The sequence below is a fragment of the Musca vetustissima genome, unplaced genomic scaffold (assembly GCF_032173495.1).
Source record: "Musca vetustissima isolate MV318-11 ecotype Yass unplaced genomic scaffold, APGP_CSIRO_Mvet_v1 utg1463, whole genome shotgun sequence".
Classification (NCBI taxonomy): Eukaryota; Metazoa; Arthropoda; class Insecta; order Diptera; family Muscidae; genus Musca; species Musca vetustissima.
Genome location: NW_026886420.1, coordinates 416,085 through 560,263, shown reverse-complemented (window position 1 = coordinate 560,263; position 144,179 = coordinate 416,085). Strand labels below are relative to the sequence as shown.

General features: G+C 34.1%; 12 protein-coding genes across 14 annotated transcripts; 11 read left to right on the top strand and 1 right to left on the bottom strand.

Annotated features, from left to right (window-relative positions):
• Positions 1–4,480: 4,480 nt before the first annotated feature.
• Positions 4,481–29,653, top strand: LOC133333917 (histone acetyltransferase KAT7). Its single transcript, XM_061542231.1, has 6 exons — positions 4,481–6,136; positions 6,208–6,580; positions 14,412–14,499; positions 28,991–29,148; positions 29,286–29,381; positions 29,475–29,653. The coding sequence occupies exons 1-6, from the start codon at positions 4,485–4,487 to the stop codon at positions 29,589–29,591; spliced, it is 2,484 nt and encodes an 827-aa protein (XP_061398215.1). The 5' UTR covers positions 4,481–4,484; the 3' UTR covers positions 29,592–29,653.
• A 21,149-nt stretch (positions 29,654–50,802) lies between these two features.
• On the top strand, positions 50,803–53,285 carry LOC133333899 (dihydrolipoyllysine-residue acetyltransferase component of pyruvate dehydrogenase complex, mitochondrial). 3 transcript variants are annotated; one of them, XM_061542212.1, is made up of 7 exons: positions 50,803–50,991; positions 51,052–51,366; positions 51,587–51,759; positions 51,834–51,982; positions 52,054–52,253; positions 52,973–53,075; positions 53,153–53,285. In XM_061542212.1, exons 1-7 carry the CDS (start codon positions 50,934–50,936, stop codon positions 53,280–53,282), a joined length of 1,128 nt encoding a protein of 375 aa, XP_061398196.1. In that variant the 5' UTR covers positions 50,803–50,933; the 3' UTR covers positions 53,283–53,285. The 3 variants fall into 3 exon arrangements, with proteins under 3 accessions (XP_061398196.1, XP_061398195.1, XP_061398194.1); XM_061542211.1 differs by having other exon boundaries at positions 51,052–51,462; XM_061542210.1 differs by having other exon boundaries at positions 51,052–51,462; positions 51,539–51,759.
• An 861-nt stretch (positions 53,286–54,146) lies between these two features.
• Positions 54,147–57,271, bottom strand: LOC133333887 (clavesin-2). Its single transcript, XM_061542197.1, has 4 exons — positions 57,111–57,271; positions 56,884–56,994; positions 54,404–54,865; positions 54,147–54,329 (listed from the first exon to the last, which is right to left on the bottom strand). The coding sequence occupies exons 1-4, from the start codon at positions 57,234–57,236 to the stop codon at positions 54,147–54,149; spliced, it is 882 nt and encodes a 293-aa protein (XP_061398181.1). The 5' UTR covers positions 57,237–57,271.
• Positions 57,272–83,112: 25,841 nt separating this feature from the next.
• LOC133333888 (alpha-tocopherol transfer protein-like) lies at positions 83,113–84,417 on the top strand. Its single transcript, XM_061542198.1, has 6 exons — positions 83,113–83,324; positions 83,390–83,481; positions 83,552–83,705; positions 83,778–84,082; positions 84,148–84,298; positions 84,371–84,417. The coding sequence occupies exons 1-6, from the start codon at positions 83,138–83,140 to the stop codon at positions 84,415–84,417; spliced, it is 936 nt and encodes a 311-aa protein (XP_061398182.1). The 5' UTR covers positions 83,113–83,137.
• A 3,329-nt stretch (positions 84,418–87,746) lies between these two features.
• On the top strand, positions 87,747–97,677 carry LOC133333891 (chromosome transmission fidelity protein 18 homolog). Its single transcript, XM_061542200.1, is given in 10 exon segments — positions 87,747–88,855; positions 88,918–89,276; positions 89,348–89,696; positions 89,757–89,859; positions 90,431–90,564; positions 90,632–90,866; positions 91,461–91,636; positions 91,710–92,100; positions 97,177–97,240; positions 97,577–97,677. Coding segments are annotated over 10 exon segments (3,021 nt in total).
• A 3,726-nt stretch (positions 97,678–101,403) lies between these two features.
• Positions 101,404–101,765, top strand: LOC133333916 (isoinhibitor K-like). The gene is made up of 2 exons (XM_061542230.1): positions 101,404–101,494; positions 101,557–101,765. Exons 1-2 carry the CDS (start codon positions 101,404–101,406, stop codon positions 101,763–101,765), a joined length of 300 nt encoding a protein of 99 aa, XP_061398214.1.
• Positions 101,766–104,956: 3,191 nt separating this feature from the next.
• On the top strand, positions 104,957–117,255 carry LOC133333915 (thrombin inhibitor hemalin-like). The gene is made up of 4 exons (XM_061542229.1): positions 104,957–105,005; positions 107,464–107,658; positions 116,816–116,875; positions 116,933–117,255. The coding sequence occupies exons 1-4, from the start codon at positions 104,957–104,959 to the stop codon at positions 117,253–117,255; spliced, it is 627 nt and encodes a 208-aa protein (XP_061398213.1).
• Positions 117,256–120,882: 3,627 nt separating this feature from the next.
• Positions 120,883–121,383, top strand: LOC133333914 (tissue factor pathway inhibitor). Its single transcript, XM_061542228.1, has one exon. The coding sequence runs from the start codon at positions 120,919–120,921 to the stop codon at positions 121,381–121,383; it is 465 nt and encodes a 154-aa protein (XP_061398212.1). The 5' UTR covers positions 120,883–120,918.
• A 3,728-nt stretch (positions 121,384–125,111) lies between these two features.
• LOC133333885 (male accessory gland serine protease inhibitor-like) lies at positions 125,112–125,451 on the top strand. The gene is made up of 2 exons (XM_061542195.1): positions 125,112–125,184; positions 125,270–125,451. Exons 1-2 carry the CDS (start codon positions 125,115–125,117, stop codon positions 125,449–125,451), a joined length of 252 nt encoding a protein of 83 aa, XP_061398179.1. The 5' UTR covers positions 125,112–125,114.
• A 2,035-nt stretch (positions 125,452–127,486) lies between these two features.
• On the top strand, positions 127,487–127,852 carry LOC133333886 (male accessory gland serine protease inhibitor-like). Its single transcript, XM_061542196.1, has 2 exons — positions 127,487–127,589; positions 127,671–127,852. Exons 1-2 carry the CDS (start codon positions 127,523–127,525, stop codon positions 127,850–127,852), a joined length of 249 nt encoding a protein of 82 aa, XP_061398180.1. The 5' UTR covers positions 127,487–127,522.
• Positions 127,853–130,772: 2,920 nt separating this feature from the next.
• Positions 130,773–131,093, top strand: LOC133333897 (male accessory gland serine protease inhibitor-like). Its single transcript, XM_061542207.1, has 2 exons — positions 130,773–130,842; positions 130,912–131,093. Exons 1-2 carry the CDS (start codon positions 130,773–130,775, stop codon positions 131,091–131,093), a joined length of 252 nt encoding a protein of 83 aa, XP_061398191.1.
• Positions 131,094–139,525: 8,432 nt separating this feature from the next.
• Positions 139,526–143,186, top strand: LOC133333913 (actinia tenebrosa protease inhibitors-like). The gene is made up of 5 exons (XM_061542226.1): positions 139,526–139,595; positions 139,654–139,824; positions 141,644–141,679; positions 141,742–141,912; positions 143,005–143,186. The coding sequence occupies exons 1-5, from the start codon at positions 139,526–139,528 to the stop codon at positions 143,184–143,186; spliced, it is 630 nt and encodes a 209-aa protein (XP_061398210.1).
• The last annotated feature ends 993 nt before the right edge of the window (positions 143,187–144,179 follow it).

Genomic DNA, 144,179 nt, shown 5'->3' with positions numbered 1-144,179 from the left:
AAGTACCATGTTGACGTTTGTTTTTGTTGTGCAGAAGTTCGAAAATTTCAATTCACGTACCTAAATTCATGCGTACGAGTACGATTTATTCACCTCAAAAGTTAAATACATGTATTTCAATGAATGTTACCCAAATACGCATTGCGTATAAAAATTTCAACATTGAAAATGCGTATTTTGATTTTTTGTCTTTCTATAAATTTAAACATTTTTCAGTAAATAAAGAAAATTTCGCCATTTTCAATTGACAATCAAGTAAATATGGTCCTTGCGTATTTTGGTAATACGGACGTTCAAGAAACTCCGCAAAGGTGAGAAGGTGGGTATTTTACTTCGCAACGCACTGAATTTAGGTACAGGTCTAAGACATTACATACACCTTAACACATTTTGTATACGAGTTTATAAGTTGCTATGGCCTACCTTGAATAATTGTACCATGCTTCTTACTGATAGATGACATAGCTGCATGGGGAGTATTTGTTATACATTTTTTAAAACTATTTTACCTTCTTATTGTAGGATGGTATATTCTTTAATTTTAATTATTCAATTTAAAATCAAAATCTACAGTTGAATTAAATTCCAGTTATGAACGAATTCTATAACAGGAACATAACATTAAAGCCTTTTTCAATGGAAATTATAATCAGTTGTATAATTGGAGCTTATTAGTCATACTATTAAACTAATACTACTGTTACATACTATATTGTCATTGTTTCCTCATAGATACATATGTACGTATGCATGTACACATATATTTATCCCAATCATTGTATATTAAACTACATGAAATTAAAATGAGAGAAATAAGAAACTTATTTTGTTTGCAATTGTTGAGTGAATATAAGCACAATACCAGTTACATTTATAACAATGTTTTTTTTTTTTCTAAATATTTACAATTGTCAATAACACCAATTTGCATTGTTATATTTTTTTAATAAACGTTTTGTTTTCTATTTAACTATATAAAAAACAAATACAAGAATAAATACTTTAAAGAATGACAAACAAAATGTAATTTCCCTCCTATATTTATATATAGATTTATATATACATTATATTACTATATTTAAGTAAATGTATACATAGTCTTCTATATATGTATATGTATACCAACTAGAAAATAATCAAATATTTAACATTGTTTTAATGTATTTTTATTTGAATTTTTAAAATAAAAACAAACTAACTTTAACTGAAGAAAATCTAATTTCCTAACAAACACAATTACAATAAAAAATATTTTAATTAAAACAAATCAATTAAAATGTCGAACTATTTCATCTAAGAGACAACTTTAAAGTGAAATGTTAAGAACAAATTTTGATTGTTATAGTAAATCTATATATATTTACAATTAAAGTTGTCGAACCAAATAAGAACAAAGCAAAAATATGGATCTTTAAATCATCCAGAAATACTTGGATGGCACATCAACTAATTTCACCAATTGGATTTTTTTGTTTATAATTTATATGTCATTATTTCCATCAAAAACTGTTTTGACTTCGTCCAACAATAATCCCTAGGGGGAAACACATACGAGAATTCAGGCCTGGCCTGTTAAGTTGGCTTTGTATGAAATGCCAATTTCTAAAGGAATGTCAGAGTCAAACTTGATTTTGGACGCCGTTCTCCTTCATTCCTTTACAATAAAATAAGCCAACTTAACATACCAAGCCTGAAGTCCTCTTATGCGTTACTCCCTTAATTCTGCTTACAAATTTCAAATACATTTTATTTTGAATTCACAATACGTATTCTTGCAACATGCTACATTTACATCAATTTTTTTATACGAAATCATAATTATTTATTATTTTCTTTGTATATTTTCCAAATAAATGCCGATTTACACAAAATAATTCCGATACGATAAAGCAATTGATGATGAACATTTCAATGTATACGTGTCCAAATGCTTTGGATTGGATATTTAGTAGACATTTTAATTTAAAGTTGTTTTAATTGACAAAAATAATTAAAAAATGTTACATTGACGATTGATATAAAAAATGTATTAATAAAATATTTGTAGACTATATGGAACAAATTATAAAAAAAACCAACATAAACCATATTGTAAAAAACTTTAAACTATTAAACGTGTAAAAAATATTGAACACAAACATAACTGAAATGTAATTGGCGATGATATTAAGGAAATGATTAGAATAATAAAAAAATGCAGATTTAATCAAAATAAATGATCAAATGATCAATCAAATGAATTGTTTTATTAATAACAAATTGCAAAACATTTTACATTTTCTGACAAATAATTGGGTATGTTCAGGAACACATGGTGAGTTTTTTACACTTCCCCACAGAAGTTACCTCCTGCTCTGATTCTCACGTGAATTGAACATTTCGAACTTCTGCACAACAAAAACAAACATAAACGTCAACTTGCTACTTTGCAGAAATAGTGTTGCCTTACAGTATAAATTGTATAAGTTTTTAACACTATTTCTCTAATTTTTTAGTAATTTCGTTAATTCCAAAGATAATTAAATTATTCGGGTATGTTCTGGAACCCACGGTGTGTTCTTTTCACTTCACACATACACTTCACAGCAGAAGTTACCTCCTGTTCTGCATCTTACGTGAATTGAAATTTTCGAACTGCGACAAAAATAAACGCCGACATGGTACATTGCAGAAATAATGTTGCCATACAATTATAGTAAATTCTAACGATAATTTTATTATTTTTTTTTTAATATTTTGTTTTTGCAAAATAGTCAGGCTGAATCCAAGTTTGTTGTTTTTATAAAAAACAACTATTTATTAGTGGGGAATGTATGGCATTGTTTGCCGAGGGGTAAGGCAGGGAAGACTATAGTTTCGGATCACGCCACTGATCCTCATCAGTTCCCTTAGTTTCAGCCTGACTATTTTGCAAAAACAAAATACAAATGGTATCCCTAATAAACCGCCAACACTACTGATTTTTTTTAATATTTTTTTATTCGCAATATAAAATATATGTATGAAAGACTCTATAATTTCTCTTTAAATTTATTCGGAATAAATGCAACACAAACCTAAGTATCTATTTGAAATGGGGTTTTCATTTCAATTTATCTTAATTTTGTGATTTTAAACAACTTATACACAATAATAAAATATTTATCTATCATTCACTTAAATTCTGTTACAGAACAGCTCGACGTGTGTTCGATACACTTCTACCGTTGAAGTGAATGCGAAAACATGCCCGAATTTATGAAAGCAACTGTCCTATCACTTGATACTTGTCAGGCAAAGGAATAAATATTTTTTTTTTGAATAATCAAAAACGGGTAGACAAAGATTCGACCATAAAAGTAATTGGAAAACATATAAGTAAATGTTAATAAAATTCTAAATAGTTCGGTCGTCTGAAACGACCTCCTCTATGAGGTTTTATTTGGATTGAATTGACAATTTAAATCCACGGGATTTACTAAATTCACTACAATGTAAATATACTATAAGATAACTTTTACACCGAGTGTATTTTATTAAAAATTATGTCAAACAAATTACGGTTTCGTAAAACATGTGGTCAAAAAGTCAGAAAAACAGTTTTTATTTATTTATTTTTTTTTTTGGCAGTTAATGGAAGAATGTGTTGTTCTTAATTTACTTATTAATATTTATTTATACATTTGAAAAGTGTTGCCAGTTTTGTGGTCCATAATTTGTTTCGCTATTTAAATGTCATTTCGATGTAACTATTGCTTATATTTATGTTGCCATTTATACCCGTGATATTAGCATCATTATTTACGAATTCATATTGATGTATATAGCAGCTGATGGTTCTTAAATTGACATAATATTGATTCACGAATGTCGAATTGTTATCGATTTTTTCCGATCTGTTAATACCTAGTAAACTCGGTTGTTTGTTTTGATTCCTAATATTTATCAGTCATTTCTTTATACTATTCATTCTTGTTTATAGCTTTCACGGCGGATTGTCTGTTTAGGCTCTGTAGTTGAACAAGCGTGTTCCTTCAAGGAACTAGTACTTTTCTTAGTTAAGAAGATATTAAGTGCTTGTGTATCCGAGACATCAAATACATTTTTACAAATTAAGTCTTTTAAATCGAATACTTTGCGGAGGTATTTTGAATATTGATTATAATTACAAAAAATAAACAGAGGTTCTTCGGAGGAAATACACTATTAAAAAATAAAATTAAGCAATATAAATGAAAATGTCTGGAATTCTGTGGCGTTGTTAAGGATTTCTTAAAAATTTCTGAATGATTTTAAGTGAAAAATTTGTATGAATAAATTCACATATTCATCATACCTACTTAGGTACTGAACTAAGAAAATGTATTGAACAATAGACTTCAATCTAGTTCCTGTAGTTCCTTCGCGAAAACATCTCCATTGAACCAATGTATTCCGGAACAACATAAACGAAAGTAATCAAATCAAGAACAAATAAAACAAAGCAATTTTTCCACATATTTACCATGAATTCAAGCCGTTCTACATCCAGTTCATCGTCGGGTAGCACCTCTAGCAGTGGGAGCACCAGTTGCTCAGATACTACAGGTTCCTCTTCGGATACCGAAACTTCTTCAAGTGGACATGACAACAAACCTAAACTTCCCACAACAAGACGTAAAAGTTCCGAAAAAGGTACAGGAAATCAAAACGAAACGGACAGCAAGACACCATCTAAGGGCAATCCTCCCAGTAGCGGCGGTGGTGGTGCCAAATCGAATAAACCCTGTACGTATTCCAGTGACGAGGATACTCCACCAGCCAAGAAGCCAGTAAAGAGAACAAGCACAACAGCGACAACAACTACACCAACATCGAGTCAACAACGTAGAAAGAATTCGGGAACATTTACTCTGACAGCATCGAAATTGCAAACACAGGCGAATAAAACAACTGCTCCAACAGATGATGCTGGCAATAATGATAACAAGGCAAAGGCAGTCGTCCCAGATCAAAAAGAAAAGGCCCCAGCAGTGGCACAAAATAATCCTGAGAATCCAGAAAAACCCACATCTGGGGGTCCTGTCACAGCTAAACGTAAACCTGTTGAACCACCACCAACCAAAGCGGCTGCAAAAACAACCCATAGTACTAGTCCTCCCGAAACTATAGTCAAAGGTAAACAGCCACCATCCAAACGCAGTAATGGTCCCCCTCCCCAGAAGAGTACTCCACCAACGGCACGAAAAAAATGCTCCGACGAATCTGAATATGATAGCATTTCTGGATCAGACGATGAGACCAGCACCACTAGCAGTGAGACTGAAAGCAGTGACACATCCTATTCATCCAAAGCAGGCAGAGGTAAGCGAGCAAAAGCTCGAATTCAGGCGGCTAAAAACAAAAACGATCAATCGAATTCAGATGAGGGCGGTAAGGATGTAAAAAATAGAAAACTTACCCGATCATTGAGTAACAGGCGGTCCCAACAACAACTGAAATCATCGGCTGGTGCAGGACAATTTTGTACGGATAGTGAATCGGAAATGGTCAATGGGGAAGCTGGGAAAAGGGGACATTGCAAGACACCAACCAAAAAGGCCTACCTTGGTCTGGGTGGCAGTTTGAGTAAATGTACTGTAAAGAAAGAGGCCGGCAATAATGGTTTTGCTCACATGCCACGAGCGCCGTCTCCACCTCAACATGAGAAACGTTGTCCCGTTGAAGGCTGTGATTCTTCAGGCCATTTAAGTGGAAATTTGGATCGTCATTTTCTACCAGAAGCCTGCCCTATTTATCACAATATGTCTGTGTCCGAATGTAAAGAGCGAGCCAATGAACGCAAATTAAGGGAGGAGGCACGAGCTAAGTTTGCCTCAAATACAAATAATCTGGATGGACAGAAAGTGGTGCCCTTTTCCAAACATACACAAACGCCCGAACAAAGAGAATTCTATAATAAAATCAAGGAGTCTCGGGCACGCTTTAAACCCATCGCCGAAGCTGTGAATAGCGATAAAGTCAAATTGGAAAAAGATTGTAACGATGATGATCGTGAATCGAATTTGGTGGGCCTAGTGCCGGACTATGATTTGCAACTGTTTCGTGATGCTCAGGCTTTGGCCAGTGAAAAGATTGAAGAAGAAGTAAAAGACTTGCCCATTGGAAAGGGTATAAAGTGAGTAGTTGTTACATACATGCGAAATTAAAACAAAACATTTTATTACATTCCCTATTTTTAAATGGCAGATATATCACCATGGGAAAATACAAAATGAAAGTCTGGTATCAATCTCCCTATCCGGAAGATGTTTCGCGACTGCCACAAATGTATATTTGCGAATTTTGCTTGCGTTATCAAAAATCAGAGACTGGTATTAAACGTCATGCTCAAAAGTGTGTTTGGCGTCATCCGCCTGGCGACGAAATCTATCGCAAGGGCAAGTTGCAAGTGTGGCAGGTCGATGGAAAACGTCACAAACAATACTGTCAACATTTGTGTCTTTTGGCGAAATTCTTTTTGGATCACAAAACCCTTTACTATGATGTGGAACCATTCCTGTTCTATATAATGACACTAGCCGACAACGATGGATGTCATATCGTGGGATATTTCAGCAAAGTAAGTATTGTAATGTAGTCATTTTTAAACGAATCCCAAAAAATCATATTCATATCATATCACTATCACTTCAGTAGGAAGAGTAATCAGATTTGGTTGTATCCAAACTATTTATTTCATAATTTGTTGCAATCAAAAAATGTTTGGAAACCCTTGACATTTTGTATAGATTTTAATTTAGTTTATTTATTAATACATTAAAAAGGCTTCATAACAAAATTAGATAAGAAAATATTTATTGTTTTTTAAATAGGAGTATTCCATGTCGTTAAAAACAAATTTGACTATACTTAAAATTATGTAATATCATATACAGTTTCAGTATAACAATTTTGAGTTATACTGAAATGTTGCTATGTTTCTTTTTTTTTTTTGTATTTCCAAATGGTTGTTCAAATCCTCACAGATCATGAACTTTTATGATCATGAACTTCTTCTGCTTCGCCGAAACTTTGAGTGCAATATTACTTGGGCTGTGTTCGAAAAAACGGTACCCTAGAGTAATGTTCCGAAACACAAACATTAACAAATATTTTAGTGTTACACCGATAATCGTAGTTTTCCACAGGCAGGTACCTTAAATATCTTAGTCAGCCCAAAATATCGGAATACCTCAAAATCATAATATTCCACTTGTCGAAACTCTAAAAATTCCACCGGTCCACTTGCCGGAACCCCAAAAAGTTGATGGTATTTTCCCACACATATTTTTATTTCGATATATGGAGTAATATTAAATCTTTATCTTTTTCTCGATTACACTGTGCAACACAAAAAATAATTATCGCGAAATTCCAACAGATTATGAAAGAGGGGCTAAAAAAAGAAGACACGTGTATCGGCGTTTTAAAAGTTTACGTCGGGTGGTAACCAAAAAAGGCGGGGTAATATTCCCCCTTTTCAAGAATTTTGATCATTTTCGAATTATGATTTCTTGAAATCCTTGCATTATAGGTATATAGTGTCTTCGGCAATATTACTGATAAAATATCGAGGAATATTTTGGTCTGCAACTTTAACCCTCAACCGACTCATTAAAGGGGTCTTTTCGTTCCCCTTTTCCAGGAGTGATTGAAAACTCATTCAAAACGGAGTTAAAGCTGCTCAGAATATTCAGTTTTACTATAAATCTCAGAATAGACTAAAACTCAAAAATCAGCCTAAACGTCAAAAATCTTAAAAAAACAAAAACTCATTTTAGGGTTAATATCGTACTTATTACTAGTTTTTACCCATTTTTCTCACAAGATGTCGTTTTAGAAGGATAGTATAAGGGACAAAAATATTCTCCATCAATTTTTAGCATAAGTCACTGAACAAGAGAAATCTGTATATACAATGTATATACCGAATATATAGTCATACATTTTGAACCAAAAATTCAAAATGTTCTTGTATTTTTTTTTTTCAAAGACATTTCCCAGTATTTTTTTCGAAAAAGTGCATTAAAGTAACATGAAACTTAATTCTAGGTATATAATGTCAAAGAATAAAATATTCTACGTCAAAATCCATTTCAAGTCTCAGAATAAACTATATATTTATATTCAATAGTATATCTAAATCTGGGCAGATTTCAAAAAAACTTCACAGATGTACAGTTTACGCTGTGCAACATATTGTCTGAATCGGACAAATTTTGGGAGTTCGGTGCACCGTTCGAAGTTCGAACGCAAATATTAATATATATGGAAGCTATTTCTAAATCTGAACCGATTTTCTCCAATTTCAATAGGTTTCGTCCTTGAGCAAAATAAGTGACTTGTGCCAAATTTCAGAGGCTCCAGAGGCCTCAATTATGACCCAAACATCGCTAAATTTTACACGGTGAAGGTGATCGGGCCAAAGAATAAGCATGCCTGTTTTGAAAGGATCGGTCAATATTTAGCGGGTCAAATGGACCCTGACTTTTGTGTGAAAAATTACAAAATGTGTATTCTATAGGCATAGACTTGAGAAGATGATAGTATATCCAAGAGGAGTAGTTGACCTATAAATTGTTACCAATTATATTGTCGTATGTACTCGGGTGTGGGAGTTCCACTGGAGGCATAAAATTTTTTAAATGTTATAATTATAGCCGAACATCACAACACACGGCGAAGGGAATACGGATAAGTTATTAGAAGGGCTTTACTGAATATTAGTAATATTCGGAAAATATGTCAGTGTAAGGAAGAGGTGCTGTTGACCTCTAATCGGACAAGAGGGTGCAACTATCACGAAATATTGTCCAGGCTAGGAATAAAAAAATCGCAGAAAGTTAGAGTGCCGTGGTAGTTGTGTAAAGTATCGTATGGTCAGTTCCGTTCGACTATACTGCTATATTTTTGTACATAGTATGTTTATTGTCAATTAACATTTACATTTTATATAAATTTAAAGTGAATACGGCACAAATATTCTTATCTATTCTAAAATCGGCTCCGAAAAACAACAAAATATGGACTACATCAAAAGCTACCAAATTTTCTTACAAATACTAAAAGGACTAACTAACATATAGTAGTTATTTCAGAAATACTATTTCATTATCTTCATTAGGCTGCTCTTACACTTACGATAACATATTTATTTAAATATTAAAAAAAAATAATAAAATAAAAGTCTATCACTATATCATATACTCCTAATGCCAAATCATTTATTATATTTTTTATAAATTATTATTATTTTTTACAACAACAACTAACTAAATCTACCTTCCTTTTCTTCTTTTCTTTTGTAGAGTTTGGTGAGTGTTTGAAAATTTGTGACTATGTGAATTAAAAAAAGAGTCCTGCTTGGATTTCCCACCCATTTGATGAGGTTGCTTGGTTGGTCGCGCGGTCTTACAATGTTTGCACCACAGACACACGCACACTTAACAATGGCACTGAATGCGATTTTGTTGTTGCTGTCATCGCCGCCGTTCTCGTCGTCGTCCTATGTTGTGCTGTGTGTATTCCTCTAGTGCGTTCTTGACCATACCCAAAAATATTCGATTAACATACCAAGTAAGAGTTAAGTAGTTTAGTCTGGAGTAGTCTTGTATCTTTTTTTTGTATACATACATACATCCAGACATGTATGTATATGAATGCATATTTATGTATATGTATACCAATCTGTATGTATGCACATACAGATGTATGTATATAGAATTTATGTTCTAAAGTTTTGTTTTTTTTTATGGATTCATTTTGTCTATGTGCAAAAATTTGTTGTTGTTGTCTGTCTGACTACAATGTCTATATTAATATGTACAATATATACATATTTACATTCAATGTTTGTATGTATATGTATGTGCGAATGAACAAAAAAAATGCATGTTTTACACTTCCCAAAAATGTAAAACCTTTTGTTTGAAGTACTTTAACCTAACTGCCAACAGCTGTACACCAAAAAAAAAAAAAAAAAACAGCAACAAAAATATAGGAGACATATCCACCCAGATATACAGCACAAAATTGTTGTTGTAGGACTTGCAAAATGCTGATTTTTTTCCAAAAAAAAGAGGTAAAAAACAAAAAAGGAACTGCAAAACACAGAGGAGAGAAATACACAGACGCCAAAAAAATAAGGTAGGGCAGGGCAATGTAGTGTAATGAAATGTGGCCCTCAAAGGGACGATGCCGTCAACAACAACAATGAATGAATCAACGACATGGAATACAGAACAGACTGGGTTTGTGTTACAAATTGCGCATGTCGTGCCGTTGACTTTTCAGTTCTACCCTCCATACCAGCCAGTACTTCAGTCATCATCAACAACATCATCATCATCGTCGTCGCACAGCACATATTTACGTACATAACAACTGTCTAGGATTTTTGCAACAGAACAAAAAATATGAACGCATTCGCACAAACACACACAGCGGCACATTCATTCACTCCTCTGTGTGAAGTGGTTAAACCCGTCTAGTACTTTAATCAGGCAATGCTCATAACAACAACAACAGCAGCAGAACTGTATTTAAATTACATATTAATTTTTAATATTTAAATACTACAAATAGAGAATTGAAATTGAACTAAAATTTGAATTGTAAGGTACGATGGAGTAATAACTCTATTTTATTTCAGTTTTAAATATAGTGTTGGGTTATATACATATTTATATATTATATTTTTTGGTAATATTGGTACGTGTTTAATCAAGTAGTCTGGGTGGGTAATATGGGTGTAGATAACATAGTTGTTGGAATTTTATTCTTATCATTTGGTCCTTTGTCTGCCGCGCATACATTTATCTTGATTTGGTTTGGGCTGTAAAGTTCATCCTTAGTAAATGATTGTGCGTAGTCGGCGACATTTGCTCTTTGGTATTGCTGCAAACGTAATGAGGTCGTGGACCTTTATAGCCATTTTAGGGTATGCAAACAAAGACATGCATGATATGTCTCCAGTGTCTCCTCCTCCCATACTGCACCGACAAATTTTATGGCAGGGTTTTTTATAAGCGCGTTGGAAATCGAATTACTGCTATTATATCGAAATTGGACTTAACAGGATTCGGGATTTACTATTTTTTATACAATATTGAATCTAAAAATTAATTTAAGGGATCTACGTCTAATTTGATGTAAAAATGGTTAAAAACAGGTAGAGGCAAAAGTTGTTTTGGTTATGTTTGTGTTTCACTTGATTTGTAAATGAGCCACACATTTCAAGGTCTTCATGTCAAGTAGGAGTTTACTATTAATATTTATTCCAGTCTCAATACGGATTCAGTAATATCCAATTATAGGATTGCTGGACTCGAGATTCTGTATAGTCTGACATATAATGTATTTAGCTTCACAGTAATATTTATACAAAGGCGAATATTGTATGCCATCAAATTTGTATACCCTCAGCCTTATGACTAATGAGTGTATATACATTTTGAGAAGGTGAAAATGTTCCTCATCGAAATATTGGTTTTAGACCCCACGTTTCTTTGGACCAAATCTGTTTCAGAAAATTTGGAGTCGAATTACAAATGCCCGCCCGTCCGTTGTCGGTCTATCTGTCTGTCTGGCTCGTGCGCACGATAACTCTCGAATGAATCAACCGTTTTCGTCCCATCTCGTTCCCAAACTAAGTTTAACTTCAAAGATGGGGAATATCGTTCCACTCCTTCTGGTACCTACACCACCCCCCCAAAAAAAAAATGGTTAAAATTGTGCTTAAAATTAATTTTATAATATCATGAACCAAACATATCCAACCTATTATCTTTATTAAGCCAAGATCAAGTCCAAAGATATGGGACCCATTGGCCCACTCTTTCTGGTACCTCCCCCACAAATGGTCGACATTTTCAATTTTTTAAGTCCAATATCAGGCGAATGGAATGTCCGATATGAACCAAACATTGCACCCACTCCTTCTGGTACCTCCCCCACAAATGGTGGACATTTTCAATATTTTTAAGACCAATGGAATGTCCGATATGAACCAAACATTATCTTTATGAAGTCTATATTAAGTTCGAAGAAGGGACCTATTGGTCCACTCCTTCTGGACCTTCCCCACAAATGGTCAAAATTTTCAATATTAGTAAATCCAATATCAAGCGAATGGAATGTCTAACAACCTATTATCTTTACCAAGAATAGATCAATTTTGAAGATGGGACCCATCGGTCCACTCCTTCTGGTACCTCCCCCACAAATGGTCAACATTTTAATTATTTATAAATGCAATATTAGGCGAATGGAATGTCAGATTTTTCTTTGCCGAGTCTGAATTGGGGAGCCCGTAGCCCACTTGTTCCTGTACCTCCCTCAGAAATGATCAATTCTTTATTAAATTTGATCCACATTAAATCGGAAACCTCTTTGATAAAAACATATTTCTTATATAAAGTTAATAATAAAATTTGTGTGTAAAAACTCCGCAAACCATAGGCTGGGGCTATATATCTGGGTAAAACCGACTGACACCTTTTTACTTGTTATAAAGCATATTTTTGAGGACAATTTCAATATATGTCGTTCCGGATAAAATAAAATCTTCTTCATACCACTTAAAAATTTCGTTAACTGAACTTTGTAAGCAATATATGCAACATGTAAATGTGACAGCTTTCGATATACCAGTTAATTTAAAATAACACATCTTTTTGGAAAACAATATTCATTATTTGATATTTTTCTTATCGCCAAGTATCTTGACAAATATCGATCGTCTGGCATTAATTCAACTCTATTCATGATCAACATTGGCATTCCAATTATTCGAAATGTCAGCCTAAAAATATGATTTTCAATATAAAAATTCGATGGGAGCTTAAGCATTACCTTTACTTTTCAAACATATACATCTGGAGTTAACGTCGTCCTCTACAATATGGATGTGAAAACCAGCAGATGGCCCCATTCCCCTCCCAAGTTTATTTATTTACAAAGATCGACGTTGGGGAAGATATAATTTATTTGGCAATGTGTACTGTAAAAACTTACATACACACATACATATGCAAGTGGTTACTCATACGACATGGGGTACTATATAATACCCCACATGGTACACATGGGTTTGAGTGTGGTGGATATTACTATAATGTCGTTTGTATATCTAATAAAGTGATGAAATTGTTGTTATTCTACTTTGCTGCTACAAAAGTTGTCGAAGTGCTGTTTTCATTGTTGTTGTTGCTGTTGTTGTTAATAATAATGCAGATAGTTTCATATGTACTTACTATATGTGTGCTTACTTGCTCCTTAGCTATATACACATGCCACCACACACACATACATATATACCAAGTTGTAGGGAGTACTATTAGTAGCAGTTGTAGTAGAATATGCATTCCTGCGATTCCATTTTTTTCTAATGCAGTCTGCCCAGCTTCAAAACATTTCGATTTGTCTGTAATCGGGAATACAACAAACAAAACACCACAACCATCCGCAACACTGACTGACAGGAGGCAACAGCAGCAGCCAAACACCCATCAGCAATAAAACCGGCAACAACTATACAAAGATGCTGGCTGGATGGCTGTTGTCCTTTAAAGTTTCATGTCTGGGTATGTCTGCCGCCTGGCTGTCTGTCCCTTTTATGTGTCTGCATCCTTTTTATGTACAATTTATGTATTATTCTGCGCACATTTATTTACAAAAGTTTCTCTGCGTCGGTACTACGAGAAGAAGGTGGAGGAGGACGACGACGACGACAGTACATACGTGAATGAATGGCTGGCTGGTTGACTGTCTGCATGGATGAATAGATGGATGGACGATGAAGGCGTCTAATGTGGAATGAGGTTGATGATGGGTACACCCAGACACATCGTCATCAACATCATCATCATCACTTTGCCAAAACGACAAGAAGATACATTTTAAAGGCACGGTCATTGAACTTCCGAAAATTGTATTTAAAAATTGTGGTAAGGTTATGTAGGATGACAAATGCTTTGTCTGGATGTGAAGGTGAATCATTCTTCGATCTCAAATTCATGTAATGACTACTTGGCTGGGTAATCGTTTCTCGTTTTCACGTGTTTTATTACTTATTATCACTGAAGGATCAAAAACACAATTAAACAAGATTGTGAAAATAAAAAAATGTTTAATGAATATCGGAAAGATGAGCATCTTATATATTGTAGGTATAAATTTTCATAACCTCTCATTATGAATAATATATATAATATAAGATATACAATATAATATTAATACTGAACAGGAACTATCTAACTATTTTTTTTTAGATTCAGATCAAAACAGAACATTTAAAACGCAGGTGACAGACAGCGAATTAAAAATCAGCACCTCAATTTGCAAAAAAAAAAAATGAAATATGTAAACTTGTGTTTTGTGTAATAATAATTTATTTGGACTTTCAATTTCAGGAGAAAAATTCATTTTATAACGTATCCTGTATACTCACCCTGCCGCCATATCAAAGGAAAGGTTATGGAAGATTACTCATTGACTTTAGTAAGTACCAAAAACAATTTTTTATATTAACATAAATATTAATAAATATTAATTGTAGACTTATAAGCTACAATTCTACATTTTATTTAGGCGTGAAAATAATATCACGATTCTATAAAGATTTAATGCTGGCAATCTATAATGAAAAGTTTAAGGTAGGTTATTCGTAAAGATTGTGGAGGTAATCGTCTAAAAAGCTATTTTTGGTTCGTATATAAAAATTGCCTTCCTGCTTGAAAAAATCGTTTCGGTTAGTGCTAAAAATGTTGTTATATATGTATTTATCGTTTATAAGCGCTAACTTACTTAGCTGGCTTGTGACAGAACATTTGTTCCATAAGCCAAGCTTAAAAAAGATTTCCTTTCCAGGCGCGACGGTCTTGTGCGCAGCTCTTCCAATTTGAAAGACCATGTTTCGAGATGTTCTCTTTCATTTGATCTTTCCATTTAATTCGCAGCCTTCCCCTTCTGCGTGAACCATCAGTAGGCTCGCTTTTATATGCCTTTTGTGCTGGGATATCCTCATCCCTACTCACAACATGACTTAGCCAACGTAGTCGTTGTAACTCGATATGTCTGACTATGTCGATGTCCGAGAAAAGTGGGAAAACACATGGTTCATATGACGGCGATATTCACCGTCAACGCAACGCATCGGCCAATAGATCTTTAGGAGAATTTTTCTCTCATACACTCCTTGCGTAATTACCTATGATTCATATCCATATAAAAGCACGGGTAGTATCAGCGTCTTGTATAGTGTGAGTTTGGTCTGGGTGGACGTTGTTTCTAAACTGTCTACTTATACCATAGTAGCATCTGCTGACCAACACTATTCTCCTCCGAATTTCAAAACAGATGCCATGAATGTTATTTATGGCGGTACTAAGGTATATAAAATCTTAGACTACCTCGATGCTGTAGTTCTCAAGTCAACTGGACGTCTTGGGCGTTGATACCATCAGCTTGGTCTTCTCGCCATTTACTGCCAGACCCACATTGACATACTCCTTCTCAGTTTGATCAAAGGCGGCTGTTACTGCTCGCAATGTTCGACCCATTATGTCGATGTCATTGGCGTAGACGAGTAACATCTGTTTTGTGGTGTACAAAGTGACATTCCTGTTCACCTTTGCCTCCCGTATGATCTTTTACAGCAGGATGTTAAAAATATCACACTACAATTATCACCTTGTCTGAATCCTCGTTCGGTATTAAAGAGCTCCGATAGGTCCTTTCCGACTTTAACTGCTGACCATGTGCCAGCACTTTATATGCGATATTAAGAAGACTTATTCCTTTATTGTTGCCACAATCGTCTTGCCTGCTTTTTTGTGCACGGGACACAGGATGCTGAGGTTCCAATCATTGGACATGCATTCCTCTAGACAAATTGTGCTAATCAGCTGGTGCATGTTCCTGACCAGCATCTGGCCACCGGTGTTGAATAGTTCGGCTGGAAATCCATCGGCACCTGCTGCTTTATTGTTCTTCAGCCGATTTATTGCTATTCTGACCTCATGGCTTGGCTAGGTGGTATACAATCTAATCCGTCATCTCTTATTGGCTCTGGGGTAACTTCTTCACCGCCACTATTTCATGCCAGAAGCTTTCTGTACCAAAGCCTTCGGTTTCGTGTTTTGTTCGTTGCGTCTCGATTCGCTCCCGCTCACGTTTTTCTTGTTCTTTTTTCTTTATTCTGAAAATATAAGCGCTAATAATCATTCAAATACAGATGTGCATACAAACGATATGTACTGTATAACACTTGGCCCAGGATGTCTATATTCTAATCACCCGAGAGCGATGTCTATATTCTATAGAAAGAGCGAACATATCTACTGTAAAGTAACCATCCTGTCATTAATATTTGCTTTCGATTGTTTTAATGGACTAGTAAATTAACATAAACTATTAATAAGGGTTTTACCTTGGTCAGAAGCTGTTGTAAATCTCTACCAGGAGGTTTTTCATCCTCTAAGAATACGAAATACCAAATTGCAGACACTCATGTTGGAAAGTGCATCTAGGAACTTCACCATACCGAAAATGGACAACAAAGAGCACTTCGATGGGAAAATGTGTCGAAATCGTCAATATTCCGGAAAATTTTGTGGCTACGTTATATGGTGGCTATACCAAAACGTGGACCTACTTATCCAATTGTTAACACCAAACATTATAAGAGTAGTATCATATGTATGCAAATTTCATTTCATTGCGAGCCCTATTTTTTGATTTCAACAGAGAGGCGTACATGTTGAAACCACTTTTATTCCAATGAAGAATATATATCGTTTTTGGGATCTTCCATGAATATTTACAGGTTTTGAAAACGCAATAACGAATTGGATATACACTCCTCCTAATGGTGGAGGCCGGACTCGTCGATGAAAGAATATACTCTTCTAGCAATGGGTCCATTCAGCTCGACCCTTGAAGCCTCCTAGGCTCGTTCATTAAAGATTCTCTTCAGTTCCTCCTCAAAAGACTGCCTTCAGCTTCTCTATGAAATACCCCATTCACATCCTTCTCGTTCGGTCAAGATATACTGAACAAAACTTAAAACCCTACCTTACATTTTTGGAGATCAGACCTTTGTGTTTAGTTGTCTATGTTCCTAAGTATACATACATATATACACACATATATGTGTGTGTATGTATCTCCTCCAAAAAATCCGATTCTAAAAATAAATATTTTTCGTGAAAATTTATTGCAAACAATTAAAAATGCCTTGCAATCACTCAGTCAGTTAGTCTTTCATTCATTTGTTCGTCTGTCTGTCTGTGTGTTGTGTTGTACGTACGTGTGTTTGTTTGTTTATTCGTTTCATTCATTCCACCGCCATCAAATTCTGTTATATTTTTCTTTGCTTTTTCGTTTCTCATTTGATATTGCTGCTTGCTTGCCTCGTGTATGAATGAGTGTTCGAATGTAGACATGTCTGTGGCATAACGTATACCTTTCCGTATTAATGCCTGCAGACAAAGCCAGACAGTTTAAGAGCTATTCTCAGCCATTAGAAACGGAGCGGGAGATTGGGGCAGGCCAGGAAACCAAGAAATAATAATAAGACCAACAACAACGACAGCAGCGAGGAAAATCAAACAATGAAAATTATGGAAGAAAGCAATGCAAACTAACTACCCTGGGCGAAAACAATACATACAGACATTTTGGCCAATATGAGAAGTGGTCAAGCAAAGCGTGGCGACTAGACATCCAGACTTAGCAGCAGTCCTCAGACCACACACATACACTCATTCGCATACATCGCAAAACCCCCCATCGTTCGAAACAAAACAAAGGGAGAAACTTTTTAAGTGACATTGACCTTAGACGACATTGCCTGTTTATTTGTTGTTGTTGTTGTGGTTGTTGCAGCAACGATTGCATGTACCGGGAATACCACACAAAGCAAAATAAAGAATAGCAACAGCAGTAGCAGCGGTCGTCAGTCGATTGTTCGTTCGGCAAAAGAATATTTTGCTCGCCCATTGTGTGTATGCATGTGCCGGGAGTGCGTTCTCAACTCATATGGGTAGCTCGGCGAGCTGCCCAGCCAGCCAGCTAGCTAGGAAATTTCACAAAAATATGCTATGAACACAACAAACTAAGAATTTGACAATGATTTTGCCTAACATCGTCATAAGTGGTAGCGACGATAGTAGCCATCGGTGAAAACCCGAAAAAGTATCGGCGACGTTTTGTGGCCGGCCATTCATGAATTTTTGGGTTTGGGTTCGCTGGTGCATCGGCTGTGCTGTTCTGTGCTGTGAGGGGTGGGTTGGTGTTGCAATAATTTGACAACAACAAAAATTGAATTGTTTATTTGCCGCTTGGTTGATATTCGTGGCGAAAATTCGCAGTGTTCGAGCACATTGTACACTGACTGCAATGCATTCGTGTTGCTAACCGCTAACCGTTGATGTTCAGACGTGCAGACATGTGTGTATATGGGAGGGAGGGAGGTAGGTAGTGAATGGGTGTGTGAGTGCTGAGGCATGCAATGAATTGAAGAGGTAGGTGTTTAGGGAGGGGTGTTACTATCAGACAATACACAAAAATGCATATATATATATATATATATATATTTAGTCAAAGAAACCCAGACAGAGAACTATTGATCTCAGTTCCTGGAATAATCTGTACGATATATCTATACGAAAAAATGCAACTCTATACCCAATTATTTTATTTGCAAGTAAAATATATTGTGTTTTCTTGAGATATAAACTAATTATAGAGGGATATATTTGCAGAATTTTTGTAATACAAATAGTTCTAGGGAGTTGTCGTAACTAATTTGTATTAACTGATTCTTGAAAAAATACACGAGTCTACATAAATTCGCCAAAATCGGAAATTATCTAATGATCTATTAATAGTCGCCGTCAAATATCCTTCCTATTGCAAGGTAGGCACTGAAAAATACATACGGCAAACATTGCTCCGAGTCGGAATTAACTTATCGTAGAGATGTCTCGCAGCACCCACTTTCGCAGAAAATTCTAATGTCCAAATATTCTTGAGTACCTGCTACTCCAAATAGTGGATTGCTTCACATTCAATTTTACTGCAAGATCGCTGCAAACCATTTCGGTTTCGTCCTCTATGATACCGACTATTGGTTGATTTTCCAGGAACAGTGTCCGTAAACGTTTTATCAAATCATTTTTGATATAGTTACTTAGGCTTGTCGCAGAACATTTGTTTCGTAAAATAGATATCCAGGTGCGTCGGCCTTTTGCACATTTCTTCCAATTTAAAAGACCCTGTTCGGCAATGTTGTCTTCTACTTGATATTTCCATCTAAATTGTGGCCTTCCCCTTCTGCGTGAACCATCAGCTGCCTCGCTTTTATATGCCTTTTGTGCTGGGGCAACCCTTATCCATTCTTACAACGTGGCCTAGCCAACGTAGTCGCAGTAGTTCGATACGTCTGACTATGTTGATGTCCGAAAATAGATGAAGCTCATGGTTCATTCGACGGCGATATTCACCGTCGATATAGATCGGTTCATAGATCTTCCGGAGAATTTTTCTCTCAAACACTCCAAGAGCTGCCTCATCTGCTTGCCCATGCTTCAGAGGGTAGTATCAGCGTCTTGTAGAGTGTGATTTTGGTAGGGCGAGAGGAAGCATTGTTTCAGAATTGCTTACTTAGAACATAGTAGCATCTGTTGGCCAACACTATCCTTCTCCGAACTTCAAAACAGATGTCATTAGAGTAATTTATGGCAAGACCAAGGTATATAAAATCTTTGACTACATCGACGCTGTACTTCTCATGTTCCAAAGTTGGTCCGAGCCTACTGGTAGTCTTGCGCGTTGGAACTATCAGCTTAGGCTTCTCGCCATTTTGGCAGATTCATTCTCAATGTGTTCAAAGGTGGCTGTTACCGCTCGCAATGTTCGACCCATTATGTCGATGTCATCGGTGTAGGCGGGTAACATATGCTGGTTTGTGTACAGAGTGCCATTTCTGTTGACATTTGCTTCTCCGATGACCTTTTCCAACATGATGTTAAACAGTTCACACGACAAACTGTGACCTTGTCTGAATCCTTGAGAGGTCCTTTCCGACTTTAACTACTGACCTTGTGCCAGTTAAAGTTATCCTGTATAGCCGTATTAATTTTTCAGGAATGCCGAACGCAGGGCTATGAACGGATAGGGCTATCGAATTCGGCTTTATAGTCGATGAATGGGTGGAATGTGTCGATGTGTTTTTCGTGGGCCTTTTCCAGGATCTGGCGCAATGGTGGATTTGCCAGGCCTAAAGCCGCATTGGTATGGTCCAATAATATCATAGACCATTGGCTTCAGTCTTTCACACAACACACTGGATAGCACTTTATATGCGATGGCAAGGATACTTTTTTTCTTGTCTCCTTTTTGTTCACGGGACACAGGATGCTGGGGTTCCAATCATTAGGCATGCATTCCTCTAGCCAAGTTGTACAAATGAGCTGATGCATGCTCCTGACCAGCATCTGACCACCGGTCTTAAATAGTTCTGCTAGTAATCCATCGGCACTTACTGCTTTATTATTATTCAGCCGATTAATTGCTACTCTGACCTCATCTTGGCTAGGTGGTATACACTCTACACCGTCATCTCTTATTGGTTCTGGGGTATCTTCTTCACCGCCACTATTTGATACCAGAATCTTTTCAAAATGCTCCTTCCAGATCCTCAGCACGCTATCTGTATCTGTCACCAGTTTTCCATCTTCATAAAAACGTTGTTCGATATATCCCATTTTCTTACATACAATTACAATTTTGTTCGAAATTTCAAAGACCTTTCTCAAATATTGCGAGTTCTAACATGTGATTTTTTCTGATCAAGATTATGAATACTTTGTGGGGTTTACGACGAATATTTCGAATATTTGTTTATTTATTTTTTTATAATAATTTCCCTCTGGTTTTCTGAAAACTACTAATTCATTTGACTCTTCATCTCTCTCCCTCTCCCATAGCATTAAAGTATCACATCTGTCTCGTTTATTGAAGGACTAACTTTACAATATTAGTTTCTTTCTTTCCATGAAAAACAAATTAATAAAAAAATCAGTTTTTTGTTTGCTTCCCAATGTCTAGTCTAGGCAGACACCTCTAATAGGGCATGTACCTTGGAGAACATTTGTTCATATGTAACTGGCAATTTTCGAAGGAAACATGAAAATAACACTGTTTTTTGCAGATATTGCTTTACGGAATGTGTCTGAAAACATACATATATTTTTAATGCGTGTCCTTATGTCTACACAAACACACTCACTCACTTCCATTCATTCATATGCCGTCGCCGCCGCCGACAACGGAATATGTATGTGTATATAGTATGTATATTACTAGCAACAAAGGTCAGGATAGGTCATAATGAAAAGGCGTCGACCATGTTGCATAGTGTTGTGGCAAAAATGCATTTCAACTTATCAACGAAGGAATTCGGTTTGATGCAAATGTATGTTGGAAATGTTGAGGATCTGGCATCAAATAATTAACGACGAAGAAGATACGCAAGAACAAATTAGAGAGCACGATATAGATTGTATACCACCTAGCCAAGATGAGAATATCAATTAGTCGGCTGAAGTCCTGGCAAATCTACTATAGAACAGATTTTCACACTGCGTCAAATTCTGGAAAAGACCCACGAAAAAAACACACCGACACATTCCACCTTTTTGTCGACTACAAAGCCACATTCGACACCCCAATCCACTCAGAAGTGTTTAAAGTCATGTCTGCGTTTGGCAAAATTAACTAACACAAGGTCAGCAGTTAAACCTTAGAAACGAATTGAGAAGGAGTTTGCCAAAGTGGGACTGGCAGTAAATGGTGTGAAGACCAAGCTGATGGCACCAACGCGCAAGACGTCCATTAGACTCGGACCAACTGTTGAACTTGAAAACTACTAGTGAACGATTTGTATACCTTGGTACCGCCATAAATAAAACTAACTATATCAAATTTGAAGAAGGATTTGGAGAAGGATAGTGTTGGCTTACAAATGCTACTATGGTCTGAGTAAGCAATTCAGAAACAATGCTACCTATCGCCAGAACAAACACACAATCTACAAGACGCTGATACCACCCGTGCTGTTGTATGGACCAGAAGCATGGGTACTTGCGCAAGCAGATGGGCCGATCTGCATCGGCGGTGAATATCGCCTTCGAATGAATCATAAGTTTTACCATCTATTCTCGCACATCGACATAGCCGACGTATCGAGCTGCAGCGACTACGTTGGCTAAGTCATAATGCGAGAATGGATGAGGATACCCCAGCACAAAAAGGCTTATAATAGGAAGCCAACTGATGGTCCACGCAGAAGGGGAAGGCCACAAATCCGATGGAAAAATCAAGTGGAAAATAACATTTCGGAACATGATCTTTCAAATTGGATGAGCTGTGCACAAGACCGACGCACCTGCAAATCTTTTTTAAGCTTGACTTATGGAACAAATGTTCTGTTACAAGCCAGCTAAGTAATTAAAATATAATACAATACAATCATAGGCCATTTCGCCATTTACATCAAATCGGAGCTATATCAAAATCTGTACCGATTTCATCGAAACTTCGCACACATCATTATAGACTTAATACGGTTTGGCATTCCCAATTTCCCATATATTTATGGGAGCTACATATGAATCTGAAGCGATTTTAACAAAAAAAAAAAATGGCACAGATCATTCTAGACCATTTATGCAAAAAAGTAGTACGATAGCGGTGATGGCTAAACACCTTTTCTCGCTTTTTCTCCTTTGGTCAGTCATTTTAGATTATGGTCTCTCTCTCACTCTCTCCCAAATTTACTCTCAATATAGTTCTGTTCAACGCTGTTCTACACTCAATTTAATATGCTATGCCCAATTTGGTGTAAATCGAAAGAAATATAAGTGCGTTGGTGCCCCATTTACATAAAATCGGACGAACATATATGTATATGTGAGCTGTATCGCTGTGCAATTTATTTATTTATTTTTTTTTTTTTTTTTTGTGAATTGGATGAACTATTGTGGAATCGGGCAAATCTATATATGAGAGCTCTATCTAAATCTGAACCGATATTCAAATAAGTGGGCTGTGCCAAATATCATCCTTTTCGGACCTGTACTTGTTTACAATTTAACAGGGGCGATGCAGAAAGTGGTTCGATGCATATTCTCACAAGGAACCATGGGTCTATCTTATTTAAACTAGTTTAAAAATATCCCCTTAAGCTTGTCTATGCTCTTCTCTTAAAGCTTCTCTATAGAGACTATATTTACGACGTCTAAAACTACTTCCTTTAGATCATCTATAAAAATTCCCTGAAATTCGTCCATAAAGCTCATCCAGAAATAATTTCTTTGGCTTGTATTCTCTTTCTCTCTCGATCGTTGATCTCTTGTATATATTCATGTGAATAGTGGCGTATGCGTAATACATATCTCAACAATAATACGCTACCATGTATTTTGTGTAACCACCGAACATGGGACCAAACAATTCATATACCAATATCCTGCCTACACATAAACCCGAATACACATTATCACGGAAATCCGATTTCTATTTTAGCTTATCCGTGTAACACCAGTACGTTTGTGTGTGTGGGACAACACTTGCTTCCATGGATCGATAAAATTGTCTCGACGTTTCTTCCCATTCTTATGCACTCAACAGCAATAACAACATCAACAACAGCAGTACTCAGTCAGTGCCCATTGCATAGGAATCGCAAATAGAAAACACGAAGCGAAAAAATGCAGCCAGGAAAAATGATGGCAACGTTGACGTTACTCCCTGGTTGTTGTCGCTGTTGTTGTTGCTGTGGGTATTATTGTTTTTAACGTTTATATGGTAACGCACAAGGACTATACGTCGCGACACGCTGTCGTAGAGGAATATGGCTTTGGTGATTATGGCCAGGTGGGTGGTTGGTTGGTGGATGTGTTTTGTCATGGCTGAATGTGTGTGCGTAGATTTTAGCCCTAACCAAAAAGGTAAAGGTGGGCAACGTAAAGCGCCCACAATTTCACTGTCTACGTTTTACAAATTTCATTCAACCCCTTGGATGGGCGCTTGTAACAGTAATTTGCTGAAAATGAAATGAGCTCCGAGGTGGTTCTGTAGAATTTTAGACGCCATCGAATTTTATAGCAATAAACAAATAAAATCATAAGCTGTTATATGCCGGCGACAGCGGCGGCTACTGGCGCTTTTAAATGACGACGGGCATTATTGGCTGAATGGGCGGTGGAGGTCAGCCAAACGCAGAGAGAGAGAGAGAGAGTACAAACGCGTGAGAATAAACATACGAAAATTAATCGGCTCGAAAACGAACTTAACAACCCTTCGAAAGGAAATCATTTGCCGGCAACCTGCATAGCAATGATGACGGCGGCGACAGTCAATGGAGTTCCCCGTAAGTCCATCCACATTTTGGTTAGCTTGTTGTTGTTTAGGTTGACTGTGGGTCTCTGTTGCAATGGTTGACTGAATAGATGGATGGTTGACTGTCTGGCTGGCTGGCTACTTTAAACATTGTAGCACATAATGTGAAAGTTGTACTCGTAGACTGCCTGCATTGAGCGATGGCCCCGAACGGCAACGGCACAATATGTGTGTGTGTGAGAGGACGTCTGGCACCGGGCAAAGCCCGGCAGTTGTTTGCTCTCACCGTCGTCTAGAACAAGAGAAACAACTGAAAGTTGTTACTCCTCGTTTATAGGGTTGAATGGACTGAAGTTAAACTTGGTTCTTCTTATTATTGAAGATGTCGTTGTTGTTGTTAAAATTAGTATTATTTTTTTATTGTTGTCGTAGGCTTAGTCACAGATATCAGTGATGATGTGGACCGTGGTAACCGTATAAGGTATATTTGTGGCTGGGAATGATTTCTTGTGCGAAATCAAGAGATTCCAGGAGCAATGAACCTATATATTCTAGGCACAATCGATGGGATGGAGGGCGATCGGAACACATGTCTCATATAAAATTTATAGAAGCTATTTAAAGGGTGTCTCTTTCATAGACCAGATCTGAAGAGAGTTTTCCTTACAGCAACTGATATTTTTTCACAAACGAGATAAAGGGAGTCTTTTTAAGAGATGAGCTCAAAAGAATCTTCTGCAGATGATCTCGAGAATCTTTCAAATACTAATCTTTTTTCATAGGCGAGCACAAGACTTTTTTGATAAACGAGCTTGAATAGAGTCTTATAAACAACCAGAATCGACATAATCAGAACGATATTCGGTAGTATTTCTAGGCAAGCCGTAAGGAGATTCTTTGTTGGTCTAAAAGTCGTCGTGAAGATAACCTCTCGACGATACTATTATAAAGCCATTCAATATCTCATTAAATCCAATGCTAATAGAGAGGACCAATTTGAGTCGACAAGTTAAAGACACAGTCAGAATGAGTAATCATCAACCATCACCAACCGACCGACCGGCCGACTGACTAAACTGAATACAAGAACGAAAGATAGTAGCAGTGGCATGCAGTCAAAGAGTTTTGTTGTTTTTGCTGTTGTTCGCTCACTTTTTACCATTATGTTGTAAGAGTGTCAGTGTGTGTTCTGCCAAAAGAAGAGGTCATTTGCAGTTTATTTCATTTCTTCTCATACTTTCTGCCGTTTCTCAGTTCTCAACAACAACAAAAACAATGAAGTCATAGTAGAAGAATGGCGACTACAACGGCGGTGGTGGTGATGGTGTTGTTGTTACTGTCTAGACAAGTGAACAATTTTTTTGTTCTCTTCTTCTACTTTAGCAATAATAACAACAATACCGGTGCTGATGATTATGATGATGACGGCGTCTACGACAAAAACAACAACAACGATGGCGACGACGACGATGGATAACAATGCACATTTTTTGGCTTTGCGTTTGTTCCGCCACCGAATCCGCCATTGTTTGATTTAATCAGAGTATAAAAATATTATTAAAGTCTAAAATTAATCTCTTGGCTAAAAATAGTTCCCTGACAAAAAAAAAAAGAAAAACAGTATGGGGTTTATCCCATTCATAGTGTGTTCCCAATGAGCAATAGACACAAACATAATGGGTTTTTTTCTATAAAGACGACATTTTTGTATTAATAAGTTTTACAGACATCAATGTATACAGGTCCTTAAGATATCCTTTTACAAGTACTTACTTACTTAGCTGGCTTATGACTGAACATTTGTCGGTCTTGTGCGCAGGTCTTCCAGACACTGTTCCGAGATCTTGTCTTCCACTTAATCTTTTCATCGGATTCGTGGCCTTACCCTTCTGCGTGAACCATCAGTTGATTTGCCCCTTTTGCCCTTTTGTGCTGGGGAATCCTCATCCGTTCTCACAACATGACCTAACCAACGTGGTCGCTGTAGCTCGATACGTCTGACTATGTCGATGTCCGAGAATAGATGGTACAACTCATGGTTCATTCGACGGCGATATTCAGCGTCGACGCCGATCAGCGGAAATTTTTTTCTAAAACACTGTAAGAACTGCCTCATCTGCTTGCGCAAATACCCATTCTTGTGATCCACGGGTAATATCAACGTCTTGTAGAGTGTGACTTTGGTCTGGCAAGAGCTGGCCTTGTTTCTGAATTGCTTACTTTGACCATAGTAGCATCTGTTGACCAACACTCCGAATTTAAAAACTGATGTCATTAGTTTTATTTATGGCGGAACCAATGTATATAAAATAGTTGACTATCTTGAAGCTGTAGTTCTAAAGTTCCACAGTTGGTCCGAGCCTACTGCACGTCTTGGGTGTTGATAACATCAGCTTGGTGTTCTCGCCATTTACTGCCAGTCCCACTGTGGCAGCCTCCTTCTTAATTTGTTCAAGGTGGCTGTTACTGCTCGCATGTGGCTGTTACACAACATGTGTTGTTTGATGTACAGAGTGCCATTTCTGTTCACCTTTGCCTCTCGTATGACCTTTTCCAGTAGGATGTTAAAAATATCACACGACAAACTATCACCTTGTCTGAAGCCTCGTTCGGCATTAAAGGGCTCCGAGAGGTACTTTCCGACTTTAACTGCTTACCTTTTGTCAGTTAAAGTTATCTTGTATAGCCGTATCAATTTTACAGGAATGCTGAACGGAGGTATGGCTTTCAGCACCTTTGATCGGATATAAAGCCGCATACGACAGTGCAATGTGTCGATGTGTTTATCGTGGGTCTTTTTCGGGATTTAGCGCAAAGTGAAAATCTGGTCAGTGGTGGATTTGCCAGGCCTGAAACCGCATTGGTATGATCGAATAATGACATTGACCATTGGTTTCAGTGGTTCACACTGTACACATGATAGCACCTTATATGCGATGGGAAGGATACCTATTATTCTATAGTTACCACATATCGTCACAGGATGCTGAGGTTGGTAAAATTTCCGGGCGCGCTCTGCTTTTTCATAGTGACAGGGGTTTTCCGAATGTGGGCAACTAACCCATTTTTATGCCCTACACAACTATGTTGTCAGGGTATTATAGCTTTGTGCAGCTCCAAGAGTTTGTAACGCCGCGAAATATTGGTCCTAGACCCACCTTTAAATATACCGATCGTCACATCTCGACTAGCAGAGTCGGTCTAGACATGTGTGTCTGTCTCTCCGTCCGTCCGTCTGTCCATTATAATTTGTAAACACGATACAGGCCACAGTTATGGACCAATCTTCACGAAATTTTGCATGTAGGATGGGTTCTGGCTAATGAAGACCCCTATTGTTTTTGGTAAAGATTGGTTAATATTTAGAGGATGAAATGGACCAAATACTAAATTTTTGTCGGGTTTTCTGGTCGCTCCAGAGGCCGCAATTATTGCCCGAACATCATGAAATTTTACATCGGGCCAAAGAAAAAGCATGCCTGTTTTGATAAAGATCGGTCAATATTTAGCGGGCCAAATGGACCCTGACTGAAAATGGCATATATATATAGTCCTGAAGGATATAGACCCGAGAAGTTTATAGTATATCCAAGAGGAGTGATTGACCTTTAGATTGATACCAAATATATTGTCGTATGTACTCGGATGTGTGAGTTACACTTAAATATTTACAAGTGCTTACGTATTCATATAGTATTAAGTAACCCATTCCCACACTAGAAGGCGGAAATATAGCGCTGATCGCTTTGAAATTTTCCTTGAGGTTCCAGTTATGGTCAAGGACAACACCTATAATTTTCGGTGATGATGAGATACAAATTTTGGGATGAATGAAACGAATATCACAACACAACCCAAAGTGAATGTTATCTGGACAAGTAATTAGAAGGGTTGTACTGAATATTACTAATATCTGATGACCTCTAGTCGGTCAAGAGGGTGCAAATATCACGAAATGTTGCCCAAGCTCAGAATATAGAACCACAGAAAGTTATATTTTCGTGGAAGTTGTGTAGGGTATCATATGGTCGGCCCCGTCCGACTATACTGCTCCGCTCATTGGTTTTATAGTTCTTATGGCTGAACTCGCGGCACATATCAGCTCACTTTTTGAACGGATGATGAAAGTAGCTACCTTAGGTGACACCGCGTGGAGGTCAGTGTTCACAATTAAGATGAAAGTGAGACGCGTGGAGGTCAGTGTCCACAATTAAGATGAAAGTGAGACCAAGATAAGCCTGGGCTTCGCCATGTTAAAGCCAATCAGAGCTGTTGCTTGGTATCTATAAAGTTTTCAAAAGTGTAATTTTTCTATCTATAATTTGATGCTTTGTTTTCATATAGGGCTTTGTTTTCTCGGCGGATAAAACCCCCTAAGCTTCCGAGACACTTTAGGTATTCCGAATGACGGGGACTTTATATTTTTCTTTCAATATCATAAGTCTTTATAGAAGAGGATTTTTAAAACTTTATTGACGACCTGATGAAAGTCTATCAAGATGACCACAATGGCATATTTTAACATTTGAAAAAGAGATTTATTTTTGCAAAATTTTTGATTGTTCATACCTTTCTATCATTACAGGTTACCTTCTGACCCGCGTTGAGGGTAAAATTGGTTCACCTGAAAAACCGCTTTCCGATTTGGGCTTAATATCGTATCGTTCCTATTGGAAAGATGTACTTCTGGAGTATCTATGTAATCGAACGGGAAATACGCTTAGCATTAAGGATGTGTCACAGGTAAGAAAAATAAACGGCAGACAATGATGAAGAAGATAACAACAACAACAAACAAAGTGATAATTTCAACATCAACCACAACAGCGGCATTTAATTTTAAATACAAACACAACTCATTGATTCATTATAAATTCTAGGAAATGGCCATATATTCATATGACATTGTCAGCACTTTGCAAGCTCTGGGTATGATGAAGTACTGGAAAGGCAAGCATATTGTACTCAAGAAACAGGTAATACTCACACTCTTTAATTGTGAAACGATTGAAGTGGAGGTGGAAACTCAAACTGAATCAATTATTTTTTGCTTTGTTTGTCCATTGCAGGATGTCTTGGATGATTATGAGGAACGCATCAAACGGCGTGGCACTTTCCCCAAAATCGATGAAAGCTGTTTACGTTGGATTCCCTTTGTGCCGGCACAAAACAATAGCTCCCCCTGAAAAAGGGTTATACCTAACTATGATTAAGACTTTACTGTGACTATTACACAGTGCTACATGATTTGAGCCAAAGACACAATGTTCTGGTATGGACTTGGATTTACACACAATGTACTCTCCAAAAAGTGAGGTTATAAAATGTGTGCAGTGATCCAGTCTTTATTTAATTTAAATATTTAAATACTCCAATGCAAACTTGCGGTCATTACCACTTTGTGAAACGTGGCTGACTTTGGAATTATTTTCGTAGTTTTCATGTAGCATTGTGTAATTATCATTGTTTGGTGTGTAGTTTAAAATCTCTCTCTATCTCCCTGTATCTCGTTTCCTTTTTTCCTTCAAAGGATTATTATTTATCGTTTGTATGAATGTATGTAGGTTTTGGTTTTTTTTTTTTGGTTGGTATGTAAAGAACCAATTGTGAATTTGATGATGAACAAAAGAAATGTTTAACTTTAAGGTCACAACACAATATCCTCCCATGCACTCCACTCCACTGCACCACTCCACGCCAACCAGCCACACATTTGAGTTTCTTTATTTCTTTCTTTGTTCGCTTTTCATAGATGGTATTTTGCTTGCATTCAATGGAAGCTTTAGTCAGACACCAATCGTTCGATAGGCAGACATACAAACAGTCAGCCAGGCAGGCAAACAAGCCAATGGACGAACAATGAACAGATACATCATCAAAAAGCACACAAAGAAAAGCACAGCACAAAGTCTGTGGTGCTGTGAATTTGGCAGTGATTAGTCACACATGCGCTTATTCAGGTACATACCGCCATTCCGACCAACCCGATGTACATCTACTTACTTATATATTTATATATATTGTTATATGTCTATTGTTGGTACATAAATGCCTGTCCGCCTGCCTGCCTTTCTGCATATAAGTACATCACTTGGCCGCTGCACATGGGTATCTCCTACAGCGTTGACTGCTGCACGATATGAAACATTGGTTTTTAGTCAATTCTCAATTTCTCCAGCTCTCTCTCCCTCTCATTGCCCCCTTGTATTCATGTTCGTGTCTCTTTCAACTTTTGCCGGTTTTACAAATTTTCTTTGTGCTGCAGTCAGTCCGCCCAAAAACTATCAAATGTTGCAGCACGACACAACTTGTAGTATATAATAGAAATATTATTACATAGCGTCATCATCTATATATCTCGATACATTACATACATATATCATAGTTCGTATATACTTATGTCTATATAGTAAAATAAAAATACAACAAACTTACACATAACGTATATAGTATAAAGTATAAAGGAAGCCGATACCCTTTGTAGATTTTACAGGAATAGCAACAAAAAAGACATTTTGTAAATTCATTTTCTTGTGTGTTTTGCATCAAATAAAATTATAAAAGAATTATAACAATTAATATAAATATTTAGGCTTTTATTTATGTTGAATTTATGTGTTAGCAATTGACACAAAAAATAATGTAATATTAATCTGCGATATTCTATAAATACGGATATTTTATTCGCCATGACTTTTGCAAAATCAAAACTTGCAAATAAAAGAAAGGAAATGACAAATTGTAATCAAACAGCTGTGGGATGTCCAATTGATGAGAGAGAGTTGCCATTACCAAACGATACTTTCTTGTAAACGGGTTTCCTATTCCATAGGGACCAGAACTGTAAAAAGGAGTTAGATAAACAATTGGGATATATAAGATGGTTTTCAAATATTCACTTTATCCAAGGAGCAGAACAACTTTAATCGTAAAGATTTTTAATCCTTTGTTATCTAATATTAGGTTGGGGAAAAATAAATCCGGTATGAAAATGATCATAAAATCAGTCGTAACATCGCCCAGGACCACAAAACTGTTTCTAACCATTTACACAAAGCTGGATTCAAAAATATCGATATTTTTGTGATCAAAATATATAATTTCTTAGAAATTTATAACGTTTTTGTGTGTTAAAATATATATGTGTAAATATTATATGAATTATATGATTCAGAGGATGAGTACAATGTGGCATTAATAAGGAATTTAGTTTTGTTGTTCGCGCCACAATTGGCTCTTTAATTTTGTTTGAGCACAGTTTTTCAACTTATTGTTGGCTAAGTCTAGAAGCTCCAGCATAAATTGAAGCGGCTGAGCATTCCTTTTTTTATCCGTGTCCCTAAAGGCAAGTAATATATTTTCTTGAATGTATAATTCTGAAAAAAATTCTTATATTTTCACCAACTTCTTGTTCCTGTTTGTTTACCTTTTTCCGAGCAAAAATCCTTAAGTATGATGTTTTCGATAGCATCCTACCTATAGTGTACAACTTCGAGTACAAACAATTCGATAACGACAGCGGTGATCCGCGTAGACGATATTACGATGCCGAATTTCTGGATTTCGAATGCGATGATTTGGCCCCCCTTCACATATGACTGCACTACGAAAAAGGTTGTGCAAAACATAATGGCGTGTGTAATTTTTATAAACCCCGTCATCAGCGCCACCTATTGGATGACATGATTCAAATCAGACATATCCGTTTTTCCAATTTTCGAAGCGTATAATTTCTCTAGCGTATCATCTCTACGAGAGTGGTGTCATATGAAAGCGTAAGAAGTCTTCATTACTATAACAAGAAATTACAAATGAAATTTACATTTAAACTAAAATGGGTGGTTACATTTAAACTACAATGAGTGATTAGTCTGGTCCCTTATCAAAGCATTTTAAATTTATAAAGGGAAAATCGAAAACATTTTCGATTTATTGGAGATTTTTGCAGTTTCTGAGAAAAAACCTTTTAAAAATATCTGAAAAAAATGCAATTGCAAAATCTGGAATATCAAAATTAAAAATTATGCCTGCTAAATTTTATTAATTAATAAAGAAAAAATAATTTCACAGCAATTAATTATATTTTTGGCCGATGTTGCACTTTGATTTTAATCATCTTCTATGTACAAACATGTATTTGTCGAATCTATAAGTTGACTACATAGTGACATATGAATGTCACGTATTCACTTTGAAGTGTGAGTGCAGACAAACCAGAAATCCCTCACCTTCCTGTTAAGTTTGTTAATAATTCGCTGCTTTGGTTGCTGCCATTGTTCGATGAGTTCGAAAGAAGATAGTAATGTAAATGTGAACATAAAGTAACCATAAGATATTTAATTTAATTGTATGTTTTTTGCAAGGAATGTAAGCTCCTATTGGTAATTTATAAACTTGTAAATTATATGAAATTGAAGCAAATTGAATAACCGATTTAATCAACATTAAATCTGAAACCTCTTTGAAAAAACAGACCATATATAAAGTGAATGATTGTGGTCTCTAGATTTACCAGAGAGCCAGAAAAATTAAGTTTTTGGTCCATTTCATATTAATCGAACATTACCAAAAGTAATAGGGGTCTTCTTTGGCCAGAATCCATCCTACATGCAAAACTTCGTGACGATTGGTCCATAACTGTGGCCTGTATCGTTTTTACAACATAAAATGGACAGATGGACGACCGGACACGGACACACATAGTCGAGATATAACGATCGGTTTACTGGATGGTGGGTCTAGAACCAATATTTAGCGGCATAAGACTACGTTTAGATTTACGAAATCCACTCGATCTGAAATGTCAATTCCATTGCGTATACGTCAAATATAATCCACTGGATTTGTGACATGATTAAGGTGACGTATACGCTATGAAGTTGACGTTTAAGGTCGGCGTTTGAGCAATAATACCCTGACAACATATTTGCGTAGGGTATAAACATCGATTTTGCAGAACAAGAGTTTTGAGTTTTCAATTTACTCATACCTTACAAAGAACAGAGGAACCTCTACAGCTACACAACATTATGTGTTATATAGCGACCTAAAAAAACTAAATCACAATTATTGATTATGCCGGTCTTGCAGCAAAATGACCGATATGTACATCTATGATCAGTTTCTCCCATTTTTTCCTATTCGACAACGATTATTTATTATCCGCCTAGAAAGATGATTACTCAAGTTATTGCTGAAAATGTTAATTATAAATCTAGCAGAGAATTTTTTCACAGAATATCTGCAGATATATTTGTCGGTCGATTGGTTCAAACTATGTAGATCACAAGAAATACCTCTCACATTTTAGTTAAATGATCAGAGCCAATTATTCGAAGAATTTTCATTTCTTTTGTTTTTTTTTTTTTGCACTGATGATGGCGTTAAAGCGAACAGCTGAGTTTCTTCCCAAACCAAAGCACGGCGAGTGTCTTGCCACATGCACAAGAAATGAACGAACAAACGAACCAAAAAAAAAATGGAAAAACATGTGGCCTAACCTTCAGAATGGGAATACCTTGCACTTTAGTACATATGGTGGTGGTACATACTCTATGTACACATGTTGGTGCGCCCGCTTGCTGGCTTGGTTGTATGTATGCAGTTATGTAGCCAAGTATGCACGCGATTTACAAAGAAATGAATTACAATAAAATACAATCATATTTGCCACATCGCGCGATCCAACTAACTGGGCGAGAACCTGAACGAACGCCGATGACTATGCTAAGCGGTGTCATGCGACGCTGTGTGGTGAGTGTGGTGTGGAACACTACTGACTGACACCGTATGCGGGAAGTGTAGTGTATTATAATGTATATGCTCGCGTTTTTTATTGTTCGGTTCGATGACTGTGTCTGGTATCCATCTTTCCATCCATCTTCTCTTATAGAACGAACGCAATCGGCAGCAGCTGCAGTGGCAACAGCAACATCGGCCAGACATTGCCAGTCAGTCAGTCAATTTGCAAGCTAGTCAGCCAGCCAGCCAGCAACAACATCAATACTCTGCCGCACATGCTGAGAAATAAGAATGACACACGACGACGACAACAACAACGAATGATTCAAACGAACGTGGTGTAGTAGTCATCGTCATCATCATCATTGAGTCCACTCACTTTAGCCAAACAAGAGCGGCGACGACGACGATGGGGACAACCACACACACAGAGCAAAAACTTCGTTGGCCAACGTCGACGCTGGCAGAGGCAGCGAGCCGGCATTTATGTGTGTGCATGGCAGACAGGCATATTGCAAACTTTTTGGCTTTTGATTTGAACGACGACATTGAATACCATCATTTGATCGCCAACAGCGGGTCTGAACGGTCTTAAGGAATTTGTTAGCTCCGGTTATCAAGAAGTTGTTGACAATGTGTGGTCCAAGTGTTTGAAGAAAATAATAATCAAAAATTAACAAAAAAATATGTATTAAGTGGAAGTGCTCCTAGTAAAAAAAAAACAATAAGATTTTGTCATTGTCAAGACATTGTTGTTGTGGTTGCTATAAACAATTTGTTGTGAACTGTAAATGCATCCAATAATTATTGCATGGCAAACAAAATAAAAAAACAATCTTGAAGTGACTTGTCATTTTCTAATGACGACGGATTTCAAATGTGGTCTTGTTCCAACTAAGAGAGAGAGAGCGCGAACGAACGATTTGTCAAACAACAACAAAGGAAACATAAATGTCTATTTGGTGACGCATTTATTAGCTGGCTTACTGTTTGTGAGAATGTGTGTGTGAGTGCGTTAAACAAAAAAAGCCAAAAAATAAACACAAAAGAAATACCAAAAAGTGACAATGTACTACTACAGCTGAAGAAAACGCAATAAGTGGAATTGTGAAATTCAAACCGGCATCCAATAGACAGACAGCCAAGTAAATGAATTGTCATCGTCCACCACACAAAGAGCGAACCGCATGGTACGGTGGTGCTGGTGCCGACCGGCTAACCGACCGACCGACAGTAACATTCAAACTTCTCACAAAACAAAAAACACTGTGAACTGACTGGCAAAGCTCTCATTCCATGGTAGTGTCTGATGGTTGGTTGTGTGGTGATGTGGTCGTTGTGTGTTTCTTGTTGTTGTGCCGGTCATTCATATGGAACATTCCCGATAACTCATTGAAAAAGTTAAATCGAAGCAACATTTGCAAATCGGTTATTTATAGCCGACAAGCTTCGGCATCAACAGCATCTCATCATAATTTTCAATCAAAAAAACCAAAAAAATTGTTAGTAAAAGCTAATTGTGGATAAAAAAGAATGACAACAACAGGCAGGCAGACAGGCGAACAAAAAGAAAAAGATACATTCATTGTCTATCATTTTGGCACTGCGTTCCTCCTCTGCCTCCTGTCCCCAAACATCTGTCGGCGACAGTCATATCGTCGGTGCTGTTCGTTCGCTTGGCTACACAAACAAAAAAATGACGCAAGTGCAAGGTTTGGTCATGTTGTTGCTGATACTTGCATAGCAAACCAACAATAACAACAACAAGAAAATGCTTTGCATATAACATCATCTGTTTGGATTATCGAGAATCACATTCTTAGGCGTTCTGGTTGAATAATGCCCAAGAAACAAATCAACAACAAAATCAAGCAAACCTACCCACACTCTCGCATTATTATTTTCATTTCGTTTATGTCTTCCTCTGTATCTTTTTGTGCTTGTAAAACACGTCGACGTTGTCGTCGTACGCCCAGTCTGTTTGCAAAAATTAGAAGAACGAAAAAATGCCGGCTCTGGGTGTTAATAAGAGAGAGAGAGAGAGTGGCATACTCTTTTATGAGTGTAAGAGAGCAACGTAAGATCTTCCCTTGCAATTGATGATTGCCAAGTTTTTGTTAAATGAAACGTCGTTTGTTGATTTTGCAAAAAAAAATGTGATCGTTATTTGTTTTTGCAGTGTTGCCAACTGTTTAAGTCGTGTGTTAACGTCAATTCTTAAGGGTTTGTGGTTTGGCAGAGAGATGTGAAGGATATGTGACATTGTCCTCATTCCTCTCACTTCGGGTTTTCTTTCATAAAATTATCTATGTGTGTGAAATGTAGAAAGAAATGCTGGCTTTCAAGCTGAACACTGCCGTTGAATGTCATCATTAAATCTAAAGCTGTGGTCGTGAACGGTTTCGCGAAATGTTGTGCTTATTTTTTTCTTGAAATATATAATTCGTAAAAAGTTATTTGTTTGTAACGCTTAATAACCATTTTAATTATGATATTCAAATAAGAATACATTAAAAAAAAGTTCGATATTGAAATAAACTAATCGGTGGTTGTCAGATACAGTGTCGTAAATTATATACCTTGGCAAAACAATAGGTTTTGGCAAAGAGTTTTAAATTTTATCCAAATATACAAATAGTTTAATATTTTGTCTGGCATATCTAGGAATAGTGAGAAATGTTTAAAACTATTATGTTTCACTAATAGTTATTACAGTTTCACTAATAGTTATTATTAAAGGACGAATAATTTTAACGTATGCTAATATTGTTTGACAGGATATACGTTGGAAGTTAATAATGTAGTAGTATCATCAGATGTATTGAAGCAGAATATACAGGGTGCTTCAAAAATGTATACACAATTTGAACTTCCATAGAAAATTATTTACCGTTCTACAAAGTTAAATTTCAGGAAAATAGAAAGCTGAAAGTCCAATGTAAATGAAACATAAGTAACAAATGTTAATACTGTTCAAATTGGTGACTTGCAGCTTCAATACAATTCTGAGTACGAGTCACCACTGATTCTGTACATCGTATCAAAACGTCCAATGAGATTTTTCTACACACTGCTTGAATCTCATTCCAAAGAATGTCTAGGTTACGTGATTAAAGAAACAACGAATAATCTTAATGATCCGTTCAAGAAACTGCAAGATCGAATGTAAGTCAAAGAAGAAATCGATTAGGCGAATTTAAGAGACAGCTAATAAATTCGGACGATTAAAAATATTAGCGGTACAATATAGTTATATTTAGTTTATTAAACTCCGAAAGATTTTGTGTGTTCCCAATTTAACAATTTTGATAATTGGGATATTTACCATTTTTTTTTAATTTGTTACATTAATTCTTGCGTCCTGGAAGGGTAAATATTTTTCTGAGATATTCATGTTTAATTTTCATACGGAATACTACACAGGGACATTTTTAGCAGCTGACATCCTAAAGTTTATAGATCACTAAATAACCGACTTAGTTAAATTGCAAAATATCGTTGGAAATACAAAATGGGAACCCTATTTCACTTCCACCGTTATTAAAATATACAAAAAGAATTTTTTACATTCTTATTTTGCACATGTAATTGTAAAAAGTGTTTTTTTCTTCATTGACTGACAATTTTTAACAGCTCTTGGCATCTCTATTATTTACTTTGCTCTTTGTCTTGCACATACAAGACTCTTAAAAGAACAACAACAACAACAAACTTGAAAGAGTGCCACCGTTCAAAGATGTTGAATTGCTCGAAATTTCAACATTCTTCGGCTACTTATTAACGAAAGACGACCGAACGAACATACGAGTGAGCAAGCGACCGGTCTTTTCGTTTCATTTTTTCCATTATGATGACGACGGCGGCAATGATGAACATTGTTGTTGGTATTTTTTTTTTCGTATAAGGTGCGGTGGGCTTAAGTTCTCGCGAATATCAAGGCAGCACCACCAGTCTAGAGTTAGCTAATCATATGGCTGGGTTGATTGTAAGCAACAACGGCTGCGCTGGTCTTACGAAAAACAGCCAGTCAGTCAAGCCGGCAAGGGTAAGAAGGAAAAGAGCGTATCTGTGTATGTGTGTGCAGTTTATACCAATGTGTGAGAGTGTAATCCGAAATCTCCAAAAGATTTTTGCCGGTAAGTGTCTCGTAAATTAAGAAAAAATCAAACAAGTATTGAACGTCCTAAAGAAAAGAAAAACGGTCTAAAGCAACTACACGCGAAACAAGTGTTAATATATTTTGTTTTATTCTGCTGTGAGAGTTACCAAACCCTATAAAAAATGTGAGGTTATAAAACCCCAAAGATTCGAGTGCCCCACCCAGTCAAGCTACGAAGAATCATCGAAAAAACCAACATGTCGTTTTCGCACATATATTTGTATCTACCATATAATAAATTGCAATATGGTTCTACGTACATTCATACATACACATGGTATGCGGCCATATAGCAAATAAATATATATTGGGCACAATAAGACAGGGAGAACTCACTGAAATGCTGATATAAAAAAAGAAATCAGACAGAGAACAAATTTTCTTTCTTTCGCCAAGAAGAAATATATTTTGACGAATAATGTGATTGGCCCCGCACATTCACTCACTCGTCACTCACACTCGCATACCACCAATATTCGGCAATCAACATATAATTATTAGATACAATGCGTATATCATATGCTGCGGATCTCTCCGAACAACAACAATTGGCAAGCCATTAACGAAGGGAATTGGCAACTCTAACTGCTGACGATCACTGGCGTTTGCAAAAGCCACATGTTTGTCATTTCATGCAAAAAGCCAACTGGAGTTTCTATTTCTTTTTATCTAACTTCGTCCGCTCATGACTCAGCCCCATCGAGCTTTTCTTCTTTGCCCATGGCATTTCGCAAATAAAGCAGCAACAACAAATAACTATTTGTAGCTAGTCCAGCTTTATCAGAGAAATTTGTTTAAACAATACGAACGAACAGCAGCAAAAAAATGTTTGCCACTTTTGTTTTGTATGTAGTGGGGCACGTGTTTTTTATATTATTGGAGCCTTGGTATTGGTGAGAGAAATTGCGAATCTTTATCTGTAAAGCGAAATAAGTTAGAGGCCGCCTGTGTGCTCATTTCAGCAAGACAAAAAAAAAAACAAATATAATAATGTAGAAAAAATACATGACCAACCAGCCGCTACCACCAGGCAGTCAGCAGCTCACGTAGTCCGCTGCTTGGTAACAGCGGCCAGAAAAACTTGTACATTTCTTCTTATTTTTCGTTGAACGAAATAAAAAAAGACATCACCACACACAGGAACCAGAAAAAAAGAGTGGTGCAACAGCCGACCGGCAAGAAGGAGTACAGCAATAAAACCAGTCAGCCAACCATATGGTTTGTGGTGCTTGGCTGTTAGCAGCCAGCCACTAAGTAGGTATATGGGAATCATGAGAAATGAGAAAAGTGATCATTATATTTTCCCAAGCATTGCCGCCAGCAGGCGCAGCAGCATGCAAATGTTTCAAATATAGAAAACCAGGGTCATTTCTGGGGCCTACCTACCTAGCTACCATGCAGACAGACAAGAGTAAATTCGTTGTGCTAGGCGCATAGCTAAAGATTCATTATTTTTCAATGAATATAATTTTCGATATTAATTTTAATTGCCATTACACAAAAGCGTTTTTTTTAAATGAAGTTTGTTTTTTTAACTGAATTTAATTGTGTGTGTGTGATCATATGTACATTTTTTCGAAAGAAAAAAGCGCATGACGTCATATCCTTCTATAGCAATTGCTTTCAGTATGTATTACTCACTGCCAGCAACAATTACTGTGTTCGGTCGGTCGTCTGTCCGCCCAACACTAAATTATATCGATCGTTATGTTTGCACTTCATTCGTTGACAGTTGACTCTAGATATTTGTAATATAATACATTTTTAAATTAAATTCAATTGCCTTTACCGACAAAAATCGGTGAAAGTCATATGCAAAGTTTTCCTAATTCGCATGCATTTTCGATTTGAATTTATGAATTTTGAATGCCAGAATATACTAATTTACACATTTTGCAATTTTCTTTTTTTTACTCGAAATCTACCCCTGAACCCGCAAAACGTGTAGAACTTTGTAAACTTTTTACTCGAGAAATTTGGATCGTTAAAAAATTTATTGACAAAATCATAAGTCAATATGACATTGATAAAGCAAAGCCATCACTTATCCCTATAGATACAGGATATTTTAAAGACATAAAATATGACGATCTATTGGAAAGCCGCCGTTACTATTTTATCGCGAAAAGTAAGCAAACCCACCAAAAAGGATTGGAATGAAGTGAAACGTATATTAAAATACCTAAAAGGGACTCGTTGTGAAAAGCTTTGTGTAGGGACAAAGGACGTAATTCTGACAGGATATGCAGATGCCGATTGGGCCGGCGACAACATAGATGACAAGTCAACTAGTGGATATGTTTACTAAGCCGTTGGGCAACATAAAATTGAAAAACCTTATGGAGAAGGGGTGTTGAATATGTAATAACAATTACACTTTGTTTTATATCTACTTTTAATATTATTAATATTATAGTAAGCTTTGTAAATGAATTCCAATATTTGAATTCCATTTGAAAAATGAATTTTTCATTACTTCTAATAAAGCCTTTAAATTGAAAACAATTCGAACTTCGTTCAATAGTAATCAGAAATGTGTTGATGTTGAAGTATTGTCATCTAATTTCGAAAAATTTACTAGATTTCCGTTTCCGAATTGTTTTGTACTCTGAAAGTGATTTTGACAAAACAAAAATACTGGAATAGAACAAATGTTATTAAAAAAGTTTCTTATAAAATAAATTTTTGAGTTTTTGCCTGTTAGAGATGTCTATTAAATGATTTTTTTTTTCATTGCAAGACTTCGATCATTTAACTCAACTCGAAAGAGAAATACTTCGTTGTTAGTTTTTTAAAATTTGTTCATGAAAAAATCAAAACAATCATATCAGAGTTGTTGTATTCTTTGTAAAAAGACTGGCATGTATGTTTAGGCATTGAAATGCCTGAGTTGTATTTAGCCAGAATCAACTGTCTTTGTAACCAAATTGCTCGCCAACAACAACTCAATACAGCCGGAAAAAAAGACAGAGAGATTCCAATTAATTCAACACATACCACATTTCCATGGAAGTAATACATTTACCATAAAATATTATACGACAAACAAAGCAAAACCAAAAGAATAAAAAAATTGAAATTAAAACAAGTATGTAGTCCACCATTAACTTGAAATCAAATTTAAGTTCAACAGTACGAGTACTGTGAATGGCATTTCCGGGAGGAAGATTAAAACTTGTTTAATTAAATATAATTTTGGCAACTCTATATTTACTCATTAACTCTTACTCTCCCCGTCTTCTCTCCCGCTTTCAAAAACCTAACATAGCTTTCCACACACAAATGTAAATCGGCATATTGGACACGAACAATCCTAATGGTGATTGCACGGATGATGGTGGTGAGTAAGCCACACAAAGTTAAACTCCAAAATCGAACAATCATGGATAATGGCAGCGCAGTAGCAGTGGTCGTAGCAGCAGCAACAGCGAACAATACATCATTGCACATACCCTAAATGTCTTTGTTCATTGTTGGTGTTTGACGCAAACTTTTATGGCAGCAAATGCCGCACGCGCATCGATCTGCACATTTGCGCCGCGCTACAAACATTTTCATGTGTAGATCGTTGACCTAAACCATTTTTACAAGGCGCGGACACAAGGTCGTCGTATGTACAACAAACCACACACAAGAGACTAATGTATTCTGCTCGCTCTCTCTCCCTCTCTCTTTATCTGTCTTCCATTCTCTCACACACACAGTATGTATGCAACTTTTATAACTCAAAAAGCTTAGCTGTAGCCACACATAACTACGATAATAGGTGAGTGTGTGTGCGCGCGATTACAATATGAGTGTCAAAGTTTAGTGCCAAATATAGAAACCGAACAACTAACTGCCTTAATAAATGTCTATCACTCTGCGCGCTAATCAGAGACCGGGGCTGAATATTGAAAAGTGCAGTCAGGTACCTGAAGTAGCGCGCGAAGTTTTAGTCACTTACATCATGATGCTGCCCGAATGCCTGCCTACGTGAACGTATTTTTCGACATAAAATACTTCGTGGAATCCAGAAAATAAAGTGAATATTCCAAATGAATTATTTGCTCCTCGATCGAACTGTTGTGTGACTAAAGTATTCAGATGTCCCATGTCTATTGTACTTCATCAGGTGCTCTGGTGCATATAAAACCCGGCACATGTTGAAGTACATTCAAGGTGGGACGAAATGCATTTAAGGATGGACTCACTTGATGGTGTATGTGTGTGTGTGTGAATATTCGGTGTCTTAAAGTAAATGGATGACTAAATGGCAGTTCCAGAAACTGCAAGGTTCTACTAATAATCGAAATGGATTTCGATTATTCATTTATATATTTCAAAAGGTTTTGAGTACGGAACAGACCACATTGATACTTGAAATTTATAAAATATGCATCTATTTCTTTCTTTTTTACAAACAGGAACATTTGAAGTGGAATGATGCTCACCGAACAGCTGATATCCATAATGGAATACATTGGGAAGGCTGGCTCATATTCCAAGAGTAAAATGCATTGATATTTTATACATATTCAGAAGACCACAATCCATATGATGTCATACATATTTACTCCATTCATGGCGTGGATGGATGTCCCATGAAAGTGCAACTGCAACAATACTTCCTGCAGCATGGAAAACATAAAATTAGTTCAAAAAGATTCATAAAAGTCCTTTGTGAGAGAACATCCTTAATGTTTCCTAATAGATGAAGGATCAAATTTAATGAAATATTAAAATAGATTATTAATTTAAAAAAAATTAATATTGTACTAAATAAAGCGAATACTTGATATTATCATGTTTATAATAATGTTCATACGCTCCGTAGATCAGAATCAATCCATGGTAAAAGAAATAAAATAAAACTGCTGAATGCTAGGAAGAAGGCAACTGTTTTATGATTTGAGGACAATTGGACATGGCAAAAAGTCATTGAGGGACATTTTGTAGAAATAGGGACTATCTCCTTCAATCTCATTTGTTAATCCTTATTTGAATGGTAATGGAAATGTCCATGATATCAATGATTCTTAATAAATTATTTAAACAAATATGTTAACTTTTACTTGACCGGGCGTCGATAAAGGTACGTTTAGATTTACGAAATCTACTAGATCCATTGCTTATACGTCAAATATAATCCACTTGATTTGTGAACAGGATTAACGTGACGTATACGAAATGGAATTGACATTTGAGATCGAGTGGATTTGGTGCAAAAAATAGCATATAAATACCGGTAAATCGAGGTTAAAATCCAAAGGTGCTCTTTTTATTGGATATATCACGATTTCGAATCTTCAATGTATGGTTTGTAACAGTTTTTTGGGAAGAAAATTTAAAAAAAAATGTTTTTGAAAGGTTTCTAATTCCTGTTATTTTAAAGTCGATTTTTGAAAAAGTTGAGTTAAAAAAATATTGGTTTGTTCCCATATTGCAAGAATCTGCTTATTTTTACTATTTTCTGCGATATCATAAAGAAAACTTTGTTATTGTAGTAAAAACTAGTAGATTGTTGGAGTACGGGTGGAATTTTAAATCTCCTTGCAGTTTTATTTGTTGAATTTATCGGGCATGTTCTGGTCAAACTGGTCAGTCAGTTTTTTTATTACTTGTTTGTCAAATAAATTGTCAGAATATATTAGGGTGTTCACTTCAAATTGGTCCCAAAACGTATTAGAAAAAATAAGAGATGAGTTGAAAATGGTGTTACCGCGATAATACAACAGTATGTTTAATTAGGAGATTTGCTTAAAATTTTTATATTTTTTCCGAAATAATTCTATGGCACAATAAATAGGTAGACCATTTAGCCTAGCTGATGTCTCGTTTAACTGCCAAAGTGCGTTATTTCTGCTTGAATTCGATGTGCAATGTTGCCAACCATGTGAAATATTTTGAGGAAAATTTTTATAGAGGGTCGAAAAAAAAACAATGCTTCTTGTTGTTATACATCTACTTATTGTTACACCATGGGCCAACCCATGGCACAATGAATAGGTAGTCCATAATTTCTACTTGAATTCGATGTGCAGTGTTGCCAACCATTTTAAATATTATATGGAAAAATTAGACAGATAATCGGGACAAAAACAAAGGTTTTTGTTTTGATACATCACCTTATTATTGCATCATGGACCAACCCATGGCACAATGAATAGGTAGTCCATTTAGCGCAGCTGATGTCTTGATTAACTTTCAAAGTGCGTAATTTCTACTTGAATTCGATGTGCAATGTTGCCAACCATGTGAAATATTATAAGGAAACATTTGACAGCTAATCGAGACAAAAACAAAGGTTTTTGTTTGATACATCACCTTATTATTGCATCATGGATCAACCCTTACACCTCATTAAATACGCTACACAATATTTAAACATTATCCCCCTATAGTTGCCAAATCTGTCAATCTAGTAATATTAATCATGGTTGGCAACATCGCACGTCGAATTCAAGTAGAAACTGCACTTTGACATTTAATCGAATCGCCAGCTGCGCTAAATGGACGACCTATTTATTGTGCCATGCTTGATGCTTGTTATAGGCGCGTTTAAGCGGTGTACACACTATCATTCTTGACTGTCAAATTTTTTATCGATTACTGACTGTCCAACAACCATAAATATTTTTGTGGTTGCCTGATGAATGACAAACATGTGTGGCCACACTATCAAACAAGCAAAATTTGGGCAAGAGTGTCATTCAAAAATGCTAGTGTGTACACCGCATTAAACAACAACTTTTATTGTGATCCACTTATTATCTCGATTTGCTCGAAATCCTGTACTAAGTCGAGATCATTTAAAATACAACCCTGTTTTTGGATCAAAAAAAATAAATGTTTCTCCCTAAAGTATGCTTTAAAAATTAGTCATTGAAAATAACTGTCAAAAAATGTGTCAGCTGCTAAAAAAAATTGTTTTGTTGCATGTATGGCACAATAAATAGGTAGTCCATTTAGCACAGCTGATGTCTCGATTAACTGTCAAAGTGCGTAATTTCTACTTGCATTCGATGTGCAATGTTGCCAACCACATGAAATATTATATGAAAAAATTTGACAGAAGATCGTGACAAAAACAAAGGTTTTTGTTGTGATACATCACCTTATTATTGGTTACATGTATAATAAATATTGCTATAATTAAAAACAAATGTGTTTTAGCATATTTGATCTAATAGAGAGCAATTCCTAACAAAATTATGAATATAATGATTAAACATTTGTCTCAGAGATTATGACAGCAGTGAAATGTGTATGTATACGTAAACCAATAACAGCTGACAAATCCACTTCATTTCATTTGAATACTAGTCTAAACAGCAAGGATTTCGTACCTCGATTTAAAAATCGAGTCGATTTAGAAGGCATAGTCTAAATGCGCCTTATGTCAGAACAAATAAATTGAAATGCAAGAAGTCGTTGTATTTATTTGACACATGTTTTAAACTTGTACTAAAAACGAATAGAATCTCAGGTTTTCTTTCCCAAATCGAATAGGAATTATATAATTTCAATACTGACTTCTCCCATAAATTTTAAAGTTCTTCCCTACGGACCAAAATACATAATTCAAACGGCTTTAATTAAAAATATTTTTTCATTACACATACATTTACACATTTTGTATATGGCTTTTCTAATTTGCTGTAGTCTACCTTGTATGATTGTACCACGAGAATACCTATTTATTGTGCCATGATATTTCTCATCTCTGAAATGTATTCAAACATCAAATGTCATTTCATTTAAAGCCTTTAATGTCATATATACTGTCAATTTTTCTGTACAAACGACGTTTTGAATGTCAAAATTGGTTCATTACATACATATTTTACTTTTGTGTTCACACATATATATGCATTTTTCTTTGATGTTTTTCTTTCAACCAATCTAACTTCATTTCATCAAGTATTTTCGCTGGAAAACAAAGTAGCTGATTTGTTAGGTTTACATATAAAAATACATACACGAATAGAGCAGTACCTAAACGAAAAATTACATATGAATACTGTACACGTCGTGCGTGTACAGTATTCATATACGTAAAATTTGACAGTACATACAACATTGTTGGCTCGTGTGGCCAAGGCTTTAGTTGTACGTTATACGACGTGATTTTACGCTTTACGTTCCATTGATAGCAAAATAAGAAGAAGCATATGCAATTCGCAAATTCTATCGTCAATGACAATTATTTTACAACTTTTTTGCTAACATCTCAGTAGTTCGATACGATTTGACCTACTGCTGGTTCTATAAGGTCGGTGGAAATCGGTTTTTTTGATTGGGTTGATTTTCCAACAACCAACAAAATTGAATTGTCCATAACATTGTTGATTAAAACGGAAAGTGTTGTCGATTTCCGATAAAGCGAAACGTAACGAGGTGGGCTCCAACAACAATTAATGCATTTACTCGCGAAGAAATTGGCCAGAGGCCCGTTCCGAAAAAGGGAGTGCAATTGCAATTTTTGTTGCACTTTTAAGGTTATAAACTGTTGTGTAATCTCAATGTCAGTCAGTTGTCGCCGTTCCGTTGGTGATGAAAGAAAAAGGAAAATTGTGATTTTTTTTTTCTACGTTCGAGAGGTGGGGGTAATGATGCGTTCCAACCAATAAATATTAGATTTCCCTATAGTTGTAGCAACAAACCAAATTGGTCTGCGTAGCTGCGGTGTCAACCGACTTAAATTGCTAGAAAATTTGTCTAGACGGTGTTCCGCACAGGGGTGCAGGGTAATAAAAAGCATAACGAACGCTTTCCATATTAATGATTAGACATAACATTCGTTGCTCGAATGATGCCTTATTATCAGTCACCACTTATTTGTTGTCGTCACTGATGTGATGCGTGATTCGTTAGTGGTAGTGCCATGGAAATAATTCGCCATAGGGGGGTATATAGGTTTCGCTATCTCTTTTTAGTTTTAGTTTTTTATTTTATATAGCATATGTTTACTGTGAACAGAATGTATTTGTTTACCTATTGGTTTGTTGTTGTTTAGTTTGGTGGTCGCTCATACAATTTTTGATAATAAATATAGATTGTTTTTTTTGCAAAGCGATTGTTGTTGATATCAAAAAGCCGGTAATATTTGTCAAAAATTTCAAATATATGTTTAAAGTGTTATAATAATTTTTTGAAGTATTTTATTCAAAGATGAGAGAAAAATATTGTTAAGTTTATGAGGAATATGCATAACGTCTTTCGGATTGTGCTGGGTATAATATAATTTATAACTTGGTAATCAGTATCTAATACATAGTTTTGCTTCAACGATATTTTTTTTTTGTTTACAAACAAAATCATGGGTTATGCAGTGATGAAATAGTATTGTTAAATAATGGTTACATTGTTAGGGACATCTTGCCGCAATATGGCTGACTTCCAACATTTTGCAATTCAGTTTATAATCGAATTGTGACAAAGTGAATTGTAACAATTGATTGTGTATAGTTCTAAATTGTACATTCATCGATTTTAGATTGTACAGATTCGTCGTCATAAAATGTTCTATAACGTTTATAGTGTTGGTCCTTCTTTAACCTAGGAGGATTTCCAATGCCTAATTTCGATGTCCATCTCTGCACCTTCCTGAAGTTTCATAAGCACACATCGGGATCCCATTTCGAATTTTATGAGATTTGTTGTAGAAATTTGCGAAGTAATATAATATAATGTTTACCACATGTAGGGGAGTCTGATTATAACGGTACAATTTTTTTTGCGGAAATCCGTATTTGCGGAGATATAGAACTCCCAAGTTCCGTAGGGACCCTTATATTTCCTCACGATTTTTAAATGTACAGAGGCAATATGGGTATTAATTTAAAGAGTTTGAAGTCCTGATTACACAAACACTATTCAAATTAAAAGGAGATGCGATCGCGTAGCCGGAGTTGCCACCTGTCCATAGGAGAAAGTCTCAATCACCGGCCGATGGCCGGCTACCCTTAAACACTATTCTAATTAAAAGGAGATTCAGTCTCGTAAATTTTAAAAATCATGAGAAAATCCAAGGGCCTCAACGGAAATTTCCGCAAGAAAAAAATATACCATTGTAAGATTGATTAAAATATTACGATTTGATTCAAATCATATGCTCCATCCGCTTCATATGATATTTACTTATTCCAAATGTTGAAAATTACTAGAAGATGTGAAACTATTGTCACCATTTTCGAACATAGTATAGGTTTGATAAATATAGTAGTGCAAAGTTTCGACCAAACCGCCCAAGCCGTTGAAACGGTATTTTTAATTTATTTTTTAATAAAATGTTTCGATATTTTGAAATTTCATATTTGGGAATCATCGAAACCTTTCGTGGCTGTCCGACGTTTAGAAATTGATAAAAAGTGTATTATTTCATTGAGACCTTTATTGGGTGTTCAAATTTTCAGGAATTTCGAAAAATTACTTATTCGATGCTTGGGCCTTTACACAGGTTTCAATTGACGAACCATTCATTTAACACATTTAAAATCGATTATAACGGCATCGCTTTTAACGACATATCCGTTATAACGATTGATACTTCACAAATATTTTTTTATATTAATCCGGGGCCTTCTTTCGGGTATATAAAAATTCTCATTTTTCCATTTTAAACATAAGCAGCCTTCGATAGGAGATTTAACATTTTTAACTATAGGCAATTTGGCTATGCGTAACAATTTTTTTTCAATTTGATTTAGATTTACAAGGTTCAAATTGTTCTGAAATGTTTACGGCGGCAGAGGCTTTAATTTTAGACTTTCTCACCTCATACTCCGTTGCAGAATGGAATCAATATAAGTTATAAGAATATTTCCGCAGTCCGCATTCTAACCGGCATAGAATAAATAATAAAGAAGAAATTTACATTCACAGCATGTGAAGATTAATATCCAGCTGTGAATGTCCGGAGGAAGGCATACAAGAAAGGATTTATGCTTTATTATATGATAGTCCAAATTTGAGTATTTTTTAACCATCCATACTTCTCAGAAGAATGTGTTTTGTTTAATATCTCTTAATCATGATGATTAAAATATTCTGTTATTATACCATTACAACAAGTGTTCTGGCCAAAAACATACAATTTTGTCCATTAGTAGGGGAGAGGGGGGCACCTTTGAACGTGGGGCACCTTTGAACAGCGCTCATAAAATCTTGGTTTTATATTTTTCCGACCCGCAACCACATTTTTGTATATGGCAATCTTGTTCTCTATATGCGTAAACCACTTTGACTTGCTTTTTCAGTTGTCGAAAAATTGTGCATGGGTGACCATGTTGTTTTCTCAGTGTCTTTGTAAACTTTTATTCATTTGGTTGTAAGGGCGCAGGAAGAATTCTGTGATAGTTTTCTTTGGTCAAACAAATTTATTGCATTCCAACAATCATTTCAAACATAACTAATGTAATTTCTTTCATATATATTTATTACAAAAAAAGTTATTTTAAATTTCCGTAAAATGCCATGGGTGGGGCACCTTTGAACATGCTTATTAAACTCGAGTAAAAAAGGGGTTTTTAACTTTTGGCTTTGATTTCTCAAAATTTTAAATGGGCTAATGAGATTACGAAATTAACTGCATTTTTCACCATATTAATTTTTGTTTTTAAGTCATTTTATGTTTTAAAAACTTTTGATCTAAATTTTTTAAATTTTGAACATTTTTTATATATTTTTTAATGAATTAATGCATTTCTGATATGTATGAATAAAATTCATACATATTTGAACATAAACGCTGTAAAAAACCATGTCGTTCAAAAATGCCAACCACTGTTCAAACACTTTGAGTTCGTTCATTAAAACAGTAATAAAATATATTTATCAAGCTTATAGTATGTCATATGTATATTCATTTTAAAGGTTACATATGTACCTATTAGTAAAAATTTATAAGAAACCCCAATTTATAAAATAAAAAAATTTATAAGGCTTGAAAGCAAAAAGTGTTCAAAGGTGCCCCCCTCTCCCCTAATAGTTGTTTTGCATACATAATGCTTACCACATCTCCTCTAACTTTAATTTTAGTTGTTTTGCATATTTTTCCGACCCGCAACCACATGTTTGTATATGGCAATCTTGTTCTCTAATTGCTTAAGAATTCTGTGATAGTTTTCTTTCGTCAAACAAATTTTTTGCATTCCAACAATCATTTCAAACATTTTTCTTTCATATATATTTATTACAAAAAAAGTTATTTTAAATTTCCGTATGGGTGGGGCACCTTTGAACATGCCCATCATTTATTAATTTTTGTTTTTAAGTCATTTTATGTTTTAATAACTTTTGATCTAATTTTTTTAAATTTTGAACTTTTTTTGTATATTTTTTAATGAATTAATGCATTTCTGATATGTGTGAATAAAATACATACATATTTGAACATAAACACTGTAAAAAACCATGTTTTAATTTTACAGTGGTTATAAGGCTTGAAAGCAAAAAGTGTTCAAAGGTGCCCCCCTCTCCCCTACTAATTTTAATTTGCAAACGAAATATTCTTCTTTATAGAGCCTCAAGACAAATTTTGGTTGCACCCACAAAACCATTGGGAGCATGGAGTGTCAATTTCGTGCGTGCCTATGCCGATTATCCCGATCACATAAAAGTGTCATTGCCTGCTTTGTCACCCACCATGGAACAGGGTACAATTGTCAGTTGGGAAAAGAAGGAAGGTGATAAGCTCAATGAAGGTGCGTGCTAATTTATATGTTACCTCTAGATATATAAAATACAAATGATTCCCCTTTTAGGTGACCTCTTGGCTGAAATTGAAACCGACAAGGCAACTATGGGCTTTGAAACACCCGAAGAAGGTTACTTGGCCAAAATCATTATTCCTGCCGGTACCAAGGATGTGGCAATTGGCAAATTGATGTGCATCATTGTACAAGAAGAATCCGATGTTGCTGCATTTAAGGATTTCAAGGATACCGGAGCTGCCGCTGCACCACCTAAACCTGCTGCCGCCCCAGCACCTGCAGCTTCTGCCCCACCACCACCTCCACCACCAGTAGTTGCTGCTGCTCCTCCACCACCACCTCCACCAGCCGCTGCACCAGCCGGAGGTAGGCCTATGACCGCCGTTGAACAACGTGGTCCACGTGTTTACGCCAGTCCAATGGCTAAGAAATTGGCCGAAGCTCAGCAATTACGCCTAGAAGGTTTACTATTGAAATCCTTTTTGTGTTTATTAACTGTGCTGCTTTGAATTGACTAATTCCATACCTTTGCATGTAGGTCGTGGCAGTGGTGTTTATGGCTCAATAAAATCCTCCGATCTTGCAGGCATGGCTGCTGCTCCCTCGGTTGGTGCCGCTGCCCCAGCTCCAGTTGCTCCCCAGGGTGGCTACATTGACATACCCGTTAGTAACATTAGAGGTGTTATTGCCAAACGTCTGTTGGAATCTAAGCAACAAATACCTCACTACTATGTTACTGTTGAATGTCAAGTGGATAATGTAAGTGAACCAACTGCCAATGGAATTTGAAGATGAAACACATTTAAAAATTAATCTTATCCATCATTTTTCAGCTTATGAAACTCCGCGAGAAAATCAATAAGAAATATGAGAAACAAGGTGTTAAAGTATCCGTCAATGATTTCATTATTAAGGCCACTGCCATTGCTTGTCGCAAGGTGCCAGAATCCAATAGCTATTGGATGGGCAATGTTATTAGACAGTAAGACAAAAACGAAACAATATCTATTTTGGCAATGATTTACATTTTTGAAACGTTTTGTTTTTTTGTAGGTTCGACAATGTTGATGTCTCCGTTGCCGTTTCAACCGATCGCGGCCTAATTACCCCAATTGTTTTCAGTGCTGATCGCAAGGGTGTCATTGACATTTCAAAGGAAATTAAAGAATTGGCCGTAAAGGCTAGAGAAAACAAACTCAAACCACAAGAATTCCAAGGCGGCACTGTTAGTGTATCCAATTTGGGAATGTTTGGTAAGTTAAAAAAACAATTTATTTAATTTTATGAAGAAAAAGGTAATGATTATTATATTGAATGCAAATTTTGAAAGATCACAAAAATTACTGCTCCGTAGTATGAGTGATATTTTGTCAATTTCAAGATAGAATAAGGTGCAGATTAAAGATTTTTGAATATAAAAAATATTTAAATGTCGTTAGTTACAAACTGACTGAATATTTTGTATCAATATTTAATACCGCGGTGAGAAAAAAAGGTATGAATATTTTATACCTTGGTGCCAGCCACCTTGTCAATCTATAATGTAGATCTCAGTTCGATGTAAATACTAATTATTACATGAAATACCAAGCATCCGATTCAAATATTGTAAATACTTTATGAAAAAATGGTATAGTATCATGATAATTAAATCCGATATTAACTTTTTAAGAATCAAAAATTATTTTCAATATGAAGTCCTACAAAATTATTTTTTTCCTACAAAAAAAGTACTGTATACATGCCTGATATACTGTATAAATGCCTGGTTTGCAGGTCTATTAAACAAAATTGGACTGTTCACACAAAATTGATTAATACACAATTTAGGCGTGATATATTACTTGAAATTAATGGTACACATTGTCTAACACTGACATACATTAAATGTATGGCAATATTTTTTAAATATAGAACAAAGATTAACATTCGAATAAATATTAAATTAAAACATTTTGTTGCATATTTTTAGGCGTTTCACAATTTTGTGCTGTAATCAATCCACCACAGTCTTGCATTTTAGCAGTAGGCACCACTTCCAAGAAACTTTTGCCTGATCCCGACAGTCTTAAAGGGTAAGTGTATCTGACTCGAATATTAACGCCATCTATGTTTATTGGTTTATTAATTTTTTGAATTTTTCTCCCTACAGCTTTAAGGAAGTTAATGTAATGAACGTAACCCTATCCGCTGATCACAGAACTGTTGATGGTGCTGTTGCAGCTAAATGGTTGCAATATTTCCGTGACTTTATTGAAGATCCAGCCAATATGATTTTATAAATATACAAAAAACACTATGAAAAAAAACTCATAAATAGATATTATGCCATTATTGAAATGAAAAAAGAACAACAACTAAAAACCTGCCATCAATCAAACAGGACGGAGGAGTAAAAATAATGATATCATAACTACAACAAAAAATCCCAACGGATCACTCATTGTAGAATATTGCAACAACAACCATCATTAGCAACAACAACAATATAACAACTGCATACACAATTTGAGGTTATGTGCAAAATGTGGAAACCACCCTTTATGCTTAATTGGAATTAGCCTATCTATTGTAATTATTATTTCATTTTTTGTTATGTTATATCAAAAGGAAAAGTACATACTAAATATTTATTATTTTTTGTTTGAAACAAAGTAACAAATTTAAGAAACAACAATCAACAATTATTGTTATGCCAAACAATTTCCCCCATTTCAACAAAACTAAAATGTTGTTAATATGAATTGAGATGAAGGAAATGGTGGAAGATTGTTATTGTTTAAGATTTATTAAATATTTCACATTTGTACCTACAGCGAGAGGTAATTGTGGTTTCTTAATACGATTTTTGACAAATAATTGGCATTTCAAGAAATATTTTATTAAAAATGATATACATATACTGTTGTTATGTTTCGTATAGAAAATAAACCAAATGAAAGTACGAATAAAATTAGTTAAAAAAGAAAGACACTCAAATGAAATTTATTTAAAACATGTTTTATTTTTATTTACTATTATTATTGTTATTTACATTCTAGATACTTAAAAAACAAAACTCAAATCTAAAAAAGTGGAGGTTCTTAAGGAAGGAATGATTTAGAAACACTTAACTACTAAATGAAATAAGATAAATGGTAACGATTTTACCATTTGGCGGGTCCAAATTCGGACCATTCCTTGATGTAACCTTCGTGTTTTTCAACAGCTTGAATCCAATCCTTGCCGTTGTAATCAATCTTTGGTAATTTGCCCTTGTAGTTTTCAGGCAGGATTTCGGGGGAAAGGAATTTGTGCAATGATTTCATGTCATTGCCATGGAAATGCATCTAAACAACAAATGGAGACAATTGTTAATAAGTTTTATTTTTTCAAGAAATGAAGCGCGAAATGCAAAACTTACTCTCTTGTTCAACTTCTCCCTAACAAAAGGCTTGAACAATGACCAAACCATTTTGAAGAGGAAAGGTTGTTTCACAAAGTGAATTTCTTTGGTACGCAATGGCATGGCATCCTGGATGAAAGTCAACAGACGTTTCGAGAATGTGGGTGACAAGGCTTTGATTTGTTTCATCGACAGTCCATCGAAATCCATGATACAGACAACTCCACGAATTTGTGTTTCAATTTCGAGCTGAGCGGCAATGTGCACCAAATACAACATACGGAAGACATCATCGGCTGGCACCTGACTGGGATTCCACAATTCACCGCAGTTAACAATGAGAACACGACGACCCAGCTGATCACAGTTTTTCAAAACGTTGATGACATTGCCATTGGTAAATTGTTCGCGGACATGATCGACACACAGGCCATGTACCAAACTGGCATTTTCTTTGCGGAAGGCAGAGGTGGATTTCATCTGTCAAAAAACCCGGAGAAAATGAAGAAAGGTAAATATTGGCATTGTTGTTTTTTTTCTTGCTATAATGATGTCAGTTGGCAGTGTGGTATATTTATGTTTATGATTGTTACCATTGACCATTTGGCCGATTAGCAAATTGTGGCCATAAAATTTTTCAATTGTGACCAGTTGCCATCTATCGTTATATTGGATGGAATTTAATTATTGTAGATAATGGCATGGTTTAGGTAAATGTTTATTTTTTTTGGTATTTTAAGTGAACAATTAATTTACGATTTTCTACTTTAGAAGAATGCCGATAATTTTCAAATAAACTACGTAAGGCGTTTGGATTATATAATTAATAATTTTATACCCTAACAACAATATGTTAAATGTTGTGTTGAGAACCAAAAGACTATTCCTGTTTTGTACACAACAGAATTTAGAAAGTCTCCTCTGAGAACAAACAACTCATTGTGTGATTGTCTCTATACATACATTTTGGTGCCCTTTCCCACCAACGAAAGTATTTATTTCAGTTACTTCTTCTTAAGAATATGACCTTAGAAGATGCAAGGTGCAGGTGCTTACAGCAATAGAATTGGGAGTTATTTTTCTGTTGGAAGATTCTGAGCGATACGACGAGAGACCGTACGTTTGTTATATTCAAATACAACTCTTTTTAGGAGAATTTAAGACGCTTGCATGGTATAAATTTAAATGTAATTTTAGGTTCATATTTTGGAATATTGGAACAGGAATTGGTCTCACAATGTATGTAAGAAATAATGTTGCAAAATTGGTAAATCTAATTTTCTATGGGAGCTTAAAAAACATTTTTACTTTTTAATGTCTTTTACAATTTTTTCAATTTCCAAGATTACCCATTAATAATGTTTTACTGTAATTTATTTTCATATACATTGGAGCCACAAGCAAAAGTGATTTAAGATTAGTTTTTTGCGTTCTCCCCCCTCTCTACAGATAGTAATGGAAATTTCTTCTTTTCAATGATAAGGGACTTTTCAAGTGTTTACGAAATTATAATACACACGGATCTTATTAGTTGAAATGTCAGAAATAAAGACGCCTCTATCGAACAGAATTATTATTAGTTAGTGTAATTATTTTAATATTTATAGTCTGTCCCTTATCTCATAATATATACATTTCGTTGTTGTTGTTTCTGTTCCTCGAAGAAGTCTTTAATGTGTCTCAGAGACAAACCAAAACCATGTCAAAGGTATATACACGGAGCTTCTTTGTTATCGTCAAATTGCAAAATTTCATTTTGAATAAATGCTAATTATGGACATGTGTATATACATATGTGCATGCACGTCATGTACTAGCAACAATGGACAATAATTATTGGACATGGAGAATTTCTTATCAGAAATTTCAAAAACGAAGTCATGAAAGTTCAAATGTTGGGTAATTAATAAAAAAGAAATAATACGAAAAGGATGTTATTATTTTGTATCAATTTGCTGATATGAGAAGGCTTTGTCTAAGAAAATCCATTGTCTTCATTGAAAGGAGTTTTTTTAATTGTTTGTACATTATTAAGACATCATCTGAAATTTAGATTAGAATAAGGTAATTCATAAATCAATCACTTGATTTGAAAAGAAGCACAGAAAAATAGTTTTATTTAAAAAAATTGAAAAGTTTTAAAGAAATTCCACATCACTATAAGTATTTTTGTTTTTATTTCACTCGCTCCCTACCTTACACAATCAATTTAAATAATTTGTAGACTACAAGACTTCAAGGTTCTCGTTGAATATTTTTTGTAAATTTGTATTCAAATGGTTTCCAATGACGATATTTGTAAACATTGATATAATTTATAAAGTCTGCAGTCTGTTGGTCTGTTACCGTATTTACTAATTGTTAACGTAGTAAAAATTTGTTGATTCTTGTAGTTCAGGAACAGATCAACTAAAAAATATGATGAGTGTTTTCATAGTCCTCAAATCTCGTATAACCACATTCTATTTTATTGGGATATAAAACCATCTTCTACATACCTTTTCAAATGCACTCTGTGGATAAAAGTGGCAGGCTCTCAGGAATATAACCAAAAAGTCATCATCATCTCTGTATTTAAGATCTGGGCAGGCATTTAACAATTCGCGTAGCTAAAAAAATAAATTATTATTGTTTATTTTATTTTTTAAAAAGACGAATTCTAAAACTATTGGAATTTTTTCTGATTATTTTTTTCCAAAATGTTTCTTTTTGATTCAAAAATTACCTCTTTAATGGCTGCTTCTTTAATTTCTGGTGTCTCACGTAATTCATTTTTGGCTATTTCCAAGGTTTCGGGCTTGACAAAGCCGGTACGAATATTGAAAGCTTCTTCACTGTTTGTGTTTGACATGTTGACTGTTGCCGTTTTGTGTTGATGAAACGAAAATAACAAGACACAGAGCACATAGCGTTGAATTAATGTTTTCAAATATTCCAAAAACAAAAGCGACAATATAAAAAAATGATTTGTTTAAAGCTTAGCTTAGTGTTAGACATTAGGGTGTCTTTAGTTTATGTGATTTATGTTCAATTTGTGTGAATTTAAAATGATTTTAATGAATAATAAGTAATGATTTATTTTAAAAGAGTAGTATGCAGGGGAGTGATTTTTTATTTAATTTAGAAACGAAATGTTATGAAAATTGTTAACAATTTTGTGATGTATTATAATATATATAGTTTCTTGTTTTATTAAATAAATGCAGTAGACCTTTTCTGTAACTTTCAACAACCATTGATTTTGTTTAAAATGTTAAAATATTACAGAATAGGCCTACAGATTTGAGATACCTCGAATTAAATTTAAAGGTTATGGTTTTTTTTTAAATGATAAATGTTTTTAGACTTATATATATATATATATATTAAATGTTAAAATATGTTGTTAAAATATTACAGAACAGGCGTAAAGATTTGAGATATCCCGAATAAACTTTAAAGGTTATGTTTTTAAAACGATAAATGTTTTTAGACCTTGGTATATATATATATATATATATATATATATCACTTATTTGAATTATATAAAAATAATATGTAGTTTTGAGTAATTGAATATTGAAGATGAATTTCTGTTATTACTTAATATTCTACATTAGTTTTTTTTGTAAGTTAATTCAGAGTAGTTCCAATTCAAATGTTTTTTTATCTATTACTTTTAATGATTAATTATGGAGCTTGAACTTATGTTACATGAAAAGAAATACTTTTTTTTTTAATATATATTTTTAATTAGATTAGTATTTAAATTAATATGGAAAATCTGTTAATTTTTCCAAATTTGTTTCCATTATTATGATTCCTTTGTTGAAAGTTTTTCCCCCATTTCAAATGTGAACTTGATAAGAGTTAAGCAAATTAATTAGAATTGTATTGAGTGACCAAATTACTTTTACATTTTATTTCCACGAAAAAAAAACACCTGTATTTTTTTACTGATAACATTTATGGCATATATTGAGAAAAAAATCTCGATTGTTGTTGCATTGTCTAAATTCAAAAATATCCTATTAAGGGTTGGTTGCTTTTATTAGATTATCTATCCTGATTTTTTTAGTCTATTTTGTATTAATACTTATTCGCCAAAAAAAAATTGTTTAAAAATTTTAGTGTTAAAATATTTCTGATATTTTGTAGTTAATTTTGTTTGAATTAAAAATTTTCTTGAAAAAAATTAAAAGATGCCTTGGCCTAAGACAATTTATTTCTTATTTGATGGTCATGTAAATGTATAAAATTGGGAAACTATGTAGTATTCTGAAGCCAAGTTTCTTAAAATTATGACAATATATTCATAAAAAAATCAGACTCTATTTTACTATGATTGAGATTAAAAAAATTAATATATATTTTTGCAATTGATTTCATACACAATTTTATTCCTTTTAAAAAAAATGTTTGTCCATTGAAACTTTATTATTTTTTTAATTATTTTTTTTTTTTAACACTTGTGTATACATTTCATCACATTTGCTAAAGGGCACTTAACAATTTTCAAATCGTTCGTTTAATAGAAATTCACCAAATTACTTAATAATGCTAAGTAAAACAAATATTTGCTTTGTATTTTCTTTTTTAATTTTTCTGTTTAGTTAATTTCTTTTCACATGCAATGGGACATTATGCAAAATTATTCTTCAATTATTTGTTTTTTGTTTCTGTTTTCCAATTAATTCAAATACATGCACTTTGATTTCATTTGATGATCACTTACGTTTTTGTTTTTTGATTAACTAAAATTTGTTCGAAATTATCACAGGATTAAAGAGGGGAATGTTCTAGGCGGCAGTAGTTTGCTTTGAGTCCTATAGAATAGCTAAGTTCTAACGGACGGATATTTTTTTATTTCTTTTTTTTTAATTACTTGTTGATCATCAATCGATACGTTACTCCAACCGACTAATGTTTCCGATTGAATGTTGATCCCTTGTGAGTTCCAAAGCGTTGTGTCAGCACGTTTATGTAGTCCAGCCTTTAAGAAGATTGTCCAAATAACACGGCGTCGTAGTCGCTGGCGTTCTCAGATTGTTGCTGCTGTTGTTGTTCTTGTTGTTTCTTTTGAGAATCGTTTTCTTATCACATTCAGCACAATTATTATTTTGAAAATACAAATAAAAAAACAAAACAAAATTATAAATATTATATCAAGTGGCGAAACTATAACATTTTGAGAAACCTGAGCACAAAAGAGAGCCGAGAACTGAAAATAAGCAAGAGATGGAGAGGGAATCACCCGGTCATTCCCTTATTAATTGAATTAATTTGATAATTGCCAAGAGTAATTCTCCGCTAGTACCAACCAGGTTCGGGGGTTGCCATGAAGTCCAAAGGGTATGTAACACACATACGTACATTGTTATTCCGGCCAACAAATGTAAACAGACATTAAATGTCGTACCCTGAAGAACTTTGACATCTTCACAGATTCTTGGCTAGTGCCTAGAAATAAAGTCCAAAAAGGGAAATTAAAGCAAGGTCTTGTAAAACATTAAGAAACACAAATTTTAAAATAAAAAAACAAATGTATTTTACATTTTGCTCTCTAAATTATAATTGAGCATTAATTTCAAAACCAAGCATGAACAATTAATAAAATCTTATCAGTTCTTTAATTCAATTTCAATTTCAGCAATCAATAAATACCGAACGCCTTCTCTCTCTCAATTTCTCTTTCGGAATATTTTTCCATGGCTTATCAGTCAAATGTGGCGAAAAAATAATAAAAACTTTTAAATTGATTACCTTCACATTATCATTATCTTAAAAAAATGCGAACGCTATTTCACAGGTCCCAATTCCAAATTGATCTATGGACTTGGCAGAATAATGAGCCAACCGTTTGTTTTACATTTATCAAATCATATCGATATTTCATGTTTTTGCCAACTTTGGAACATTTAATTAGTCCAATTTGTGTCGGAACATTATTTGTTGTTGTTTTTTTTTTTTTAATTTATCTTAACCGCTAAATGGTTTACAAATATTTTGTGAACAAAATTATTAAATAATGGCAATAACTGACCAGGAAATATTTTGAATTGGAAGCCAGTTGATATTTTTTGATATACAAGGGGTCCACAATAACTATCATAAACATTTATAGGTTATATTGCAGTCATTAATAAATGTATTATTTAACCATTAATCGTTCATTACGCTTATGTCATATATTTGAATATATAATTTCTCCATATAATTTTGATAATTATTTTGAGTTTTTACTTGGTAAAGCTATGAGAACTTAAAGGTTTAGTGGCTTTTGAAGAAATATTCCTCTTCAATTCAATTCTTGGGTATTTGGGATATGATCTTTCAGGATAACAAATAAAATCAAATATTGTATTATTGGTATATTTCAAATAAGTTTTATATAACAAATTATATCTAAATTTGAATCAAATTGAACAAAATTTGTCGGAGCTTAAATGAGATATTGAATGTGACGCAAACAGAAACCTACAAATCTATAAGAATCTCCTATTCTTGTCAGTAGCTAACGCAAACATTTTTACATATTTGTTATTGTCTTTTTTGTTCTTTCTCTTTCTGAGCTAATGCATAATTAGCGATGTTTTTTTTTTTTTTTTTTTGCAAAAGAACAATGTCAGCGGAATACCACCTACCACTGCCACTATTCGATCTTCGACATTGTTTACGCAGCTCATCAACAAAATTCGAGTGGAGGCCGGTCTCAGTTTGTATTTAAGTTGTTATTAACTATTGATAGCGAAGTCATTGAGATAATGAATCTGCGATCGGAAAGTCACTAACGAAGATCGAAGATACAGTAGACAACGGATATAAGAAAGTCGTATATGTTCTTATATGTTTTTTTATTTGTTTTAGAAACATAAATATACAGTTTGTCAATTAAATGTTTTCATGAAGTGAACTAAATCGGCTGTTATTTTTAATATTTAAACTATGTAGTTAATTGACGTAAGAATTTGTACATTGGTCATTTCGTCATGCTGTTTTACCCTGTACCATAGAAATAAACCTTATAGATTCATTGATACTTTTGAGGATATGCACTGGTGGCCAAAATTAAAGCAACTTAAATTGCAAACCGCAAACAGAAATAAAAAGATAATTTATTCACAATTGAAAAACAAAAAGTATAGATGAAAAATTATTTTGAAATAAAAATATTCTATGAAAAACTAATTTGACCAAATTTTTTCTTCGTCACAACTAAAGCAACTTTCGCCATTCATTAGGGCACTTGTATAACCTACATCATACGGTGTTACCCTATACCATAGAAATAAATCTGATATATCCATTGATACTTTTGAGGTGGCCAAAACTAAAGCAACTTAAATTGCAAACTGAAAAAATGCACTGTATTTTTTTTTAAATAAGCTTATATTGAAAGTTTTTCAGAAATAAATAGGTAATTTATTCACTTCTAGAAAACAAAACACATAAACACAAAATTTATTTTGAAATTAAAAATATTATATGGGAAACTAAATTGGCCCAATTTTTGTTTGGTCCAAAGCAACATTTTTTTCTTTTAAATGCGAGTAAGTAAATTTAGCAAGTAATCGACATCGTAAGCATTATTTTTGATTACGGCAGCACGCCTACGAGGAATTGAATTTATAAAACGATCAATTTGAACATTGGGTACACTATTCCTCGCACCCTTAACCTTTGTTGAGAGGTTATGTTTATCTGTTTCGGAATTTGTTTTGATTTTGCTATCTATATTATACTCCAAAGATTTTTCCAAAGGGTGAAGATCAGATAATTGTGTTGACCAGTATAAAACCCTGATTTCTGACTTCTTCAATCAATTTTTGATATGTTGGGTGTAGGTGAAACACCCAAACAAGCGGTATATTTTCATCAGCGGAGGGAACCAATGCTTCTTTCAACACATTTTTATAAACAATCCGATCCATTACTTCACAAATTTTAAAACAGATCGAATTCCATAAAAAGAAAAATAGTCCAATACCATTATTGATCCACCTCCACGCTTACCAACACCCTTGAAATACTGTGGTAAGAGTCTTTCATTTTTGGACTTTCTCACGGTATTTTTTTCATGTCTGAGTCTTTCATATTTAACTTAGGACTAGCATCTGTCTTTGAAGATCTGCTTCTATAGCCCATCCACGCTCTGTTCTTGAGGTTATATCCAACGATAACCCTCTTAAATGGGTATTTTTTATTGCTCTGATAATTTGTTTATCAGTACAAATTGATGTTCTTTTGCAGCCTTCCTCCGTGCTGAACTCTCACAACGGGTATAGTTGCATAAAATCGATAAATCGAGAAATCACGAATTTATTCATGGAATATTTCTCCGAAATCATTTTTTGTGATAAATTATTTTCACAATCACTAGTAATTAGCTGTTTTATCGGAGTACTGTATTTGTTTCTAGCCATTTTTATATTTGTTTTGGCAGTAAGTCAAAATTGAAAACCAGACACAAGTTATTTTAATAAAATCCATTTAAAAATGATCTATAAGACTCGAAAAAGGTGTAGAAAACAAAACATAATAATTATAACGGTAAGAATAACTAAATTTTAAAACTCATCTGTTTGTACTGGAGAGTTGCATTAGTTTTGTCCAAGCAATAGATGAAGCGATTCCCTTATCCATAGATTTTTATTTATTTCATAATGAATTTTATAATAATGCTTTTTTTAAGTGAATAAAGTTCCCGATTTAAAACTGAATAAAACGATATGTTCATTTTTTAAAAGTTATTAGCCTTGCAATTTTAGTAGCTTTTCTTTTGGACTATTAATGTAGTCTATATGAAAATTAAATGGTAATAATTTATTTTATGGGTTATATGGTTATGGTTTATGAAAAGAAAAAAAAAAACTATTTTCCAAATTTCTTGCTAAAACCTGTAACCCAGCAGACTTTCACAGACCCTTGGGTAATTTTATTTGAACTATAAACAACTATTTTATGATCTCCCCTTTCCCTTAAATTTATTACTCTATGTATGTTATATCAGTAATTACAATTGTGTTTCCAGTTTTATCGAAATTATAGCAGCGTAGTTTGTACAACAAGTCTTTGTTTTCAAATTCCATTAGATTTGATTTCACTTTTGAAACAATAGAACTGAAAATGTGCCGATGTGTCGAAATGGCATTACTAACTCTCTTTGTGTGAGTGTTTCGATAATCGCAAAGGGGTTTATTTTAAATGGTGGGGTAAATAATAGGTTCGCTTCTAAAATCACTTAAGTTCCGAAGGGGTCTTTTAGGCAGACTCATAGGGCAAAGTCCAACGAAAAATAAAAACTAACTATAAAAAATTCTTGTTGTTTTGTTTCTTTTTCACAATTTTCTGCTTCTTCTAGTTCTACCTCTCGTTGTCGCTGTTTTTGTTTTGTCAACAAATTGAATTTAGTTATCAATATTTCATTGAGAATTTGACGTCCGTCCATTCACATTCAAGTTGCCTGTAAATTTTGCAGTATTTTTATTTGTTGTGAAAAAAACAACAATTTTGGACGAGCAAGCGGCAATCGAGCGAGCAATGTCTGATAAGGTTTCGGTTTATTAATGTTCGCTGTTTCGGCCATTGTTATTTGTTGGGATATTGTTCAAACACTTTGTAAGCATACATAAATACAGTTAAAAAAATTAATAATTATCGCATAGGGTGATTGGAGGTGCACGAAGAAGAACAAGCTAACTGCATGAAAATATAAATTATCGGTTCGATTGAAGGTGCTCTCGATCAACTTTGATAGAGTTGATACCCCCAGCAATGGAGTTTCTTTGTTTAATTTTTTTTTTTTGCAAAAGGAATAGGTGTTTTAAAAGCAGATATTAGAGTAGATTATATTTCATTTAATCTGTTCTGATATGTTTATTTATAATATTAATAAATACACTGTTGGCCAAAACTAACGCAACTAAAATTGCAATGATAAATGTCGCATTTTTTTTTCAAAAATAAACATTTTTTATTAACTTTTATATAACAAAAGCATAAATGAAAAATTCTAATGATGTATGGAAAAGGAAATTGTCTCGATTTTTGGCTTGGTCAAAACTAAAGCAACTCTTCGGTACAAACAGATGAGCTATGAAATTTGAGTTATTTTTACCATTGTAATTACTATGTTTTGGTTTCTACACCTATTTCGATTTATATAGATCATTTTTAAAAGAATTTTTTCTTTTTTCAATTTTGACTTACTGTCAAAAAATATATAAAAATGACTAGGAACAATTGCAGTTCAACGATAAAACAGCTAATTACCAGTGATTGTGAAAATAATTTATCACCGAAAATTATTTTGGGGAAATATTTCATAAATAAATGTGTGATTTCTCGAATTATAAGTAGGTTTTATTCAACTATATCAACAGTGACAGTTCAATCCGGAGGAATACGGGGAAAAACAGCAGTTCGTACTGATCAACAAAATTAAAATAGTAGTAAAAAATACCCATTTAAAAGTTCAAAGGAATTGTTGAGATGGTTATCGTTGGATATAACCTCAAGAGCCTGGACAAGCTATGGTAGCAGGTCTACATGCCCAGATACAATCAAAAAAGGCCTTTTATTTCTGAACGAATCGGAATTCGACTTAGTGGATAAATATTATGTCCTCGGGTGAATTAATGTTTAATATTAAAGGCACAGACACGAAAAATTACAGTGAGAAGGAAAAAATAAAAGCTTCAGTATTGCAAGGGTACTGGAAAACATTTAGGTATTTTTGATTTTATAAAATTCGGTCTTTTTAAGAGATATGTGAAGTAATGGATCAGATTGTTTATACAAAAGTTTTGGAAAACGCTTTGGTTCCCTCCGCTATAAAAAATATACCGCTTGTTTCAGTGTTTCAGCTTGACAATAACCTCAAACATATACCGAAACATATCAAAGATTGGTTACCGAAGTCAAAAATCAGGGTTTTATAATTGCCAGCACAATTATCAGATCTTCACCCTTTGGACAAATCTTTGTAGTAGTAGTAGATAGAAAAATCAAAACAAATTCAGAAACAGACAAATGTTCAGGATGCGAGAAATAGTTATCTTCGGATCAAATTGGGTCAATTTAGTTTTTCATAGAATGTTTTTTATTTCGAAATAAATTTTGCGTTTATATATATATATATATTTGTTTTTTAGGGAATAAATTACCTATTTATTTCTGAAAAGCGTTCACTATAAGTTTATTTTTAAAAAAAGTTACTGTATATTTATTCAGTTTGCAAATTTAGTTGGTTTAGTTTTGGCCACCAGTGTATATTAATAATAATTATGTACATAATATATAATTTGTGCGGAATTTTTATTACAGAAAATTATCTTCCAAATAACAAATTTATTAAACAAAAACATTATAAATTGGGCGTTCTAATCTAAAGGATGATTGCTTTGTGATGAAAGGTACAAACTACTATTTAAAATTCCGCTGGCTAAATATAGCATAAACTGAATTAACTAAACATTCAAAGGGAAGGAAACTCTAAGCTAAATCAGTATTTTCAGTGGTTTTATGCGACGTTTTAAATCAGCACTAGTTCCCACATTTCGGATCCTCGGAGAGTACACTACATTATCGAAAAAATGTCAGTATAGGCCCATGTTTTGATACCGAGCCACATCCTCTTTTTGTATTAAAAAAATTCCCCAACGCACATGGACAAATGTCAACCTTATTTTAAAATGTTTCGAAAATATGTTTCTCTCAAAAAATGCATGTCTGATGAGACCTTTAAATTTGTTTACTGCAGCTTTCATATATAAACAAACATATTTTTAAAACAAATTAATAGAACCACATATTTCAATTATGTCATTTAATAAAAATAATAATGGTCCACTTGAATGTTCATTGTTCCAACATTTTTGTTGTTAAAGAAAGTAATCTTCCATATCATGTTCTATTGACAGATAAAAGTGCTACGTAACTTATTGAAATGTAATCGTGATTTGCATTTTCTATAAGTTCTAAAAATTACTGTACTACACAATATTGAATAAATATAAAAAATCCCCTACCACCATATTTACTTCGACATCTCTAATATCGAAATTGTGATAAAGAGAGGAGGATGTTGAGTTGTTGTTTGAGCTGTAAGTCAGGCTTAAATTGAGTAGTTGAGTAACCCCAGTAAAAGATAAAAACAACATGAAAGGGTTGCCAATTAAATAATTAATTTTTTATTTAACAGATGGAGGGAATGTGGTTTTTTGTTATGTATTGTTTGGTAGGGTGAAATATATAGAGGAGACTGGGGCAGCGATTTTACTCATAAAGGAAATTTCGTTATCGTAGTAAAAAGTAGTAGATTCTTGCAGTACGGGAACATACCAAATGATACCATATTGCCATACTCCATTTCAAACTGAATGGAAATTGCAAGGGTCACAACGGAACTAAAATATTTTAAAATGACGATTATATTAGAACTTTCTGTCGTATTGACCTCCTTTATGAGGATTTATTTGTTATATGTAATGGAATTAACAATTTAGATCTACCGGATTTAATAAATCCGGTACAATGTAAACGTACTTTTAAGCCAACATTGTAAATGCTATTTGAAGGAAATGGAGAATCCAATTCGAACTAAACGTAACAGATCGTTATATTTTTATCAAGCCTATGGTCAGATGCGTTCCCCCAAAAGATAAACACTAAAAATAAGTCTTAAAATAACATTTTTGATTATTCATATTGTAATATTTTGTTTTAGAAATAATGTGAATATTAACCATATAGTTCTACACCTTCTGGTACACTCCCTTACTTTTGAATAATCTGTTATATTTAACGTCAAATAACTAAAAAAATCCTGTAATAAAATTTGAAAAATAAATTGTTAAAATTCCGAAGTGCAAATATAGTGTATATAGTATATGTAGTGTATTGTACTCCAATAAAATAAGTTTCTATTAGTTGCTGTAATTTTTATAATAGCAAATATTTATATACCAAAGTTCCAAATATATTTACTTGACAAACCCTAATTAACATTTGAACCAAGTGAACTCAGCCCACGGTGCAACACTCATAAATCTTTTTCAATTCTAGATAATAACTGCTCAATGGTTATCGGTTAGTAGTTATAAATGGATAAAGCGATATGGTAACTTCGTTTCAATCATAAAAACACTCAAAACATATTCATTAGCTTGAATCGCTCTGTTGAAAGAGCTCAACGTTTACTCACTTTACGCTCGATGTGTTTGTATAACTCTAAGCTCGACTCAAATCACAGATAGTCGAACAGAGTTTTGTTTTACCTTCATCTGCCGCGTTTTAACAGAGTAGAACGTCAGTTACCTGCTTGCCATAAACGCGTTTAGTTGGTTTTGTCGTATCGATCGGTTTATTCATCGGTTCTAGTTGTTTGCCTCCAGTTGTGGATAAGACGTTGTTATTACAGATTAGCCAGCCAGTCAAGTGCATTTGGATCAGCTGCGTGCGTTGTTTACAAATTCGGTACGTTCTGTTCACTTTGCTTGCACACTTGTTGCAGTCAGTCAGTCGTTCGTTCGTAAGTTGTGATTCTAGTTAAGTGAGTTTGACAGCCAAAAAATCTCAACCAACCACCAGTTCAGTCCAATCGTTGCCAATAATACGCTAATATTGTGATAGGTAAGTTATCTTTAGTGGTTATTGAATGGAAATGGCTGCTGGTGTTCAAAATAAGAAAAAAAAAACAACTGAGTATTTCATAAAAAAATAATTGGCCTAGCCGAAAAAATTGAAAATTGCTTAAATTTTTGTTTTCGGTTTTACGAAACTTCCGTAATGATAATTCGTTTTGGGGGTTTTCGTAGTTGACAGTGAGAGGAAATGCTATGCCTTATTTTGGTGAATGAAGTGTTTGTTGTTGGAATTGTGATACGTGTTGTTGTTGTTGGCATGCATGCCAAAAACCACCTCAGAAGTGACGTAGTCATCAACAAAAACTGCTACTACTAAACAAATAAACACTTGTTGGTTGGTGGTGGCTAGTTTGGATACAGTGGATACCGCAATTCGTGTAAAATGCCGCTCTGTCCACCTCACACACACACACTCTCTCTCGCCTAATGAAAAATATTTGATCTTTTGGTCTTTTAATTTGTAAACTCTTCTCTGTTCGTCTGCCGATCATATGGCCATCGTAGCCTGTAAATAACAATAACAACAAATGTGATGAGTTGGGTCACGTAGAATTGTGTACACCCTTTAACATGAGAACAAAACAACATAAAACAAAATCTTGATCGTTCTTAATCATTAAATGGTGAGACTACTAAACTAGAATTAATCCGTTACCGGAACCGATTAGTACAAAGTGGGTATTATTATCCCGTTTGGGATATACACAGTTTCCTCGCTTTCCAAAATTGGACTATCTGCAGTTGTGTCCTTTTTGGGTCAAACGGTATGGGCATTTGAATCCTTCAAAAATATTCCATCTACAACTTTATTTACAAGTAGCCGGTCTCAGTCTGTACTTCAAATATTCTCCTCGGAGATATATCCAATACCGGCCCAAAGTGTTTCTGCATTAACTATTTTTTTGGGTAGTTTTCACTAAAGTGGAGTTGTCCCCCGGTAACTCGAACTTCCGGGTCAAAGAAACGAGTGAGCGTATTCTTTTTCCAAGAAAAATACATCACCAGTTCGTCCTCGGACGGCTCACAAGGACACAAAAAAACATCACCATAATATGGCAAACATTAAAAAAAAGAAATCGATAGTTTTTTCTAAACTCGATTTAAGCCTTTTTGGTACTCATTAGAAAAAGCCTGCTAAGAATGTATGACCTATAATGTTCGAAACGTCATTTACATTAGAAGCACATTTGAAAGGGAGCGCCTATAAATTGGATCTGGACGACTACTGAACTGGAAGATATTGATACTCAATATGTCCATAAACCCCTTCGAAAGACAAATCCGTTTTTCCAAAATGACCTCTAAGGCAGTAATACAAGATGAAAGGAACCAAATACATTTGACAAAAGTTTCCAAGCTGATCTTGTCGAGGTCATGTACTGTGGGTACATTCATGATCAGTCAAAAAACTATGTCGATTTAGCCATGATGGTTTTGTATAGTTTCAAGGTTTTGTATAGTTTCCGAATTGTTTTCGGGTATTTTTAAAGTTTTAGATTCTTACTGAGTAAAAAAACTTTCCGGATATATATCAATATGCATATATCCATGTTTGAGCATGGCCCTTATAAAACAGCCACGAACCATTTTAGATATTTGGTTGGCCTTAAACACATTGTCCAACCGAAGTGTCTGCAATTTAGAATTCTGACATCTTGAGGGGTAGGCAGAGAGTATTTAATATTGGTAAGGACCTGATTTCCGATATGTAACTTATTTTTGGTGTGTTCCCGTACTGTAAGAATCTACTAGATTTTACTATTTTCTACGATATCATAAAGGAAAATTCGTTATTGTAGTAAAAATTATTTCATATTTCCAAATTTATTGTCCAGGTTTTTCAGTATTTTGAAGATTCTAGCTGCATTTTTCCCCAACAAATGGCTGTAATTTGGGATTCAAAGCTCTACGTTTTAACAAAAAATGTTGGATATACGGCCAAGTTTTTACATACATTCCTATATGTAGGTTCCGCTTCATTTTTGGTTTTTTGAATTATGTTGTTGTTGTAGCAGGCCTATTGCCTTTACACAGACGTTGGCCGAGTAAGACTTGGGTCGTTTCGGATATCGTAGACCCTTCTGTCGTAGAAACGCTTTTTGAATGTTATAGTTGTATTTGTCAACCAAATTGTCCGTAATTTAGCATTCCGCTTTTTGGCGTCTGATTTTTTGTCTGTTCTGTAAAAATCTACTAATTTTTACTATTTTGTTCGATATCATAAGGGAAAAAAGTGTTATCGTAGTAAAATGAAGTAGATTCTTGCAGTACGGGAACAGACCATTTATTTTATTAATAAATATACAGTCGAAATCGTTTAATACGACGTCAAGGGACTGACACAATTTGTCGGTATAAGCGATATGTCGTTAAAAAATATATCAAAATTAAGGCAGAACGTTTTTCGACAAGTCCTTTTAACCAAAATGTCGTTGTAAACTGTGTATATGTTGGAGTAGCTCCATATACGGGATGTAGCCGCATTTTCCAAGGATGTGGGTTTAATTAAGCATTTCGAATTCCTGGTGAATTTAAAACTTCTTCACAGAAAATGCTAAATGTAGGTCCATATATTTAAATAGCTCCCATACAAAGATCCCGCTTTTTCTCACAGCATAAACAGACAATTTAATATCACTTAGTCCACATATAAATGTCCCGCCTGATATAAGGTATTTTCAATGTGCACACATGGTCCACCATATGGTGGGGGTCATAAAAATATTTTTGCCCGTTTTTTTTACTACAAACAAAGGAAAAGAGCGACTAAGTTAGTATTCCATTCATTTCATGCCGCAGAAATGTATATAACTTAAAAATGACCAGTGCGTGTTTTTGCTGTGGTTTTGTAATTATTATTATTATTTTTGTTAATTTCATTTTTACCAAAAATACAAGCATGATGTTGTTGAAAACGGACATCGTGCAATTGGAGTTTTGAAATTTTGTATATATCAGTTATTGTGCTAGTAACAACACGCACAGTGTTATAAAACGAAAATTATTTTAATTAAGACAAATATGAATTACAAACAAATAGTATGACCATAAATAATGGTTAGTTCATGGTATAATTATTACAAGGTGCTGTAATACCATCCGATTACAATTTTTTCTCATTGTGATTTGTTGTGACCTGTGACATGGTACTGTTTATAAAATACATATACAGTCGACATTATTTATAACGACACCGAACATATCGGTTATAACGATTTGTTATATAAAAAAGCCCTTTGTTTTATATCGTTAATAACGACTACAGCTTGTTGATTGGCCCCTTGACCGTTTATAAAATACATATACAGTCGACATTATTTATAACGACACCGAACATATCGGTTACAACGATTTGTTATATAAAAAAGCCCTTGACCGTCATTATAAACGATTTCGACTGTATGTATATATTTGACCTTTAGGCCTAAAATGATATAAATATTTGTAGAATATCTATGCCTGTGACATCTTTAAGTCTTAGAATAGAAGTGAGATATTGATTATTGCCAATTTGAAGGCTTGTCATCTGTGAAAAATTATACAAGGAAGTAACCATTCACCACCAGTTCACATTAATGTCAATGCTGTCAAAAATATGTCACAATACAATCATAAAAGACAACCTGTCACAAACAACAACAACAATAATAATTATTCATGATTTTTTATTTTGCAGATTTTGTTTCACTTTTTTCAAGATCAAGATAATTAATACAAAAATACAGAAGATTATTTTTAGGTTAACGGTATTGTTGCAAAATAATGTGGCTAATTAAATGAAACCAATTTGATGAACACTGTTTATTAAGCCGGTATATTTTTGCGTGTGGATGAGTGGTATGGGTCTGTTGTATTTTATGACCATCATTCATACAATTTATTTTGGTCTGATTAAGACACACACGGTAGAGGTAACGTCGTCGACCTTATTGCTAAGACACGTTTTAGACAATAGTTGTTGTTGGCACTGTGTTGTTGGATTGTTGATGGTGGCGGCATATGGTGTATTAGGAAATATTTCCTCAACTTGTCTGGTTTCACTCTCTAAGCTATTGATATCCATATTTGTATTGTTCAGAATGTAAACTTGTGTACGGCCATTATAGCCATGTGTAGTATATGGGTGTATGTATGGATGTGTATGTTAGCTAATATGTTTGAATTCACAAACTAGTTAAGTATTCTTTGATTTTATTTGAAATCTTAAAAATTGCAAAAAAATCTGCTCCCGAGAACAACAATAATATTATTATTATCAATAACTTGTTTTTATCGGTTTAATAACTTTGGACTTTCCATTGCGCGTTTTTATAATCAAAACAAAAACAATAACAAATGTTATATCCTCTAGACGATAAAACTATTCTACAGCAGATTTTGTACATTCCACTTTGAATGATGACTGATTAATTATCAAAAGGAAGACGTAAAAAAGATATAATGGATGCTAATATAATAAACGATAATATGGAACCAGCTTTAGAACAATTTAAATTGCGGAAGGGATTATAACAGCACCATTGGTCAGATATACTCTGTTATTAAGATTAATTAATTGTAAAAGTTTAAAGGTATGTAGTAAAATTAAAATTTTGTTGTATGACCAACAAAAGTAACAGTAAATACGCCATTGAAGAAACTTGTGAATCCATCCAAAACGAATGTGTATAGAGACCGTTGCGGATTCTGCAACTTTTTGGAATTTTGAAACAGTTTTGAGATGGACTCTGACCCCAATCACTGTGATCGTCTGCCTTTCATAAGATCATGGTATGTTCCATCGTAAACATGATCATCTGTTTTACCCGTTTTTTCTTTGTTTTAAACAATACCATATCGTTTTTTTGCCAAATAAAAAAAATCTCTTCCGGTCTGCACCAATACCAATTGATATTTGTTGTTGGCATTTGTTGTGGTTTTTTCTATCTCGTCTACATGTTTCGTATTTAACACGCCAAGAGTCGTTCTTTCGGATTTTGTAATTCAAGCAAGTTGTACGAACCAGGGACAACTTCTTGAGCCAATTGAATTTCAACACAAAATGACAGGTTTCGCTACGCTACGAAAAATCTGCGTTGTTGTTGTTTGTACAGAACATTTATAGTGTAATAAATCGATTAGATACGTTGTGTGTGTGTTTTTTTTGATGTTGTTAGTGCAAATTTTGTAATCGCATTATTGCACAAAAAAGTGATGGAAATATTTTTGCAAAAATCAAAAAAATCTGTTCAAATTGATTTATTATTGAATTTGACTGAATTAATTAAATCGAAGATATAATATTAAATTTTGAAAATTAAAACAATTACAAGTAATAATTACAATTTTGGTAATTTTAAACTTAAGTTTATTGAGACTTATAAATAAACCATGGTACAATTATAAAAGGTAACAGCAAATCCCAGCTGATTTGATTCCAACGTAATACTAGTGTCAATATGAATTTGACAAATTATGTTTTTAAAAATCACCCAACAGGAAAATTGGGAACGCATACAATTTGAAATTGTTCATTATTAAATGTGCTCCTGTATTCAATTTACTCAATCCGCCTGCTGGGAAAGTTTCAGGAAGCAAATCTTTCTTCAAGGAATAACTCGCTATTCCCAGCATTTTCATATGTGTTACACATATATGTGGCAATGGCTCAATTATAGGAAAGATGTGGAAGCGATAGATATATAAATTTGAAAGATTTTCATTCATGTTTTTCAATTTTTATTTTGAGGATTCGAAAATATTTCATTTTCAAAATAAAAATAATTTGATGATAATTTGTTTGTTTGTTTACATTTTCTGTCAAATGAGTTGACACTAGTAGAACTTACAAGAACAAATTTCCATGTGGTTGTTGTATCGTTTTTTGTACAACAACACTTGCTGTTACCTTCTATTATTATACCATGTAAATAAACATACAATGCATGGCATAATTATACAAGGTAGTCTCATGCAGTAATATGTTTCCAATTTTTTTCATAAATTTGCCTTTGACAGTATTTAGCTTTCAAAAATTTAAATGAAAATATCTTCTTCGAAATGTACGCAAATAATGTGTTCGGTGGCAAAAATTGCTAAATCATTTATATTTATAAATATTGTGAAATTTATGCCTTTTTATCTGTTCTATCGAATGCCTTTTCCACATCAAGCGACACTGCTACAGTAAATTTTCAGTCCCTCAAATTTTGAAAAATGTCATTAGATAATTTTAATAGTACATGAACTGTCAAATTTCCCCGTTTTAAACCGCGTCTTAAAATTTTTAAATTAATAAAAATTTAGAAAGACCGGCAACTTAAAATTGCACACCGAATGTCAAAAAGAAAATGAACCGGATAAGCAGGGCGACCAAAGAACAAAATTAAAAGGCGATGCCAAGACCAGGGATATTGACGTGAGGAAAATACAGCCATGATGCTATTGTTGGGTTTGGTAGAACAGCTGATGAAAGTGAAATAAATAAACATATGAAAATTGTGGGAAAGCTAGGAAAAAAGATGGAAACCTTTGGTTGGGGTTTTTCGAGCCTATATAAGGTGGTGAATAAAGGAAATCAATAGAGCAGTAGTCAATCCTTGTGAAGCGCACACAATAATCTCATTACATGCAATTCTGGAGCCATAAGATCCCTTCCGTTTTTGAATTGGATTTTTGCAATTTTCCAAGCATTTGGAAAATAACTGTTATTTAAACAATTATTGTTTGTATATGATTGTCAAGTATTTATATGCTTCTTCAGGATACTTCTTAATTAAATAGTTGGAAATATTGTCAATACCAGAAGATTTCTTATTGTTTAAAGATTTTACAATATTTATAACCTCGCCTTTTGAAGTAAATAAGAACAATTAAGATCATTAAAAAGGTCACAATTACCATCGAATGTGGTTTCAGAATCAGGAAGAGTGGCTATAGGTCTATTCTACCAAATTGATAAAATTTTGTGTACTTCCAAGTATATATTCTAATTTATTGTCGCAGTCGTTTTGATAAATATAAATTTTTTCAGTAATTCTTAATTATATCGAAGGACCGGCCAATCTGCTATACTTCATAAAATTTTTTTGTCTTCATTTAATAACAAATTTTACTGATTAATTCACTCAGAAAACGTGTAGTTAAACTAATGCTGCTGCACTCGTTCTTTATAATCATCATATAACGTTAAAATCCAATTATATGTATTTTATTCTTTTCAAAATTTTATGTTTATTTTTAGTTTATATATATGGATAAATGTATAGAAAATTGTGTTCCAGTCGAATACATATAATTTCTATTATTTAAAACCTGTTATCTTATAAACCGATGAAGCTGGTTTTCATTCTGAAGTCTTCGATTAGCATCCAGAAACAAACTAGGAAATTCAATACATTTCAGGTTCTAAAAACAAATATTCTGAATAATTTCATGATTGTGAACTTTGGAAAAGAAATATCTTCTTCATAAAAAAGAAAAAAAGTGACTTGCTTATTTCAGTTTATTTAGCCATTAATTATGCAAACGATTTAATTGAATACGAAAGCAAAATGCTAAAAAATCGATGAGTAAACGAAAAAATCGGAAAAAGAATGACGCATGATGAGCAAAGTCCATTAAAAAAGTGATTATATCGTCGATTTAAACAGGTTTCTGTTTACAGGAAACAATTTCGAAAATTTCCAATGGTTTTTAGGATAAGTAAAACAACATTTTAATCAAGAAATATTAAATCTAGTAGAAAAAGGAAGTTAACCTTGTTTTAAGGTTTGCTGTGGTAATTTCCACAGGACATAAAAATACATAACTTACAAGGTCACTTTTTGTATTTTTATATAACATTACATTTCCTTAATTAATAATTGTTTTATTGGACTTTATCATACTGATAATTAAATTACATTTTTTGCAGAAACGATATCTCATTGACACGAAAATGAATACGTAAAGAAAAAATTAACTTTTTAATTTTTAAACTTGACAATGAAATGACAGATTTTGTACTCAAGTTTTGTATTCTTATTTTTTTGCGCTATAACGGTTTACGATTTAATTATTAGAATTTAACAGCAACACAAACAACCATAGCTTTGCAAATAAATAAACGTCTCAGCAAATGTTAGTGGAAAATTATGAGCCACGTTTAGTAATTATCTTGTTATGACGGTGTTTTATTCTGTGGAGATTTTTTGTTTTCTGTTTTCTACATTTTTTGCAATTTCATTCCAATGTCCATTAACAAGAATTAATTGTTTTATTTAACACATTGTTAATATTCAAAGTGGAAATTTGTTTAATAACAACAGTTATAAATCTGACAAAAGAATTAACAGTTTACATTACTGTTTAAATCAACATTTTAAATTGTCTCTCCTCTGTCTGAGAGAAACTATTTTGTCATTTATTTATTAACTACTATAAAATTAAATGTTCGAACAATCACCTATAATTTTCGTTAAATAATGACGTATTTTGAAATAAAAAAACAAATTGTTTTATTTATAGCGAATGCAGCAATAATTGATATATGTCTCGGTCGGAAGTTTTCAAATACTAAAGTCCAATTCTTGATGTGTTTTGGTATAATTTAATGCAACGGTATTGTACTTAATCATAAAGCTAATGAAAACAATTAAATTTTCTATATAGCAGACTTTAGAACTTTGATGTAATCAGCCAACCACTTGAAAAGTTGAAATGATAAATGCAGTAACGGGTTCCTTTTCCGTCGGAAAGCAAGAAATTGAATAGTTAAAAACGAGTATAAATTACGGATAATGTAACAGTTTAACATAACATCCATATGAATTCCAGTCAGCTGATTTTTTGTTTACATTTTAAATATAACGTTATATTTACACCACACCCGTTTTTATCATTATTGATTGCCAATTGTTTCGATTATACACCAAATAATTGCCGCAATTTCGTAAAAATTATAATATATATTTGTTAAAATGGAGTTCTGCCGAAAAAATTATTGCTGCTGAAAAAATAATTGTTTTATTGCATTTACAATAAATATTTGGTCTGTTCCAGTACTTTTTTAATAGTAAAGCTAGTAAAAGGGAATTATTTCAGAATCGCTCTCAAAGCACAAAATAATTTGAAAAATTCGGTAACGTAAGTCTAGTAAATATGCCAAAATTAGATAGCAATACTTCAAAATCAACATAACTGCCAATCAGAAGTTCCTGTTTACCATTTTTACTCCGACACATTTTTCGAGTAAAAGTTTTAGTTTTGTTTTGTGTTCTCATAAATTTGGTTCAATGTTTTACCAGTTTTGGTGGTTAAGGAACGGGTTTCGAGTAAAAAGTTGCAGTATATATATGTAAACAAATAACAGCTGACAAATGAACTTCATTTCAATTTAATACTAGTCTAAACAGTAGGGATTACATATCTCGATCTACAAATCGAGTCGATTTAGATGGCATAGTCTAAACGCGCCTTTATGAAAAAATACAAGGAAAAATAAAACAAAGTTTGATTGAACATTATTTTTTACTGTACAACAGCTGATGAAACTTATAACTACTGTCAAATTGTCAAAAACCGCTCTCAACTTGCTTTCTTTTCGGTCACCGAACAACATCCATTAAAAATTTAACTTGCCATCTTCTTTAAATATTTTTAAACGAAATACTTTTTGCTGAACTTTGGGTTTGATTCATTGATTGATTAATGAGACTTATAATTTTTTTATTTTTTTTTATAATTTTTGTTTTAACAACAATAACTATAACGAACACATAAAACTATATTGTATTATTTTAAAATCATTACAAGTTAATGCTACATGCTAATACTATTTTTAGTAATATAATTTTACAATTAATTTAATAACTTGGAGTACAGTGCTTGCTCCCGACACTTGAAATTATTTGTAGAGTAGTATCTTAAAAATTAAAAAATAAATAAATAAAACTTAAAAATAACTTTAGGTTTGAATGAACGAAATTATGTGAACAAACATCAGCTGGTTGTCATATTAAATTAAGTCAGAGTTGATTTATTTTAATATACGCTAAATCGAGCATTTATATCTAAAATATTTTAATAAAACGAGTCATTAAGAATGTAAATAAACTTGCTTATACGTCAGATAAATGATGTGTATTCATAGAACTAGTTTTAAGATACCCGTGTGTATGGAGTTCTATTTAAATTCTAAATTGTTGTGTTTACATCACACTTGTTGCAGGGAAATACGTCGCATACATTAAAAAAATGAGAATTTAAATGACAAGTACTTATTGGAATACGTGGCATTAAAATGTTGTAACATTGCAAACAAATATATTAAAATTTACATATCTATATTACCGTTCACACAATACCGATGTCAGATGTCACAAATATTTCCATCAAATGCAAACCCATAAATATCCACAAATATTAAAACCACAGAGCAACAACAACAATAACTTTAATTGGTTGATAATAAAAAATGCAAATAATTAAATAAACCAAACCGAATGACAAATGTCTTCAACAAATATTGGTAAAAAAACAATTTCATTTGAAGTAGACTCGTATCGATTCTGTCAAATTAAACTTCCCGGCTATTAAACAAAACTGGTTTTATTTTGACAAGATGAATAGAACAGATCAACACAAACGCCGACTCACAGATAACCAAATATTTAACACCTTGCTCAGCAACAGCAGTTGTTGATGGGCGGCCATACACACGTGTATGTATGTATGCACTTTATATTTAACGGCTTGAGCAGAACTCAAAACACAAATTAAACCGGCCCTAAACATCGGCAAAGTTATAAAAGAGCCCAAAAAACAACTATCCAGTAACTCTCAGTCATTCGGCTGTGTAAAAATCATTCACAGTCAGCAAAGTCAGTCAGTCAATGTGTCCATTAAACCTTGACCTTGACTTTACCACCACAACGAAAAAACCCAAAAACAACTACATATGCCAAACACAACTGTTAGCGCTGATGGTAAATGACGCTTCAGATTTTTTTATTTAGCCAGACAGTCAGTCGAAATTTTCAAGCAGCGGAATATAAAACTCATACCCAAAGCAGAGTACGTTTATTTTGTTGAAGGCTGTATGAATTGTATGAAGAATGTTTGTAACTTCAGATCAGTTAATGATGACTACAAACCAACCAACAATGGGCCAAGACCAGTTTGATCTCTTTCGAGCATCACAATGTCACTGCTTAATTAAGGTGATGAGACTGCAAATTCACACAAACACACACGGGTTGAACTAAGCTTTGAACAAAGAATAACTATTATCGGCAGTTTACTGCTTGATCATTCATTAATTACGGGTGATGATTGGTAACGGAATTTACGTCTGGGAATTAAGTATTTAGTTTTAAAAATAGTTTAAGGAAGCTGGCCTTCTAGTGGGCATATCGAACCCAAAAAATTGGTGGGAGAATATAGTTTTTGACAGGGCAAATCAAAATTGTTAATAAATTTGTTGACAGAAATGTCAAAATTAACACAACAGAATATCAGAAGTTGACATAACGTATGTTCGTTTGTACAAATTATTACTGGATGTTTTTCTTCCAGTAAAATAGAATGAATTGAGAGAAAAGATTTGACAGTTGTGTACATAGCAATTCTTACAACTGTTTTATGACCAAATGTGAAAATTTTAAAAATTCCCAGCTTCAATATCAAACAAATAAATTAGAAAATTTGTTTAAATTTGTAGTGTCTATTTCTATAATTTAAACATATGTTTATATTACTTTTTGACCTAATGCCATTATGAAACCAACGAAATGTATATGTATACGTAAATAAATAGCAGCTGATTGTCAACTTTATATACCTTGATTTAGCCTGTGTTTACAAACGACAGGACAGTCGAAGACAATTGTTAAAAACTTAAAATTAATAGGCATCCAGACAATTTGAAAAAAAATTCTTCCATTATTGAAAATATTTATTATATTACAATAGAATTATAAATTTTTTAATTAATTAATTTACTTATCCTTTTGCTTTCAAATGTCATAAATTCTCTAGGTTTACTGCCTATGAAAACTTCAAGACAGTCTCTAGACAATTGACAAATATATAATTGTATTGGTTAAAATGTTTTTTTTTTTATTTTTTTATAGTCTACCAAAAAATTATAGTCTAAACGTGCCTTAAGTTATATTGAGGTGAACCAAATGCAACTCTGTATGTAGTGGTTTATACGGTCAAATATAAAATAAATATATTTTAATTTATTAAAATTAAATGTAAAACCTTTTGATACAGAAAATATATATTTTGGTTTGATAGAGCAGGTTACAGTAGTGTTGGCGAGTTATTTGGGATACCATTTGTATTTTGTTTTTGCAATTTTTTTTGCATAAAAACAACAGGTTACTATTAGGAAAAAATCTAATTCCTTAATTTGTAGTAATTATTACAATTACTAATACCCCTTCCGACCTTGACTTTGATTTTTCAATACATATCTATATAAGGATTTAAACACAAAAGTAAATTTTAAATATCATTCGGTTTTTACTTACACTTTTTCATTGCACCGGAGGTTGGTTTGATGTCACGAACGATAAATAAATAGCAGAGCGTTAATTGTTAAATTAGTATTCAAATTCAATACGAATTGATTTAGGTATTTTGTACTATTGTAAACATTGAACCACGATTTGTTGTTATTTAATTATATATTAGAGTGTGACGACCAATTATACAAATAATTGTATTTTTATGATTTTAATGGATCAAAAATTTAAAAAAAAAAAAAAAATAATAATAAAAAATATTCAATCCGTATTTAATATTAAAATGTCATTATTATTTCATAAATTTCGGTACATAATATATTTTACTATAATTTAAATAAATTATTTCAAATTTTTTGGAACATGAAAAAAATGTTTGTTTTGATTAACTCCTATAAATCTATGTTTATTATATAACTACAAAAACATACATCTATTTTGGAGCAGGGCGTTTTAAAATCAACATGAATAGAGTTGCTTTAAAATTCACATGCCATAGTGAATTATAATCGAAAACGCATTTTGTATGATAAATCTATAATTTATAGTATAACGGTTAAGTGATAATTAAATCTGCATTCGACAAAAAATATATCGATTTTTAATTTGTCAGATGCATATTTTGTATGCATACTGAATAAATTATTTAATGCTGTGTTGAAAATAAGTTATTGATTTCTTTTGTGATGATCTTCTATTCATTGGAGTGCCACTTTTGGTGATGGAGATGCTATGTCAAAAAGTCAATGGACCATCAAATTTGGGTGTACAAGTGTATGGAATGCAAATCCAAGTGATGACATTTATCATTAACGAATGTCTAAAATAAAAGAAATGAAAATTAAAATATCAAGCCTACTTAATATTATGACAAATGGAATCACCTTGACAAAACATAAGTTTGATTTCTCTTTTTAAGAAATGCCTATAAAATATACTTCATTATATACCCAGTTATGACGTATGTAGGCTCAAATTCAGCAACTCAGTTTAAAAGTGAAAGTGATTTTTTTTAAATTTCCGTTGATAACACTCAGAGCCATTCACAAGAACAAGATAAATATAGGCCATTATATATTAATTTTCATTGATATCGAACACATGTCGATAAAGTCCAAAAAACCAGCTCTATACCAAAGTCCAATAGTGGATCAATAAAATCGCGTGCTTATTTAGGCATATGCAAATTTAAATGAAATTAAATTGTTATTGTCATTCATTAGATGAGTAGGGGCACAGTGGGTGGAAAAGAAGAGAAATAAAATAAAAAATCAATATAAGTTGGAGTATGCTAGTGTAACTTAGATACTCCGTTCTTACGTGCAAAAATCTTGGCGAAAATAAAAATACATCAGTACAGGTCCGAAAAATGTTACCTTCTCTCAGTAAATTTTGTTTTTATCAGTACATTTAATTGGTGGTGGAGAAATAGTTAAGAAAACTAGTTTATATGAAAATATAAAATCGCCTTTATACAGACTGTACCTTTTAAATCTACTCAATTAACTCCGCACTGACACCTGAAAACACAATAAGCTTTTTTTTTTATATCGTTTCCACGACAGAGGGGTCAATTAACTCCGCACTGACACCTGAAAACACAATAAGCTTTTATACTTACTTTCATATTTGATATATTTAAAATCAGCTGATCGAACTATGTAAACGCACTTTATCGGAATGCAATAGGTTCCCAGTAACATTTGCTCAGTAAGAATTTGCAGAGAGTAAAACAGGATTTTTTTATTGTATCGACACAGCTGATTAAAGCAACAAACAATTTGGCGCAAACAAAACATTAATTATGATACAAAATAAAATTCACAAAACATCAATTTGCTTCAGAACAATTTTGTTGTTTGTTTACAAAACATAACAAAAAAGCTGATTAAATATCAGCTGATGGTACAAGAAAATTCTTCCTGAGTAAATTTTCCTTGTAAGAAATTGCAAATACTCAGTAATACAACTGTCAAATCTCCTCTCTCAATCCACTCTCTTTTACTGGACTTTTGGGTAAACAAACAACATTTTGTAATAATTTGTACAAATTATTGAGTAAAGGAACGAATCTAATGACTGTCAGCTGATAATTGTTGATATATTTAAAATCATCTGATACAACTTTGTAAACCGACCTTAACCAAACACAACATACGACTAAAATCAGCTGATTAATTACAATACGAAAACAATACAGTAAAAATGTTGCAAATTATTTATATGCATTGAATTGCCAAACACACCTACTGTAAATAAAAAAATCGCCCATTGTGTAATGCATAATTAAGTTTTATGCTAGTTTTATTCGTAGCTATTATAAAATAATTAAATGTACACAATATACCAAATATATACTATACAAAAGTTTCTACAAATTAAAAGAAAGCAATTTCACAATTTCGTTAAACAACTCAAACCTGAAACAAATATCCGTCCAAGTACTAAGAATACTATAGAAATAACTTACGAAACTTACACATTTTAGTTTTCTGATATTAAAAATAAATTGTAATTGAAATAAAAACGGCACTATCATTAAGATATTAATTTGTTTCGTTCACATCGCTGACAGTGAAAATATTTTTTTTTATTTTACATTTCCAGATTACAACAAAACATCTTAAAACTTTACAATGGGAAATCCAAAATCATTATCGTATGACAGCAACAACATGGCTGTCATTGATTTAGGCTCGGCAATTATTCGCATGGAACCTGATGATCCACCACAATGGGCATTGGAAATTGCACGCAAAGAATTGAGAGAAACGCCCGATGTGGCTCAGGAAGCCAAGAAGAAATTAAAAGAGTTGATTGAAGGTGAGTTGAATAAAAGTTTTTTGTATACATTTTTAATATTATTAAATATAATATTCTGATTTTAGCGGAAACTGAATTGAATTTGCCCACAGATGATTTCTATTTGCAAATGTTTTTGAGACCAACACATTATTATCCAGAAAGTGCTTTAAAAAGGGTAAGTTTCTTATAAGGAATTGATTTCTTTTATTTTTCCTTAACTAATATTTATTCATCATTATTTTCAGATAAAACACTTCTATAATATGCTTCAAAAATACGGCGAAGCTTGTCGTGATATTGTGCCCGCCAAAGTGCAACATGTCTTTGAAGCTGAACTCTTAACACTTTTGCCCAATCGCGATCAACATGGTCGCAGAATATTGGTGTTACAAGCTGGAAGTAAGTGCTTAAGAATGACATTAAAAATACTGTTGCAACTAATAATGAAAATTACTCTCCTTCTTCTTACAGAAAAATGGAAACCATCTGAAGTATCGTTGGTCGATATGTTCCGTGGTATTCAACTTACCGTTTTGGGTTCCATGGTTGAACCATTGTCACAAATTTGTGGTGCTGTGGTCATCATTGATGTGGAAGGTTTGCCCATGGGTCACATTATGCACTTTACACCAAACTTTGCCGCCATGTTATTGGATTATGTCCAAGAGTGTATTTGTGTGCGTCTGAAAGCCGTACACATTGTTAATAATTCGTATATTTTCAATATACTATTCAATATCTTTAAACCTTTCATCAGAGAGAAACTCAGGAAGAGGGTATGTGAAGCAGTCAAACTTATAATTAATTAAAATAACATTCTTACATTTCTTGCAAATTTTAGATTTACTTCCATGGCAAGGATATGAAATCCTTGACAAAACACATTGATGCTGCTGTCTTGCCGGCCAAATATGGTGGTAGTGCTACATGGGAAATGCCACCTGGTAAATTGTTGGGAGAATTTTTCATGTCATATACACCAGATTTTGAAAGTGAGTTATACATAAAATCTGTTTTTTTTTTATCAATAAATAATTTGTTTCCATTATTTTCCATTTGTTTAGAGGCCGCCAGCTATGGTTGGAAAGATGGTTATAAAATTAAAAAGTAATCTGGATCATCCACCCCTTCCCTCTTCTTGGTGTACCTTAAATTATTTGTTTATAGGTTCTCATCACTTATTATTGTTAAGATTGTAATTGTTTTTTTCTTATTTTTTTCTACTTTGTAAAGTATTTTGTGATATTGTTCGCATTAAAATTAAGTGTATGTCATTATTTCGTTACAAAACTGTATCGATCCAAGTACATACCGTATAAGTATGGGCGTGTTAAATTAAGTTTTGAGTTCATTATCAATACAACAATGTCATTTTCCTATCATACTATCCCTAGTTAATAGTGTGTAATAAAAGTGAAACAAAAACTGAAAAAGTAATAGTATTAATTTATTAAAGGTGTCTGAGCGGAAATTTATGTTCCATTTGTATCTAAAGTAAAATATTAAATAAAATATAAAATAATCTGTAAGCCATTTAATGTGAAGGCAAATGATCACTCATATTACAAAAACAAATTAAGAATAAATAAAAAAGAGAAATAAATACAAATGTAAATTCGGTATTGAAGAACTCCAACCCTATAAAAACTCGTTTACATCTCCCCGAACGTGTTGTATATGATCCGAAACGATCCTAATCTCACTCGGCCAATATCTGTCAACTGTGTCCAAAATTTATCATATATGTATAATAAATAAATCTCCATTGAGGAAAACAAGTTTGCTGAAATATTGCAAACTGAAATCAGTTTAGTGTAGAGTAAATATTCAATTTGCTTATACCTTTCGTTGTGTTTAATTCTCATATTTGAAAATAAATTGTTAATATCAAAAATGGCCAACACGAAAAACAATATATGTACTATTCCAATACTGTTCAGTAATATCGTACTTACGTAGCTGACTTATGACAGAACATTTGTTTCATAAGCCGAGATTTAAAAAGATTTCCAGGCCCATCGGTCTTGTGCGCATCTGTTCCAATTTGAAAAACCATGTTCCAAGATGTTGTTTTCCACTTGATCTTTACATTGAATTCGTGGCTTTCTTTTGACCCGCTTCTCACGACATGACCTAGCCAGCGTAGTCGCTATTATCAGTTTTGTTTATCGCGGTACCAAGGTATATAAATTGGTCTAAATCTACTAGGCGTCTTGCGCGTTTTTACTATCACCTTGGTCTTCTCGCCATTTACTGCTGGTCCCACTTTGGCAGACTCCTTTTCTATTTGATCAAAGTTCGACCCATTATGTCGATGTCGTCCGCGTAGGCTAGCAACATGTGTTGTTTGGTGTACAGAGTGTCATTTCTGTTCATATTTGCCTCACACGATAAACTGTGACCCTGTATGAATCCTCGTTCGATATTAAACGGCTCCGAGATGTCCTTTCCGACTTTATCTTGTTCCAGATAAAATTATGCTGATAGCCGTATCAATTTGGCAGGAATGTCGGCCGCAGACATTACTTTAAACACCTCTGGACAGGTAGGGCTGTCGAATGCGTCTTTATAGGCCTGCGTCTATATATTTGCAAGGCCTGAAGCCGCATTGGTATGGTCCGATAATGTCATTGACCATTGGCTTTAGTCGTTCACATAGCACGCTGGAAATCACTTTATATGCGATAGGAAGGGTACTTATTCCTCTATAGTTGGCCCATATCGGCTTGTCTCCTTTTTTTGTGCACGGGACACAGGATGCTGAGGTTCCAATCATTGGGAATGCATTCCTCTAGCCAAATTGTACAAATCAGCTGGTGCATGATCCTGACCAGCATCTGCTGCTATATTATTCTTGAGACGATTCTGATATTTATAACAATTTTTTTAAACAATTGTGCCTCACAATATCTTAACTGCTATCAAAAAAAAAAAATAATAATTCAAGCAACATATTTTTTTAAATACAAGAATGACTAAAAATAATTCCAATTGGTTTTTTTTTGGTCCTCTATAGTTTATATAATAATGTGTCATTTCTAAAATGTCATTTAAAATGTTCAATTACAATTTTTAAACTCCAAAACAACAGTTCTCGAACACGTTAATTCAAAACTGTTTTTCTTCGTAACCAAATTAACGGTAAATTTAAGGTTGGTGTACAAATTACATTGTGCAAACAAAAAAATCATTTGCGACATCTTTACTTCATTTCTTCACTCATGCATTATTTTTCCTAATACTTATTGCATACCACCAGATGGCGGTGGTCATTTGAACATAACAATTATTTATTAATAACATTAATATTGATGGTACACCATTTATGTTATTCTAATAATATTTGCTCAATCATGATTTATTTAATTTGTATTTTCATTAAATTTTTACTCCTTGGCATTTTGACATACAAAGAAAAAGTTCTGAACGTTCCTTTTGTGTAATCCGAAATATTATCAGATGATTTTCACTTCTTCCATGTCCCGTTCTATACAAAGCAAGCTGTTATTCTTCACATTCTATTCGTAAACAACACATTCCACGTACATTTTCTTTTGAGTTGGTTTTTTAGCAATATCTTAACTGCTATCAAAAAAAAAAAAAATAATTCAAGCAACATATTTTTTTTAAATACAAGAATGACTAAAAATAATTCCAATTGGATTTTTTTTGGTCCACTATAGTTTATATAATAATGTGCCATTTCTAAAATGTCATTTAAAATGTTCAATTACAATTTTTAAACTCCAAAACAACAGTTCTCGAACACGTTAATTCAAAACTGTTGTTCTTCGTAACCAAATTAACTGTAAATTTAAGGTTGGTGTACAAATTACATTGTGCAAACAAAAAAATCATTTGCGACATCTTTACTTCATTTCTTCACTCATGCATTATTTTTCCTAATACTTATTGCATACCACCAGATGGCGGTGGTCATTTGAACATAACAATTATTTATTAATAGCATTAATATTGATGGTACACCATTTATGTTATTCTAATAATATTTGCTCAATCATGATTTATTTAACTTGTATTTTCATTAAATTTTTACTCCTTGGCATTTTGACATACAAAGAAAAAGTTCTGAACGTTCCTTTTGTGTAATCCGAAATATTATCAGATGATTTTCACTTCTTCCATGTCCCGTTCTATACAAAGCAAGCTGTTATTCTTCACATTCTATTCGTAAACAACACATTCCACGTACATTTTCTTTTGAGTTGGTTTTTTAGCAGCAGTTCTCTCCTACATCTCCTTTTCGTAACAACGTGTGGAACGCTTTTAATTGAGGTCTGTTTATAAATAGCGCGCCAAAAAAGCGTCATCACGTCCAAGTCTCTCGCTGCAATGGTATGCAAAAAATTAAAAGAAATTTAATGTAATTTTTATACAAAAAATATATAAAGAGTAAAGATTTAGTAAGCGTCATTCAAAATGGATCAATATCCTGACGAAAATGAAGAATTCGAATTGCAATACCAAGAAGAGTTGGAGTTGATGGATGAGTTTGCGGAGCAAAATGGTATGTAACCCATATTCCCCACACGATCGGAATATGTTTAATATGTATATTTATTTATAGATTTTGTACCCGTTGTAAACAACAAAACTATTGTAAATCCCAAACCTGCCCTCTCACAAAGTACTCTGAATTCTCCACAATTGTCGCAGATCAGTTTCAATGCCGATGATTCGCAATTGTCTTCATTGGGGGCTGGTGGTGGTGGGCCAGTTAATCGTCGTCTGTTTGGAACACCCAAACAACCACCTACTCGTGGAGCCTCAACACCCTTTATAAGCAAACAAAAGCAAATGGCTCCCATACAGGAAGTGGTCGACTTAAACGGTCTTGAACATGAAGAAGAATTGGATATGGGTCCATCGACTGCCAACAGAGCTCTTGAGGAATTACAAAAAGCCAATAATAAACGTAAACGTTTGGAGAGAGATTTATTTGGTGACATCGCTGACATATTTGGCGACGACACGTATGAAGATCCGGAAGCCAAAAAGGCTCGCACCGAAGAAGAAAGAGATATGGAAGCTATAGAAAAAATTTTGGAGACCCGTCGTAAATTACGTGAACAAAGTAAAGCTGTTAGACCAGACAGTTTGGCTCGTCTAGAAGCATTGCATGCTTTTAAAATGCGCAATCTCTCCTACAATATTCCGCAGTGGCCATTTTTGCCTTTGCGTCGTAGTGATGATGAACGTGTTTATGTTCGATTCCATTCGGAGGAATATGAGACAAAGGCCATTAATGAAATAAGTGCTGCCTCTGGACTTGGTGGTTTGTTGGGCGAGCATAAAGAGAAAATCTGGGAGGAAGCCAATGAATTGGTTCTAAAGCGACTCAGCTCGAATAAGGATGTGGCAAACGAGGAACATGCTCCCATTGTTGTGGAGCCGGTATCAAATGAAGATTCGCGTCTTTGGGTGGAGAAATATAAACCTCGCAAATATATTGATCTCTTATCGGATGAAATGACAAATCGATCGCTGTTGTATTGGCTGAAAATGTGGGACAAAGTGGTTTTTGGCAAGTACGAACAAATGTTTAAACTATCAAAAAATAATATTTAAAATAGTTTTCATTTATGTTTAGAGAATTCAAAGCATTGCAGGCCAATGCTGCCAATAATGGTGAAGTGAATAGCTTTAATAAACGTACAGGGAAGTTCGAATCGAATGGTGGCTGGAGGGCCCGCAAATCAAAACAGTTCCTCAATACCAATGTCGATGAAATGGGAAGACCCGTACAAAAGGTAGCTTTACTTTGTGGTCCTCCTGGTTTGGGTAAAACAACATTGGCCCATACCATTGCCCGCCATGCAGGTTATAATGTGCGCGAAGTGAATGCTTCGGATGATCGCAGCCCTGAAGCGTTTAAATTGGCCCTAGAAAATGGTACACAAATGTCTTCTGTTATGAATGAAAGCAAGAAACCGAATTGTATAATATTGGGTAAGGCTAGGAAGTACGATTTTATTTCGAAATTACAATTAAAAATCTTTTTTTTTTGTATACCAATTCAGATGAAATCGATGGTGCACCACGTCAATCAATTGAATTTCTAGTTAAATTTGTCACTGACAGTGTGCCCGTCAAGGGCAAAGGCAAGGGTGCTGGCAAAGGAGCTCACAATATTCTCAAACGCCCAATTATATGTATTTGTAATGATATTTATGATCCTGCCTTAAGACCGTTGCGTCAAATAGCTTTCGTTGTTACATTCCCGCCAATTGACTCATCACGGCTGGCTGAGCGTTTAGTGCAGGTCGCGCAAAATGAAAGAATGAAAACAGATTTTGGTTCATTAATAGCTTTGGCTGAAAAGTCTGGCAATGATGTGCGCTGTTGTATCTCTACAATGCAATTTTTTAAGTATGTTGGTTATTGGGGTACAATTGTAATATATTTATAATTTTTTGTTCTTTATTTCAGTGCTCAGAAGAAGGGTTTGACTCTTCAAGATGTGCTTAACAATAATCTGGGTCAAAAAGACAGACATCAAGGCCTATTTGAAGTTTGGGGTGCCATTTTTAGGGTAAGTCAGTCATTTATAAACAAACTTTATTTTATTTTTCTAGGTGTAATAGAGATGCAGATGTAAAAAAAATATCCTTTTTAGGTAGTTCCAACTTTATATCTTATGGATCAGATTAATTTTGATCTAATTATCACTCGATTCCATTCGAATTTTACGGTTAAATATGTAGTATCGACAATAGGGAGAATAGTATCGGGATAACGTTAGATCGATGATTCGATAGTATACAAGTTTCTCACCATATAAAACAGCAGGACCAGGCATTGTCTTCCTGGTTTTATTACAAAATAAGCCAGACTACGTATGGAATCTAATTTTGGTTCAAAAAAACCAAAATTACTTGTTGGCAGAAAAGGCTGATAGTCTAGCCGACTTTTATTGGGAATTTAATTGAAATATAACACTGGATCTACAAGAACGCTATCAGACCAATCTTCTGTAGTCTTGGAGTAATTGGTTTATATATAATTTACAATTTATATATTCTTTACTTCATTATAAATTCCCTACAAATATTTAATACAATCTTTATTATAAGCATTATATATTTTTTATTTTCTCACATTAGATTCAAAGACCGAAAAAACAATTGACCCAAGCTCGCGGCGATGAAGAGGCTCAAGTCACAATGACGGACATGTCGATGAGTACACGTGTACGTCATGTTCTTGATGTGGTACATTCTGGCGGTGATTATGAACGGTAAGTCAATTTTATTTTTCTTCGTCATTGTTCCAAAAAATAAAGCATTTCTTTACTCTCCTTACAGGCTAATGCAAGGTGTTTATGAAAATTATTTACAACAAAAAATGCCCGATCCAAATCTAAATGGAATTGTCGAGGCTAACCAATGGTTTTGTTTCTCCGATACACTGCAACGACAAATACAACAGCAACAAAATTATACTGTATATCCTTATCTGCAGTATGGCTTTGTGATATGGCACATGTTATTCGCCTCACTGGCTTGGCCTAAAATAAATTTCCCCAGCAAATCGTTTGAGGTAAGCATGATTGCATTTCATCTGCTGTCTTTAGTTTTTTGCCTTCTTTCCTCTATAGCTCGCCTGGCATCATATCATTAATGTTTTATAATTCAATTCAGCGCTTATGAATAGGTGCTGCTGCTTTTTTGTTTACCTTTTCTAAATGTCATTTTCATATTTTCAATGGACCTTAAATTGCACGGGTATGCTTGAGTGTTTGCCTGACTGGTGTGCACAATTTTTAGCTTGGAGGCTGCATCGTCCTTAGGAAGTTTATAAGTAGATTTTTTATGATCATTTTAATGAATAAAATGCAATCAAGAGATTAAATGTGCAGAAACAAAATGCAAACATAATGCTGTGCTCGATGAAAGAGGAAATATGGTGGTTGTTATTTGTTTCACATTCCCATTATACTTTGTAATTTCTTAAGCAGTTCATTTGTGGTACACACACACTCGAACAAAGGTTTGTTTACATTGGCAAGATTTTAATTACGTAGACCTTTTGAAAAGCTTGGGATTTTGTTCTCCACTCAACGATAATCGAATCGTTTGTAACTTTCATTTTTGTTAAATTTCATGCTTGCTTTTTTGTTTCTTTTTTTCGTAGTTTAATCAAAAGCAAACCAACCAGAAAAATATTTTCCAATCTTTGAGAAAATCCTTTACGTGTGGTGCTATTGGTGTGGGTCAGGGTCATGTTGTGCTGTTGGAAACAGTTCCATTGCTTAAGAGAATACTATCACCTCAATTGAGATCAGTGGCTGTACAATTGTTATCTCAAAAGTAAGTAATAATAGAATTTTATTAATAATATTTGTCAATAATACTATAATATGTATTCATTTCCATTCTCCAGAGAACAAAGTGATTTGAAACATTGCGTGGAAATTATGGCTGATTTAGGTATTACCTATCACCAAGTAAAATCAGCCGAAGGTCCATATATTTTCCGTATGGAACCCGATTTAGATGCATTGGCACAATTCCCTGGTTTCCAGGGTGTTACTCTCTCCTATTTTGGCCGTCAATTGGTTGCACGAGAAGTTGAACTGGAACGTATACATCGTTCCACGCCGAAAGCTATCGAATCAAATGACAAAGCTCAACAACAAAAGGCCAAGAAAGCACAAGAAATTAAAGCGCCTGCCAAACCTAACACAAATGCCACCTCACCTACAAATTTACCCAATCATTTGCAACGTTTAAAACCAAAACGCATCGAGAGTTCAAAGGCAGCCAGCGAAACGGTAAGTAGTTCAAACGATTTTATTTTCATTTTATTCGACATCAATGCACATTGAAAGGAGGAAAACTCAACTTTATATCAACTACGTGCTTGTCATTGCAAATCAAACTATATATTTAGGAAGAAAAAATGGTTAGGGAATTGTGTGAAAGATGCATGGGATTTACATAACAAACTGCTGTAGAACATCATTTAGTAAGTATATGTTGTGAGAACAAATTTGTGCAAGTTATTGCTTTGTGTGCATAAAAACCAATTGGTTGTTTGGAGTTTTGAAAACAACGTGCTGAGAATTTAGGTTTCCTTTTTGCATATATTGGCGGCATAATAGAAAAACTATATATGGAAGACTTAATTATTTCTAAAGAAATTTTGAAGGCAATAAACATTTTAGAAAAGAAATGTTTTATGAGACATGCATTTTTATGAGATTGCAAAATTTGAATTATTATTATTAATATTTCTAAATTATTATACATACATATTTTGAAATTTAAATTTATTAATATATTTTTGGTGGAAGAATTGAAATTGAGTTGAAACAATTATATTAATTGCAACAGTTATTGTTGTTGTAGCAGCCCTACTGCTTTTACTCAATGATGTAAACTGTGTATTGTGTATTTTATCGTGCAATAATATTATATTAATTAATTTGTTGTAAAGAAAATAAGCTGTGATTACAAAATTGTGTGCTTAAGTTTGATTGTTTGAAAAACAAAGTTAATTTGAATGTAATAACTAATTTTGAAAAATATTTAATTATGAAAGGTTTTATAGCTGTGAAAGAGTGGATTTTTCAAGAAAAAAAAATTGGTTAATATTTTGAAATTATTTTTAAATAATATTTTTTTCAAGTGATTGTTTAATTGATGTGTTTTGTTTAAAACGTGGAAGTAAATTCAAAATTTTACGTTATTTAAAAAAGTATATACTCTTTATAATTTCCATAAATTGAGTTCGAAATTTAAAACATTACCTTAACTCTTATTAATGGATTGATTTTTCGAATATATTTATATTTTATTCGTCTGGTTATTAAAATTTAAAATCTCCTTTACTTTTAATGTGATATAGTGGTTTTTGGAACCGATATTGGCCTTGAAGCTGAAGAGTATTTTTAAAATTGTGTTCAAGTTAAAACATGAGTGGTAAATTTCTAAAATAATATGCGAAATAAAAAAAAAACTATTCAAAATTATAAATAAAAAAATTGTTTCAAAAAACAAATTGTCTATAAATTTAACCGACATACATATTTTTTTTAATCTAATAAAAACCACTTTAAACGAAATAAAAAAAAAAAAACTAATTACATATTTTGATAAAGTTCGTACATGTAAAAAAAAACATACTTACTTAGCTGGCTTATTACAGAACGGTTGTTCCATAAGCCGAGCTTAAAAAAGATTTCCATGCGCGTCGGTTTTGTGCTCAGCTCCTTCAATTTCAAAGACCACGTTCCAAGATGTTGTTGTCTACTTGGTCTTTCCATCTAATTCGTGGCCTTCCCCTTCTACGGGAACCATCAGTATGCCCGCTTTTATATGCCTTTTGAGCTGGGGCATCATCATCCATTCTCACAACATGACCTATCCAACGTAGTCGCTGCAGCTCGATACGTCTGACTTTGTCAATGTCAGAGAATAGATGGTTTAAGTCATGGAGAAATGTTCTCTCAAACATTCCAAGAGCTGCCTCATGTGCTTGCGTATGTACCAATGCTTCAGATCCATATAACAGCACGGGTAGTATCAGCGTCTTGTAGAGTGTGAGTTTGGACTGCCTGGAGGTGGCCTTGTTTCTAAACTGCTTACTTAGACCACAGTAGCATCTGTTGGCCATCACAATCCTTCTCCGAATATAAAAACTGATGTTATTCGTTTTATTTATGGCGTTACCAAGGTATATCAAATCTTTAACTATCTCGAAGCTGTAGTTCTCAAGTTCCACAGTTGGTCCGAGTTTACTGGACGTCTTGCTCGTTGATACCATCAGCTTGGTCTTCTCCCCGTTTACTGCCAGATCCACTTTGGCAGATACCTTCTCAATTTGTTCAAAGGTGGCTGTTACCGATCGCAATGTTCGACCCATTATATCGATGTTATCGGCGTAGGCGAGTAACATGTGCTGTTTCTGTTCACCTTTGCATCTTGTATTACCTTTTCCAGCTGGATGTTAAAAATATCACACGACAATCTGTCACCTTGTCTGAATCCTCGTTCGGTATTGAAGGGCTCCGATAGGTCCTTTCCGACTTTAACTGCTGACCTTGTGCTACTGAAAGTTAGCCGTATTAATTCCTGCAAAATTAATACGGCTAACTTTAAGTAGCACAAACCTAGACATGGTTTTAAACAACCCTGAACAGATAGGGCTGTCGAATTCGGCTTTATAGTCAACGAATAGATGGTATGCTTCGACGTGTTTTGTCGTGGGTCTTTTCCAGGATTTGGGGCAGAGTAAAAATCAATCTTCAATCGTTCACACAGCACACTGGATAGCACTTTATATACGATGGGAAGAATACTAATTCCTCTATAGTTGACACATTCCTCTATAGTTGACACAGGATGCTGAGTTTCCAATCATTGGGCATGTATTCCTCTAGCCTAATTGTACTATTCAGCTGGTGCATGCTCCTGACCAGCATCTGACCACCAGTCTTGAATAGTTCGGCTGTTAACCCATCGGCTCCTGCTGATTTATTTTCTTTAGCCGATTAAATGCTATTCTGCCCTCATCTTGGCTAGGTGGTATACACCCTATACCATCATCTCTTATTGGTTCTGAGGTATCTTTTTCACCGCCACAATTTGATACCAGAAGTTTTTCGAAATGCTTCTTCCAGAACCTCAGCACGCTGTCTGTATCTGTCACCAGGTTCCCTTCAGTATCTCTACAGGAGGATGTGCCTGCACCAAAGCCTTCGGTTTGGTGTTTTACTCGTTGGTAAAATTTTCGGACATCATTCAGACTTCTGTACATCTCAATTTGCTCACGCTCACGTTTTAGTGCTTTTTTCTGCAAAATACGTTTCTCCTCTCTCCTTTTCTCCCGATAGTTCTCCATCGCATTACGTGTTGCTACTGTCCGCAGGGTTGCCCTTCCCTATACGCTGCGTTTTTCATATCAGTAGTATTACGACATTTGCTGCAGTTTGTAGGGAGTGGGCAATTCTCTGTTATTATCGGGACAAGGGGTGCTTTCGTCAAACAGTTGGGTAAGTTGGGCGGAGTAGGCTTCTGCTATCTGTTGTGTTTGCAGCTTTTCGACGTCAAATTTCCGTGTTACATAAGATCGCACATTTGCTGCTACATTAAGACGGGTACGTACCTTGGCTGTCACAAGGTAATGGTCCGAATCGATATTCGCTCCCCGGATCGATCGGACGTATAATACACTTGATGAATGCCTTCCGTCTATCACAACATGATCAATTCAATTTCTCGTTGTTTGATCGGGAGAAATCCAGGTGGCCTTGTGTATATCGAGTTTTTTGAAGCTGATGCTGCTAACTACCATGTTTTTGGTGCCGCGAAGTCAATCAACCCCATGCCGTTGTCTGATGTTTCGTCATGAATTTTCCGACGGTGGGACCAAATATATTTTCCCTTCCGATTTTTGCATTAAAATCTCCTAGCAGAATTTTAATATCATGGCCAGGGCAACGGTCATATGATATTTCTAGACGCTCGTAAAATATGTTTTTGGTCTGCTCATCTTTGTCTTCCGTCGGAGCATGGGCCCAAATAAGACTGATGTATAAGAACTTCGATTTTATGCGGATTATAGTAATTGGTTCATCTACTGGAGTGAATCTGGAGACGAGGTATTTTATTCTCCTGTTGACCATAAATCCGCAGCCAAATTCATGTCTCGTTTCATGGCTACTAAAATACAGTGCGTAATCGTCTGATTTACTTACGCCTGTCCCTTTTCATCGCATTTCCTGTAAGGTAATAATATCGGCTTTGTACTTCTTGAGTACGTCCGCCAAAGCGAGAACTACGCAGATCGGGTCCTTTATACGTTTATCGCAAAAGATAAACTTTGTCCCCACAAAGGGTCAAGATTATCATATTGGGTAAAATTTTTTTGCCGCAAATTATAAATTTGTTTTCTTCTTCAATTTTTCTAAGTGAAGAAAGGCAGGCCACAAAAAAAAAAGAAGAAATCCAGGCAACAGTCACTAGTTGATCAAATCAGTTTAACATATCAGTTTCATTTAAAAACAAAACTTTTGGCTAATATAATGACAAATATTTGATTTACATTCCTGCATATAAAATACAATCAAAATATTTCAATTAATCCAAAAACAAAGATAAATTATCAACAGTGCATAACCTCTAAATATTTCAATTTCAACTTTAATATCATATTGAAATCAAAAAATCTCAACACTAGATAAACATTTATATACCCCAAAGAATATAAATTCATAAAACCATTAACTTGAGCCATAAAATTGAAATCAAATCTCAGTGTGCACCAATAAAAAAATATCCAATAAGAAAGTTAGTGTGGAATTTACTTGGGGACAAAAAGGTAGGTTGGTATCATCAGCATCATCATCGTGTAGTGACAACAATATCCGTTTGTTTTCATTTCAGTAAAGAACAAAAGAAATAAAAAAAAAACAATCGAAAATAAATACACACACAGAACTCAAAGTTAAATTGAAAATAAAATTCTATTTAGAAAAAAAAAGAGAAAAAGTTATCAAAACTAAGCAACCATGGCAGGACCCAGAGGCGGCCAAAATGATGATAAGAAAAAGTTTACAAAATATTATTTACAATTGTTGTGTAATCTAACAAATGTTGTGTTGTGTGCCTCAATTCATTCATAACCAACAAATGATATTTTCTTGTATAAAAACAAGCAGCAGGATCAACAATCAAGGATGATGATGGCACCCGTAATCAGAATAATATGACATTGTTTCGATTGTGTGTACGTGTGTGTGTTTATATAACGCTATCAATTTTGATTCGCAAACATGCACACACCTCCAATCTATGTCTCGTTATCCAAAATAAATGTATGATTTTGGTTTTGTTTCTGCTTTCAGGTCACCAAGGATTTCTTTGGACGCATACAACGTAAAACACCAGCACAAAAACTGGCGGAGGAACGTAAGTATTGTATTGTATGGTGGTTTGTTGTGTTTGTATTGGCTGACAGGCTGCTCGGTTGGTTGGTTGGCTGACTGGTAACGAGAAGAACACCTCAGTTTTAAATCAGCTCAAGCATTGCATTGTAATAATTTTCTATTGTTGCAAAGTAAATCAACAACTTTTGTTTGTTTTGTATTGTGGCATTACCACCATTTTCAATTTGATCCTGGTGAAATGTAACTTTGCGCCTGCCTGTCTTCTATTACACACATTTTATTTGTGTGTTTGTTAAATATTAATTTTATGCTTCACTCTCACTTGATAATTTTTTGTTGTTTTTGTTATTATTTTCAGCTAAATCTGATCCAATTGTCAAGAGTCCAATTTGGTATCGATACAAGGAGGGTTTCAATAATGCCGTACGCAAAGATATTCATATGAATGAATTGTTGTAACACCATCTTCCGAAATTTTTGTTTTTCAACAATTTCAATTTTTTTATTTGATACGAATAAATGTTAAAAAATAATAACAATAGTTTTAAGGTGTTCCATTATATGAATAAAGTTTTATTTATTTTTCTTGTATTACAATTGGTGTATGTTTAACAACCCGTATTGTTTTTTATATAAACAAATTTATATAAATATGTATGTGTCATTTGATGATTTAATTTTATTTGTTTAGCTGTAAATTTTCGTTGGACTTTTTTTCTTGGTATTTTTACTACACAGTTTTACATTTATAATATTAATTATTATTGGGAAATGGTGAAATTTTTAATAATTTGTTTAACTTCAATGGACTATTTCGCAAATCGTAATATTATTACCAAATCAACGTTCAATGCGAAGATGGTGTCTTTCTGTCCACTCCTTCCACAAACTAATTGCGTCTCCTAGTTCATCCAAATCTCACACCAGGCACTTTTTTGTGTCGAATCAAAACAATATCCGAAGATAGAGTCTATTGGGCTCAACCTTTGGTACCCCCAATTTTCGATATAAGCCGTTTTTATCGAAATTGCTGAAATTTGAAACCTTCGCCTCTTTTTGGATACCGAATGCCCCCACGAAAACTTTTTTCTGATAGCCCCAATATAACTGTACCCTCCAATTTTCGGTATTTTTGGGTAGCAAATCTATCAAAAAAGTAAAATTTTAAATATTGGCACACTTTTTCTGATAGCCTCCATATAAAGGTTCCCCCTAATTTTTGGTATTTTGGGGTAGTTAAGCGCGTTTTTTAGTCGAATTTGCTGAAATTTAGTATATTCGGTTTTTATTGGGTACCAAATGTTTCCACGAAAAATTATAAATATTGGTCTATTTTTTCTGATAGCCCCCATATAACGGTACCCCCATTCGATGTAGTTTCGTATTTTTAGTTCTTATTGAACTATAAAAAATGGGTCGAGGCGTCGGGTTAGTTGCCCATACTCGGAAAAACACTTCTATTATGAAAAAGCAACGAAAAAAACCAAACCCAAACCCCACCGTCGGAAAATTCAGCGTCCATGAAGAAACAACCGATGAGGTGATTCACATGAGGTTTATTGACTTCGCGGCAGCGAAAAACTTGTTAGTTAGCAGCACTGGAATCAAGCATCTCGATCGATCGGGATTTCTCCCGATCGAGCAACGAGAAATCAAATCGATCTTGTTGTGATAAACGGAAGGCATTCATCCAGTGTTTTAGACGTTCGTTCGATCCGAGGAGCGAATATCGATTCGGACCATTACCTTGTAGCAGCCAAAGTTCGTACTCGTCTTAATGTAGCAGCAAAGGTGCGATCTAATGTACCATCAAGTAACCCGTGGTATGATCAGGAGTGTCGTAATGCTGCTGATGTGAAAAACGCAGCGTATAGGGCAACCCTGCAGACAGTAGCAACACGTACTATGATGGAGAATTATCAGGAGAAAAGGAGAGAGGTGAAACTGAGGAAAAAGAAAGAAAAGAAAAACGTGAGCGGGAGCAAATCGAGATGTACATGAGTCAGAAAGAAGTCCGGATATTTTACCAACGGGTAATACACCAAACCAAGGGCTTTGGTGCAGGCACATCCTCCTGTAGATATAAAGAAGGAAACCTAGCGACAGATACAGACAGCGTGTTGAGGATCAGTAAGGAGCAGTTTTGAAAATATATAATAGATGATGATATACAGTGTATACCACCTATCCAAGATGAGGTCAGAAATCAATCGGCTAAAAAATAATAAAGCAGCAGGTGGCGATGGGATTCCCGCCGATCTATTCAAGACTGGTGGTCAGATGCTGGTCAGGAGCATGCAACAGCTGGCTGATTAGTACAATGTGACTAGAGGAATGCATTCCCAATGATTGGAAACTCAGAATCCTGTGTCTCGTGCACAAATAAGGGGACAAGACAATATGTACCAACTATAGAGGAATTAGTCTCTATTCCATCGCATATAAAGTGCTATCCAGCGTGCTGTGTGAACGACTGAAGCCAATGGTCATAGAAATGGAAAAGACCCACGATAAACACATCGACACCGTCCACCTATTCGTTGACTGTAAAGCCGCATTCGACAGTCTTATTCGTTCAGAGGTGTTTAAAGCCATGTCTGCGTTTGGCATTCCTGCAATATTAATCCGACTATGCAGGATGATTCACATAGAAGGGGAAGTCCACGAATTAGATGGGCAGATCAAGTGGAAGACAACATTGCCGAACAGGGTCTTTCAAATTGGAAAAACTGTGCAAAAGACAAACGCTTATGTTCGGCTTATGGAACGAAAGTTCTGTCACAAGTCATCTAAGTAAGTAAATATAAAAAAAAACCTTTCCAAGATCGACAATATTCAAACAGTTCTTATTTACTTTTATTAGATACTTCTATGGGTAAATTCCATGGTTTATATAGAGCCAGATTACACCGGTTCAAAGAAGATATTTCCAATTTCCCATTTACCTATATTCTATGACAAAAACACAAATTTTGTCTAATCATATTGAACTTTGATTATTTTTTGAATATTTTTGTTGTTCTTGGCAATGGCGATATTCAATTTTGACCTTCTAAGTCCACAGATTAAACTGAACTTTATCGGCAGCGTTAAGGTAAACAAAATTACCTATAAGACTAATAGAGTTATAATAATTTTGTTTAAATAAGTGGCGATTTGCTTTTGTTAGCCAGTATCAGTGTCAATGGCCTGCCAATCATTCCCTCATTTCATTTTTATACCAGAAAAGTTCAGTCATTGCACTGCAACATTTTGGGATGAAAAAAAAAAATCAAAAACAGAAATTCATAATTATTTAGGGGTCGTTGTATGTTATACCACACCAGACACATGAATCATTGCTTTGATGGGATCAAATATACATCTTAGAACATGCAATGGGATGACATTTGAATTTCGCCGTTTGAGATATGAAAAATTTCCGTTAAATAGAAAGCAAATCAATATATGTAATTAATTCCAGGTTTTATTACCCAATTCCTCTTAATAACTTTCCCTAATATAAACCCTGCCGATTCTCGCTTGTCACTTTGTCTCGAAGAAGCAAATAATTTGTAGCCTAGTGTCGGCTATGCGTAAATAATGAAGAGGCGTTAATTTCATTGGACAACATTTAGATTAAAACAAAGGAGTGGCAACAACAAGAGGCAGCTTAGCTAGCTAGTCACTAACTAAAGTTTAGAATGCCGCTGTGATTGCATGAAGTCTGGTGTAAGAGAGCGTGCCTGCCTAGATTCGTGTGCGTAAGACTTGCTATTCCCTTGTTCATGCCGTTTGAGATCTTTACTCTTTGCTCCTCCGTTTTTTTTTTGTATGTGTGAGTGTGTGTATTTGTGTTACTGATAAGAATTTCCAATGTCCGCTCTGACGTTTCATTGCCCGCCTCTCCCTTCGTCCGTCCGTCCGTCCGTCCTTTGCTATGCCAGCCTGGCCATGTAGTTGTTCTGTTGTTTGAAGCCCCCCACCACTTGATCTGTAATATTCAAACTGAAACAATTCATTCTCTAAGAAAGAGTAAAAACAGTTCAGTACGTGGTCGGTTGGTTGAGTGCGTCGTCGAACAGAGAAGACGAAGAAAAAATAACAATTTCCGAATATTTTCATTTGTACAAGAAAAAAATAAAAAAAAAATAATAATAATAAAAAATATAATTAAATTTGCCGGTAAAATCCAGATTGAACATGATGACGAATTTCTTTAGAATGTTTGTTGTAATTGCAATTGTTGTGCTCTGCTCGATGAATTCGATAGAATCACGTAAATGGGGTATTCCAAGTAAGTCTGTCGATTTGCTGTTTTTTTGTTTTGTTTTGATGTTTCTTTTTTGTTTGCCTTAGACATTTGTTTACAACCACCACCACGTTCCGAAGGCGTCTGTACCCTGGAGATCGAAGGCTATTACTATGATCAGCAAAAAAATAATTGTGAAAAATATACTGTGGGTGGTTGCCGCCTGACCGGTGGTCAAAGTTTTGGTTCTCAACAAGACTGTTTGGCAACCTGTGTCCATGGAACCCGTCGTCTTCAAGACATCCGACATGATTAGTTCGTTTGGCCGGATTGTGAAATATTTGGTGTTTGAAAAAAATTATGAGAAATAAATGTGAATTTCTTTGTCGATAGAAAAACCTCAAAATGTTATAAAAATGAGTGAAAATACTTTGATTAAAATAATTTGTATTTAATATGGTGTATGCATCAGCTATAACAACGACTCTTCAATTCGTACATTATGGTCGGAAACGCCATTATTTTTATAATGCCATTCAACCCGGAGATTTCCTGATAATAACAATGCAAATTTTTCAAGAAAGCCTGTGCTATCCGAAAATCGGCTTCGAAAGCCGGCCTTACAAATATAAAATTGAGGAGGTTGCCCAGATCTCCGACAACCAACAGATTCCAATACTGGATATGAAACTGACATTTTTGTACAATCAAAATTACTTCCACATGTTACTTTCTAAATTTCCATAAATAGAATTATTTAGGGTCTAATAGCAATGGTTCTAGCTTTCAAATTATATGCAATGAGTTTAATAGGTTCATTAAAACCGGAACGGGTTTATTATCTAAAAATCTGGTTCAATAAATTAGGGATCCGAAACTTTCTCAAGCGAATAAATGTCACCAACGTGAATCTCATAGCGAGATCTGGTAAATATTTCTGACGAATCCGACAGTTGTTCATATTTACTTTACTTAACTGGCTTGAGACAGAACATTTGTTCACAAAAGCCGAACTTAAAAAAGATTTCCCGGGGCGTCGATGTTATGCGCAGGTTCTCCAATTTGAAAGACCATGTTTTGATGTGTCATACTCCACTTGTACGTGTGGTCGCTTTTATATGCCTTTAGAGCTGGGTCATTCTCATCCATTCGCACAACATGGGCTATCCATGCAGTTCGATAGACTGACTATGTCGATTTCCGTGTATAATTGATAAAGCTCGTGGTTCATTCTACGCCAATATTCACCGTCGACGCAGATCAGCCCGTAGATCTTTCTGAGAAGTTTTATTTCAAATGCTTCTGACCCATACAACAGCAAGGGTAGTATCAGCGTCTTGTAGAGGGTGAGTTTGGTCTGCGGAGATGTGGCCTTATTTTTAAACTGCTTACTTAGTGCATCTGTTGGCCAACACTATTCTTCTCCGAATTTCAAAGCTAATGTTATTCGAAGCTGTAGTTTTCAAGTTCCACAGTTGGTCGGAGTCTACATGACGTCTTACGCGTTGATACCATCTGCTTGGTCTTTTCGCCATTTAATGCCAGATCCACTTTGGTAGACTCCTTCTCAATTTGTTCAAAGGTGGCTGTTACCTCTCGCAATGTTCGACCCATTATGTCGATGTCGTCGGCGTAGGCGAGTAACATGTGTTGTTTGGTGTACCGAGTGCAATTTGTGTTCATCTTTGCCTCTCGTATGACCTTTTCCAGCAGTATGTTGAAAAGGTCACTCCGGAAGGCCCTTTCCGACTTTAACTGCTGATCTTGTGTCAGTTAAAGTTATCCTGCATAGCCGTATTAATTTTGCAGGAACGCCGAAGGCAGACATGGATTTAAACACCTCTGAATGGATAAGCTGTCGAATGCGGCTTTATATTCGACGAATAGGTGGAATGTGTCGATGTGTTTTTCTTGGTTTTTTTTTCAGAATTTGGAGCAGTAGTTGGCACATATCATCCTGTATCCAGAATGCTGATGTTCCAATCATTGGACATGCATTCCTCTAATCAAACTGTACTAATGAGCTGGTGCATGCTCCTCATTAGCATCTGATCACCGCTCTTGAATAGTTCGGCTGGTAGCCCATCGGCACCTGCTGCTTTATTATTCTGTAGACGATTGGCTGCTATTCTGACCTTGGTTAGGTGGTATACACTATATACCGTCGTCTCTTATTTTCTTGCTCTTTCTTCTTTTTTCTGAAAATATGCTTCTCCTCTCTTTTCTCCCGATAATTCTCTCTCGTATTACAGTGCTATAGGATGATGATTCATCGCCATCAATGCTCTCATGTCGTGATAACTCACTTCGAATGTTGTGAAAATTTATCGATTTTCAGGTCATTGTAAACATTACAGCACATGGTCGTTAGTCAATGTTTCGTGCTGTTAAAATTGTCCATTCCGTATGCAGCACATCGAAATATTCGTCCCAGATCCTATTTTTGAAAAAAAAAAATATTCTATGTCATAATAGAGATCGTAATATTAAAAAAAATAAAAAAATTTTGACCATTGGTGGGAGGTGTCAGAAGGAGTGGACTAATGGGTCCCCTCTTTGGACTTGATCTAGGCTCGGAATGGATAATATGTTGTGCGAAGTTTGATCTAGGCCCATCCTTTATTCATAAGATAGTTGAAATTCCGGTTCCGTTACATATAGGTCCATGTTTTGATATAGACCCCAAACAAATGGTCCAATTGTATTTTCATGGCCCTAAGTTGTTGTTTGCAGAAAATTTTCGCAAAAAAAAAACGCCGTTGAATGTAGGTAGGTAGCCATAAAATTGTTCCAACTAATTTTAGCTATTTTGTTTATGATCCCAAATGCTATTTTTATGTAAGGAACTCCACCGATTTTACCTATTTTTAATGCATTTTTTGCTGATATTTGTAATCGTCATCCTTGTTTTGTCTTGTGATTTCCACTTTTGGCCAGTTTCATATTGACGTATGTTGTTATTGTCATACTCGAAAATTGAACTTTAGATTATTTCTGTTATCAGTTTTAAGAGTTTATTGAATGTGAGCGAGTAACAATGATGTCCAATACAATTATTATGAGGAATGTTTATGCACCAATGACAAGAAATCCTTGAGGATATATGATATTCATATATGTACTTTGTTGGATCTGCATAGAATCGATGTGAAAATCCAATTTATGCCAACTTTATAGATTTTTTCAATATCGTTCATTCCCCTTTTTTAAAATAAAGTGTATAATGAGAGATATTAATAATTTGTATCTGTGAAATTGGTTCGCTTTTCCTGATTGCATCCTCTGTAGACAGATAGCTGCCTGTATTGTACAAATATACTGTGATAAGGACAAATTCTTGTCCATGCTTCTAAATTGCGTTAATTTAATATCTCTACTATAATTTTGGCTCTCTTTACGGTACTAAAATTTGGCAACTAAATCATTGCCAGAACATGATTAGAATCAGTTGCTAAGCTTCCATTAATCAATTTTAATCTTCCATTATGTTTTCCTATAGTAGATAGCATGGCGACATGTTGTTCGCCCCAAAAATACAACGAATGGTCTTTGATCCGTAATGGGCCATTTAATCACACGACCAAAGAACATCCCGTAAAACACTTCATTTCACATTTATATTTACAATATGTACTTACATAAACAAGTGGTAACACATTACATACATATAGTACATACTTCTACTATATAGTATAATACACAGCATGACATTTCTCATCGGGTCCATTGAGACAACAGTACCATTGATCTCGGCTTATCGCGCTTAAAACCAAATCGAAGAAGCGAGAAGAAAATAAAAGAAAAAACAACAACAAATCTCTGGCTGTGGAGCACGAGTTTACGCTCTGATCACAACGATCAAAGAAAACATCTAACAAACAAAAGAATGTCTGGGCTATCAGTCGTTACTGGCGGTCCAGGCTATATTTGGTTATCGAAAATGCTCTCTTTATTTGTTGTTGTTGTTATTATTTGTGTGTCGATTGTTTGTGTGTGATGGTGTTTGTCCAGCAGCTGAGCTGACGTTGAGCCAAAGGAAAAAATAAGTATTAACGTTTTTCTGAAATTCATGGCATTACGCTTGCATTCGTGAGATTGTTCAAATTGTTCAAAGAACAAGAAAAAAACAACAGCAATAAAAATAAAATAAAGAAAAAATTATAAAAAAAAATCATAACGAAGAGTGAAATTCAAATGGGAAATCGTTTTCACTTTCGATTTATACGCAAATCAGACATTATTTTATATTGTAAAACGTGAAATTACAAAAACAACCAAGTATTGTGTAAAGTTGTCAGCAATCCTTTGAAGAAGAAAAAAGTATCCTGCCTCATTAAACAAAATCAGTATTCGTTAAAATAAAAAAAAAAACAAATAACGGTCGAAATGCGTTTCCTGTCACTTTGTTGTATTCTTTTTGGATTGATTGGATTACTGGAAGCAAGATCACGTATGTTTTATCGTCGATTATTTGGATAAGATATGAAAGTGTACAGAAATGCATTAAACGTGAGTTCCGACCCAATCACTATTATTTCGTTAATTGCGTTTAGGTAATTAAGTGAAATGATACGAAATTTAGAACCAAAGTTACGTGTCTTAACACATGTTTATTTCACATTTCCCCAAAAAAGGCATTCAAGTGCCCAAAATAGCATATTAATGGGAATTTCACAATGGCGCCCAACATAAGACTAAATTAATGTGTCGACTTTGTAAGCCTATTAATGTGGTAATCCTCATTGGCGGCCAACATAAGGTCCCAAACAACATTCAATGGGCATTTCTTATTGGCGCCCAACATAAGATTAAATGTAAGTGTCGACATTGTAGCCATAAATGTGTAATCTCAGCATCCTGTGTCCCGTGCACAAAAAAAGAAAAGCGTACTGTGTGAACAACTGAAGCCAATGGTCAATGACATTATTGGACCATAGCAATGCGGTTTCAGGCATGGCATATTCACCATTGACCAGATTTTCACTCAGCGTCAAATCCTGAAAAAGACCCACGAAAAGCACATCGACACATTCCACCTATTCGTCGACTATAAAGTCGGATTCGACAGCCCTATTCGTTCTGAGGCGTTTAAAGCCATGTCTGCGTTGGCCATTCTTGCAAAATTAATACGGCTATGCAGGATAACTATAACAGGCACAAAGTCAGCAGTTGAAAAAAAGGAAAGGTCCTTTCGGAGCCTCTCGTGTGAAATGACACTCCGTACACCAAACAACACATGTTACTCGCATACGCCGATGACAGCGACATAATGTGTCGAACATTGCGAGCGGTAAGATCCACCTTTGAACGAATTAAAAAGGAGTCTGCCAAAGTGGGACTGGCAGTAAATGGCGACCAGACCAAGATGACGCGCCAGACGTCCAGTAGACTCGGCTAACTGTGGAACTTGGAAACTACAGCTTCTTAGTCAAAGATTTTATATACCTCGGTACCGCCATAAATAAAACTAATGACATAAGTTTTGAAATTCGGAGAAGGATAGGGTTGGCCAACAGATGCTATTATAGAAACAAGGCCACTTCTCGCCATTCCAAACTCACTCTCTACAAGACGCTGATCCTATTGAATATAGCCGTCGAATGTACCAAGAGTTATGACATATATTCTCGAACATCGACATAGTTAGACATATCGAGCTGAAGCGACTACGTTGTCTAGGTCAAATTGTGAGAATGGATGTGGATGCCTCAGCTCAAAACGCATATAAAAGTGGTTCTCGCAGAAGGGGAAGGCCACGAATTCGATCCGATTCTTTGAAGGCACAAAACGTCAATGGCTATTTTGTTTCGGGTTCATACGCATAGATTTATGTGCTATTCTTATAAACGTTATTTGAAGAACCGAGAGTAGTTCTTATATTTTTGATCCAATCTTCATTAGGTTTTTTTTTGGTTTCATCATACATATCGAAACGTTTAATGCATTTTTGTCCACATGTTATTGTCTTCAAATTTTGAAACGTAATCAATTTTGAAACTAAATTCCCCAAACAGGTCCAGTCGTTGACATTTGTGATCGCCAGCCAACAATTACCGGCCTATGTCTGACATCTACCCTGGGTATTTACTACGATGCTGAGACGCAACATTGTCGTTATGTCGGCTGTAGTCCAGATAAAAAATTATTTGCCTCGCTGGATGATTGTGAAAAGATTTGCAATAGCAAGAGAAGAAGAAATCGTCGAAATCGCCAGTCGAGAAATCAAATATAGATGGCGCCTCTCCACCCACCCACGAAATAGCCAGCTGTGACGGATACCGCCAAAGATATACCAAAGTTTATTTTAGATATTTTTTATAGTTAAACGTTTTTGTCATTTGTATTATTGTTGTTGTATCTGTGACCATGGCTTCAATTTGAAAATGCAATTGCATTTAATGTGGATGCAGTTTCGGAGTATTGTTGTTGTATATTTTAAAACACACAAGAAAAACACACTGAGAATACAAATAAATAAAAAACAAAAATAAATCGTAATTTATTTTGTAGATAACGTACAGAATGCTGTATTTTTTATTTTAATTCTTAATTGTTTTGCGTTTTAAAACCAATCAGAGGCCGAATGAATTGACCGATTTAAAAGTGAAATGAAATATGTTTTTTGTTTTTTTTTTTTTTTAATTAACAATTATTAATGATTTGTTTATTTTCTTTATATAATTATCGCTGTCATTATGGAGGTTCATCCTTAAAATGTTATCAACAGCCGTTGAATTTTTATAGAAAAGCGTGTAGAGCATTTGTTTTACAATCCATTGTCCATGTGACACGTTTCATTTTAATCCCTAAAGTTTGCCTAGTGAGATAACCCCCATACGTTGTTGCAATGATCGGGAAACATTGAATTTCCACGACAATAACACTCTGGAACACAACATAATAATGACAAGAAAAACAGGAACTGATTATAATAGAGGTGGCAGAAATACAGGAACTTTGAATCGACTTTTTTTAATTTACACCATGAGATAATCACAACAGAGATTGAATATATCTCTCTTTTACATCAGTTCAAGATATTCGAGCTTGTACAATAAGTATTTCAAATATTTGAAGTACAATTATTCAAGGCCTTTAAAATCATTTTCAATTTCTTTATATTTTCTTAAGGATTATAATTTAAACCACATACAATTACTTTGAAGGCTGTGTGTGTACCGTACACATTTATCCCACATGTGCATCACATAACACACACCCCCACTTATCCTCTCAAAAATGCATAACTAATTCATTGTACTTTTCACACACACCCACATATCGATACACTCACACACGCCAACTTTCCCTACTTATGATAATGCCAAGTGTCCCTAGTCTTTCCACTGCCATTGGAATCCTTCTGCTAATTGCCAATGCAATTATGCAGTTTGCAATCGGCATTAACATAATTAACACCATTGCCATTGGAATGTCTGGCAACTAAACAGGGATTTGGCCAGGGGCGGACGTGCAATGCAGAGGAATGTTTTTACATTACAAACACCTGCAATTGCCATTACAACTTAATTAATATTAATTAATTTAGTTAAACGACTAATATTGAAATGGTCATCAAATATCTATGCATGAGTGTGTGCGTGTATGTGTGTGGGTATTTGTGTAAGTGTGTATAACACATACAGAGCTAATACAAATTTATACTCACCTATATAGTTTTAGAAATATGTTTTTTATATATGGATGTAATAACAATAATGATTTTAAATTGTGTACTTGTTTATTAGGGTGGTTGTTAACATTTATCAAAAGAATTTAATGTAAAAAACCAGTAAGGAAAGTAGTAAAGTAGGACTGGGCCGACTATATGATACCCTTCACCACTTTGGGTATATTGTACATATGTATCCTTACACTTGCATGTCAATGTTCCTTCGAAGGAACGTACTCATGTCTTTCTGCAACCCGTGGTAAATTTAATTTCATTCGGGCATATTTAGAGTCGTATGGAACAAATTTATGGAAAACGATTTATAGCAAAATTGATACGCGCTATTCGGTACGCCGCACTGTTAAAAATGTTCGAAATACCTATGGAAGCTATGGCTGCATCTGGACCAATTTCAACAAAACGCAATAACGTCATTCAAGTCTCAATTTGATACATTGTTCGAAATTTCGTGTTATTCGCACAAACATTAGGAGTGTGGAGAGTCATTTATGTAAAATCGGACGAATAAATATGTGAGGCCTATATAGAAATCTGAACCGATCCTAATCTTACCACACATCATTCTACATTTCAAATCCAAGAATATGTAGAACCAATTTTCTCGAAATTTTACACACATCGTTCTAGACTTAATTCAGTACGCTGTTCCAAATTTCGTGCAAATCGAAGGATATATAGGGACTTCGGTGCACTATTTACCTGAAATCGGACGAAACTATATATGGGAGCTATATGTAAATCTGAACCGATTTTTACGAAATTTTACTCACATCGTTCTAGACTTAATTCCGTACGCGATGCCAAATTTCGTGCAAATCGAAGTATATATAGGGACTTTGGTGCACTATTTAACTTAAATCGGACGAAAATATATATGGGAGGTATATCTAAATCTGAACCGATTTTTCCCAATATCAATAGGGTTCGTCCTTGGGCCGAATAAGTGACCTGTGCCAAATTTCATCCAATTAGGATTATAAATGCGGCCTGTACTTTGTCTACAATTTAACATGGACAGACAGACGGACGGACGGACATGCATAAATCGACTTAAAAAGTGATTCTATGCATATTCTCAAAAGGAACCATGTGTCTATCTCGTTTCCTTTTGCCTGTTACAAACATATGCACAAAGACATAATAACGTGTACCACAGTGTGGTGAAGGGTATAATAAAAGAGTGTACTGTTTGTCATTTTAATGTAGCTAGATATGAGATCCTGTTAAGTTGAAAATGTGGGATTTCATTAACATCAAAAAGTGCAGTCCGATTATATTTTAGCCCGATTTTTCACATACATTCCTACTTTTTCCACAATGTTACGTATTGAAAATGTGATATATCGGTTCCCGTTTTGGTATCAACCTTTATATTTGGATGTCAATTTTCTCTCAACTTATAAATATCGGTCCCTTTTGTTATAACCCCCATATAACAGTAATCCCACTTTTCGGTATTTTGAGGATTTCAGTAAAGATTTTCAACCGTTACACGTTTTCTTTATTTGTTCAAAGTCCTAGCCCAACTTGATTGTCGACACTTTGGTAGGTCGATTTCTCCTGGAAGCTCCAATCGGTTTTTGGTATTTTATATATCCACCTCATGGTGAGGGTGTTTTTACTTCCTTGATGTTGTGTAACGTGATTTGACGGATTGAGAACGATGGTTTTCGGGAGTCGGATGTGACGATCGGCAACGGTGATCGGGAATGTGATTGTCGGAAGCGACTACGACGATTTAACGGTGATCGGGAACGATGGTTGTTGGCAGTCGGCACAATGATCGGTTACGACGATTATAACGATGATCGGAAACATATTAGTAGTACATATTGACTAAGAGCTCGTACAACATACTATACCTAACTACGAACAGTAATCCGAAGCTTCTGTATGGAACTGAAATACTTATGTTTGCGATGTAACAACATGAATGAGACTTTTGTCACGTTACAGATGTTATGATAGTCTTTATTATTTATTTATCAATTTCCCAAGGAAGTGACTGTTATATTGGGTAAAACATTTCTTTGCAGATACGATTCATATTTTGACATATAAGTCATCAATTCCAATATTTTAAAGCGACATGGCTATAAGTATGCATTTAAAAGAGCCCTTGCCAAAACAATATCCATAATATTGGTTTGCTCTTAACATAGCCTCATATAGGATCCGCTTCCATGTCGCTAGTCGAATATAACGCTTTGCATTCCTGCATCATCTTTAAACTTAACTTCTTCTTCTAACACACAATTTTGGTATTTATAATATCTAATAATTTGAATTTATAATATCTAATAATCTGCAGATAAACTAGTTATCTGCCGTCAAATGTCAAAATCGGGAAATTGGAGTTTTCTTTTGTCCCTTTTAGCATGTACATTACTTACTTGCTAAGATGGCTTGTGACAGAACGTTTGTTCCAGAAGTTGAACTTAAAAAAGATCTCCAGGCGCGTCGGTATTATGTGCAGATCGTCCAATTTGAAAGACCCTGTTACGAGATCTTTCCATCGAATTCGTGGCCTTCCCTTTCTGCGTAACCCATCACTGGGTTCCCTTTTATATGCCTTTTTAGCTGGGGCATCCTCATCCATTCTCATAACATGACCTAGCCAACTTAGTCGCTGTAGGTCGGTGTCCGAGAATAGATGGTACAGCTCATGGTTCACTCGTTGCAATCCGACGCAGATCGGTCTATTGATCTTCCGGAGAATTTTTTCTCTCAAACACTCCAAGATCTGCCTCATCTGCTAGCGCAAGTACCCACGCTTCAGATCCATACAACTTTAGGGCTAATGAGGATATATACACATGGATACGTTAAAAAAATTGGGTTTAGATCCAATCGAAATATTGGTTTTAGACCCCATGTTGTTTTGGGCCAAATTCGTTTCAGACAATTTCAAGTCGATTTTTTTTAAATCAAATATTATCTCCGAAAATGGGAGCGATCAGGCCACACCTTCTGGTACCTTCCCCAAACATTTAAACATATATTTCTATAGAGCGACCTCTTCACAGATGGTCAACTATTTGACAATAAACATATACATTAAAAAAGCGAATGATAAAACCAGTGTGTAGTAAATCCGTAGACTTCCGCAAACCATCGGCAACGCCGACTGGCACTTTTATACTTGTTCATTAAGCAGAAATATTCGAAACATTTCATTTGAAGTAGTTTGTATTCGGAAATATTATATTTATAACTTTAAAACTATTATTGTACAAATCAAAATTCGACTTATTTAATTTGTAATTCAAATAATCGTACTTGAATTTGATTGGAATTACAATTATAATAATTTCTAACATAAATTTTCGAATTACAAATATACTATTTTTAATTATCAATGGAATATTCGAATTACTATTAATTTTTTTTTTGAAATTCAAATGGAATTATCGACTTACAAATGAATTTTGGATTGAGTTTGAATTGAGTGTGAAAAAATGTATATTTGTCGTGAGACAAATTATCGTCACGAATCGCGAATCCTCACATCTATATGACAGTACCGTATTTTATCATATATATTGACTGTTGTCGAGAATTATTTTAAAATAATATAAATTAATAATAATATTGAAGCATAAACCTTTGTTTATTTGTTTTATGTTTAGTTATTAAAACACATTAAAAATTGATGTAAATTATCCAAACTATTGTTGTTGTTAACTGTTATTGCTTTTGCTGTTGTTTTTGTTCTTGTTGTCACGCATTGTTTACCTTGGAAAATGTCAGACAATAACCCAATTGAAAGCTGTTAAAATTGAATTTCACTTTTGTTTGTAATATTTACTTAATTTAGTAATTAAATGTATCTGCGAAGCGTGTCAAATATCAAATTATGTTTTTCAATTATTCAATTCGTAAATGTGAATAACGACGACATACATACGCATACATTTTTGGTATATGCATATGAAAATTTCATTTGAAGTGAAATAAGTATAGTATGTGTGTGGGTGTGTATGCCTTATTACAAATATAAATTCCATTCATAATTAATTCAAGTTTTAGAAGGCAATTGCATAGATTTACTTATTACAATAGGGTGTGTCGGAGGAGTCACCAATAGTGACCAATATATTTTACGAAGTCTAATATCCATGAATATTTTTGTACTCAAATTCTCGTTTAGTCCTTCATCTCGGTAGTAAATCCCCATCTTCAGTTTATTTCCTGAATGTCGATAGGAATCAATCGTGCTAAAAAACCGTTGACATCAGCGGATACTTTTCAATCTACCTTGTCGCTCGATGTGCATCTCTCCCGCATATATACACATTTTTTCAACTGAATCCGCATTTATACTTAAGCATCCGTTATAGAAGTTGATCTCCTCCATGGATATTTTCCTTTTTTCCGATGGTGGCGGCTTCCGTGCGACATGTTTGTGAGACAATAAAATATCATCGTCCTAGGACCTGCAGTAACCGAGATAATTCCTAAGAATGATAGGTGGTAATGATTTTCACTTTTTCTTCTGTATCAAAATTTAGTGCCCACTACTGTTACCACTAACAAAAACAACAACGAGTGGCACGCTTGACTCAAATTAAATGCTGCGTTTAATTGTTTTAATTTAAAGTAATTTTTTAATACAATTATAATTGGTTAGCGTGTGTGTGTGTCTATTCACAGAGAACGTGAGAGAGAAGTAATCGTACTAAATCTGCTATGCTCCAAATGAATGCATGAAATCCGCAATGTCGTATTTTATGTAAAAACATATTTCGAATCCTATAGTATAATATTTTTGAAACTATAAATAAATTCTTCTTCAATCACAATAAAATCTGAATAGAATTGGAATAATTGAAGAATTACTGGAACGTGTATTAAAAAAATAAAAACAAGAACTTGACGAGTGTAGCAGGCGATAAGTATTAAGCACAGTTTGTTGTTAATGTCGTGATTTTGAGAATAAATGAAGTAAAGAAAACATTTGTTTCCTAGTCCGATAAAGATTCCTTTAGAGATAAAATTTTATGAGGTATTTTTGGTAATAATACATATGTCATTTATGTCATTGTGCAAATATTGAAAATGCTGAGTATTTTTTTATTGTGACAGACAAGACTTCCGACAATTTATAGTCGATTTACAAAAACACACGATGAGTCTCGAAGGAAGAAATCGATATATTTTGATATCTTCCTTATAAAATGTGAACGGAGTAATAAAGGCTTAATATATATGCACTATAAAACTACATTGTAAGGTTATAATAGGTTTGTGTGCCCCACACGAGTTTGAAACGCCGCGAAATATTAGATCCACTGTCAAATGGTGGTCAAATGTCAAATGGAACCAAAATTTTGTGTGAAAAATGTACAACATTGCATCCTATGGAATATATACAGTATATCCAAAAGGAATGGTAGAACTTTAAATATATGTATCAATTATATTTATATATGTATGTACACAGAAAATGGAATATATTCACATGTTTTTAAGGTGTCTACGTATTCTAATATTATTTAGTATTACCATTAGCACACCAGCGGTTACAAATATAGCGAAATATTTCCCAGGCTCGGAATATAGAGTCGCAGAAAGTTTAGTGGTAGGGTATCATATGGTCGGCCCTGCACCGCTCACTGGTTTTTAATATAAGACTTATAGATCCATTGCTTATAATACCTACCTATTGTTCGATTCAATCCAAACTTTGCACATCGTAGTATTATATCCGAAAATGGTATCCAACGCTCCACTATGGTATCTCCCCACAAATTGTCATTTTGAAAATTTTTAAAACCCAATTTTCAAGCTTTAATCTAAGCTGTGAATACAGTAGTATTTTTACCAATTCTAAATCAAGTGCCCCATGGGCCAACTTCTTCTGGTACCTTCCCCTCAAACGGCCAACATTTTAAATCCGATCTTGTCCCTCTGACTGTCTTTGGAATATAGAATTAGTATTTTTAACCGATGTGGGAGAAATATTGAGGCTTCTTTTATTGATTCAAACTTTGAACATCGTAATATTCTAGCAAGTCCGGAGATTCTAAATTAGGTCCGGAGATGTTAGCCAACCAATAGTCCACTCCCTGTGGCACCTCCCGCACAAATTGACCGAATTTTGAAAATGTTCAAATCCAATATCAAACTTTGAACATCGTAGTAGTTTTATTAACTCTAAATCAAGATCGAGGATTTTACCCATTCCTTTAGTAACTCAAAATTTTAAAAACTTATAAATTTCATATGAAGCAAATGGGGCATTCCCATACCATTGCACATCGTAATAATGTTACCCGAATCTACTTAAAATCCGTAGATGGAGTCTATAGCGCAACTTCTGCTGGTACCTCCCATACATTGCCGAGTTGATAAATACGAGTACATATAAATTATATAAAACGAATGGTGAATTCTGTGTGGCCTAAAATTGGTCTACCCTTATAAAACTATATAAGTTCGGTCCGAGGTTAAATCCACATGTTGGCCCAAATGTACCGCCCTATTTTTAATGTTTTTAAAATTTACGCTGCATTTTCCAAGCGAATAATGAAAATTAGTATTTGAAATTTGATATTTTTGATATTTTCTATTAGTTTTGCCTTATTTTAGGTACTTTATGGCCCTAGGCACATTTTCCCACTGAAGCGGATGTAATTGATGTACTAAGTTTCTTGATGGGTAAACATTCTTTGAAGAAAAGTTTCCATAAAGGTTTATGTTTTGAAATAAAGCCCACCCAAAAACTTCGGATCCGCCCAGCTGTACGGATGCAAATATGTCAACTTGAACTTTTCTTGCGTGGAAAACCTCCTTGCTAATATTATTACCATAGGTCACGATGACTGCATCGCTGAAAGAAAAAATAATCATAAGTTAAACTCTGCAAAGAAAATAATTTATTCAATTTAAATATTATCAGGTCATCAGTATAAGGTCAACGAGAGCTAATCTCAGTTGATAGAATGCCTACGAGGGGTGGTATGGAAAATTTAACAAAATTTGCCGACAGATATTTACCACCAGCCTATGGTTTGCGGAGGTCTTCGGAATTACACACAGGTTTTATTATTCACTTTATATGTTTCTATCAAAGAGGTTTCGGATTTAATGTTGATCAAATCGGCTATTCAATTCACTTCAAATTAAATTTACAAGTTTATAAAATATTGACCCTTTGTGGCAAAAAAATAAAAAATGAAATTAAAAATTTTATATCGTATCGAAGCGAAAGGTCCCTTTAACTGCTAGCTTTTTCAAAAACTTTTTTAATTTAATTAAAAGACTCTCTTCAGGGTATTTTTTTTCCAAATTTCCATAAGACCCTCCAAATTTGTTATTGTTTTGTCACACATGGTTATTTTGTTTTGGAAGCGCAATAATTATCACTGTCATCATCATGATCGACCATAATCTACATACTGCTAACAAGTCGTCCCACTTACTTTCCCCAACCAACCAATCTGCCATCCAGCCAGCCAAACACAAACAAACATTAGCCGCAGCCACTATCTGCAGTCACTAGCTGAGATTTTATAGAGAACAGACCTAATTTTGTCAAGCGGAAGAATAAATTCAAATTTTGTTGGTGGTTAATAAAAAAACAAAAATAATTTCAATTATCATAACCAAAACAGCTATGTGGTCATTTAAAACATTTCAATTTGCTTTTTTTGTGGCTATAATTTTGATAGCTACCAACAACCTGGTGAAGGCTGACACTAAAGCATTGGTCAATACTCCGGCTGCCAAAGGTAAATAAAATACTTTTGCATTTCAAATAAAATCAATAACGTGTTCTTAACTTCAAGAAAAAGATCCGAAATGTTTGCTACCCATGGAACCGGGTCCATGCCGTATGCGTTTGGAACGTTATTATTACAATGCCGAAACTGATTCCTGTGAAACATTTATTTTCGGAGGCTGTCGTGGAAATGCCAACGCGTTCGGCTTCAAAGAAACCTGTGAAGCGGCTTGTAAATCCCCATTGGTTTCCAAGAAAATGAAACCATCCACATTGAAATCCCTTACAACTTCCACCGTTCCCATTACGGAGAAGCCAACAGTGGCCACAACTGCGTCGTCAACGAAAGTGGTTACTACAGCCAAAGCACAGGTTGCCATTAAGAAGTAAACACGGAGAACATGTGAGGGGATTTCCTGTGAATTGAAGATTTTTTTTCGAATCTTTTTTCATCGAAATATTTGTCACACGCTTTAAAATAAATTAGTAAAATAAACAGCGTTGGGGTAATTCTATTTTTGTTGTTATGGCCAACCGACTGACTGGCGATTCGGTCGTAACGCCATGAATCATAATTGTTTACCTCCATTGCTTTGATTTTGGTCGCCAAGCTTTTATCGTTTTTTTTTGTTCGATGGCATCGTGCGAAAATTCGTGCTCGTAACTGGGTAGAGTTGATTGAACGTTTTGAAGAAACGTCCCTCATTAAATATACGATATTATTATTATTTTGTCGGAATAGCATATTTAAATTCGTATTATGGGTTTGACTACCCATTAACCAGAAACGTGACTTATTAGGCGGGGTATTAATGTTGATTATGATGAAAGGAGAGGAGGAGATGGCAAGAAGTAGGATTTTGTTATAGAAGTCTAGAAATTTGTTACTATAGATAAAATGAAGTTTCAGAACTTCTATATATGAGCTAAATAGTGGGTATTTAGACGAGCTGAATGGTATGAGTTCCAGATTCTACTATAAATGAGGTGAAGCGAGTCTCTATAAATGAGATGAAGGAAGAATTTATGTGAGAAAAGCTACATAGAGTATTTATATATGATCCTCTAGAGATGAGTTGAGGCTCCCTTAAAATTCCAAGACTCCAGCTCTATCGGTTTACCTAAATCCAAAATATCAAATTTAGTACAATTTAGTACACATACACATTTCCATTACTAGCTACATCATGTAATCCAATGGAGATCTTATTACCCAATTTCAGGATTCTAGCTCTATCGGTGCAATCTAAATCCAAACTTCATACATATCGCAATCTAACACCCCTACAGCGACCCTAACTCCAAATGCCAAAATTCCAGCTCTATCAGTTTATCTAAATCCAAATTTGGTAACATTTAGTACACATTAGTACGATTCTGAAAAACATTCTGCATAGTCCAATCCTACAGTCCAACAGTGATCCTAATCTCAAATTTCAAGATTCCAGCTCCATCGGTTCACCTAAAACAAAATTTGGTACCATTTAGCACAAATTTTCAAATATTCCTACATACCCAATGCTACAACCCCAACAATGACCTAACTTCAAATTTCAAAATCCCAGTTCTATCAGTTCATCCAAAATTCAAACTGTATCAAATTTAGTACAATTTAGAATCCATAAGTATGAATTTCCAAAACTATATCCATACCCCAATGATACACTCCAACACTAATCTTATTTCCAAATTTTAGTGCTCCAGCTCTATCGTTCCACTCAAATCCATATTTGGTACCATTATGTACATATTAGTTCAAGTTTCTAAAATTGTCTACATATCCCAATCCTACACCCCAACAGTGACCCTAACTCCAAATTTCAGGATTCCAGCTCTGTTGTACCAAATTTAGTACACTTCAGTATAAATTCACAAACTTTCCACAGAACCCAATCTTACACCCCATCAGTGATGCTAACGTCAAATTTTAAGATTCCAGCTCAATTGGTCCACCCAAATTCACATTTGGCACCATTTAGTACAAATTTCCAATATGTCAAGATTCCAGCTCTATCGGTTCATCCAAATTCAAATTTGGTACATTAGTACGAATTTACTACATACACCAATCCCACTCCTCAACAATGATCCTAACTCCAAATTTCAGGTTCCCAAATCTATTGGTTCAACCAAATCCAAATTTTACCAATTATAGTACGATTTTGTACTTTTCGTACACATAAGAACAAAATTTCCAAAACTACCTACATATTCTAATCCTACTCACCGGCGGTAATTTTAATTTCAATTTTCAGTATTTCAGCTCCATTTGTACCTCCAAATTAAATGTGTACCAAATATAGTACCATATAGTACTTTTCGTACACATGAGTACACGCTTTCAAAGCCATCTCCTTATATCGACCAGAGCTCCGATTTGCTCGATTTTACTCGCGAGTGAAAAATACTCCCGAGCGGGAGTAAGTAAAGAGTACGAGTTTTTTAGGGAGTATACTCTCCACTCTTTTATTTTGTTTGGAAGTGCTCGCGAGTACTCCTTGTTGAAGAAAAAGAGTGTGAGAGAAAACGTTGAGTAAGAGTTCACTCTAAGAGTGAAATCGAGTGGACAAATAAATTTGGTTGTTTGGTTATTTGTGTGTGTGTAGTACCAATTTATTTTTTTTGATTTTGATCTTTTGTTTGCTGTGGGGAGATAGATCATTACAAAAATGAAATGACTTACATAAAGAGAACGCAGAAAACGAGCTTGTTGATGCATGCTTTCCCAGCAATACTGCAAACCAAACATCACAAAACAAACAAACAATGCACACAAACAACATCAAGTAAAGCAACGGTATCACAAAAAAAAAAAAAAAAATAATAATAATAATAATAAAAGAGTACTCGGCAAGAGTGTAATCTGCTCGATTTCGAGCGTATTTCACTCCCACTCGAAAACGAGCGAAGCACCTCCGCTCTTATTTGAGTGGCAGAGAAAAATAGAGTAAACTCTATTTACTTTTTCTACTCCCGCTCGAATTCGAGCGATTTTCACTCTTTATTCGAATTCGAGCGAGCATTTCGGAGCTCTGATATCGACCCTACTTCTCAACCCTAATTCGCATTCAAAATTTGAAGTTTTTAGCTCTTTGCACTCACATGCTACGAAATGTACCAAATTTAGTACTTTTCGGATACTTATAGTTCGAATTTCCAAAAAAATCATTTTCTACATCTATTCTACAATCCATCAGTGATTGGCATTTCAAATTTAAGAGTTCTAGCTCTTCCGGTTCTGCAAATACAAATGCTACCACATTTAGTACTTTTCGTACCGTTCTAGTACAAATTTCCAAATACTCAGACTTATCTGTCACCATTGGACAAAGAGTGGTCCTCACCCAAAATTTCAAGATTCTGGCTTAAGCCGTTTCGTCTGGGAGTTGATGAATCGTTAAGCCAGTTACTTTAGTCTTTCATTAGCATAGATAAGAATAACCTCAGGCGGATACCCCTTCCAATCCGGAAGTTAACTACGCCTCTGACCATTATCGAACACCTGATTGGCAACAAGAAACTTACCCAAAGCAAAAAAAAAAAATATTCTAAGCCATTTAGCTTAGCCGATTAATATTCTAGGCAGATTACTTCCCGAATGCGTTCTCGTTCGCTGACGCCACAAAGTCACTTATCGTCCCCCATCATCATCTACAACAACAATGCTAATCAAACATAGTTAGCCGAGAGACGTGCTAAATGGAATTATGATTTTCTCTTCGTTGCTTGACATTATGCAAATTTGATACATACGACGAGTACTCTTAAAAAGTAAATAAACAGAAAAAATCCAAAATATTGTCGAAAAATCCCAAAACCTAAAATTAAGGCTGGCAAAGCTTCATCATCTTCATCGTCATACGGGCCTAACTACCAATCCATTCATTGTTGATTTTAGTTATTAACAATTTGAGTGAGCTTCGAAACGCGTTAAGTAAATGACTATTTAATGTGGTTCGATTGCGAACGTTAATCACATTTCGTCTTCAGCATTCCTCAGAGAAACTTCTCCAGAGCGCCAGTTTTTTTTCTGTTTTTACCAATCGGATAAAAATGAAATCGTTTGTCTGTGTATTGTTGTGCTCCTGCTTGGTGGCCGGTATTTATGCTGCCGCCGTGGAACCCGTGGTCGAGGAAGTGAAAACCGATGTGAAACCAACTGATGCTGTTACACCAGCCCCCGAAGCGGATATGGTGATCGACGAAGATTGCCACCAACCCAAGGAAACTGGCCGCTGTTTTGCCCTGTTCTATCGTTTCGCCTTCGATGTTGAGAAACGTGAATGTGTCGAATTCATTTATGGCGGTTGTGCCGGTAACTCCAATAATTTCGAAACCAAAGAAGATTGTGAAAAGAAATGCATGAAGAAAGCTGTAGATGTGAAAGAAGAAATGAAGGCTGAAGAGAAAACTGATGCTGTAACAAATGTTCTACCCGAAGTTGCTAAGGAAGAACCTACCACAGCTGATTCGAATGTCAACAGCACTGAAAAAATTGCTACAACAGAATCATCGTAAAGTGATTGTGGGTGGGACTGGAACCCACTTAAAGTATTAGATTGTTGTACTTAGCTTTCATAGATCATGCTGATATAGCTCATCTATCGGACATGAATTTGTCTTTGTTACCTGTTAAGTGAATTTAAATTGTTATTTTTTAAGTTTTTAATAAAAAAATAGAAATATTTACAAAAAATTGAATTTAATTTTTGGGACAACATATTTGAGAGCTAAAATTTTAAGTTTAATAGTCACTACGTTTTTATTAAAATGACGTTCTCTAGAAATCATTCCAAAGCTGTAATAATAGATGGCCAGGAGCTGCCTTTTTAGACTGCTGAGCTGAGGAACTGAAATTAATTTTTCGTGGAATAGAATTCTCAGAAGGGCTTCCTATAGACGTTCTGAGAGTAGTTTTTGTTTAAAGACGAACACATTAAGGTTTTTATACCCTCAGCTTTATGGCTAATTAGGGTATATACACTTTGAAACTGTAAAAATGTGTCTCGTCGAAATATTGGTTTCAGACCCCATGTTTCTTTGGACCAAATCCGTTTAAGACAATTTGGAGTCGATTTACATATGTCCGTTTGTTTTTCCGGCTGGTGTGCAAAATAACTCTCGAAGCGAATAATCGATGTGAGTGAGTGACTGATAGATCGTCGACCAGACGAAACGGCAGAAGCTGGAAGCTTGAAATTTTGATAATATTGCTGGGTTATTGGAAATCCGATCTAGAAGGGTACGAAATGTTCTAAATATGGTGCCCCTTGTATTAGGCAAATGGGAAGTACTAGAATTCTGAAATTTGGAATATCGGCCACTGATGGAAAGATATATATATATATATATATATGAATTGGATATATATATAGCTAGAATCTAGAAATTTTATATGAACTATTAAATGTACCAAATGGTACTAAATTTGGTACAATTTAGATTTGAGTGAACGTATAGAGATGGAAAACTTATATTTGGAATTAATATTACTGTTAGAGTACAGAATTGAGGTGGTGCTGGAAATTCGAACTTTTAAAAACTAAATGGTACTATATATATTACAATTTGGATCTATGTGAACGCATACGGACCCTGGCATTTATTATTAAAGTTGCTTATGGAAAATCGTAGTTACGTCTACGAAAAGTAATAAATTGTAATAAAATTGGTACAATTTGGATGTTGGTGAAAGGATAGAGTACAAAATTTGATACAAATCGGACTTTGGTAAACGGGTCGAACTGTAATCCTGAAAGTTGCAACTAAAATTACTGTCGGAGTGTAGGATCGAGGTAGTTTTGGAAAAGTACAGAAGGTACCAAATCTGGTATAATTTGGATTTTGGTGCACATTTAGAGCTGGATTGAGGAAGTTTTGGAAATTGCTACTTATGAGTACGAATGTAGTAAATTTGGTACAATTTGGATGTTGGTGAAATTAACATTATTGTTAGAATGTTTGATGTAGTTAAGGAAATTCTTACTTATGAGTATGCAAAGTACTAACTGGTACTAAATTTAGTGAAATTAGAAGTACGATTGATATATGGAGGTAGTCTTGAAAAGGTGTACTTACGTCTTAGAAATGTTCTGAATGGATCTAAATGTTGAACCTGTAGGTATTTGCTAAAATATGTAATTGGAATTTTGATAATTTTCGTATTTGTATAATGGAAATATGAAAGAGATTTGAGAAATTAGAGCTTATGTGTATGAAGAGTACTAATTGGTAATGAACTGGATATTAGATATAGGAATAGTGATGAAATTCGGAATTATTGTTATAATACAACAAATTATACGGTATTCCCGATTTCCATATATACTTGTATTTGTATTCCCTTTCCGCATACGAAGTAGTGGACACTTCGCTAGTACCTTATATAAAGCGAATAACAAAAGATTTATGTAATTCCGAAGAATATATCTGTCGGCAACATTGACTGATACTTTTTTACTTTTTCATACACATGCTGCGGTAAATCTTCTATAGACGAGGCAAAGGGAGTCATTCATAGACGTTCTGAAGGGAGTATTTTATAGATGTGCTGAAGATATTTTATAGACAAACTGTGTAGACGAATTGAGAAACGTCTTCAGAAGATTTGAACGTGCCTTCTTTATACGATCTGAAGGTAGCCTCATATAGACGAGCTTCTACTATAGTCTGAATGGTCATTTATTTATGAGCTTACGGTAGCATCTATAGAGTAGCCTAAGGTATATGACTTCTGTAGACAAGCTGATGGTAGCATCTGTAGATGAGCTGAACGAAGTTCATACATATGAGCTGAAGGGAGCCTCTGTAGACAAGGTGAAAGAAGTTTGTAGATGAGCTGAATAGGTTCTCTGTAGTGAGAGCAGTCTTCTAGTTAATGGGAGTCTCCTGTGTTCGCAGATGAGCTGAGAGTATACTTTCTTTGACGTCTTGAATCTGAAAAGAAATTTCCTAGAACAAGCTGATGGTAGCATCTGCAGACGAAGCGAGCCCCTATAGACGATGTGAAAGGGAGTCTCTGTAGATGAACTGAAGAGAGTATGTGCAAACGTACTGAAGGGAGTCTATGAAGACGAGCTGAGAGAAGTTTCTGTAGACGAGTTGAGAGGAGTCTCCTCAGACGAGCCTAAGTGAAAGCAGTCTTCTAGTTGATGGAAGTCTACTGTGTCCATAGAAAAGCTGAGGAGTATGATTTCATTGACGTCTTGAATCTGAAAAGAAATTTCCTAGGTAGTTTCTACAGACGAGCTGTAGGAAGTATCTATAGATGAGGTGAAAGGAGTCTCTGTTGATGAGCTGGAGAGAGTCTTTGTAGACGTACTGAAGGGAGTCTTCTGTACACGATCTGGAATGGAATCAATTTTATGGGGGCATTTTGGAAACCATTGGAAATTATTTCAATGCAGATTTTTCGGAAGAAATGTTTATATTATTTAGGTACACTAAGTGCCTAAATAATATAAAATTTCAATTGATATCATCATGTAATTTATTTATTTTAACACCAACGTGTAAAATATAGCAACCACATAGAAAAAAAGTATCAAGAGTGAAGGTGTTAAAACAATTTACTAAAATTGTTTTTATTTGTTTATTTTATTTAAACAAAAAAAGTACTTTTTTATATTAAATGTAAATGCTTTAAGATTTAATGGATTGCATTACGAAGAAGGTTTAAAAATGGCATTCCCTTCCAGGGATATTTCCTACTGGTGTTTGAGATTATGTGTCACAATGAGAGTTTCTTAATATTTACACATCCATATGCAACTCTTTCCGAATTGCAGTTTATGCTTCCTTTCTTCAAGGTAGCGATCAACAATTTGTTACACATTCTTATCAGCGGTTCACATTTTGTTTGATTATTGCAAATAGTTTGCATCGTAGTAGTAATTATCTGCTACTTGCTGAATAATGTTAACAGCTCAATACAGAGAAAAAAAAAACAACAATTGATAAATATAAACTTAAACAATTTATAAAACTTATTTTTTTTATTAGATTTTGGATTGTACTGTAAAATATCTTAAAGATTCCAACTCCCTTGGAACTATCAACAATATTATTTGCTAATACTAACCGAGTTATTAACTATCTTTTTTTCTCCGTGTATTTTTGAAATTACATTTGTTATTTGTTTTTTTTGCATTTTTTATTCATTATTTTTACCCACAACCCATTTGAGGAGTATTTAAAACATCAGTTGAAATTTAAATGCTGACAAAGTCACTTGTTTGATTCGGTTAACGATGCAAAAAATATTCGCTTTATTCTTGACTATATTAGTCATGTCGGCAACGACCTTTGCTCTTAAAGATCGTAAGTATAGTTGAGACGCACACGATTTGCCGATATACTGAGAGATGGAATATTGTTGTTGTTGTTATTTCATTTGTAATTATAGCCATTTGTGGTTTACCACATTCCCAGGACGGTGACAATGATCTTCAATGTCGTGGCAGATTCCCCTCATTTACTTATAATGCTGAGGCCAAGGAATGTATCGATTTTATTTATGGCGGTTGTGGGGGCAACGAAAATCGTTTCTCATCGAAAGAACAGTGCGAGGAAAAGTGCAAAGAATAAGGGTGGAAATATTAAAAAAAACATGTTTACAATAAATACGTACGTAAATAAAATAAAAAATAAATTTTGAAATTAATGGAGGTTTGTTGATGTGATAAGTACGACTATTGTTATTCCCACATATAAAATGAAGGTTTACATTAATATGTAGAGGAGAATGTTTACATGTGTTATGATTTTAAGAAGTGTTGATTTAATAGAGACGCCTAAAAATATACTATAATTTGAATAATTTAACATTTTGCATTTTAATTGTGTTATGCAGCAATAACATACACTGGACAACAAAAATAAATTATTAATATGTTATATGTATATGCTTCTCATGTTTATAATCATCATTTACAATAATATAGTTCCGACAACAGTTTGGAGCAGAAAAGTTATGAATTTTATATGGTTTTTAATAAAGTAAATGTAATTTCCATACAATTAGAGATGACCGTATAGATGAGGTCAGAATATCAATTAGACGGCAGAAGAATAATAAAGTAGTAGGTGCCGATGGTTTACCAGCCGAACTAAAAACTGGTGGTCAGATGCTGATCAGGAGCATGCACCAAATGATTAGCACAATTTACCTAGAGGAATGCATGCCCAATAATTGAGCATCATGTTTTAAAGTCATTTTTGCGTGGCAAACGCAGAGAAGGCTCCTTCAATACCGAACGAGAATTCAGACAAGGTAAAAGTTTGTCCTGTTTAACAGGTGACCTGTTTAACAGGTCATATGAGATGAAAATGTGAACTGAAATGACATTATGTATGCATATGTTACTCGTTTATGCCGACGACATCGACATAATCGCCCAAACATTGCAAGCGGTAACAACCACTTTTGAACGAATTGAGAAGGAGTCCACCAATGTGGAACTGACAGTACGTGGCGAGAAGTTCAAGTCAACAGGTGCTACTATTGTCTGAGTAAGCATGTCAAAAACAAAGCCGTCTCTCGCCAGACCAAATTCACACTCTACAAGATGCTGATACTATTATATGGATCTGAAGCAAGGGTACTTACGCAAGCAGATGAGGCAGATCTTGGAGTGTTTGAGAGAAAAATTCTCCGAAAGATCTATGAGCCGATCTGCGTCGATGGTGAAAATCACCGTGGAAGGAATCATAATATATTCTCGGACATCGGTATAGTCAAACGTATCGAGCTGCAGCGAGTTAGTTAGGGCATGTTGTACGAATGGATGAGGATGCCCCAGCACAAAAGGCATATAAAAGCGAGTCAACTGATGTTTTCATGTAGAAGGAGAACGCCACGAATCCCATGTAGAAATCAATTGGAAGACAAAATTTCGGGACATGGTCTCTAAAATGGGAAGAGCTGCGCACAAGGCCGACGCGCCTGGAAATCTTTATGTAACAAATGGACTTAAACCACTTTCAAGAATGGAAGTCTACAGAAATAACATATATCTTGGATTTGGGGTTTAACTCAACATCTTTAAATAATGGGAATGTAGGTCCAATGGTCCATATTTATGATAAATCGTATCGATTTTTATCAATATTAATTTGTTAACTTATGTATGCACATATGCAAAGTCGATTTTTTTTTAATTTATTTTATGATAATACATATTCAATCTTTTCAATTATAACTTTTTTGGAGTTACATGTGATTTTTTTCCATTTTACGACTAAATATTCCATTGAATTCAGGTAAACTTCTGGTCAGCTGGACCAAATAGTAGACGTTTTATTTTTTGTTTAATCAAAAATTTTCAAATAATCAAGGGAAAAACCAATTGATAAGCGCGGCCATATTAATATTTAAAACACACTTCGCACAGACATTGAAACGTAATTTCAAATTTGTTTCTAAATAAATTTGATAAAGAAACTCTAAAAAACATACTGTAATCTATGTATGTCAATCAAGGTTATTGCATAGTCATACGTATAATTTTAATCTCAATTCAAGAACATAAAATTAAATTCTAGGTTTCCGCCAAAACCAAGCTCTAATTTCAAATATATTTAGAGCGTACATGAATATTTCCAAATTAGTTTCAATTTGTATTTCAAACAAATAGTTTCACCAAAAAAATAAAAAATCATGAAATTCTTCGCTGTATTTTTGGCTATTTTCGCCCTCATCTCCAGCAGTTTTGCTTTGAAGGATGGTAAGTTATAGTGTGACTTGTTTTATTGTTATCCTGGAAGAAGAAGTGTTTTGCTAATGATGTGTTTTATTTTGTGCACAGCTATCTGCGCCCAACCCCACTCCAAGAACGGCAATGGTGTTATGGCCTGCCTGGGCTACATGCCATCCTGGTCCTACAACGTTGAAACCAATGAATGCGTTGAATTCATCTATGGCGGCTGCATGGGCAATGACAATCGTTTCGATACCAAGGAACTTTGCGAAAAGAAATGCAAAGAATAAATGCAATATGTGATACTAATGTGTAGTTAAATAAAGGTTAATGTTAGTGATTTGAAAAACAAATGTGAATTATTTTTTTATTGTGGGAATCGAAAGTAATTGAATTGAAGTTGAATATTTAAAGTGTGGAAAAAATGTTGTTTCCAAAATTGAAGAAAATCGAAGGTGAAGAATATTGGACCACTTTTTCTGGTACAGCTCCATCCATTAAATGGTCAATTGCTTTTCTTATTATTGAAGAAAATCGTATCGGATGCTAACGGCGGCAAAAGGGAGGAATGAAACTGGTCGTTATAAGACATCGAATAAAGCGAAGACAATTTTCGCGACTTTTAGATACAGTCACAATAATCAATATGTTGTTAAGACGGTGTTATAAACGACTTGTATGTATATAAACCGAGTTTTATCATGTCCGAAAATAGATCTTACAGAGGGTCAACAATTTGAAAACATGTTAATCTCAAATCAAACGAAGGGATTACGCAACAAAATAGTGATCAGTTTCCCCGGTAAGAAATTTTAAAACGTCGAAACCTCCTATAAAGCATATTGCGAATCCGATTCTGCCCAAGTAGGACTGGCAGTAATGGTGAGAAGACCAAGCTGATGGTATCAACGTCCAAGATGTCCAGTAGACTCGGACCAACTGTGGAATTTGAACTGTGGAATTATCTTCGAGGTAGTGAGTGATTTTATATACCTCGGTACCGCCATAAACAAACCTAATAACTTCATCTTTGTTATCTGGAGAAGAATAGTGTTGGTCCCGGATGCTACTATGGTGTGGGTAAGCAATTCAAAAACAAGGTCACCTCTCGCCAGATCAAACTCAACCCTCTACAAGACACTCATACTACCTGCGCTGATGTATGGATCTGCAGCATGGGTATTTGCGCAATCAGATGAGGCAGCTCTTGGAGTGTTTGAGATAACAATTTTCCGGAAGATCTATGGGCCATCTATTCTCGGACATCCACATAGACTTATCGAGCTGACTATGGTGCGTTAGGTCATGTTGTGAGGATGCGCCGCTCAAACGGCAAATAAACACGAATTCGATGGAAAGATCATGTGGAATACAACATCTGGAAACATGGTCTTTCAAATTGGGTGAGCTGTGATGATTTATCATAAAAATCCTTTCTTTACTATGTTAAACATAATTTTACCGGAAACGATTTTTTCAATAATAAAATGGAATTTTCCATAAATAATTTGTTTCTCACACAAGAACTGCCCAACACAGATTGTGACGTATTATTTATTTCTAATATCCCAAAGCATGACTTTGCAAGTTTTGCACTACGATATGTTTTGTCAAATAAATTTGAATATTTCAAAACAAAGTTGAACCCCCCATCATCTCTAAAGCGTGTAATTCATTCAAAAAAGCTACGCATGCTAAGCAAAGCCACCTTGGTAAATCTCACAAAACGAAATTATGTATGATTACGACCTGAAGATGCTTAACTTTTATATATATTCACTGGATAAACAAATTTTCAAATTAGTTCCAATTTGTATTTCCAACAAATAGTTTCACAAAAAAATCAAAATTTTGAAAATGAAATTCTTCGCTGTAGTTTTGGCAATTTTTGTGGCCCTCATCTCGAACAGCATTGCTTTGAAGGATGGTAAGAAAATAATTCGATATATTTAATATACTTCTTTTTAATTTCATTTCCTGTTCATCGTTTGATAGCATCTTGCAGTCAATCGCTGGCTAAAAATGGTGACGGTGTCGTCGCCTGTTTGGGTCTCATCAAATCCTGGTCCTACAATGTGGAAACAAATGAATGCGTGGAATTTGTTTATGGCGGCTGCATGGGCAATGACAATCGTTTCGAAACCAAAGAACTTTGCGAAAAGAAATGCAAAGAATAAATGGAATATGTGGCTGAGCCATTGGTGTTGGGAAGTTTAATAAATGTACATTTAAATTTAAATGTACCAAAAAATAAAAGACTTTAAATATTTTTTTTAGAAGTCAAAAAGAGATTTTTTATTGAAAGAATTTAAAAAAGAAATATTGTATTTCAAAATTCACTCATTTTTTAATTCATTTTTTTGTCCGTTTTTTTATGAATTCTAAAACTTTGTAAATTTTATAGCAGATGACTTTATTCTTTGAGAAAATGAAGTATAAAATTACAGATACATGAGTTTGAAAATTCGGTTAGGGTGGGACCATGCAATGGTTAAATAAAAAAAGGGCCTGTGGCCAAAATACTCATTCATAGTCCTTTTTGGAAAGTGCGGCTATAAACTTGAATATATCGAATTTAGGCAGGATGTTTATATTGGAACTTTTTAAACGTCGAAAACGTCATATACCTCTATAAAAAGCAATAAATGTAGTAAACGTAATTTATTTGAATAATAAAGTTATTTTCAAGAATACAGAATATTTTTAAATTAAAGACCTTGCAGGTGCATAGGGTTTTTTCTATGTCCCGGATAATATATGTATATCGATTTCTATATTATCTTCTGTGAACCTTTACAATATAATTTTTTTCCGCAATATCTCTTATCACACCGCCATGGAAGTAATATTCACAGTTTAACTCTTCGATTTGAAGAAATTGACGACAATGTATGTTCCTTTGTTATCCAGGCAGTCTACAATTTTTTTCTAATTGTCACTTGAAAATTTTCGAATTATTTGTAACATGTGTACGAAACAAAACAAAAACAATATGAATCACTTTACCCGGTAACAAACAAAATTGAATGGAATGGCATTTTGAGTGAAGCCTTATCTGCCAAACTGGGAGAGGGCATCTTAACATGCAATATTGAAGTATTGTCTGGGAATTTTCAAGCACTTTCATGTAGTATAAATGTTAGAAAAATAACTCAATTTCAAATCAGTCCAAATTCAGATTTGTACGGAAATAGAAAAAAATATTTCAAAATGAAATTCGCGGTTGTGCTATTGTTGGCCATTGTTGCCTTTATTTCCTCATCGTTTGCCCTAAAGGATGGTATGTTCGGAATTGTGTCGACAAATTGGATATAACATTGGAATAATATTGGAAACAATTTTCTTGTAGATATTTGTGCTTTGGAACATTCCAAAAATGGTGATGGTGTGGTGAGCTGTAATGCCTATTTCCCATCGTGGTCGTATGTAGCCGAAGCCAATGAATGCCGCAATTTTGTTTATGGTGGTTGTGGTGGAAATGAAAATCGTTTCGATAGCCTAGAGGAATGTGAACAAAAGTGTAAAGAATGAAGATTTTTTAAAAATAAATATGAATAAAGTGCAATAAAACAAAAAAAGATGAAATTGAAAAAATTATTAATATATAAATGGGGAGAAAATTGATATAAATCAACACTAAGTTTGAACGGGTCGGCTTTTTGAAAAGTGCTACCACGAACAAAGCCCTTATAATTTCAGAATTAACCATAGTTTTAGAATTCGGGAAATAAACTGTATTAGAACTATAAAACATTACAAAGCTATTGAGAATTTTAAAATATCGAAATGGCTATTATATGTACTAGGATATGCCCAAACATAGATATATTTCGAAAATTATTAGATCATTAATTTCGAAAAATTGCAATATATTCTCGTTGTCATGGAAATCTCAAAATCGAGATATACTCTTATGGGGAAGCTATCCAACAGGCGGACACAAAGATATCACATCAGGTTGTAGTGAAATAGTTTTGGAAAGCCTTTTCATTTTTTGTTAAATTTATTAAAAAAATGCGGGAACTCGCAGTTTTCACTTTTTAGAGTAGTGCGTGTATATTGGCCTGTTCACTATATCGGTGGTTGACTATATATGTACACGGCTGTATATTTCTTACGAAGTTTTTGGACCAATATATAAAGGTGTTGCAAATGAAATGACGAACTCAAAATAATCGTGAAATATTACAAAAAATAAGTCAGCAACATTTTCACATTGAGGCTTATCTTTTAAATTTAATTTTAAAAGTCACGTTATTTTTTTAAAACACGAATTGCTGGTGTTTACATTTTGGTTATTTTTTTTTATAGAGTATAAATATACCAAATGCTCTCACTTTCAAATATATATTGTACGCAGGAAAAACTGCACCAGAAAAATGAAGTATTGTATTGCCTTGTTCTTGGCCATAGTTGCCTATATTTCCTCGACATCGGCTCTTAAAAATGGTGAGTTGGTGGGGAACGGAAAATATTGTTTCTATAATAAACAATTATATACATCAATGATTGTTTCCAGCTGATGTCTGTGGTCTGGAGCCTTTCAAAAAATCCGATGGCTTTGTCTCCTGCTTAGCTTATATCCCCTCGTGGTCATATGTCAGGGAGGTGAACAAATGCTTCCAATTTGTCTATGGTGGTTGCTTTGGTAATGCCAATCGTTTCCACTCTTTGGAGGAGTGTGAAAGTCAATGTAAAGAATAAAAAAATATAAATATATAGTGGAGTTTTGTAATAAAAAAATGCTAACTACTTCCGATAAAAATATTAAATTTACCTAAAAATTGTAAATAGGCTTTTAGGTCAATGGCTTTAATTTGGTCAATTTAAATTATTTAATACTGATTAATCATAAAATCAGATATGTAGATAATATATATCAAAATTCGTGGTGTTCGACTATAATGTAGGATTCCAGAATGTCGAGGCTATCTTTGCTTGATTTGCATGTTGCAATAATTCTATTTCATTTCGCTAATTAGATCCCCAATTGTCGCCTCATCATTATTCTAAATAGTACAAATGTTGAACCATTTGTATTTGGCGAACCGGTAGAGCTAGAACTCTGGAACTTGAATGAGGGACACTGATGGTGGTCTTGAATTTTAAGTATACGAAAAGTACTAAATTTTGTACAATTTCGTAACATGTGAACGGATAGGCCCAAAAACATGAAATTTGGAGTTTGAATCAAGGTTAAGTAGTAAACGTTAAGTACTAATGTAATACAATTTATTTGTACAGTTTTAAGTTAACATTAACGTCGGAGTGCAGTATTGCAAACGTACGTATTTTTGGAAATTTTTTACTTATGTGTACGAACTTTGGAGTTAGCATCACTGTTGGGGTAGGAAGTTTTGGAAACTCGTACCAATGTGTACTAAATGGTACCAAATGGGGTGTATAATTGAGCTATGTAGGAAGATTTGGAAATTCGTACTAATGCGTACTAAATGGTACCATATGCGTATTTGGGCGAACCGATAGAGCTTGAACACTGACATTTGGAAATATGGTTACTGTGTTGGAGTATAGGATTGAGTTATGGATGTAGTTTTGATAATTAATTGTTATGGGTACTAAATGGTACTAAATTTGGTACAATTTGGATTTTGGATTAACCGATAGTGCTGACATCCTAAGTTAGAATCATTGTTGAGTGGAGAATAGAACTATGCAGGAAGTTTTGAAAATTTGTACTAAATGGTACCAAATGTGGATATGGGCGAACGGATATGGGCGAACACTGAATCTGGGATTTAATGTTACTGTTGGAGTGTTGGATTAGGGTATGGATGTAGTTTTGAAAATTCATTCTTATGGGTACTAAATGGTACTAAATTTTGTACAATTTGAATTTTGGGTTAAGCGATAGAGCTGGGATCCTCAAATTAGAGTTAGAATCAATGTTGTAGGTTTGTGGTATATACTGATATGTTCTAAATGGTAGTACAATTATAATTGTGTGAAAGGATTGATTGGAAGTCTGAAATTGGAAAATACGATTTCTATTGGATTTATATTAATGTTTACTAATTGTTACTAAATTTGGTAAAATTAACATTTGGGTAAACCTGAAGACCTGCAATCAAATATATATATATATATTCTTGGAAAGAGTGTAATTCTATGCTCGCAATAACTAAAGCAGAACATGCATTGTTACGACTCTTAGGTGGTGTGGTATTGAAAAAGGGATATGTGGGTCCACATTTTGGTGTGTTTTGGTGTCTTAGGTGGTGTGGTATTGAAAAAGCGATATGTGGGTCCACATTTTGGTGTAAACCCCGTTTTTCAATTGTATTGGCTATAATATGTTACTTATATGTTATGTTTCGGTTCGACCGAGTTTTTATTTCAAAATCTTTCTGTTGGAACTCGTGAATTTCATTTGTAATTTAAAATGTTTATTTCATTTTCTACCATTCGTTTTAAATTCAAACTATTTCATTGGAAAATCGAATTATTATATTTGTAATTAAAATAATTGCAAATGTAGTTCAATGTTCGTCTAAGCATCCTAAACATATCTCTTGTGATAAATCGATTACTTTGAAATAGTTGGCTTTTATGGTTTGAGTCAAATTTTCGTGGTACGTAGACCATTTTTTTTAAAATAAATTTTGTTAATATTATTTATTATTAAAAAAACAATTTAAAATGTGGTTACCATTTTCAATTATATTTTGACAATTCAATTTTAAATTGAAAAGTCACGACATGTTTGAGTGCACGAAGCGTTGGGGCATGAACTTCCAATTTGTTAATAAAAAACATTGTAACAATTATAAATGGCTACAGAGTATAAATACATTTTAACTATACAACTTTGCTATTGTATTCTTAAAATTCACCACCTCTAAGAACAAAAAATGAAATATTTTGCTGTTTTGTTACTGGCCATTGTTGCCTGCATTGCTACAACATCGGCCCTTAAAAATGGTGAGTTCGAAGGACAAAGCTCCCATTAAAAATTATATATTTATATAGATTAGTTCTCATTTCCAGAATTGTGTGACCAGGAACCTTTCAAAAACACTGATGGCTTCAGAACTTGCAGGGGTTCCTTCCGCGCATGGTCGTATGTGAAGGATTCCAATGAATGTGTCAAATTCGTTTATGGCGGCTGTTTTGGCAATGACAATCGTTTTGAGTCCTTGGCCGATTGTGAAAGGAAATGTAAGGAATAAAATATAAGTTTTTTTTTATATATTTTGGTGGAAAAATGATTGGTTATATTAGAGATCAAAATAAAATATTGCACTATAATTAGCCGATAACTGCTTGAATTTTTTCTGAAGTTATTATTTCACAAAATTAACTTTCAATCTTGTGACATGTAGGAGTAAGAACTAACAACAGAAAAGTATAGACCCTTCGATATTCTTAATAATGGCAAAATGTGTAAGGGAATGGAGAAGATAACAAGTTATCAATATCACGGTTCACATATAGGTATAGCCTCCACCTAACGGTACATGCGAATTTTCGGTATTTTTAGGAATTTTGAGCACGTTTTTCAAATGAATTAATTAAAATTTGGTAGTTTGGTGTTATTAAGAACCACTTTTTTTGGTAGCCCCCCCATATAACAGTGGCCGTAATTTGATATTTTGGATTCCCATTCGGTAAAAATATTAATAATAGCCAACTTTTTGGTTAAGCCCAAATATAATCACTGTTTATATTGAAATGAGTTATATGGGACCTTACTTCGCCATACTACGAGGGACTAACACCGATAGCTAAAAAAATAGATCGAAATAGTCAGTTTATATCAAAGTATGATTTATACGATTTAGGCATATCCGTCTGTTCTGCTGTAATCATACCACATACCGAAGAAATTATGATTCCGAGTCAAAAAGTCAGATTGGGAACCACGATCGTTTTCGCAAATGGTTATCGTATGTGATCCATTTCTCATCTCTAGTCGCCATTCGTTTAAGAAATGGGTCTATCTCATTCCGTTTGGCCAAGGCTTCATAGATGGAAATTCGATCCATCCTATTTTTTTCTGTTAATTGGTGTGGCACCTAAACATCGAGCTTCTTTTTTGAATCCAGCTTTGTGTAAATGGTTTAAAACAGTTTTATGGTCGATTTTTAGCTCCTGGGCGATGTTAATACTGCTAATATGCCGGTCAGCTTCGATAATTTCTCCGATTTTATCGACATTTTCGACGACCGGCCTAATGGATTTCTTTTTCCCTAACATAATATATCGGTCCTCGGTTCCTATTTTCGGCCTTTTAAAGAATTGGGCTGCATTTCAAATCAATGTGCCTATAATTTGGCATTCCAGGTTTGTGGACAGTGAAAACCATTTTGCAGATAATTTCAAATATATCAGTCCAGTTTCGAAATAGCATCACACTCCTGCCAACCTTTTTACAGAACATGTTCCATATTTATACACAGCCTATTCATAAACTCCGCAAGCCGAAATTCCAGTAGCCGAATTTTCCAACCATATTAATAAAATTCTAGGGGTAGGCAATTTATAGTGTAGATCCATGTTTTCAGATAGCTTCCATATAAGACTTCTATATACGAATACCTTAAATATACCAGGACAATTTTAGGTATTCTGAATGCGCTCCCTGTGGTGGATCGTTGTTTTAATAGTAAATACTATTTGATTGTATTTTTTGTGTAGTAAAAAATTTTCCCCAAAAATAAAATAATATTTTCCGATAAGCCTCAAATCACTGCGTCTCAATTCATTTGAATCAAATTTTAAATTCGCCAACAATTTAACAACATTGTGAAGATTAACAATAAAAGTTTCAAAATTAAAACGTTCCTACATTCCGAACGAATATTTAACAATGTACCCAACAAGAAATAGCAATACGTATTTCCCAATATTTCAAAAAAAGTAATTTTTTCCCGCATATGCATGCATTCGAATATTCGATACCTTATCTTTACAAAGTACAAATGAGTGCATCACCGCTGACAGAATGGGCCAGATGTGCTAATTCAGTATTGCTATCGCTTTGCGGATCTTAAACAATATAAATACAAATAAGATTTTAAATGTATGTGATTGGCCATTTTTTTTAATTTTATTAAATATTGATGTTTTAATGGGATTTTTGATCACGTATTTTTGATGAAAATAAAACTGGTTTTTTATTTGATATTTTGTTAGATTTTAAATAGAAAATGCAAAATTTGTGTTAATAAAGTTTCAGTTGATATTTAGTTCTCTCAGAACGCAACACACTAGAAATGAAATTATTTGCTCTGCTTTTATTGGTGTATAATGGAAAATAATAAAAGTCATTTAAAAAAATGAGAAAATAAAAATAGAAAAATAGGCTTTGGTTTTAAATTTATGTTGAATGTCTACCGTTTTTATGTTAATGTTTTGAGAAGCGATCTTAGAGATTTTCTTTATTAGGAAAATGTTTGAATTTATTGGGCGTATCTCCTTGAGTAATACACTTCGAATTTATAATTATCGAATTATTTCTGAGGAAGATGTGGTGTTTTATGTCGAATAATTTTGACCCTGAATATCAATTTCCTAAGTAGTATTTACTGCTTATTTATAATTCTCTGTAAGTTACATCGCTCAAAACTGTAATTATGGAATAATTTCTGAAGAGGATATATTCATTATATCAACAGTTTTGGTCCCCAGAGCACATTTTCCCAGGGATTCCCTATTTATGACTAATATTTTCCTTCTTAGAGGTAAATAACATATTTCTTTAAAGATCGTAATCATAAAAATCGTTTGAGATAAAAATCTGTGATAGCTTATACTTCTATGATATCAGAACCCCAACAAAATGAATTCAGTGACAGATAAGAAATCGCAACGAAATCTGAAAGCCTCTCATATAAACCATTTATGATTATTTAAAAATGATTTTAAAAAATATATGGTAAAAATAATTTGTTTTAGATATAATTACGTTTTTTTTTATTGTAATTCTGTGAAATGTCGGCCTACCCAAGTAAATTTTGTATAAAAAGTCTCAGTGTTCATCGAACAACCAATCACTTAAAGAAAGTATTTGAAGAATAACATCTACAAAAAAACTTTGAAAAAATGAAGATCCCAGCCATTTTATTTTTGACAATGTTTGGCCTGATTTATACCTCGTTGGCTGCTAATGTTGGTAAGGTCCTTATGTTCATAATTAGAGAAATGATATACCTAAGTCTATTTTCATATTTCTTCACAGATGTTTGCAAATTGGAACCTTTCGTAGATGGTTATGATGGCTTAGCTTGTCTTGCTTATTTCCCATCCTGGTCCTATAATTCCGAAACCAATGAGTGTGAGAAATTTATTTATGGTGGATGTGGTGGAAATGCAAATCGTTTTGAAACTTTGGAAGAGTGTGAAAGAACTTGTCGGAAATAAATCTTAATATAATTGTTTTATTTTTAGTATGTTTATTATTAAAAAATAATAAAATGTATATTGCCATTTTTTGTAACATAGCTTAAGCCTAGTTTCACCCCTTTGTAACTGTTAAAGTACTTGAGAAAAGTACTTGAGAAAAATTGAATAGTTTTGGATTTATTGATCTGCTGTTGCAAACTTTTCATGATATTGACCTCAAAATTTTTTTACGTGGATGCTGTGTCTACTTTAATGTAAAAAATGCGTAAAAACAGGGTGAGGCAATACAGTTTTTTTTTATGTTTTTATTTCGATTTGTGATTAAGACACTAATTTCACAGTCTCCGTAAAAGTAAAAGCCTATACAATGAGTCCCATTCGAAAATGTATCTGCATCCACCTTAAAATCTGTCATTGGGGTACCCGCATTTCTTCCTTTCGGAAAATCTTCTTCGTGAAAATCCATCTACTAAAATGGCAGGGCCTGCCAAAAACATGAAATTTTGCAAAAAAATAATTTTTTAAAAATATAGCGGATTTAGTTGCATTTTCTGTGGATCATATCCGTTTAAATAAATGACTTCATATGGATTTTGAACTTTTTCGAAAGGAAAACTTCAAATTTTCAGCCGAAATAGACATGTACCCAGTTTATCTTAAAAATAGTGTAACCTACGTCATCCACGGTTCTTAATGGACCGCATTGAAATATGTGTATAGATCGATGGATTTTTTTAGGTTGCCCATCGAAATCGGATGCGCGTTAATAGTATATGACCTTTTCGGAAATTATTCGCGTTTTACGAGTTTTTTGATATTTAGCTGAACCGGTAACACAGACATTTGGAAATAAGGTTCATTGTTGGGGGGTTGAATTGAGTTATTTATTAAGTTTTGGAAATTCCCACAAATGTGAACTAAATTTGGTAAACTTTAAATTGTGGGTAAAATAACATATGGGTACAAATTGAATTTTAGAAAAAAAATTATAGAGCTGGGATCCAGAAATTTGGAGTTTGGGTCACTATTTGTGTGTAGGATTGGGATATTAGGAAAGTTTTGGAAATTTGTACTAATGTGTACAAAATGGTACCAAATGTGTATTTAGGTAAACCGATAGAACTGGAACAGTGAAATTTGGAAATAAGGTTACTTGAGTATGAATGTAGTTTTGGAAATTCATATTTATGGATACTAAATTCAGGTACTATATTTTCCCAATTTTCTCTTTGTTCACTTCCATTTTTAAAACCCTGAAACTCACAACTGAATGCACCTAACAAAAAACAGCAAAATAATTTGTTTTACTGCGAAATGTCACCCTTCCAACGAGCATAAATCTGAAATGGCTTGATCAATATTTTACGAGAAATCTATTAGTATAACCATCTACCGGAAAAAATGGATTTCTTTTTCCCCAACCTAATATTTTCACAATTCAATTTTAAATTGAAAAGTCACGACATGTTTGGCATGAACTGCAATATTGTTAATATATATTGTAACATTATTTGTAAATGCATACAGAGTATAAATACATTTTGACTATACAACTTTGATATTGTATTCTTAAAAGAAAGAAAAGAAAAAAACAAAAAATGAAATATTTCGCTGTCTTGTTATTGGCCATTGCTGCCTGCATTGCTACAACATCGGCCCTTAAGAATAGTGAGTTTAAAGGATAAAAGCTTCAAATAAAATAGTATTAATTAGTCCTTATTTCCAGAATTGTGCGGCCAGAAACCTTTCAAAAACAGTGATGGTTTCAGAACATGCATGGGTTACTTCCTCTCATGGTCATATGTAAAGGAATCCAATGAATGTGTTAATTTCGTTTATGGCGGCTGTTTTGGTAATGGCAATCGTTTTGAGTCCTTGGCCGATTGTGAAAATAAATGTAAAGAATAAAATTGAAGTTTTATATAATTTTTGGTGGATTCAGGAGACGGGACAATGAATGTAAATTATCACTAAATACAAAATTATGTTATAAATAACAAATAAAAATATTGCATTTTACTCTTTAAAAAATTATTGATTGAAATACGAATTTAAAAAGTATTAATACTATATATAAATGATGGATCCCTTGGAAAAACTTTAAAAGTACTTAAAACAGAGGACAATTTTTAAAAAGGGGATACCTAGTTTCTGTATCCTTAAGGTAAAAAACAAAAATAATCTACTTATTTAAAAATTTTAATACTTATGAATTCAATATTAGGCGAATGAAATGTCCGATTTGAACCAAACTTTGCACAACATATTATCATAAGCAAGAATAAATGAAGTTTGAAGATAAGACCCATTGGTTCACTCCTTCTGGTACCTCTCCCACAGAGGCTCAAAAATTTCAATATTTATAAATCCAATATCAGGCGAATGGAATGTCTGATTTGAACCAAATTTTGTACAACCTATTATCCCTAGATCAAGTCAGAAGGTGGGACCCGTCTGCCCTCTCCTCTGGTACATCCTACAAAAAGGGCTAATATTACATATTTGATCAACATAAAATCCGAAACATACGGCAACACCGACTGACATTTTTTTACTTGGTTTAGGTCCCGTTTACAGAAAAAAATGTTAATGAATCCTGAGAAAGCCCCTATTTTTTCCAAAAATGTAAACTGTTCATTAATAATCTATTTTATTATCACTATTTACGCTAATATTTGTATCTCTCTCTCTATCTCTCTTCTTGACAAAAAACAAATGTGTTCACCCCAAGAAAAAAAAACACCTCCCCTCTTGTGCTGGTTACTACTTTTGCAACCATTTATCAACGTTTCTTTTGCTAACAACTGCCGTATCTTCATTCACTCGATTGATGTTAGTTTTGATTTACATTGTTTCTTTATTTTAGACACTATAACCGACCTCTGTATTGTGTTTTAAAATTCGCATATGTATTTTCCAACTTATTTTGATATCAATACCAAATACAATATATGAAACCAGTGTTGATACGAGCAACAAGCGCAACCAAATGTTTAACATTTTATTTGATCGCGCAATTATACAAGAGAAGTACATGTAAGGTAAATAAAAAGAAACGAGACGAGAAGAAACCAAAAAATAAAAACTAAAAAGACAACGAGTTTCTGTGCCATAGAAAACCGGCCACCAAACACCCTCCAAAGTTGTTTTTTCACTCTCTCTCTCTCTTACAAGAAGCCAGAAATTCAGATATTGACAACACTTTCTGAACACTATTCATGTAATATACGAATTATTTTTTTCTGTGTGGTCTCATTTAAGAATACTAGAAACGTTTATTGTAAATCCTGTATTTTTTATTTTTGTTTTAATTTATTGTAAATGGTATTGCAAATTATTGTAAAATATTCAAAATTATCCCACTTTCCGAACAACCATTAAACATTTACAATATAAAAATTTCCCCAAACAGAAATAGCAAAACGGATTTCCCGATATTTCAGAAAAAGTAAATTTTTCCCGCATATGCATGGCATGCACAACATTTGATACTATATCTTGACAAAATACAAATGAGTGCATCATCGCTGACACAATGGGCCAGATGTGCTAGTCCAGCATTGCTATCGCTTGGCGGATCTTAAACAATATTAATACAAATTAGATTTTAAGTAGAAAATGCGAAATTTGTGTTAACACAGTTTCAGTTGAATTTTAGTTCTCACAACGCAACACATTAAAAATGAAATTATTTGCTCTGCTTTTATTGATTGTAGTCGGAATTATTTCCTCTTCAAAAGCCCTTAAACAAGGTGAGTTCTAATAAATATAGAATTGAGTCAATAATTCCTATGAATGTAATCTTTTGTTGTAGATCGCTGTGGCTTGTTGCATTCGAAAAATGGTGACAACGGTATAATGTGTGAAACATATTTTCCATCGTGGACCTATAAGGCCGATACCAATGAATGCATCTATTTTGTTTACGGTGGTTGTGGCGGCAATGCAAATCGTTTTGAATCTCAAGAGGAGTGTGAAAGGGAATGTAAAGAATAATGGAAAATAATAAAACTTATTTAAAAAAATGAAAGACTTTGGATTTGAATTTATGTTGAATGTTGATCAAGAACATATTTTTTCTGAAGAAAAGCAAATTTGCCGTTTTGTGAAGTGATCTCATCGTAACAAAACTGCAGAAGCTGAGGTGATGCTTCCAACAAATCAATATTTTTTAAGGAGACTTTCTCCTTGAGTAGTACACTTCGAATTTATAATTCTCGAATTATTTTTGAGGAAGATGTGGTGTTTTTTGTCGATGATTTTTGATCCTCAGTCTCATTTTCCTAAGTAGTATTTATTCATTATTTATATTTCTCTTTATGTTACAAGGTTCAAACCTGTAATTATGGAATAATTTCTGAAGAGAATATATTAATATATATATCAATAATTTTGGTCCCTGGAACATATTTTCCCAGGGATTCCCTATTTATGACTAATTTTCTTTCTTAGAGGCAAATAACATATTTCTTTAAATATCGTAGTCATAATAATCGTTTGAGATAAAAATCTGTGTTAGCTTATACGTCTACGATATCAGAACCCCAACAAAATGAATTCAGTGACAGATAAGAAATCGCAACGAAATCTGAGAGCCTATCATATAAACCATTTACGATTATTTACAAAGATTTTGTAAATATATGATATATATAAATTGTTTTAGGTGTAATTACGTTTGTTATTTTAATTCTGTGAAAAGTCGGCCTACCGAAGTAAATTTTGTATAAAAAGTCCCAGTGTACATCGAACAACCAATTAGTTAAAGAAAGTATTTCAAGAATAACAGCCTGTTTTTGTAAAATTCCAAACGAGCGAATTCGAGTGACTTAATTTATGTTTATAAAGGTTTTCTGAAAAACAAAAATAAATGACATATTTTTCAAAACCAAGGAGTTTGGTCGTAAGTCACTCGAATAATATCAAAAAATATCTAAAAAAAAATGAAAATCCCAGCCATTTTATTTTTGACAATGCTTGGCCTGATGTATATTTCCTTGGCTGCTAATGTTGGTAAGGTCTATAATTTGTCTATGAGAGAAATGACATTTAGTTTTTTGTAAATATTTTACCACAGATGTCTGCCAATTGGAACATTCCGTAGATGGTTATAATGGCACAGCTTGTTTTGCTCATTTCCCATCCTGGTCTTATAATGCCGATACGAATGAGTGTGAGAAATTTATTTATGGAGGATGCGGCGGAAATGCCAATCGTTTTGAAACCTTAGAAGATTGTGAAAGAACTTGTCGGAAATAAATAATAATATATATTTTGAATATTTCACATGTAATTAAAAATAATAAAGTACATATATACACATCCACTGGTGGCAAAAATAAATCAACTATATAAATTACCTGAAACTTTTTCGAAAATAATTTTATAGTGAATTTTTTTCAGAAATAAATAGATAATTTATTCATTACAAAAACAGAAACAAAAAATATTAACGCAAAATTTATTTTGAAATAAAAAATATTCTCTGGAAATCTAAATTGTCCCAATTTTTTATTGGTCAAAACTAATGCAGTTTTTTGATTTTTTCTTATAAATAAGCAAATTTTACTATCATCGGCAGCATAACCATTATTTTTGATTATGGCAGCACATCTACGAGGCCATGAATCAATGCTCAATTTGAACCTTGGGTATACAATTCCTCGCATCCTGAACCTTTGGGAAGAGATTATGTCTGTTTATTTGTGAAACTCTTTTGATTTTGATATCTACGATACTCCATATATTTTCTATACGGTAAAGTTCTGATGATTGTGTTGGACATTACAAAATCCTGATTTTTTTACTCAAAACCCAATCTTTGACATGTTTTGGAGGTTATTGTCAAGCTGAAACACTCAAACAAGCGGAATAAGTTCTTCAGCTAAGGGAACCATAGCCTTTTCCAACACATTTGTATAAACAATCCGATCCATTACTTCAAAAATCTCGTAAATATATCGAACACCATAAAAAGAAAAAAAACAGCCCAATTCCATTATTGGCCCTTCCCAGTACCTTTGCAATACTGTGCCACAAGCCTTTCAGTTTTGGACTTTCTCATGGTATTTTTTCTTGTCTGAGTCCTTATTATTAACTTTAATTCTTCCGAGAGCATAATATTTCTCCACTGAGTCGGATTCCAATTACTGATGTTTATTTGAATCCTTCCCCCTGCCTACATTTGGTATTTATAGTAAATCGTTCTCCCAACACTATATGTCCACTGTAGGCCCTATATAATGGCACCAC

Coding starts and splice junctions, on each gene's coding strand:
- LOC133333917 (XM_061542231.1), top strand. CDS start 4,485: ATGAATTCAAGCCGTTCTACATCCAGTTCATCGTCGGGTAGCACCTCT. Junction 29,149..29,285: donor GCATTAAGGATGTGTCACAG/GTAAGAAAAATA, acceptor TATAAATTCTAG/GAAATGGCCATATATTCATA. Junction 29,382..29,474: donor ATATTGTACTCAAGAAACAG/GTAATACTCACA, acceptor TGTCCATTGCAG/GATGTCTTGGATGATTATGA.
- LOC133333899 (XM_061542210.1), top strand. CDS start 50,934: ATGGAACAGGGTACAATTGTCAGTTGGGAAAAGAAGGAAGGTGATAAG. Junction 51,463..51,538: donor TCAGCAATTACGCCTAGAAG/GTTTACTATTGA, acceptor CTTTGCATGTAG/GTCGTGGCAGTGGTGTTTAT. Junction 53,076..53,152: donor GATCCCGACAGTCTTAAAGG/GTAAGTGTATCT, acceptor TTCTCCCTACAG/CTTTAAGGAAGTTAATGTAA.
- LOC133333887 (XM_061542197.1), bottom strand. CDS start 57,236: ATGTCAAACACAAACAGTGAAGAAGCTTTCAATATTCGTACCGGCTTT. Junction 56,995..57,110: donor AAGAAGCAGCCATTAAAGAG/GTAATTTTTGAA, acceptor TTATTTTTTTAG/CTACGCGAATTGTTAAATGC. Junction 54,330..54,403: donor GGGAGAAGTTGAACAAGAGA/GTAAGTTTTGCA, acceptor TTTGTTGTTTAG/ATGCATTTCCATGGCAATGA.
- LOC133333888 (XM_061542198.1), top strand. CDS start 83,138: ATGGGAAATCCAAAATCATTATCGTATGACAGCAACAACATGGCTGTC. Junction 83,482..83,551: donor CAGAAAGTGCTTTAAAAAGG/GTAAGTTTCTTA, acceptor CATTATTTTCAG/ATAAAACACTTCTATAATAT. Junction 84,299..84,370: donor ATATACACCAGATTTTGAAA/GTGAGTTATACA, acceptor CCATTTGTTTAG/AGGCCGCCAGCTATGGTTGG.
- LOC133333916 (XM_061542230.1), top strand. CDS start 101,404: ATGACGAATTTCTTTAGAATGTTTGTTGTAATTGCAATTGTTGTGCTC. Junction 101,495..101,556: donor ACGTAAATGGGGTATTCCAA/GTAAGTCTGTCG, acceptor TGTTTGCCTTAG/ACATTTGTTTACAACCACCA.
- LOC133333915 (XM_061542229.1), top strand. CDS start 104,957: ATGGCGACATGTTGTTCGCCCCAAAAATACAACGAATGGTCTTTGATC. Junction 105,006..107,463: donor CAACGAATGGTCTTTGATCC/GTAATGGGCCAT, acceptor TTCCCCAAACAG/GTCCAGTCGTTGACATTTGT. Junction 116,876..116,932: donor CAATACTCCGGCTGCCAAAG/GTAAATAAAATA, acceptor CTTAACTTCAAG/AAAAAGATCCGAAATGTTTG.
- LOC133333914 (XM_061542228.1), top strand. CDS start 120,919: ATGAAATCGTTTGTCTGTGTATTGTTGTGCTCCTGCTTGGTGGCCGGT.
- LOC133333885 (XM_061542195.1), top strand. CDS start 125,115: ATGCAAAAAATATTCGCTTTATTCTTGACTATATTAGTCATGTCGGCA. Junction 125,185..125,269: donor GACCTTTGCTCTTAAAGATC/GTAAGTATAGTT, acceptor TTGTAATTATAG/CCATTTGTGGTTTACCACAT.
- LOC133333886 (XM_061542196.1), top strand. CDS start 127,523: ATGAAATTCTTCGCTGTATTTTTGGCTATTTTCGCCCTCATCTCCAGC. Junction 127,590..127,670: donor CAGTTTTGCTTTGAAGGATG/GTAAGTTATAGT, acceptor TTTTGTGCACAG/CTATCTGCGCCCAACCCCAC.
- LOC133333897 (XM_061542207.1), top strand. CDS start 130,773: ATGAAATTCGCGGTTGTGCTATTGTTGGCCATTGTTGCCTTTATTTCC. Junction 130,843..130,911: donor ATCGTTTGCCCTAAAGGATG/GTATGTTCGGAA, acceptor ATTTTCTTGTAG/ATATTTGTGCTTTGGAACAT.
- LOC133333913 (XM_061542226.1), top strand. CDS start 139,526: ATGAAATATTTCGCTGTCTTGTTATTGGCCATTGCTGCCTGCATTGCT. Junction 139,825..141,643: donor GGCCGATTGTGAAAATAAAT/GTAAAGAATAAA, acceptor TATTGATTGTAG/TCGGAATTATTTCCTCTTCA. Junction 141,913..143,004: donor AGAGGAGTGTGAAAGGGAAT/GTAAAGAATAAT, acceptor ATTTTACCACAG/ATGTCTGCCAATTGGAACAT.